Raw genomic sequence first — 111,005 nt, forward strand, 5'->3', positions numbered from 1 at the left:
CAGGACAAATGCCACCGATGCCCCTGTTGGGAACCAGGAAGAGGGTCGCGGGCGTCAGTCCCCAGCTGAGGATGGGACTGCCTGATCCCTGTCTCCAAAGCCAGAGCCAGCTCCAGTGACCACAGGGCCACAGCAGCAGCCCCCGCCCGGGTGGCCCAGGCAGCATCCCAGAGCCGGAGGGACTGCCCCCCACCGAGGGCAGCCTCCCAATTCCTAACTCAATTTATTTCGACATCTTTGCTGCTGTCTGACCTCCTTATGCAATCACGTGGTCTTTAAAACTCATTATCCCCGCGTTGAAACAGGAAGTTAATTAAACCCTTCACACAGCCAGCCTTGACAAACATCAGAATGGGCCCCTGGCACGGCTGCCCAGCGGCACCAAGGCCTGGCGATGACTGACAGTTGGGGGAGTAAGGCCCAGTCCAGGCGGGGGCCACAAGACAGGTCCTGGGCCCCCCCTTCCCCTACGTCGGCCACCCCAGTGCATTTTAGAGCAAGCGTGTCCCCGGGAGACTCCTGCCCTGCGCTTCCCTGCTGTGTGGCTTCAGGCAAGTGACTTCCCCTCTCTGAACCTGGCAAATGGGAATTCTGACAGCTCCTTCTGCAGAGAGTTGCTGTGAGCAGAGCGTGCTGAGATGCGCAAATATGAGGCTTGGCTGGGAACGGCCCTGTGCTGCGTCTCCTGCGGCTGCTGCTGGAGGAGGGCAGCACTGATCATGGAAGAAGAGGCAGCTGGGCCTGTCCTGCATGCTGGGGCGGAGAGGCCTAAGCTTCCCTGGGGCAGTCAGGGGACTCCCTCAGGAGGGGTGGGCAGCCAGGCCACACAACGGAGGGAAGGGTGCATCTGGCAGCCCAACGGCCTGTGCCTGGGGGGATCCCTCAACCCACCTACAGGGAAGGCTTCAGAGTGAAGGGCAGAGCCTGAGGTTATCACACGTGGCCCTCAGGAGGCTTCGCTGGCTTCAGCCTTCTGTCGGAGACCAGGCAGGGTGGGGGAGAGTGGGCAAGATGAGGCTGATGAAGGTTTGGAGCAGGGTGGGGTGCCTCTCAGAGCCATAAGGAAGTAAAGTCACAGATGCTGGTGACAGGCCAGCCATGGGGGATGCTGGGAGCAGTCCCAGGAGTTGGGTGCAGCCTGTTCCGGGGCCCCACGTGGCCTGACCTCCAGGTGCAGCCCTCAGCCGGTCCACCCTCCCCGGCCTCCAGCTTCGGCCCGTCACCCACTCAACTGAGAACGCCCTTCTCTCTCCCATCACTCTTTTTGAGCATCCTGTTCGCCCTCATCCTTCAAGATCCAGCTGAAGTTTCTAGAACATTCTATGACTCCTCGAGTCACAGCCCAACAGCCAATGAGGGGCCTGGCACATGGGTGGAGCCACAATTAGCCCCTCGCCCACCCACAGCTGCCAAGCAGCCCCTGGCGGCCCTCCTGGACCAGGATAGCTCAACACAGGCCTGCCACAGGAGCCAGGCCAATGTCACCAGCCCACGACCACAGGGCCCTCATCCCACCCTCCTCACAGAGGAGAAAACAAAGGAATGGCCTGGGGCTGCCCCCAAAATGGCAGAGCCAGGACTCCAACCCAGATTTCCCAGCGTCAGGGTGAAGAACGCAGGCCCTGGAGTGCGACGTCCAGGCTCCCTCCCGGCTCCAGCACTTCCAAGCCACAGGACCCCTGAAAAGCAACTGGCCCACTCCAAGCCTTGGTTTCTGCATCTATAATTTGGGGATAGCCTGAGCCCTTACCCCAGCTGGTTGTGCAAATGTGGCATGGCCCTGGCACACTTCAGCTTGGAAGCGTGAAGTCGGTGCTGTGATGCTGACAGGCCCCGGAGAGGGGAGCAGAGGCTGGGGAGCTGGGGAGCTCTTAGGCCATCTCAGAGTGCCTCCTCCCTTAACCCCAAATGTACAGGGCTCACCAGCTCACAGGAGGACCTCCCCTAAAACAGACCCAGCATCAGGGGCAGGGCTGAGGCATGGGAAGACATTTGCCCCCTCACACCCCCCCCACCCTCAGTAGAAGACTGGACTTCTATGTGTACTGACCCAGCCCACCCCGCGTACCCCCACTGCTCGAACCCCAAAAATGTCTTCTTCTGGCTGCTGAGGTCGTTTTCAGAAGAAGGCAGTCTCTGAGCCACTGCCAAACAGCACTTCCTATGTGCTCCAGGGCCTGCTCTCCCCGGAAGCCAGCAGGGGAGAACCTGATGCAGGCTGAGTGCCATTCCAGTTTCCCCACCAGTGACTCTGGATGTGAATCTCTGCACATCTCGAGAACATGCAGGGGCAGGTGGAAGCGGCGTCACAATGGACAGCAGGTGGGGGATGGAGGTACCAGGTGGGCTCCGCCCAGACAGTCTCAGCAACCGCACACGCTGCTCCTCTCCCACCTGATCAGGGAGTCCTGCAAAGCCCCACTTGGATGTCGCCTCCTAATTTCCGCAGGCAGAGGCAGCCACTCCTGCTCCACAACCCCCCAGACCGCCCTCTAGACTGCACGCTTTGTTTCTCTGCCTCCGCGTGTGGATATTGCCGTGACCTTCCTGAGGGTTTAGTGGTGAGTGCAAGGTCCTGTGGCTTTACCACTCAGCGTCAGCAGCGCCCCCATCCCGGCTGCAGTTTTCTCATCTGTAATAATGCCGCCCCCTGAGGCAGGTAGTGGGGCACAGGGTAGAAGGAATCTGCTCCAAAAACAGCCCTGGCTTGGGCCAGTGGAAGGGTTAGGGGACCTATGACCAGTGCAGGGGCACAGGGCCTGAGCTGGGAAGGGCACCATGCTGGGCTCAACATCCTGCCCTTGATGTCCCGGCGTTTTTGGGTTTTGATCGAGGGGCTCCACGTTTTCATATTTTCATCTTGCACGGGGCCCTGCAAGGGGTGGAGCCGGGGCAGCAGGCTGTGGTCTGGACCTGCCACCTGCCTCAGTCAGTCGCTGGCTGCCCTGGGCGTGTCCCTCCTTCTCTCGAGGGCTCCATGTTTTCTTCTATATATGGGATCATACAAAAAAATCAGATCGGGCAAAAAAACAGCCAAAATGTTCCCTCTTGTCTCCGCCTGCAGCCTAGACAGACATAGGTCAGGGATGATCATGGCTGTCTGCTCTGATCCTCAGAACCCACCTCAACACAGATCTCCAGCCATTCCAGCAGTGCCAGCCTGGGTGCCACTTGCTGACCCAGCCCAGTGCCAGCCCATGGCCACCTCTTCCAGAAACCTCTAACGTGGCCTCATCCTCTAAAGTGGCCTCCTTTAGGGAAGAAGACAAGACCCAGTAGGAAACCCAAACAGGTGGGGACTCTATCCAGTTGACAAACGGGGTGGGGGGAGTCCTAGGTTGAATGAACCAATCAGACATGGGCCCCACCCCCTCCAGGGGGCAGCTGTGGGAAGGCCACACCCACTGGACACCGGGCAGAGGGGAGGGAGAGCTGGAGGAGCCGTGTGACCCTGGGCAGCTCTCTCCACCTTCTCGCCTCAGTGTTCCTGTCTATCCATGGCAGCGGGCATGGCGGTGGGACAGGTATCCAGGGATATACGATTGCCTCTCCTTGCCCACCTGCCACTCTCCTATGCTGGGGAGAGAGCCTGGGCTCTGGGGGTAAACCCCCACTTCTCCTCTTCCTTGGAGCTGGGGCCTAGGTCACAGAAGTTGGCATGAGATGGGGTCTGAGGAGCTCCCAGCGGGCTAAGGGGTGTTTCACCAGTCTCACTGTGCGATGACATCGTGGTCAGGTGAGAGGGGTCCTTCCTGAAAGCCCCTAGGCCCACTCATTCCCCGTTTCTTATGCATATGGGGGGTGGGGAGCAGGTAGCAAGTGCAGGCTGAGAACATTAAAAGGAAATGATACAACTCATTAGGGAGTGGGGACAACCCCTCAACGAGTGACCTTGAGCAAGTCCCGGAGGAGTTTCCTCACTGGAAAGTGGAGGTGGGGCTCTCGGATGCCATGAACACACCCCAAAGAACAACAGCCTTAGTACTCCACTTCCAGGCCTGAGCTGACAGCATCCCGCCCAGAAACCTCGCTAACCTCTGACTGCTCCAAGAGGGTGCTGTGACCCGGGCGCTGTGGCACCCCTCCTTCATGGGTCTCCTGTGGGTCACCCGGGAGAGGTTCGGTGAGAAAAGAGACCCCAAGGTTCAACGCCCAGGGCTGCCAGCTCCCGCGCCCCCTCCTCGATTTCCAGCCTGGTCTAAGATCACAGGGGAAGACCCGAGGTCCCGCTTTCCTTGTGATCCTGAAGGCGGGGACCGACACCATCTCGGGTCGCAGACCCCGTGCTGCTTTCACCGCAGTCTGGGACGGAAGACCCCTCCTCGGCCCGAATCCGCTCCACACCCCAAGTCTGTCCCAAGACAAACGTGGGCGTCAAGACCTCCGGCTTCCCGACCCGGTCGTCACGGCACCAGCCGCGCACGTGGGGCGGCCTGCGGAGCCCAGGGGCCCGGGGCGGGACCAAGGGCGGGGGCGGAGTTACAGGGCGGGGGCGGAGCCTCGGCGTCTCAGGGCCCAACCAGGTCGGGTCAGGTTTGGGGACGGAGCTGGCGCCAAGAGGTGAGCCAGAGAGGCCTGGAGCCCGCTGGATGAGGTGCCGCGGGGCAGCAGAACCGAATAGGTCTCAGAGTTCCCAGCCAGGCCTGGGGACATGGCCTCCGGGCAAAGCAGGAGTGGGGGAGGCTAGAGATCTCCCGGGGCGGGGGCGGGGGCGGGGCGGAACCAGGAAAGGGCGGGTCCTCGAGGTGGGGCGGGGCCAGTGCTTGAAGGCCCCGCCGGACAGGGGCGGGGCCGCGGCGCTGGAGGCGGAGCCAGCGCCATGAAAGGCTGGGCGGGGAGGGCGGGGCCGTGGTACTGGAGGCGGAGCCAGTGCCGGGAAGGGCCGGGCGGGCGGGGGCGTGGCCGCGGCCCTGGGGGCGGAGCCGGAGTGGGGCCGGGGCGCCGGGGACGGGGCGGGGCGGGAGGTGCGGCGTCCGACGACGCTCAGGCCCCGCCCCGCCCCGCGCCTCCCGCCCGCCCAGAGCGCCCGTGCGGTGGCCGCCTGCTTCGCCGCTCACCGCCCGCGGGTTCCATTGAGAAAAGCCGAGCGGCGGCTGCGGCGAGTGCGCGGGAGCGGAGGAGCCGGCACCCGCCCCCGGGGCAGTCTGCGCACCCGCAGCACAGGGCCGTAGCCTCGGGCCTCAGCGGCAGCGCCAGCAGCTCCCGGGCCAGGCGCGCGGGCTGGGGCGCGGGCCCGGGCGGCCGCGGAGACCGGGGGCCGGGGGCATGAGCGGCCCCGCGGTCCCGCCGCGCCCCCGCCGCCCGCCGCCGCCCGCCCGGGGCTAGAGGCGGCCGCCGGGAGGGCGCGCGGCACCGGAGACATGTCCAGGAGGAAACAGAGCAACCCCCGGCAGATCAAGCGTGAGTCAAACTTTGCCCGCCGTCCCCGCCGCGCGCCCGACCCCCGCCGGGGCCCCGCCGCCAGCGCCGCCCCCGCGCGCCCCCCCGTCTCCGCTCTGCCCCGGGCGCCGGCGACCTTCACCCCGCGCCGCGCCCCCCGCGCTGTGCCAAGCGCGCCGTAATCTAATCTCTGCCGGCGGCCTGGGCCCCCGCGTCTCGGCTTGGGCACCGGGGGTCCAGCCCAGAAGGGGGCCGCGCAGAGGCTGCGAGGAGTGTGGTTGGGGGCGCGGCCCGGGTGGTGCCCGGCCCCTCGCGGCCTGCCCCTCCCCCGCATCTGTGAGATGGTGCGGTGATAGGGCGGCCCCGATCTGGGCCCAGATAAAGTTTAAAATATTCCGTTCTGCAAGTCCCGTCCTGATAAGATCGTTCTGTCGGGACGGGCTGAAATTGTGATCTTATCTGGCGCGGTTGACTCTCCCAGGCTTTCTATGTAGAAGCAGAGAGAGAGACCTGGGAGGGAGAGGGGACACCCGGGGCCGTGTGGAGATGCCTGGTCAAGTGGCAGGGACCCGCCTGCGCCCACCCCCACCGGTGCCGCTGCAGAGCCACAGGACAGGGGAGGGGGCAGCGCGCAGCTGCCACAGCCTAGGCACTTGGCTCCAGCCTCCCAGCTTCCCCCTCCCCGGCCCCCGTGCCCTAGCGCTGGGGTCCTCAACCCAAGCCCTGCTTGCCTGGTGACACCTCCTGGACCCTGCAAGTGTCCCAGCCAAGGCGACATGGGCCACGAATCGTGCCCTCGGCATCCCAGGGGGCTGCTCCGATTCAGAGAAGCGCCTCCCAGGACGCAGCCCCGGGCCGGGGTCGCCCCTGCACGCGACCAAGTTTCTCGCTTGTCCGGCTCCCTGCAGGGTCAGAGGCTGCTGCCCCGCCGCCATAGCCAGTGCCCCGGCGGTGAGTACTGCGCTCTTGGGACCACTGTCTGGCCTGGGCCTCTGGGTTGCACCAGGAGAGAGCGAGAGCACAGGAAGCGCCCCTCCCCACCCTACGCCAATAATAACTTTGCGCCTCCACGGTAGGGCCCAGGCGCAGGTCTTCCTCCCCGTGGCGCCTCCTCGGAGCCTGACCGGCAGGTTGTTTGAGCCCTGCCGGGAGGCCACGACGGAAACCCGCCCGCTGCCCAGCCGCAGGCGCCCGGACACTGCCTCCTTTGTCCACACGCCCGCTGCCACCAGGACCCCTTGTGCGGAACGGGGATCACAGGCATGAACCGGGTTCCCGTAACCCAACCCCCCCGAGCAAACGGGACCTGTTTTCCGAAAGTCGCCTTCTATCATGTCAACTCAAGTATTAAAAACCACCCACAGGTCCCGATCTGCGCTCGTTCTCTGGTTTCTTTTTCCTTCCTCCCTTGAGCGCCTCTGTTGGGTTCTGGGGCGTGTGTGTGTGTGTGTGTGTGTGTGTGTGTCGCTGTGATGAGAAATGCAGATAGCTCGGGCAGGGAGATCGCAGGTTGGGAACTGATCACCAGAGCTGATAAGGCCGCCAGCGCCAGCTAGAGCATGGAGCTCAGCCCATCAGGGAGGGCAGAGCGAGCGCACTTTGGGAACTGGGACCGCGGCGGGTGCACCGTGCGCCCTCGCGGCGCATCCTGGTTGCAGCCCGGGACCGGGCAGGGGAAGGGCCCGAACGAGGGAGGCGGGGCCGCTCGCGGCCGGGGGCGCCTCCTCCCCCTGGCAGATCTCAGCACGTTAAGATGCGGAGGCTGATTGTCACCAAGCGGCGGCCCCCGCCCGCCCTCCGCCAGCGCCCGTGCGTGCCCCCTGCCCTGGGCTCACCTGCGGCCGGGCCACGAGTGCGGAGGGGCGGGGGCTGAGCGCCTCGGGCCGCCCACCCCCACCCGCGCCCCCATCAAAGCCCTGGCGCAGCTGCCCGCGCCTTTTGTTCCGTGCGGAGATAGATGTGCCGCGCTGATAAGGAAACCGATGGTGGCTGCGATAGGCGCTTCCATTTATTAACTTCAAACGTGGGAGCGGGGGCAGGGCGAGGCGGGAGCGTGGCCTTGGCCGGCCAGATGGCAGAGGCGATAGGCCGGGCCGCCAAGGGGAGCGCCAGGCCGGGGCAGCTCGGGACCCCCAGCGCCCCCAGCCCACCGGGCTTTCCTCCCGCCCGAGTCGATGAGAGCTCCGATAAGTGCTGGGCCGGTCTGCCCGATGGTGATCGCCAAGAGCGATAAGAGGCCTTATCTTTGGCCACCAGGCCCTGCCGGGTTGGAGAACAGCGCGGGGGCGTCGAAGCTGGGGCGAGTGGGGGCTTGGAACGGCCCGGGTGGGGGCCGGGGGGCCGGCGTCCCTGCGCTGGTCTGTCTGGGGGACTTTTCTCCCCAAACACACTTAATTACCGAGAAGTTGATCCTCCCTGTGGCCGGTGGTACAGTCCGTCAAAATGAAAGAAAACTGACTTCGCCCAGGCCGGGAGGGGGAGCGGGGAGGACACCCCGCCCCGATTCCTCTTAGATGGTGCGAGACCGCTGGAGGTGGGTTTGTCACCTCCAGAGAGAGGAGAGGGTGTTTTCCCCTTGAATCATGCTGGTGTTGTTGGCAGTTCCTGGCCATAACCAAGTGTACTGCTGCTTGGAGTTTTCTTGAAAAAAAAAAAAATCAAGGTGGTTTCCATGTCTCAGGCTGCTCTGGGGGAGGCCAGTGCGCACTGTTGAGGAGGCACTGCAGACCTGCCTGGGCTGAGCACTGTTTGCTGAGCACTGCTGCATGCAGGCTCTGGGTCCCAGTGGCAAATGAGAGGGGCTGAGGGCATCAGAGGGGGCAGCGAAGAGGAGCAGGGGGCACGTCTGGTGGTCAGGGACACTTCTTGGAAGGCGGTGATCTTTGGCACTGTAGGGCTGGCCTCAGTTTCTCCACTGCTGTCAGGGGAGTAGGGGCCAAGAGGCACCTGCAGGGGCAGCCTGTGCCAGCAGGCCTGGGTGAGGTCAGGAGTGGTGGAGGTCAGGTGGGTCCTCAGTCTCCCACTCTGAATAATGGAGTCAGCACTAGGACCTGCAACTGGGGGTCCCCCAGGTCAGGCTGGAGATATTGAGGGTCCTCAGAGGCTCTTTGCAGTTGAGGGTCCCATGGATCCCCCATGCCAGATGGAACCCTAGGCCAGCTGGGTAGGGCCTTCCAGAAGGGGGGGGGGGTCCCTGAGCCCCTCCCATCCCAGCCCAGGCAGCTGCTGCAGCTCAGAGGAAGGTGTTTTTCACACACTCTCAGAGTTTGATTAAACAAATTATTGGTAGCCACAGGATGACTAATTCACTCCAAACTTCAAGTCACCCACCTGTGGGGCTGGCAGTGCCATCTGGCAAGGGCCAGTTCCAGATCCAGAGAGGGCTGAGGGGCCCAGAGGGAGATGGGGTGGTTTCTGTGCTGTGTTAGGACCACAGCCATCCACACTGGCCTCCTGTGCCGGGGAGGCACTTGGGTGTCCAGGCTCTCAGGGGCCACCTTACCACACCCACGACCCAGGGCGGTGGCAGAGCATCCAGGAAAGAGGAGACTTTGGGGGCCTGGCTGACCCTGGTGCGCAGCCACTGGGGGCAAGGTACTGTCCCTTCCAGGGCTCCGTTTCCCCCGTCTGAAAAACGGGTATGACTGTCTGCCATCCAGGGGCTCAGGTCCTGCCCTCAGCTTACCTGGTTCTTGGCCCCGTCACCCCGTCCCTGGTTACCACCCCGAGGGGAACAACGCCTACAGCCTGCCTGGCTCTTAGGCTGCAAAGCCATCGCTGTCACCTCAGTCCTGGTCCCAGACACGTTTTACTCTTTCTCTCTTTTTTTTTTTTAAATTCAATTTTTTAAAAAGTAGACATGGAGTCTCACTATGTTGCCTAGGCTGGTCTTGAACTCCTGGGCTCAAGCTATCCTCCCAGCTCAGCCTCCCAAGCACTGGGGTTCCAGACATGAGCCACTGCACCTCCCCTCAAACCATGTTTAGCAGAGAGAATTAGAGATCAGGAGGGCGCTCGAGGCTCCCCCACCCAAGCCTGGACTCCAGCAGGGTCAGGCAGACCCCAGAGCCCACACCGTCACCCAGCTCTGGGCCGGTTGTGATTTGCCCACTTTCCTGGGCCTCCGGGAAGGGAGACGGCTCTTCTATTCATTTGATGTGAAGAGTAATACCCAGAACATCCAATGCTTACGAGCCATCTCTGTGCCAGGCTGTGCATTAACTTAAGGCAGTCCTCTTCTGATCACTCTGAAACGGAAGCCTAGAGTCATTTCTTGCCCAAGCAAGTGATGGAAGCAGCGTTGGGACCCAGGCAGCCAGGCCTGCGCTGTTTAAGGGTCTGTCCGTGGACACCAAGCTGCCTTCTCACCATCCTCCAGCTTCTGTCTGCCCTGACACCCTGGGCCTCTCTCAGCCTCAGTCTGCACATCTGTGAAATGGGCCTTTGAGACTAGAGGCCCTCTGAGGTCTTTCTCCAGCCCCTCCCTGGCCGACCCCCAGATGGCCTCCTTCCTAAGACATTACTGTGTCTGAGGGTCCCCTGGGAGGCTTCGCCCGGCCCTCCCTGGACCTGGGACTCCCGTCAGCCCAGCCAGTCCCTCCCCAGAGGTCACCAGGAACCCAGTGTGGCATCCAGCACCGCTGGGGATTTAAATGGGTCAGTTGGGGAAGAAAGGAGGAGGGAATGTGATGCCATTAATTGTCCCCCTTATCTCCTGTTTCTATGCCAACCAGACGTTCCTGGGCTTGACGGGCCTGTGAATAATACTCCCGCTGGCCTATCTGCCATCGACAGCCTCCTCCTGGAGGCAGCTGTTGCCTGGCTGATTGGTATCGCCAACCCCACGGACCTGGCCTGGCCACACTCGGGCCTCTGCCGGCGCTCCTGCCCACCCGGCCACCATACTCCTGGGTATTCCTGGAGGTGCCCAGTGCTCCTGACCCCATTTCTCAGAGGCGGAGACTGAGGCTGCAGCGCAGATCTGCTCTATAGACCTTGTCTGCTGCTCTGCACTCAAGCAGGAGTGGCCCAGACTGAAGGGAAGGGGGTTCCAGAACGTGCAGAGGGCGTGGCCTGTCCCTCGTCTGGCTGCACAGTCTTGGTGAGTCCCGCCACTCTGGCCGCAGATGACCCCATGGTGAGGGTGCAGCCATCTGCACACTGCAGGCAGGGCATGTGGCCTGACAAGCCCGGGGAGAGCCAGCAGCCCACAAGGCTGAGCTCGTCAGGGCCTGTGTGCGAGTCGAGACTCGGGGGTCAGTCCCGTCCCCACAGAGTGGGCCTGCCGGAACTCACTGTCAGATAAACGACGAGACAGACGCGCAGCTCAAAACGGACATGGCCTTCTCAATCCCAGCTCTGCCACTTACACATGGAACTCTGGGCAAGGCCTGCCCAGGTGAGCCTCTGTTCTCCCGTCTGCAAAGTGAGCTTGGAATGGAAGAAAAATGCCTGTAATCCGAGAGCTGCTACCAACCCACTCCCTCCTCTCCTTCCCCCTTCACCCCCTTCCTCCTTCCTTTCCCTCCTCCTTTTCCTTATATCCCTCCTCTTCTTCCTCCTCCCTCTCCTGTGCCTCTTACCCTTCCTCCTCCCCTCCCCTCTTCCTCCTCCCCTCCCCTCTTCCTCCTTTCCTCCCCCTGTTCCTCCTCCCCTCCCCTCTTCCTTCTCCCCTCCCCTCTTCCTCCCCTCTTCCTCCCCCTCTTCCTCCTCCCCTCCCCCTCTTCCTCCTTCCCCTTCCTCCCCTTCCTCTTCCCCCTTACTCCTTCTCTCCCTCCTGTCCATCCTCCCCTTTCTCCTCCTCTTCCTCCCCTTCTTGTCCCTCCTTCCCTTCCTCCTTCCCCTCTTCCTCCCCTTCCTCCTTCCCCTCCTCCCCCTCTTCCCCTTCTTTCTCCCCTTCCTCCTTCCTCTCTTCACCTTCCTTTTCTTACCCTTCCTCCTCCCCCCTCCTCCCCTTCCTCCTCCCCCCTCCTCCCCTTCCTCCTCTCCCTCCTCCCCCTCCTCTCCCTCCTCCCTTTCCTCCTTCCCCTCCTCCTCCTCTTCCCCTTCTTTCTCCCCTTCCTCCCTCCCCCTCCTCCCCCTCCTCTCCTCCTCCCCATCCTCCTCTCCTCCTCCCCTTCCTCCTCTCCTCCTCCCCTTCCTCCTCTCCTCCTCCCCTTCCTCCTCTCCCTCCTCCCCTTCCTCCTCTCCCTCCTCCCTTTCCTCCTTCCCTTCCTCTCCTTCCTCTTTCTCCTCCCCCCCCTCCCCCTCCTCCCCCTCCTCTCCCTCCTTCCCCTCCTCTCCCTCCTCCCTTTCCTCCTTCCCCTCCTCCTCCTCTTCCCCTTCTTTCTCCCCTTCCTCCTTCTCCCTCCTCCCCCTCGTCTCCTCCTCCCCATCCTCCTCTCCTCCTCCCCATCCTCCTCTCCTCCTCCCCTTCCTCCTCTCCCTCCTCCCTTTCCTCCTTCCCTTCCTCTCCTTCCTCTTTCTCCTCTCCCCCCTCCTCCCCCTCCTCCCCTTCATGGTCAATCACTTGGGTTAGATCTGTGGTTTTCAGCTGATCTGAAATGGAGAAACCCCTCTTTCCAAGCTGTCTCCCAGGACAGCCCAGCATATGAGACATACAGGGACCCTGCCTTGGAAGAGCTCCTCAACCCTGCAGCTCACAGGGCTCGCCCCGCCGGCCCCAGGTCGGGCAGCCCCCAACGCCCACCCTCTAGCTCGCTGCCCCTCCCTCCAGTGGGGCTCGACTCCCCGGCTGTGTGGCCTCAGCATGTTCTTGCCCTCTCTGGGCTGGGGCTTTCCTTTGGCAAGGGCAGCAAGGAGGAGCTCAGATGAGGCTCCTGCACAAGCCTCTCCCCCTCCCCGCCCAGCTCTGGGAGTGTCTGGAGCAAGCCAAGCGAGAGGCCGTGGGGTCAGTGAGGACGGTCCCCAGCCCCCTGTGGGCAGGGCCAGGAGAGGAGGGGGCTGCTCTCAGCCTGGGAAAGTGAGTTAGGAGGGCTGGGGTTCTCGCAGGAAGGCACACTGCCAATTTCCGGGGAGCTGCTGCCTTTCCCGGCCAGGCCATGCCTCAGTTGATTCAATGGGCACACCCATTTTTCAGATGAGGGTGGGAAGGTCCTGAGAGGCCAGGGCTCCAGTCCTGCCCGGGTGAGGAGGACGTAGGGGAGGTGGTCTGGTCCTACCCTCTGCCCGACACCAGCTTTCATGTTTAGCACTTAAGGACCCCAGAATGAGGGTGGTGGGGGTGGCTCTCAGCGGGGTGGCCTCAGCCAGTGTCCTCCATATGCCCCCCTTGGGGAGCTCCCCTTTAGAGTGGAAATAACAGGGTCCCTCCTAACAGAGCTGTGTTGAGTATTCTAACAGGGCGGGTATGCCGTAGTGCTTAAATGGTAGCTGTTTGGAGCAGACCCAGGGTACTGGGTCAAGAAGGGACCCGATGGTGTTCCACCCCCGTGGGCCTCGGCCTCCCAGCTGTCCATGGGGCCACTGGGCCAGTAAGGACAGAGACGGTGGGTGGCCTGGTGAGGACCAGGATGCTTGCTGGGGGGCCCGGGTCCCACCCCACCCCATCCCTGGGTCTTTGCCCTGCCACCCGCAATACACCCTCCAGGACTGCAGGCTGATGCTGGCCTTTGACTCTGGAGAGGGAGGTGACCAGGGTGAGGACCGCTTGGGACAACAGCTGGACCTCACGTCCTGGCCTGGGCTTGCTGTGACCCTGTGGACTGTGCCTCTGTTTCTGCTCTGGAAGGAGGAGCCTAATGGGAACACCTCCCTCCCAGCCACTGTGTGGGGTGCAGGCTGGGAAGGGCTGTCTAGGGGCATGGCCTCAGGGGACTCTGTGGCCTCTGAGCTGCTGGTTGCATTATTGATATTTTGCCAAAAGCCCGGAGGTCCGGAAGTTCAGCAGTCCCGCTGGCCCTTCTCCCCGTCAGTCAGGTGTCAGGTTCGGAAGGAGGAGGGCCTCTCCCTGAGTGCTCCACGCCCTGCGCTGGGCGGGCCTCACCCAAGCCCCAGCCATCGGCTTCCTCCCCGAGATCTGGCCGGCTGCTGCTAAGATCAGCCTTGGCACTGGCCAACCCATTTTACAGGCAAGAAACGGAGGCCCTGGAGGCGGTGACGTGCTCGAGGTCCTGTGATGTGGGAGCTGGGTCCGTGGACCCTGGGGGTGGGCCGAGGTTTCTCTGGGCCGTGCCCACGCAGCCTCCCAGGCTGGCAGCCCCACCGCGTCGGCCCGAGGCCTGGAGAGGCCCGGGTTCCTCCCATCTCTTCCCCCCTTCCCAGCTGCCCCGAGTTTGGGGGAAGGCAGTGGCCCGCTGGGGCAGGAATGCGGAGGCCGACCTTGGTCCCCGCCGGGTGAGCCGATAAGCAGGCCCCTCCCCTCAGCCTCCCGGGCCTCTGTCTGCTTCCCCAGCTGCCCCTGGGCGGCTGGCAGTGGCCTTGGGAGCCCCGGCTTCCCCCACTGTGAAATGGGTGTTGGGGGCTGGTGCGCAGGCCCAGGTCTCCTGGTTCCCTCGGTTCCCCGCCCCGGGCTGGCGTGCGACCGGTGTGCTGAGGGCTCCTGTCTGTTCAGCGCCTCACGGGCACCCGCCTCCTGCCCTTCTCTACATCTGCTTAGCTTTGGGCCCTCTGCCCATTTCGCACAGGAGAAAATGGAGGGTGAGAAAGGGTGGGCGACTGCACTGGGGTCTCGCACTGCACCGTGGAGCTCTGGCTGTGGAAGTGACGGGGACGGGGTGGCCTGCGTGAACCTGGGGCTTCCAGGACTGTCAGGGGTGCGGCTCCCTGAGAAGGAGGGGCAGCGACTGTGGGCGTCCTGGTTCCTCTGGGAGCTTCCCTGTGGGCAGCCACGGTCGGAGACTGGCTGGAGTCGGGAGTGGAGAGTCCTAGGCGCTCTGTCGATATAGGGAGGTTACTTTGCTTCTCCAAGCCTCGGTCTCCATCTCTGCAAAATGGGGGTATCGCGGGGCACCAGGCTGGACTCCGGGAGTGCCTGGTCCTTATGCATGTCACTCGGCCGCCCCGAGTCTCCGTTTCCCCGCCATAGAATGGAGCAGTGATGCTGACCTCACAGGGCTGTGAGGATGGACATCACCCAGCACAGGGCCCCGTGGGGTCTGTGCTGTGTAACGGAATCCACATTCACAGGCAGGCTCCCCCTCCCCTCCCCAGCTCGCTGACCTGCCCAGGTGTTTCTGTCACGGCCGGCTTCCCTTGCACCCGCTCCTTCCCAGTTCTTCCTGGCCACCTGCACCTGCCACCGCCTCCTGCCCCAACTAACCTTTCTTCCATCAAGCCCCCATTCCCAAAGTCAGGCCCGGGGAGCAGGATCAGAGGATTCCCCAGGGCCAGGTGGTCATGGCTCCTTCCTGCAGTGGCGCACATGGGGAAGGACCTGCTGGGGAGTCCTCCAGGGACAGGGGACAGGGCCTCATGATTGATGGTGCGTCCATCCTGGACATTCTCAGCCCCCAGTGAGGGACCAGGTGCCTGCGGCCACCCCCCTCAGCCTCTCCTGGGGTTCCTCTGGCATGAGTGGCCACAGGGCCTCCCCCCGATGCGACCCCAGGCCTGAGCCCCTCTCCATGCTGGGCCTCCAGGCTCACCAGTGCCAGCAAGCATTCCTGGGCATTCACTAGGCCCTGCCTCACACTCGGCCACCGTGCCCAGGATTTGATAGGCGTGACTTTATGTCCTTTACCCGGCAGCCTTTGAGGGAGGCCCAGTTTGCAGATGGGAAACTGAGGCTCAGAGAGTTTCCAGGTCTGCCCCAGCCCTGGGACTTGAGCCCCCAAACCTGGGCAGGGGAACCACCAGCAGATATTTTGTGGAGGGAGTGAGAGGAGGGCAGCAGTGGTGGTTTTTACAGGAGACCTTTCCCTGGTCCTGCTGGGCCAGAGGAAGCTCGTCTTCAGGCTGAGGAAACTGAGGCCTTCCCATGTCTCCAGGCAGATCCTCCTCTGAGCTCAACACTGTGCCCTCCGGCTGTGTGACCCGGAGCAAGTCCCTTCCCTACTGTGGGCCAGAGTGGCCACTGCAGGGCCTTAGAGATGTAGGAAAGAGATGAGAGCCACTACCAGACCTGGCACGCAGGGCACGGCCAGCCCTGGGCACTTCTCAGAAGCCCCAGATGGTGGGTCTGGGCTTCAGCCAGCTAGGAGTCCTTGAGAGACCATTGTTCTGCAGCCCGTGGTCCCTCTGTCAATCCTTGGGGGATGGAAGGAGGGGACTGGAGTCTCCTTCCCGTTGGACGGAGGTACTCTGTTTAGGGCCTGGGTGCCCCATCTTGAGGAAGGTCCTGAGGACAGGCGAGCAGCCCCCCAACATTTGGGGGTGCCCTGAGCACACCCAAGCCCAAGGGACTGAGGCCTGTGAGCCTTGCCTCAGGTTGGGACCCGCAGGTGCCCCTAAGCTGCCTGTTTATGACTGATGGTTCCCAACCCCAGGCCTGGGGCCTGGTTATGCTGGGAGTGGGGACAGGATGCCCTGTGAGTCCCGGGCGGGAGGTTGGGGTGTTTGCACCTCAGTCCTGCTGCTGTCCCCAACACCATCTACCCTCTTTCCACTTCATGGCACAGCTCAGGAAGGCCTGGGACTACTGCAGCCCACTGGGGACCCTGAGGTGGTCGGCTTCGGTTTCCCCCTTTGCTCCTAGGCTCACACCCACCTCCACCAAAACCAAACGCTTTCCCAGAGAGCAGAGAGACCCCCTATGCCCGCTGTGGTGATGGCTGGTGGGCACCCAGGCCATCCCCATACCCTCCAGCTCTGCAGGCTGCAGCCTGGCTGCCCTGTACTGTCTCCTGGTCGGGCCTCTGGCGGGCACAGGTTTCAGCTCCTGTGATAACTGGGAAAGTTGAACTGGCCCCATTACTGCGCCGAGATGGTGGGGGAGATACAGCCTGATAATGGAGGAGATAGCAGCTTCTCCGTGGCCAATAGCCCAGCCTCTCCACCCATTAACATTCCCCACCAGCGATCCGCCGCCTATCTCCTCCATTTCCACTCCTCCCGAAGATAAGAATGGAAATTCTGACTTCATAGCTCACTGATTAAAGTGTCTGGATTTCTTGATAATACACAGATAAATTATGTTTTTGAAAAAGAAGGTAGGGAGGAGGGTGAGGAGGATGGGGGCCTGGGGTGGGTGGGAGCCCTTGGCCGTCTCTCCCAGCCTCTTTTGGCCCCTGGGCCAGGCCATGAACCCCCAACCTGCCCCACCTCGGCCTCTACAGTCCCCATGTCTGAAGGCACAGAGTGAGCTCACAGCAGGGCCCGGGCCGGGGAGGCACAGGCAGGGCTCAGAAGAGAAACAGCAGAAACAGATGGTAATGCTGGAGACTCGGGCTGCTGTTGGGAGCTGGTAGCTGTGGCACAGGCCTGCGGGGAAGCCCTCTGTTGGGAAGTGCCCTCCCAGCACCTGCCTGGTGGTGGGCAAAGGGTGGAGGAACAAGCCAGAAGTGTGGGCCTGGCTGGCTACACGTGCCTCGGGTCATGACTGCATGCCTCAGTTTACCCACCTGTCAAATCAGCAGGAGCACAGGCCCATCCTCATAGCCTTGCCAGCCAGGCAGTGCCCCAGGGCAGGCTTTTAACCTGTTCGGATCCCTGCTGTTCCCCCTGGTGTCTGTAACAGTGCCCAGTTATACAGTAGGTGCTTAATAAATGCGGAGGGCCCAGGCAGAGCCCCATTGGCCAGCTGGGGAAGGGGAGGGGCTTGCCTTGAGAAGCCCTGTGCGCTCCCTGGCCCTGCTGCTGCGCCTGACAGCTGCACCCAGATGGGACTCAGGTGCCATCGCGTGTCTGTCTGGATAAAGCCGCCTCCTTCAGCTGATCCAAGATCCCGCGAAGATGGAGCGATTAGCAGCGATTAGGGCCCGGCGCGCGGCTAATCCTCCTGCTGAGGGACAGGTGAGGCAGCCATAGAGGTGGAGGGGAAAACCGAGGCCTGGCAGCTGCCGTGTCTCCTAGAGGCCATGGCCCGGCCGCTCCCCCGCTGACAGAACGCCTTCGTGGAGCCCCCTGGGCTCCCAGTGGGGACAGGGCAAGTTGCCCTGTCCCCCTTCCTGGGTTTTACTTTTTACGTGACTCTTGAGAAATGAGACCCTCTGGGATCCCAAAGGCAAGATCGCTGGGGCTGTGCGGACGGTGATATTTCTGGGTGGTTCTGGGCCCCCCCAGTTGTAATAATCCTGATGGCGGCCCCTGGTCAGGCCACAGCTCTGTACGGAGCCCCGGCAGTGCTGGCATGGAGTGTTCTGCAGCCCTGGGAGGGGTACCTATGACCTCATTCTCCTCGGAGAACTGAAGGTTCATCCAGGTTGAGAAACTCACCCAAGGTCACACAGCATGGGGAGAACAGAAGGGACTCTGGCCTCTGGCTTAGAGTCTCCATCCTGGCTGGAGGTGCTGGGGTGTTTGCAGTGGGGGGGCAGCTGACAAGCCTCCCAGGGGGCTCACCCTTCCCATTCAGGGAAAAGGCCAAGCACAGAGAAGGCAGGGACAGGTGAGGACCACACAGCCCGTCCTGGCAGTGGGAGGGGACGCTCTGCCTCTAGTTTCTTGGGTTCATCTGCCCCCAGAAAACAGGCTCCTTTGGTGACAAGTTGGTTTCTTGCTATCTTTTGGGTTTGGTTTTGTCTCAGTATTCTAAAAGGAAGTCAGCTATTTCCAGCACAGTGGGGTGTGTATGTGGGGGCGGGAGTGCCAGCCTCAGTGACCGGTGTGTAAATCCCGACCCCTGGCCAGCAGCCCGGGCAAATGGCTTCACACGCCTTGGCCTCAGTTTCCTCACCTGAATCATGGGCATGGTCCCAGTTCCAGCCTCCTTGGCCTTCGAGGAATGAGACAGGACAGAAGTGGGCAGAGCATCCAGGGCCCTTGTGCGGTCAGGTCTCAGTCAACCCAGGAACAGAGGTGTTATTAACGGGGGGGAAACGTGCAGGGTGAGGGTCCCTGAGGTGGGGCCAGCTCTCCAGCCCTCTCTGCCCTCAGCCCACCCCCGCTGAACCCTGCCAGCATTCTTCCTGCACCGTATCAGCAAACAGCTCTGGTGTGCTCATAACCTGTGAAGTTACCCAGGGCCCCGTCCCATCACACAGCAGACAGAGTCACCCTAGAACATTTGTCTAGACCTGTGATCCCAGAGTCTGCTCCTTGTGAACCCCGAAAGTTGCCCCAGTCACCCAGACCCAGGGCCACAGCAAACAAGCAGGGGGTACAGCCGCTGCCCCCATGGCCCTGGTTCTTCCACATCCCAGAGGCTCAGTCCTCAGTGTCCCCATCTGTCAAATAGGGCCCTGCAGGCCATGGCCAACCCCCCGGGGTCTCCCACCCCTCCCAGCTGTGCCTGTCCAGGGCTTCGTAAGGAAGGAGTTCAGCCCCTGCCCAGTGACCTGCTGAGAGGCCCTGGTTCAGGTCCCAGCTGCCCGTCCTTTGCTGTGTGACCTCAAGCTAGCAACTTCAGTTCTCTGGGCCTTGCGGCCTCTATCTATAAAATGAGGGGCCAGCCCCCCTCTCGTAGTCCTTTCAAAGAGCTGATGGTGTAGACCGCAGGACCTGCCCTACAGGACATGTGTGCGGCGGCTCCTGTTGTCCTGTGACCTCTAGACCCCAGGCCTCACAGCCACCTCAGATCCCTCCCTCCAGTCACAGGCTCTGGCTGGCTGCTGGGTGTGCTGGGCACAGCGGGCCCTAAGCTGACCTGTGCTCTTCAGGGTGGGGCCTGAGAGAGGGAGGCCCCCACCCCCTAGTTCTGTGGCTTTGGGAGGTGGGGGTGGGGGTGTTTTCTGCCCTACCACCCCTCAACGAAAAAGAAGAAAAGGGAACTTGATAAAAAGGGTGACGCGTGCTGTGCTGTGGAGGAGGTGCTGTCACCGGTATCTATCTGCCTGCTCGAGCTGAGCGGCCCCCCTTCCCCTTATCTCACCCCACCCAAAGGCCAGGAACAAAAGCAAGAACAGCCTCTCACCCGAACGGCCATGGCCACAGGAGCCCATGGCCCCCAACACACCCGCAAGCCCACTGTCCCCATGTGGTGCATTGAGCCACTGCCCCCGACGCACCCAGGTGCCAACTGTCCCCAGTGCACTTGCGAGCCCACTGCCCCCAACGCATGGAGCCCCCAGATCTAGAGGGAGTGCCGAGTGCTCGGAGTTCTCTGAAAGTCATCATCATCACCATCATCATTTTGCAAAGAAAGCACCAAAATAGCCCTCCCTGAGACAAGGCAGCCAAAGATAAGAAGTCGCCCTAAGCAGCACCCCTCCCAATCCTAGGAGGGACGAGGCCAGCCTTGGACAGGGGCCGGGACTTGGGCAGGTCCTAGCTGTGCCGGCCTCTTGGCTGTGCGACCTTGGGCCAGTACCGTCCGCCTGTGAGTCATCCCTGAATGGATGTCAGGGAACCCTGCACTGTAAATCAATTCCCCCACCACCCCCAGGCAGCTCTTTTCTACTCCTAGACTGGGGGCCGGGACTGTCACCCAGAATCTGATACCCCAGGGCCCTGCCCCCCAGGCCCCGCCCCCATGGCCGGGGCACAGCGGGCCTAACCAGACTGCTGGTAGCCAATGGAAAAGGGGTATGCAAATGAGCAGGGGTGAGGACCAGGGATTGGCTGAGCTGCTGTGTTGGGGTGGGGCCTCCTCCTGGGGCTGCCCTTGACCTGGGGAAATAGTTCCCACCCTGGACCCTGCCCCGGCAGGGGACACCTCCCTCGGCCACCATCACCTTCTCTGCAAGGGCCCGCCTTTTAGGGGCCTCGCTGCCTGAGCACAGGCGGATGGACAGGCTGGCCTCTGGATGACCTGCCAACCCTCAGGGCCCAGACCCACGTGTCCTGAGTTGGGGACCAGGACCCAGGAGTTATGGAGGGGGTGGAGCTGGTAGCCACTCCCAGGTGGCAACAGTGAGTTCATGAATGGGCAGGGACGGCCCAGGGACGGCCAGCCTCCCTCCAACCCCATGTCTGGGCCCACTCCAGACCCTCCTGCAGGCTGCCTCCACCGCTCCACCCTCTCCCTGCACTGACTTCCACCCGAGACCTCATTCTGCCAGGCTTCTAAAGTGCTAGCCTGGCCAGGGATGTGACACCAACTTAATGAATGACAGTCCCAACCCCTTTGCCCACCCTCAGTTTTCCCATCTGTAAAACGGGAAGGGGGTCTAGTAGGTCTGGCTGCTAGGATGATCTCTGGGCTCTTTGGCAAGTCCCTTGCAGACCTGGGCCTCAGTTTCCCCTTCCACACCGTGAGGCTGAGGTGGCAGCTCCTCTGGGGGTCCTCCCTCTGTCTGTGGCTGTGGCATAGTCTGGAAACCTGAGGTCTTCCAGATTTCCCATTGTCAAAAATTCACGTGCCAGGAGACCGTGCCTGTGGGGGGCTCAGGACACCAGGGGAAGGTGCGCCTGTGTTCTGCATCCACAGTGCATGGCAAACCAGTCTGAGGTCGGCCCCACCGCCCAAGACCTGGCTCGAGGCCCTGTCAGCTCCCAGGCCACCTGCAAATCAGCCACAGGTGTGGGTGTTTGTCAAAAATGTGTAAGTGGAAAATGGTGGCGGGCGAGGAGGGAAAGAGTCTGGGCTGAGATCTGAGGACAGGAAGTAGGGAGGGGCCGTCGGACCAGAGCCAGACATCACCTTGGCCAGGGCCCCACCCCCTGTGTGGGGTGCTGTGCGTCTCAGGTGGTGAGAGCCAGAGGTGCGTGCCCAGCGTCGGGGGGGGGGTCTCCCCACGAGGCCCTCTCGGTCTGCAGAGGGGCCTGCACTCAGGCAGGCAGCTCTGTCTCCCCCAGGACAGCTCCGGGCATTTAGCAGGTGTTCCCTCAATACCCCAGCTGATTTCTGGATCTGCTCCCCATGCCTGGCCTGTCCCCAAAGGCGAAGTAAAAAGAAACCGAGGCCGGGTGCTGTGGCTCACGCCTGTAATCCCAGCACTTTGGGAGGCCGAAGCGGGCAGGTCATGAGGTCAAGAGATCAAGACCATCCTGGCCAACATGGTGAAATATCATCTCTACGAAAAATACAAAAGTTAGGTGAGCATGGTGGTGCGTGCCTGTAATCCCAGCTACCCAGGAAGCCGAGGCAGGAGAATCGCTTGAACCTGGAAGGCAGAGGTTGCGGTGAGCCGAGATCATGCCACTGTACTCCACCCTGGCAACAGAGTGAGACTCTGTCTCAAAAAAAGAAAAAGGAAACTGAGAAAAAGCCAGGGCCTCCAGAGCCAGCATCGTCGTGGCCAAAGGCCCCTCTAGTGTGGGGGCAGCGGGGGCATTGCCTGCGGAGAGCCGGGGTCCTTGTCCCTGTGGCGGGGCTGTGACTCGCTCCTCCAGGGCCCTTGCTGTCAGGGCTACCCGTCTGTTCTGTGCGTCCTTACTGGGGATGGGGCTGCTGGATGGGCTGGAACCGGCGGCCTCTGGATGCCCACGGGTGTCCCCTGTGGTCTCCAAACCTGTGCTGAGTGCCTGCTGTGTGCTGGGCATGGACCAGGGAGCCCAGGAGACCTCACGGAGCCCCAGCCTGATGGGGGAGAGTGAACAGAGGGAGGACCTGAGTCCCTGATCCTGGGGTCTGACCTACTCTGTGGCAGAACCGCTGGGGAGGCTGTTGTCAAGGACTGTTGGTGTGGAGGGCCAGGTGGTGACACAGAGACAGGTGAGGACGCAGCGTGGGAAAACACGTCCTTGCCCAGTGCGCAGTGGGAGCTCTGAGCAGGGAATGAGGTCATCCAGGCCGGGGCGGGAGAGGCAGCATGACACACTGACCCAGGGCCCAGTTCCGATGCCTGCACCTGACCCGGCGTGGTCCAGCCTCCAGGACAGGCATTCCCTTCCTCATGTGTCCTTGACAGCCACATAGTGGGCTGTGCAGAGACCACCTTCTGACGGAGCGAGGGCCCGGAGAAGCCACTGCAGCCACGGTCCTCTCGGGGTCCGGAACACCCCCAGCTCCCTGCATCCAGCGTGGACCATGCTTTTCCTCTGCACTTACTCTGCACTGGCCATGATGGGTGCTCTGAATTCAGACAAGAACAAGACTCCCTGAGCTCCCAACCAGCTGACCCTCCAGGGCTGGAGCCATGTGTGACCTCCACCCTCGCAAAGACCAGCAGCCAGGGGGTCCAGCCCGGGCTGTAGCATCTAGGCCCTGAGATGACTGTGGCAGAGGCAGCTCCTGCACACAGTGTGGGGGTCAGGGCCCCAAGAAGACCGTGGCTGCAGTGGCTCTCGCATGGCGTGGGGGTCAGGGCCCTGAGAGGACCGTGGCTGCAGTGGCTCTCGTGTACGGTGTGGGGTCAGGGCCCCGCAAGAACTGTGGCTACAGTGACTCTTGTACAGTTGGGGGGTCCAGACCCCGAGAGGACCGTGGCTGCAGTGGTTTGCGCAGTGTGGGGTCAGGGCCCCAAGAAGACCGTGGCTGCAGTGGCTCTCGCATGGTGTGGGGGTCAGGGCCCTGAGAGGACCGTGGCTGCAGTGGCTTGTGCAGGGTGGGGTCAGGGCCCCAAGAAGACCGTGGCTGCAGTGGCTCTCGCATGGCATGGGGGTCAGGGCCCTGAGAGGACCGTGGCTGCAGTGGCTCTCGTGTACGGTGTGGGGTCAGGGCCCCGCAAGAACTGTGGCTACAGTGACTCTTGTACAGTTGGGGGGTCCAGACCCCGAGAGGACCGTGGCTGCAGTGGTTTGCGCAGTGTGGGGTCAGGGCCCCAAGAAGACCGTGGCTGCAGTGGCTCTCGCATGGTGTGGGGGTCAGGGCCCTGAGAGGACCGTGGCTGCAGTGGCTTGTGCAGGGTGGGGTCAGGGCCCCAAGAAGACCGTGGCTGCAGTGGCTCTCGCATGGTGTGGAGGTCAGGGCCCTGAGAGGACCGTGGCTGCAGTGGCTCTCGTGTACGGTGTGGGGTCAGGGCCCTGAGAGGACCGTGGCTGCAGTGGCTCTCGTGTACGGTGTGGGGTCAGGGCCCTGAGAGGACTGTGGCTGCAGTGGCTCTCGTGTACGGTGTGGGGTCAGGGCCCCGCGAGAACCGTGGCTACAGTGACTCTTGCACAGTTGGGGGGTCCGGACCCCAAGAGGACCGTGGCTGCAGTGGCTTGCGCAGTGTAGGGTCAGGGCCCTGAGATGACAGGGGTCACGGCGGCTCCCACGCACAGTGTAGGGTCACAGCTGCCGGCTCTGAAGCCATGTGGCCTGGGTATGAGTCCCTGCCCGCCACTTACAGGGTCCCCTTGGATCTACCACAGACACTTGAGGCTGTGACTGAGACTTAGGCTCGATCTCCATCTCTATAAAATGGGGGTGAGGCTTCTGGGGGCTGGGAGGGCGCTCAGGCCCTGGGGCTCAGCCTGGCTCTGCACCACGTTTCCAGCAGGTTATTCCCGAGAGGACGTGCAGGTCCACAAGAGCCTCGGGTGGGCTGGGGCAGGAGCCATGTGGGCTGCAGGGAGTGGAGCCAGAAGCCTGGGCCTCCCTGCCGAGATCCCAGCAGGGACCACTCAAGACAGGTCACCTCATCTGGGTTCCCGCCACGCATGGCCACCAGCAACCCCACCCCATCCGTGGACCCGCAGTTCAGGGAGGGAGGTGCAGGTGCAGGGCTGGACCCCAGTGAGACCCGACCTCAGTGTCCACACCCAGCAAGTGGCCCGAGGTGCAGTGTTGGGCAGGGCAGGTGCCTTCAGGGCACAGACGGGGATGTGCCAGGTCTGTGCCTTGGTCCCGGGAGGAAGGGAAGAGGCACACAGAGCGCCTGCTGCACACCCCACAGCACGGAGAGAGTGGCACTTCCTGCCTTTTTATTTAATTGTTTTGTTCTGTTGTCTTGAGACAGACACTCCAACCTGTCGCCCAGGCTGGAGTGCAGTGGCACAATCTCGGCTCACTGCAACCTCTGCCTCCCGGGTTCAAGCGATTCTCTTGCCTCAACCTCCCAAGTAGCTGGGACTACAGGCGCGCACCACCATGCTCAGCTAATTTTTGTGTTTTTAGCAGAGACCGGGTTTCACCATGTTGGCCAGGCTAGTCTCGAACTCCTGACCTCGTGATCCACCCGCCTCGGCCTCCCAAAGTGCTGGGATTACAGATGTGAGCCACCACCCCCAGCCTGACCTTTGTATTTTTTTATTGTGGTAAAATGTACATCATATTTCCACATCAACACTTTCCAGCATACAGCTCAGAGATACAAGTGCCCTCGGTGCTGGGAACCCGGCAGCTGTGGGTCCCAGAACTCCACGCCCTGCCAGCACAGGCTCTGCCTGATCGTGGCTCCCGCCCTTGCCCCAGCCCCACTCGGCATCCGAAGCTCTGGCTCTGTGGGTTGGAGGTTCATGTGTTAACGCCCGGTTTCAGGCAGGGAAGCAGGCCCGGGGCAGGTCTGTGTCACGGAGCTCAGAGCTCTAGTGCCCCACAAGCTTCCAGGACGCCGCAGCCCTGGGCCCCACCAGAACCAGGGGCCAGCTGGGCAGGAGGTCTGGGGGCAGGCCCCGCAGCGCTAGCCCCGGTCTCTGCAGCTATGTGGTGGGATCTGTCTGTTTGCTGCCTGGGACCCTGGAAGGAGGAAAGGCTGAACGGAGCCAGAGCACGTGACTTCCTCCTTTCTGAACAGCGTCCGAGGGTCTGGACACCAGGGTCCCCTGGGTCTGGGGTGAATCCCTGGGACGGCCCACCTGGAAGAGGTGGCAGGAACCACCTACCCTCGGGCTGTAGTTGGATTCTGTGAATGAAAGCCTTGAATCTCCTGGGCTCATGGGCTCACCCGCCGCCCCTCTGGCCTCAGCCAAGCTGTACAGAGGTTGATGAGGGCCCCTCTCACAACGGCCTGGAGGGCAGGGTGCAGGCGCACCCACAGGCCTGGCCTCGAGGGCTCCAGGATGGGAGGAGGGTCAGCCGCTAGGGAGGACCATGACGTCCCACCGTCCTGGGGTCCAGGCGCTGCCCCACCTCTCTCCTGGCAGGGCCCATCCTGCTGAAACCGGGCCCCCTTCCAGGGAGCCAGCAGCCTCCACCCATCTGACTCAGGCTGTACTGTGATGGCTCTGGGAGCCGCGGCCCCCACCCCATCTATCAGCCCTCATCCATCTGGGGAGGGGGTTCCCCCCAGCCCCGATGCTCAGGCCCTGCTGTGACCTCTCCTCCTGGGACTCTGGCAGGCCTGCAGCCCCATGCCTGGCCTCAGCCACCCTGCCACACATATGGCCTGACCCCGTGCTCACCCTCACCCTGTGGTTTTGCCCCCCATGGCCCCACGGGGCCTCAGCTCTCCCACACACATCCCATCCCTGGGCGCACCCCCTCGGCTCTTCCCCACGCAGCCTCGGCCCCCCACCCACCTCCCATCCCTGGGCTCTTCCCCAAGAGGTTTGGTAATCGGTTCTCCAGAGTGAAACAATCTCATGTAATCTATCAGTGGCTATCAGGCCCATCGGAGGGCCGGGAGTGGCCGGGCCCAGAGATGGCGCCAACCTTCAGCGTCGATAAAGTTTCCGAGTTCAGCGGTGATGAATGTGGAGTAAGCGCAGGCCGAGCCGATAGGATGTGGACTTGGCAGACCGAGGCTCCGGCTGAAACCGATCTCTCCCCTATCAGCCGGGCAGGGCTTCCTCAGGGCCCGGCTCTTTCTTCCCTCCTCCTCCACCTCCCTTTCTCTGCCTTGCTCCACCCGGGCCGCTGCCCCTGGGGACACAGGTGGGGGACCAGCCCACTGGCTCTAGCCCCAGAGAAGGGGCAGGCTCAGGGCAGGGGGAGGATCCCAGGGAGCCCAAAGAGGTGGCCAGAAGCTGGGGGGCCTGCCTGGAGGTGGCGGCAGATACAGCAGCTGCCAGGCCGCGGTTCCCCCAACATCCCAGTGACCCTAACACAGCCTGACAGATTTTGGCATTCTGCTCAGTGTCTGATGGTGGCTTCCCACGGGTCCCGAATAAAACCCCAGCTTCCTCCGAGACCTCCAGGCCCTGCCTCCCCACCACCCGCCTCTTCCTATTCCTGGGCCATGTGGGGTCCCTTCCCACTTCGAGGTGGGGGGCTCTGCCTTCAGCGCCCTCTGCCCTGGGCTCTTCTCAGTCACAGTAAAGGTCACCCTCTGAGAAGCGCTGGTGACCGGCCCGTGTGAAGCCAGGCCCCCACGCCAGCCCACTCTTCTCCGTCCTGAACACCGTCCGAGCCTCCGTGGTGCCTCCATCCCCCCACACACAGGACATTCATTCGCTCCGGGTCTGGGCCCACTTGCCCGCACCTGCTGCAGAATCCCAGAGCTGTCGGGAACTGGCACCTGGGGCCCCGTGCCTCCTGCAGAGCCTCCCATCTGCTGCTCACAGCAGCTCTGCAAGATGATGGGTCCATACCCATTGGCCAGATGGGTAAACCAGGACCTGGGCAGGCCGCTACACCCAGAGCCAGGCACCGCCTAGATTCCACTTGGCTCTGGCCTGAGGTGGCGGCAGATACAGCAGCTGCCAGGCTGGGGTTCCCATTCCAATGGCAGCTGGCCTGAGGCCCCTGCTGGGACCAGGCAGGGACTGGTCTGGCTGCTGTCTCCCTCAGTTTCCCTACAGGCCTGTGCTTAACCCGGCAGAGCTTCATAACCTGTGAAGGGCTGTGCACTTGTGTCAATGGGGATCTGTGGGAGGAGCCACAGCTCTGGGAGGAGACTTCCAGGTGCCAGCCTTGCACCACAGGCAAGGTGGACGCTCCCCTGGGGTGTTGAGGGTGCTCTGGTTTCAGCCGTGAAGTGGGCACCTAGCAGTGCCCAGGCCTTGGGGAGCCGCCAGAGGGGAGGATGGGCAGCTGCTCAGGGACCACGGCGAGGGCAGCAGTGCACGCAATGGGAGGGAAGACGTGGGACCAGGGAGGGCCTCACCAAGCCGTGATCCGCCTATGACCTGGAGGCAGAAAGGGGAACTGGGGCCAGCAAGGGGAGAGACCAGACCTCGGGCCCAGGAGCTGCATAGACCTGGATTCCAGTCCCAGCCAAGTAACCCTGCACATGAGCAGGGGCCCGGTGGGGGCACAGCCGGGAGAAAGGGAGGTGGAGGAGGAGGGCATGAGAGCTGGGGTCTCAGAAAGCCCAGGTCCCCTCTCCTGGCTGTGAGCAGGGACAGAGGGTCGGGGCCGTGAGGACCCCACGGACCACGCCGGGTACAGGGAGGGCTCGGGAAAAGGGCGCAGGCAGGCCACCGGGTCTGTGCTATCTGTGTGACCACCTGAGGCTCGCTGGCTGCTGCCCACCACTGTTACCTCCTCTGCCCAACGAGGTGCCGGGCTCACAGGGGCCCCAGCGCTGCCTGCAGCCGACACTGCCTGAGACGCCCACATGCCGGAGTGCCTGGACCCACCCCCAGCCCCGCAGGCGGCTGCTCAGCCTGGACACAGTGCAGCCAGAGGCTGGGCATGGCCGAGGGCCCGGGGTAGTTAAGCCCATGAGGTCCACCCCTCGGTTACTGGGTTGGCCACAGGAGGAAGTGGTGGGGCTGAGCGGGTGTGGGTGCAGGACCCCCTCCTGGTACTGGTGCCCCCGATCCCTGAGTCTCATCTCTTTCCTCATGGTGCCCCCATAGCCACCCAGGCCTCAGACCCCACAGGGGCAGGCAGCTGGGCACCTTTGGCCAGACAGGTGGGACTTGGCTCACCCACCCTAGGGTGAGCAGGCTGAGACCCAAAGGCCCCTCCCGGGAACCAACCAAGGCCCCATCTCTGCACAGCCTCCCTGCTGGGGAAGCCCGGGTTGACCTAGCCACACCCCCTCCAAGCCAGGCACACCCCACCAGCCTGTTTCCGGCCCCTGACCCGTCCTGTGCCCATCGGCATTTGCTGAGTACCTACTGTGTGCCAGGCACTATTCTAGATGCTGGGGTGTGGCCATGAACAGAGGTGAAGGGAGGGAAGGAGGCCCACCAAGTGTCGGGGCGGCCAGCATGGGAGCTGTGGAGGGAGAGTGAGGAGAGGGCCAAGCAGAGCCTGCTAGAAGTTGTGGCGGGGGGGCAGCCAGGGCAGGGCCATTTTCAGAAACCAGGCGGGAGCTGCGGAGGGGTTTGGCTTTTGCTCTGAAAGCCCTGGAGAGCCATTGGAGGTATTTGGGCAGAGGAGGTGCAGAGTTGGGGGCTGCTGGGTGTATGTAACTGCAAGGCCAAGTGTGGCTAGGGAGGCAGGGCGACCGTCGCTCACATAGCAGGTGCCTCGTGGAATCCAGGCTGCTGGCACCAAGGGAGGGAGCTGGACTCCACTCGAACGTACGATGGGGACCAACCTGGGCCAGGGGCTTTTCCCAGAGGAGCAGGGTTGGGCAGGGCACTTGAGGGCCCCAGATGGTCAAGCTAAGCAGGTGGCCCGCAGGGCTCCCCACTCCTGGCCTGGGACCAATTCTGGCTGCAAGATCCCAGCCCCCAGTGGGCAGCGCTTACGCTAGACACACAGCATGATAGGGATGGAAGAAGTTTTGGACGTGAGCACACCCATGCTCCAGGGCCCCTCTCCACACCATCTGCTGCAGGGAGACCTTCCCCACAGCCCTGAATGGGAGCTCCAGTCTCCCCCTGCCCGGTTTCCCTGCCTTCCGTGCCGTCCATGAGGGAGTCAGAAAATGGGCATAGAGGGAACCACGTGAGAGGAGACAAGGAGGGAGAGAAGCGGTTCACATGGGCGCTGGGGAGGGAGAGCAGAGGAGGCGTGTGGGCCGGGTGTGGGGTCAGCACAGGAAGGAGGCTGACGTGAGAATTAAGATTTGCAGTGACTCCTGTCATACTCTGGAAACTAGCACGGATTTGGGCCACCGCAGTGCGTGTCTGCGTGAGCCTGGACCACGGGGGGCCCCAGCTTTTATTTGGGATGCATGTTACCACCGTATCCATTTTCCAGCAAACTTTTCTGCCTTTAAAAGCCAGACAGGGCTGGGTGCGGTGGCTCACGCCTGTACTCCCAACACTTTGGGAGGCTGAGGCAGAAGGATTGCTTCATCCCAGGGAAAAAAAGGATCAGCGCAGCGTGGTGGCTGCACCCATGGTCCCAGCTACTCGGCAGGCTGAGGCAGGAGAATCGCTCAAGTCTAGGCGGTTGAGGGTGCCATTCACCGTGATTGCACAGCTGCACTCCAGCCAGGGCAACAACGCAAGACCCCGCCTCAAAACAGAAAAGGAAAAAGAGGACGCAGCTGATGGTATGTGAATTCCATCTCAATTGAATATCTGTGAGGCTCTCGCTGGGAGACTGTGAGTCAGGGCTCAGGGCCCCTGCTCAGGGCTTATTTGAGTGTCTGAGGCTCTTGCCTAAGTTACTGGCACAGTGGTCACTGTGGTGGCAGCAGCCACCTCAAGCTTGGCCTGCTGGGGACGTTGGCATTCAGCAGCACCTCCTGACGAATGGCCAGGAGGACATGTTGGGCTCTGAGGCCGCTTCAGTGGCCTCGGCCCTCCGGGAGCTCACAACCTGAGGCCGCCCTCTGTGGGGAGAGCAGGGACAACAGACCTGGGGACCGATAGGTCTGGGACTCAGAAAGGAGCGAGCTCCCCGTCGCAGGGGGTATGCAAGCTCCGTCCGTCTGCCTCTTGGTGGAGCTGCTCAACCCCCATGTCTCCCCTGCCCTGGGCCCACTGGCACAGTTGAGGGGCAGGACCAGTGCAGGAGGGTATCCAGGTCCAGAAGGCACAGCCCAGGTTGGGGGCTCAGGCCATGTCCTCGGTGTGCCACGACCCTCTGGGACCCTGGAGGTTCAGCCGTGCTCCTGCTGCTGGTCAGGGCGCTGCTCCGGTAAGCCGCACTCTCACGGACGTTGGCTGTTGCGATTGCCCTGGCTGACAGTGAGTGCTGACCCGAATTGATGGAGCTGCTGGCGGGCCGGGCTGGGGCTGCTGCACGTGCTCTCCAGCCTGGGTCTCTCTGCAGCCCCCGATCGCCTCTCCATCAGCGTCTGCGTCTACACAGCTGTCCCTGGGGCACTGTCGGGGTTGCTGGTCCTCGCTTCCGCGGGGCTCACTGAGCTGCGGGGCTGGGCCCTCGGAGGCACACGTGGCCCCTCCCAGTCCAGCTGGAGAATCAGTGTGACCTGCAGATAAACGCAAGGCTCCGGCTGAGTTCGGGCCCTGGAGGGGAGGCCTGGACCATGGGAGATGGACCTAGACCCAGGGAAAAACCTCCGTCAGAGGGATGAGGAGGCCTCAGCTGCACAGAGGGTCGAGGGTTCCTGCGGAGGAGGCAGGGAGGACTGAGGCCTCAAGGCAGGGACCGCAGGGGAAGGAGTTGGGGGCCACCCTGAGGACCCGTGGGTTTAAGCAAGTAAACGCTGCCTACGGGAAACAAGTGGGGACTTGCTGAGGGGCCTGGACCCCATGTGGCAGTGGCAGCTCTGGGCCACATCGGGGTGATGGGTGGATGTGAAGAGGCATCCACCAGGAGACCCCAGGCTCCAGGGATGTGGTGGTATTCAGCCTGGGCTCCCGGGGGTGGGTGGGGAGGCACAGAAGGCGCCATCCGCTCCGGGCTCTCCCAGGCTCTGCCCCCCACTCCCTCGGCTGCCCTATGCCTGGAAGTCAGCCTGGCTGCTCAATAGATGGTGCGTGGAGTACCACGCTTGGTCCTGAGGGTGTGGGCGGTGAGTCCTGAGTCCAGCTGCGTGGCCAGGGCCCCATGCAGGTGGTGCTGGGCTGGCGTTGCCAGCAGACCCCACTTGGATGGTGGGACTGCGCTGCTCCTGCTGCTCCCTGCACCTCGGTTTCCCTGCTCAGCGAGATTCACTGGATGAGAGACACTCCTAAATGGGCGAGGGGGCTTGGGAAGCATCAGCTGTTCACTTGGGACCAGAGAAGGGGACACTTGGCCAAGAGATTGAGCTGTAGACTCAACTCAGGTCAGCTTGGGGGACCCAGGCCCTCTGCGATGGCTCACCACAGCCCCACACCCGGGCTGGGCCCCAGTCACCCTGTGCTCCCACAGCGTGGCCTCCACAGGGCAAGCAGGATTGTCCCCGTCCCCTCTCTGTTCCCACCGTGGTCTGAGCTGCTCGATGCCCAGCAGTGGGAAAGTCTGAATCTGTTGCTATTTTCTCTGTTATCGGGGCCTTATCTGGCCACTGTGTGCCACCCAGAGGCCAGGGTCTCTCTCCTGGCAATGCTGTGACCCCTCCACCTGCTGCCCAGGACCAGCTATACCAGGAGGCCAGCCTGGGGGCTGGTCTACCTGTCCAGCCCCACCCCTCTCCCATCTCCCTGTCCCATCCTCTGCTCTGACCTGTTCCCCTTGACCCTGCCCCCCCATCCCTCCCCTACCACACTGCCCTCCCCGTCCCTCCCCTACCACACTGCCCTCCCCGTCCCTCCCCTACCACGCTGCCCTCCCCGTCCCTCCCCTACCACGCTGCCCTCCCCGTCCCTCCCCTACCACGCTGCCCTCCCCGTCCCTCCCCTACCACGCTGCCCTCCCCGTCCCTCCCCTACCACGCTGCCCTCCCCGTCCCTCCCCTACCACGCTGCCCTCCCCGTCCCTCCCCTACCACGCTGCCCTCCCCGTCCCTCCCCTACCACGCTGCCCCGCAGCATTTCCTCCCCCAGCCCCGTCCTTCACCCACTCACACCCCCCAAAGGGGGAAGATGGGGAACCTCTCTGCAGAGTGTGAAACAGTGGCAGCAGCTACGGTGACAACCTCACATCTTCGTTCAGTGCCCGCTGCCAACACCTGGCTGAGTCCCAACTCCAGCCTTTGGCAATTCACTGTTTCATCCCCTGAAACCAGGCTCAGGGAGCAGCTGCCTGCCCCATCCCAGCCTCCCTCCTGCTGTTCCTTCCTCCTGGAGCGCTTTTCCCTGGACCCGGTGCTGGGAGCCTCCTCGTCACCCCATCCGTATCGCCACTCACTTGCTACTTCCTCTAGGAAGCCTTCCTGGATGGCACCTCTGACTCTTTCCTGTGGTGGCCACACTGGCACCTTCTACTTTTTTGAAGGGAGGGGCTGGTCACTGCAGGGTTTCCGGCACCTCAAGAGGGTGGGGGATGCCAAGGGCTCAGGAAGGGGAGAGGAGCCAGCAAAAGCCAAGGAGGAAGTGAGTGTGAGAGTGGACGGGTGAGTGAGGGAGCGCATGAATGAGTGAAGGAAAGAGTCGTGGTGCTGGTAGGGGAGGGGCAGTGTGGGCACCAGTGGCCGCCCGCCCCACCAGCTGCTCACAGGGGGCCTGGGTAGGCACCTGCACCTCCACTTCCTCCCCTCTAGACTGAGAATGAGAGGACCCCCCAGAGAGGCCAGCAAAGGCACCTGTGTCCCCTGCAGGCACCCACTGGGGACTCAGGCTGGTCTCAAACCCTGAGCCAGGGTGGGGTGCTTCCCAGGCTGGGGCCCTGGGTTGTCAGGAGCCTTGCCCAAGGCACAGAGCCAGGGTCCACTCCTCATCCACAGACCCCATCTGCACCCCACCTGGCAGGGCCACCCTGGCCCTGGGGCCCACAGTCTGGGGGATTTCACCCCCTCCTCAGTGACCGGCTCTGGCTTTTCTGCAAGGCAGTCATTCAAAGCAGCCCCCCAGCACGTCGCCATCAAAGCCAGGAGGTGCCACCATAATCGTCAGTGCGGGGACTTGGATCATCCCGCTGCACAGAGCCGGCTCCGTAATTCAGTTTTAAAGCATGAAAAAAGGGAGTTGATGAAATTCCGCTATCAGCGCCGAGCCAATATGCAAAATATCTCGCCCCCAATCAAATAGCTATTATGTTTTCATTTCCATTTCGGCGTCCGGCTTAATGAGCAGGAGACGGATGGGCGCGCGGGTGTCTGCTGGCTGTGATAACCGAGGGGCTCCGAGCACCGCAGGGGCCGAGCTTAGTGCTGTCCTGGCCGCCAGTGACCACCACCGTGGCCCGTGGACACTGCCAGGCAGGTGTGGCCTTGGCCACTGACCTCTGCCAGGCCAGGCAGCGGGGCTGGCATCACCCTCCCTGGAGGTAGTCCTGGGGCGAGGGAGGCATGGAGGCCGTGTCTGGCTCAGGGAAGGGCCACGTGCTGGGTGCAGGTCTGAGGTTCCTGTCCTGCCGCCCCCACCACTGCCTCCTCCCCAGGGCCACGGTCAGCACAGCTGAGTCGGCCTTGCTGGGCCTTGGTTCACTCACCCGTGAAGTGGGCGGGACTCAGCTTCCCGCTGTGGTGTTGGGGTGTGGTTGGCGAGTGGAATTCCCGAGACGGCTGCGCCCAGGGTCCTGCTTACCCCCTCCACTCTACCCTGCCACAGTCATCACCACGTCCCCAAACTGTCCTCTCCCCCTTCCTCCGAGCGCCGTGTCCCCATGCACTTTCCTGACCGCCCCTACCTGCTGAGGTCTGAGTGGATCCCACGTCCCGGTCCGAAATGAAATTGGAAGATGACCTCACTGGGCTGCATGGGTGCGGGCAGTTCAGGGAGGGAGTCTGTAAGACACTGGACACGCCCAATCCAGTCTTAACCATGCACATCCTCCCCCATTTCCCAGGACCTGTGCTAGCCACAGCTCGTGTTCACTGGGCAGCTGGCCTGTGTGGGGCTCTGAGGGTGCGGGCAGCCACACGTTTCATCTCCTGAGGCGGGAGCTGCTGTGGCTTCCATCTGTAGTCCAGGACACTAAGCACAGAGAAGTGCAGTGGCTTGCTCGAGGTCACACAGCAAGGACACAGCAGCTGTCAGCCTGCCTGGCCATGGATTGGCCTACTCCCGCTATTGGCATCACTGGGCAGAGAGAGGGTCCCCAGAGAGTCTTGGGGGTCTTTGTTAGCCCCGGGCATGGGGGGAATCAGCAGAGAGCAGCCATGGCTCACAGATGCCCCTAGCCAGCGGGGGTCCAAGTGCTCTGTCGCCCACCTGGACAGGCCCCAGGGACTCCAGGTGGGCACAGAAAGGACCAGTGCTGACTCAGGGGCTCGGTGGGGACCAGGCAGCTGCTCTCAGGCGCCCAGGCGGGCCTGGGGCAGCATCTGCCTCCACACGTCCGATTTGTGGGCTGACGGTGGTGCCTGCATTATCAGCGCCGTTTTAATTGTGCTGGGACTGAAATTAGCCTGGCAGCTTCTCCACGCTCATCATCACGCCTGTGTGTGGAGCAGGGGCCTTTGTTCTCCTGTGAATGGGAGAACCCATCACCAGCCCAGGGCCTCCCTGGGTGTCTGAGACCCACCTGGGTGGGGCATACTGGGGCTGCATCCCTGGCTCTGGTCCCCAAAGTCCCTGAAAGCAGGTGGCCTCAAGCCCATTTGCCAGACCTGGTGACTGAGGCCCTGAGGCCCTATTGCTGCTCAGCAGGAGGGACCACAGCTCGTGGGCAGCCCCTCCCAGCTCCATGCCAGCCACAGGCCTCTCGAAAGCCGTGGAGCCGGGCTGTGTAAGCTCAGTGTCCTGCACAGCCGAGCTTCTCCTGACCTTGTGGATGGCACTGCCCGCTCATAGCCAAGCCCAGAGGCGGGGTGAGGGGAGGTTGCTGCCGCCGCTTCTCTGCCCTGGTGTATGCTGAGGGAGGGCACTCAGGTCGGGCCTTTTGTCCCAGGGTCACGAGGTGGGCTGGTCAGAGGTATGCCCAACCCGCCCTGGAGCCTGCCCATGTGGGTGCTTTGATGGGAGGCTGCCAGCTCTTCCCTGGGGCTGGCTCCTGTGTGGTCTGAGCCCAGCCCCCTCCTGTAATTACAGCTCTGAGGTGCTCTGAGGAGGCTGGGACTCGTCCCAGTGGGAACCCCAGAGGCTGCGAGCTGGGAAGGTGCAGGTGTGTCAAGAACCCCGCAGCTCCCCAGCCGCCCCAGCATGAGGCCCACTCCTCCCCGTGGCCTCTGAGGTCAGCAGGGCCAGGCCCCTGCCTGCCCTAAGCCCTGACCACCAGCACACCCTGGCCCCCAACCTCCCCGTCCTCCGACACCTCCGTCCCCACCCAGGTCTTTGAACACGCAGCCCCCTCTGCCATAGCTGTCTTCTTGGGGGCTGGCCTGGCACCAGTCCCGCTGTCCCTCCGATCTGCTGTGCCAGCCCCTCCCCGTGTTTCTGTCTTTCTCCCTCGCTGCCCGTCTGTCACTTGCCGTTGTTTTCGGCCGGGACCCATGGATTGTTGTCGGACTGTCCCCACACCGGCCCGGGCGTCCCAGGCAGTGTTCAGCCACCCAGCGCACCCCTGCACCCTGGAACCGAACCTGCCCTCGGGTGTCCGCAGAAATAGGCATCTGCCCCTCCAGGAGCAGCTTGGTTTAATGGTGTCAGCCAGCCACAGCCTGCTCATGATCAGAGAGGCGGCTGGAGTCCAGACACACGGAAAATGCCCCTTCCCGCCTCCCTCCTGTGTGGCTGGGGCATCCTCGGACGTCAGCCCGAAACTCAGTCACAGCAGCTCTCATTCCATCGCATCTTGGGGGTCTCGGGCATGAGGCAGCCTCTGCGCCCTGCGTCAGATGCTGGCAGATGGCATGTTTGTTACCAGCTGGGCAGGTGTTTTGGGTGTCAGTGGGCTCCGCCTCTGACCTGCCCATCTCCCCGCCATCTTCTACCTTTCCCTGGAGAAACCAGCAAAGCAGAGAGGGTTAGGGGCCTTAGAAGAGGGCACCGGGGATCCAGTGGAAGCCCTTGACGCTGGCGCATGTGCGTGCCTGTGTGTTTTTCTGGGGAGGAGGCACTGGGCTTCAGATTCCCAGAGGGGCCACGAGGCAAGGAAAGCAAGGAACCGCCAGATCAGAGGCGCAGTCGCCGGCCGGTTCCCCGTCTTTGTGGCTGGCTTGCCTCCAGGGAGGGGGGAGCTCAGCCCTCAGGAGGCAGGCGGCAAGGCTTAGGCCTCCCCTCTGGTATCTTCCGTTCTGACTCCCCGCCGCCGAGAAGCCCGCTCTGCCTTACCAGCTCCTCTGACACGTGAACTTGCAGGCACTGTCGGGGTTCCCAGACTTTTCTTGTTCGCGTTCTGCTGTGATATTGGGCGGGGCTCAGCAACTATGGGACCCGGGGTCGGGACTCAGGAGGGCCACGGCCCCTCCCACTCCTGAGTGGGATTGGAGGCTCTGCCCCACCACGCCTCACACAGGACAGTACAGGGCTGGGCAGGTCAGGCCTTGTGGAGGATGGGTATGGAGGGGGCAGTCCCAGCATGCAGGCTGAGGCAGGGCCAGGGGCCTGGGGAGCAGGCAGGCCGGCTGCAGAGGGGCACGTCTGTCCTCCGTTCACACCATGGACACCATCACCCATTGCAGCCCCGCAGCGGACGTCAGCACGCGCTCCTGCACTCGGCCGCTCCACGGCTACTGTGGGGTCCGGGGCAGCCACCCCCGTGCTTGGGCCTTGTGACCTTGTCTCCGTCTGCCTTGTCACCTATAGGGGGGCTCCTGGAGCCCACACCCCGATGCATGAGTCTGTGAGGGTCCCAACCCCTGAGGCACTTCCACCCCAGACACTGTAGTCGCCCATGCCCTGCTCGGTGGGTTGCTCGCTCCACAAGTCTATGGGCGCCTCTGTTCAGGGCCTGTGCCAGGAGAAGGCATCACCCCCAGGGAGCTCCCAGACCACGGGAATGACTGTGAGGGGACCAGGCCCCTGGGCGGGGCATTGGCAGTGATGCCAGGCAGAGGCCACAGCGATGGCGACCCTCAGGGCCTGGATGGACGCTGGGCCTGTGGGACAGGGAGGGACCCATCGCTGCTCCACGGCCGCCAGAGCAGGTGGGGCCTGTCTCCTGGTGCTGGGGGGGAGCAGGTGGGAGAGAGACACAGGGATGCGACTCTTCTCTGTCAAGAGTGGAATCCGTGGGCACAGTGGAGGTCGGGGTCAGGGCAGGGAAGGAAGGGTGGGGCGACCCTGCAGCTTTGGAATTGTTGGAGCGGATGGGGGTTCATCTAGGTTCGTCGGGTCGTTTTTTTTGAGACACAGGTCTCCGTCCGTCACCCGGGCTGCGGTGCAGTGGTGCCATCGCAGCTCCCCGTCACCCAGGCTGCAGTGAAGTGGTGCAGTGGTGCCATCGCAGCTCCCCGTCACCCGGGCTGTGGTGCAGTGGTGCAGTGGTGCCATCGCAGCTCCCCGTCACCCAGGCTGTGGTGCAGTGGTGCCATCGCAGCTCCCCGTCACCCGAGCTGTGGTGCAGTGGTGCAGTGGTGCCATCGCAGCTCCCCGTCACCCAGGCTGTGGTGCAGTGGTGCCATCGCAGCTCCCTGTCACCCGGGCTGTGGTGCAGTGGTGCAGTGGTGCCATCGCAGCTCCCCGTCACCCGGGCTGTGGTGCAGTGGTGCCATCGCAGCTCCCCGTCACCCAGGCTGCAGTGCAGTGGTGCAGTGGTGCCATCGCAGCTCCCTGTCACCCGGGCTGTGGTGCAGTGGTGCCATCGCAGCTCCCCGTCACCCGGGCTGTGGTGCAGTGGTGCAGTGGTGCCATCGCAGCTCCCCGTCACCCGGGCTGTGGTGCAGTGGTGCCATCGCAGCTCCCCATCACCCAGGCTGCAGTGCAGTGGTGCAGTGGTGCCATCGCAGCTCCCCGTCACCCGGGCTGTGGTGCAGTGGTGCCATCGCAGCTCCCCGTCACCCGGGCTGTGGTGCAGTGGTGCAGTGGTGCCATCGCAGCTCCCCGTCACCCAGGCTGTGGTGCAGTGGTGCCATCGCAGCTCCCTGTCACCCGGGCTGTGGTGCAGTGGTGCAGTGGTGCCATCGCAGCTCCCCATCACCCGGGCTGTGGTGCAGTGGTGCCATCGCAGCTCCCCATCACCCAGGCTGCGGTGCAGTGGTGCAGTGGTGCCATCGCAGCTCCCCGTCACCCAGGCTGTGGTGCAGTGGTACAGTGGTGCCATCGCAGCTCCCCGTCACCCAGGCTGTGGTGCAGTGGTGCAGTGGTGCCATCGCAGCTCCCCATCACCCGGGCTGTGGTGCAGTGGTGCAGTGGTACCATCGCAGCTTCCCGTCACCCGGGCTGTGGTGCAGTGGTACAGTGGTGCCATCGCAGCTCCCCGTCACCCAGGCTGTGGTGCAGTGGTGCCATCGCAGCTCCCCGTCACCCGAGCTGTGGTGCAGTGGTGCAGTGGTGCCATCGCAGCTCCCCGTCACCCAGGCTGTGGTGCAGTGGTGCCATCGCAGCTCCCTGTCACCCGGGCTGTGGTGCAGTGGTGCAGTGGTGCCATCGCAGCTCCCCGTCACCCGGGCTGTGGTGCAGTGGTGCCATCGCAGCTCCCCGTCACCCGGGCTGCGGTGCAGTGGTGCCATCGCAGCTCCCCATAGCCTCCAACTCCCCAGCTATGGGGATCCCCCAGGCTCAAGTGATCCTCCCACCTCCACCCTCCTAGTGGCTGGGACTACTGGTATGCACCACCACATCCAGCTAATTTTTGTATTTTTTTATAGAGGCAGGGTCTTGCCATGTTGCCCAGGCTGCTTACAAACTCCTGGACTCAAGCAATCCTCCTACTTCAGCCTCCCAAAGTGCTGGGATCACAGGTGTGAGCCACTGTGCCCGAATATCAAACCTTGAGTACCTAGAGGGACTCCCCCAGCTAACGGCACCTGGCCCCTGAGCTCAGAGGGGTGCATACCCTCACCGCTGCCCAGCTGCTAACTCTGCCTGGACAGCAGGACTGTGGCTATGCCAGGAGGGCTCAGGAGGCAGGGACTCTCTCCCCAGAGCACCTCCCAACCCCTCTGCCTGTGTCCACAGGTTCCCTTGGAGACATGGAGGCCGGAGAGGAGGTGCTGTTGGCAGGTGCCAGCCACGTGGAGCAGAAGGCCATGGCACCTGAAGCCCCAAGCTCTCCCAGCACAGGTGAGTCCCGCTGGCCTCTCACCACACCTCCGTCTCCACCAGCTGGGGCCTCCGTTGCTTACCTGTACCATGCACTTAGAGTTCAGTGGTGTCTGAGTGGCATGAACCAGCTATATCCAGGAGTCCAGGACAGGCGTCCTCCAACCAGGGGCCTGTGGCCTGGGGGACTGGGTGGGGCTGGGAGTCCCCAGAGAAGGGAGAGACAAGCACACCTGCCGCAGGTATGACCTGAAATCCAGCCCTCGTACAGATGAACAGACAGAGGCCCAAGGTTGGATGGGAATCCATGCCCTCCCAGCCTCAGTAGACCCTCCTTGAAATGGGGACCATGAGGCCCCTCCTTGGGGGTCATGGGGCTTGCTGAGCTGCAGCCCCCCCTGGTGTCCCACTTGGGCTGTGTGCGCAGTGGGTGCTGGGTACACAGTGGGTACTGGGTGCAAGTGGGTGCTGGGTGCATGGTGGGTGCTGGCTGCAAGTGGGTGCTGGGTGTGCAGTGGGTGCTGGGTACACAGTGGGTGCTGGGTGCACGGTGGGTGCTGGGTGCAGAGTGGTGTCTCCTGCTAAGGCACCACACCCCATTCACATACCAGAGAGGTTTCGTGACTTACCAGAGTCACTCAGCTCAAGAGTGCCCTAGTGGGGTTCCCACCCAGGTCTGGGTTTAGCCTGATTTCCTCCACTGTCACTGGGCACCTGCACAGTCTCTGGGCCCTCCTGGTGGCCATTTCCTTGGGGCAGGTCATTTGCTAAGCCAGGAAGAGGGCCTGCCCTCCAGAGAGAGAGTTACCCTGACATACAGAGGCCTGCGGGAGCCAGCTATACCCCAGACACACCAGAGACCCTGGGAGAAGGGACCTTACTGGGACAGCGGTGCCAGGAGAAGTAGCATGCTCACCCCCATTTTCCAAGGTCTCAGAGAGGCAGCAGCAGGTCGTGGGGTAGGCTCTGCCCCACTCCAGCAGGGAGACATGGCCATACCTGGGCCATTTGGGAGGGTGCTGGTGGGTGACATGACCTGGAGTGGAGGAAAGATGGGAGTGGCCAGGGAAGACCTGAGCAGGACCCCCGAGGATGTGTGGCACTGCCCCTGATGGCTGGAGGGATGCCAGGGGTCAGTGACAGCAGGTGCAAAGGCCCTGAGGCCATCAGGATGAGGGAGGGGTTACAGACAAGGGTCTGTGGCCAAGGGGCTAGGTGGAGGTCTCTGGCTTGGGAGGGGCGCTTCTCAGTGAGGACCCCCCAACCCAGCACTTCGCATTCTGGATGTCAGGGTCCCACAGGCCCAGCAGCCCGGCAGGCCTCATCCCCCAATCTGCACACAGCCAGCCTGCTGGGCCTGGGCCCCTTTTTCTGGCAGCAAGCCCCTGGGGTCACTAGAGCCAGTGGGACTCAACCCCAGGGCTGGGGCTGCCATCCCTCCCAGCTCACACAGGGACATTCCTGCCCCAGGACAACCAGGGCACCTGCAGGGGTCCAGCCCAGCCTCTGGTGACGCCTGGGACCCACTGGCTGCCACCCTCCTTGTCCTTGCTGCCATTGCCATCAGCACACTAGGCTTGTGGTGCAGCCAGAACCCTCCCTGGCTGGTCCCAGGCCGGGCACTTAACCCTCCTGCAGCCTCAGCTCCTGCACGTGCAGGCAGGACACCAGCCCCTCCGTGGCCGTGGGAAGAGAACACGTGTGCTGCACGTGGACTGGGAAGCCCTGGGCTGTCACCGCCGCCAGCCTCAGTGGTGCACGCAGCTGCCGCCAGCTGGCCGGCTGCAGGGAGCCCGGATGGAGGGGCCACAGCAAAGGGCAGGCAGCGCAGTGCTGGTGGACTTTGACCAAGGCCAGCTTCCGGGGGAGCCAGGCGCTTTATCTGATCTAGAAGCCAGGGCTGCATGGGGGTGGGGGTGGGGGTGGGGCCCGGGAAGGAGCTGGAAAAAACAGCCAGGGCTGCACCTGGCACAGGCCGTGGTGATAGCGTGGCGATGGGCGAGATAAGACGGCAGCGCAGGAGCGGTGTCTGCCGCTTGGCGGGTCCAGCGAGGCTCCCTCGCAGCGGCTGGAGCTCAGAGGCCAGCCACTTTGATTTATAGCCAAAAATAATAGGACTCTTATACCGTGTGATTGACTGACTTGATGTTAATCACAGCCCTTATCGAGCGTATTAATAATCTGTGGCCACGTGACGTCACCGGTGTGGGGGGGCTTTATGGGATCACATCGATCGGGGCTGAGGTGGTTATCAGGCCAGCTGGGAAGGCAAACATGCCCTTTGGGCTGGAGTTGGTGCGGGGCTGGGTGGAGGGGCCCCCAGCTGCCGGCACAGGGGACCGGGAAATTGGTGCGGGGCCGGGTGGAGGGGCCCCCAGCTGCCGGCACAGGGGACCGGGGAGCTGGCAGCCACATATGTGCCTGCTGGGCAGGGCAGGCTGGTGGGCTATCGTGCGCCCTAATTATCAACAGCCGCTGGAATAGCAATTATCATTGCTGTAACTAATGAGGGATGGAGGGTTTTCAACGACCAAGAGGAAAACTGGGATGTCTCTCCCACCCCAGTTACAGCGAGCCAGGAGGGTGGGTGGCTTTGGGCCCCAGCTTCCCCACCCGGTGCCTCAGTGTCCCTCTCAGCCACAGGGAGGGGCAGCTCAGTGCCTGACGCTTGGTAGGGATGTGGCGGTCTTTTCCTCTCTGCAGATGTAAACTCACCCCCACCACCGCCACCTCCCACATCCCCAGGAGGCCCCGAGGAGCTGGAGGGACAGGAACCAGAACCCAGGCCTACAGAGGAAGAGCCACGCAGCCCCTGGACCGGGCCAGGTAACCATGTGGTGGTGGGGCTGGCAGCGTCACCTCCCAGGCAACTTGGCCCGGCCCCTGGCAGAGGGGCCACATGGCTGCCGGGGAGGTGTGTAGGTTGCTGGAGACCCACTGGGCCCAGGCCTGTGCCTGGTCCAAAGCTCAGCCAACCTGTGCAGCTAGCGTATCGCTGGAGCTGGGCACCCTCGTGCCAATGCCAGCCTCACGTGGTGCACAAGGAGTCACTGGGGGTTCCTTGGTCAGAGCCAGGCCGGGATTCAGAGTTGTGCTGAGGTGGGACGGGAGGCTGCATCTGAGCTGCCTGGGCCCACGGCCTTCCCAGCCAGGCCGGGATTCAGAGTTGTGCAGAGGTGGCCAGGGAGGTGCTCAGGCCTGAAGGGCAGGACCCCACCCCATTTCACTCCAGAGTGGCTGCAGGCCGTGGGGTTGGAGTCCGAGCCACACGGCCCCGCAGGGCCTGGGCCACAGATGCATCCCCGAGGGTGGATTGGTGGTGCTAGCTGGTCACTCTGCTCCATGATTTGTAGCTGGAGTTCTGACCCCAGAAGTCCCATGAGCATGTTCTCCCTGCAGCCCCTTCGGGAGCTGTGAATCCCACTGATTTATGAACACGGGAAACTCCGGCGGTCAGGTTGTTTGCATCATTCCTGAGAAATGCTGCTGCCCGAGGAGCCAGAGTAGCGGCTGGGGTGGCTTCCTAGCGCTGCCCAACCGAGGCCATTGTGGAAACTGGAGGACAAGGGAGGAAGGGGGCCTAACAGAGGCCGGATGGGGGTGGCAAGGGCCTCTGTGGAGGGCAGCGTGGGGAGGGGCAGGCGCTCGAGCCAGACGCATGTGCAGATGCAGCCAGCATCTATTGAGGCCCTCTGCATGCCAGGCACAGAGCCAGGAGCAGGTGCTCGTCAGAGAGCGCTCAAGAGGTCTCAGTGACACCAGCAGGGCCCCATCTGTGGAGAGAAGGCATGTGGTGAGGGCTTGCCATGCTGGGGAGCAGGAAGGCGTCGCTGAGGCTGAGGGACACTATTCCTTCCTGGGGGCCAAGATGGAGAAGGGTCAGCAAGGTCCCAGCAGCGAGGGGAGAGTGCGTGATGGGCCTGTGTGCCCACCGCAGGGCAACTAGGCAGTGGCGCGTTCGGGTGAGGCCTGCTCCTTTAGCATAGCCTCTTTCCACGCCGGGCAGCCGGGACCAGAGAGGGAGGGGCGGGCCTGGAGCACAGCCAAGAGGATGACCCGGCCCCGCGGGGAAGCTGAGTCACACCTGCATGGGCTGTGGGGCTGCCCAGGGCTCTCTGGTACCTCATGGGCTCCCTCTGCTGTCCCCAGAAGGGGGACCGGGCATCCAGCACAGCAGACAATGTGGCCTACATACCTGGGACCCAGAGATGGCAGAAATTGGCCATCTGCATGCCTTCTCCTCAGTGACACCAGGTTGGGGGCAGGCCCAGGACACACCTCTTGGGGTGGTCGGACGCTGGTGCCTCCGGCCCTCGCTGCTAAGTCAGTCTGACAGGGAGGCCTTTGCATACACAGGGCAGTGCTGTGAGGTCGGGAAGGGCTGCCCTGATGCCCTCATCCTCCCCCAGCTGTAGAATAGGATAGCAGGGAGGATGCCCACAGGCCCCCTCAGGCCTGCAGAGCTCCCATACCCCGCACTCTTTCGGTGGAGACCACCCCCACAGTGGCAGGAACCATCGTGTACCTGTGGGACCCAGCTGGCCACTGGGCATACGGGGTGCTGTGCGGCCCTCACACCAGTCCCAAGAGGGGTTGAGATGGTGACCCCAGTCCCCGGAGGAGGGAACCCAGCCCGTTCGAGGTCACGTGGCCAGGAGGGGTGGAGCTGAGTTTGGGCCTGGAGTTCACAGACTCTGGGTTGTTCATCACTTCACAGGTCCCTGCGGTGTTGAGAGTTGTTAGATCAGCCTCTCGCTCTGCAGATGGAGGAAGCCCTGGGGGCTGGAGCCTGGCACCGGGCAGGGCTGGGGCCCTGAGGCTGCGGCCGTGGTTTGGGGCTAGGGTGCGCCCCCCAGCTTCCTGTGCTGCATCCCCCGGACCGGGCGGCACCCTATCGGTTCCCGCAGATATGAATTTCTGTGCAGTGGGCGGCGATGGGCTGATACGTGGCCGCCAGCCAACCGCTGCAGTGGCCCCGGCCTATCAGGCCCGCACAGGCCGACTGTCACCCACAGAGACGCCGGGGAGCCTCTGTGGGCTCTTATCTCCCGGGGCTGCCTGTGTGTCGACGGCCAGCAGGGCTTCGCAGGGGCTTGCGGGGTGGTGGCCCCAAAGGCAGTGCCCGGCCAGGTGGCGGGTCTGGTGGCCGGGTGCCGTGGGGGATCACCCAGCTTTGCCCTGCTCGTCCTGGCGTCTCTCCTTCCTGTCTCCAGACCCTGTCTCTGATGCTCTGTATTGTGTGAGCCCCTCTCCCTCCACCCTCCCTCCACACCTTCTCCCTCTCTCCCTTCCTTTCTCTCTCTCTCTCTCCTCGTTCTCCTTCTGTCTCCCTCCCTTACTGGCTCTCTTTCTCTCTCAGTCTCTCTATGCCTCTCTCCCTCACCTGTCTCTGCCCCTGTCAGTCTCTGCTCCTGTCTGTCTCTGCCCCGTCTCTCCCAGTTTCTCCAGGTCTGTTTCGTGGTCTCTGGCCCACAGCTGCTCCTACCCCGCCCATCCCCAAGTGTGGGAAACAGTGCAGGCCACAGCCCCTCTGAACCTGGCCCGGGACCTTGTTCTTGAGGCAGCCTGGGAGGTACCATCCACCTTTCCTATATGAGGTGGAAGGAGCGCCAGCTTGGACCGAGGGGCACTCTGCACTTTGGGGAGGTAACTGGGCCCTGAGCCTGCTTCCCATCTGTCCTGCCTGTGGATGGGACCCGGGCTCACAAGTGTCCTGGGAACCCCTCCAACCCCAACCCCAGTTCAACCCATTTCACAGGGAAAGTGGCTGGGACTTGTGGGCACCCAGGAGGCAGACAGTGTGAGCCCAGCAGAGAGGTCCAGCCTTGGCACCTCCCCCAACAGCTCCGCCATGCGTGCAGCCAGGCTGCCCTGTCCCTGGTGGTCAAGGCCCCCGGCAGGTGGGCATGAAGACTCCCTGGAGGCACCCATGTGACCCCAGGCAGGGGGGCCTCACAGCCCCTCTCTTCCTCCCTGGGGACACCCAAGAGGCCCCCAACGCCCACTGCAAACGTTAACTGAGGTCATGGATGCACAAAGACTTCGTGAGCAGCAGAGAGCTGTCCCGGTGTGAAAGTGGCCATTGTCTTGACTTCCCCTGGACTCCGGGGCCTGTGACTGCCCCTGCTGGCCCCCTCCTGGCCCTCCTTGATAACCTGGTGGTCCCAGAGCCCTAAAGGGAGGCCAAGGAGTCATTCAGTGGGTGCTGGGTTTTGTTTTCAAAAGTTCTGAGCTCTGAGCTTCGAGTGCCTTTGCTCTTGAGTGCTGCAAACGGGGTCCCCTGAGCTGCTCTGAGCAGACGCGCAGGCCCCGCAGCCCCGGCCCTGCGGAGTGACCACAGGCAGGCCCCTTGGCTTCTCCAGACTCAGTTTCCTCCTCTGTAAGATGGGTGGAAGGACAGCCACAGCTGCTGGAAGCCTCCGTGAGAGACTGTGTGGTGTGTAGCACACAGTGGCTGGGACTGGCTTCGGGCTTGTCATCCGCCCTGGGCAGCCTGGGTTATGCAGATTGCAGCAGGGTGCAGGCAGGTCTGCAGGGAGAAGCCGCCATCTGCAATGCAGAACTCTCCTTTCCATGGCTGAGAGAGGCAGCCGGGCAGGGGCAGGGAGCAGCCATCTTGTGCCCCCCGTTGCACCGTGGCCTCATGGCAGGACACATTCACCCCCAGACCCTGTTAGCTGCCCGGCACCAGGGAGGTGTCCAGGTGGGAGCCGGGGACCCATGAGTGAGGTCACCGCAGTGCAGCCTCGCTGTCTGAGAACAGGATACCCCACCGAGATGAGAGCCCCGGGCAGAGCATCCCATCACAGGGACCGGTCACAACACTCCAAACCCTGCCATCAACACCCAAACCAAACCCAGCAAGCAAGGGGGAAGCAGGGAGAGGGGCTGATTCCAGGAGGGAGTGTCTCTACCCCAGGGTGAGTGGGGCCCTGGGGTAGAGAGCGGAGGGTGCATCGGAGGACGCAGGGCCTGAGTGGGGGCTGAGGAAGGCGGGGTGGGCGGGAGTGTGGCCTGGTCCGTGGGGCCTGTGGCCTTGGACTCCAGTGAGGCAGCAGGAGGGGCCGGCAGGAGGAGAGAAGGGCCGGGGTCCGACCCCAGGGACGGCCTCAGAGAAGGGACCTCGGGTGGGGGCAGAGCCGGTCACCTGTGCCTGGACGCCCTCTTCCTCCCTAGAGCCTCCAGCCCGGATGCAAAGGGAAGGATTCGGCCGTGGCGGCGGCGAGCTCCTGTTTTATCTTTGAAATGTCCTTGTGTGCTGGAGGGGCGCTACCTAGGATTCTGCTATGCAAATGGCTCGGCCATAGTCTGCAATCCCTGCACGTGCCCGGGAGCTGCTCAGCCTTGGTGCTTTCTGCCCGCCCGTCCCATCGTGGGACGTGGGGCCGAGTCCTGGTCCTCCGGAGCATCCCACTCTTGCCTCGGAAAATGGAGGCACCCGACGTGCCAGCCCACTGGGACTTGGAGGGGTGGAGCTGGGGTCTCATTCGACTCCCTGGGGTGCTGGGCCAGCCCAGTTCATGGCCCCTGCGTGGTCATCTGCCCTGAGAGTAATGGTGCAGGCCAGGCCACAATGCAGCAGGTGCAGGAAGAGGCTGAAGAGCTTGGGGTCTGGACCCTGGCATGTGGAGTCCGTTTCCCCTGGCAGCCCTCCAGGCAGCCTGCAGGTGGGAGGGCCACAGGCCTCCCCAACGTCCCCACATGAGGTTGGGCAGAACTCAGGGGAACTGGCTCAGAGGACAGCTCCTCTCCCTGGGCTGCTTGGGGCACCGAGGAGGCCTCACTTGTCTGTCCTTCCTCTGACCCCGAACCTGCCCATCTGTGCCAGTGCAGAGGAGGCACCTGGTCTGCTGGGTGGGCAGAATGAGTCTCCCCCCGGCTCTGTGTGTGTCTGTCTGGGAGACGGTGTAGTGCAGGAACCCAGGGCGGGAAAGACAGCAGCCTGAGACCCGGCACTAAGGGCAGGACCATGCCAAGGGCACCATGCTGGCTGGGGAGGGCCCACAGAGCTCTCCCACCACTCTGTGTGTGAGGTGACAGGAGGGCAGCCTGGCTCTGTGGGCAGGACAGAAGGTGGGCAGCAGGAGCCTACTTGGCAGCCAGGGTGTGGGGTCCTCAGGCATGGGGTGCCCTTCACCAGGAAGTGTCTCAGGGCCTAGAGCTCTTTCCTGGTAAACAAATGTATGAAACAAAACACAACTGGGCAATGGGGAGGGGCGTGCTAAGGCCAGAAGAGCCCGGGGCAGGGTTGGCCCGCGACGTGGTCTGGGGCAGAGTGTGGCTGCACCACACACGGGCTCTGGGGCAGGCTCTTAGCAGTGGCTGAGTCTGGGCTCCGTGCAGACCCTCGGCCATCCCGGGCAGGGCAGGACGCTCCATCCTGAAGTCCTCTGGAGTTGAGGGAGGAAGCTTCCACAGGGCAGCCAGCAGTGTCGTCCGCTGCCCTTGGGGGTCAGCAAGAACTTTCCCGGCGGGCTCAGCCCAGGTCCCCTGCCTGGCCTTCTGGAAGGGTCTTCCCTGAGGACGGACCAGCCTTGGCAGAGGATGTGATGGTGGTGGGCTGGTTTTAACCTGAGAGCACAGGGCTGGGGGTCCCAGGCGGGAGCCGGGCCTGGGAGACAGGCTGGATTGGAGAAGAGGGTGGAGCGGGGCTGGCTTGGCACTTGGGGACCTGACCCAGGCGCATCACCCAGGCTCAGCCCTGGCCTTTGCAGTTCCTGGGCCAGAATCCCCATAAAGCTCAGACCCCACCCCACCCCACTGACTCCAGGGAAAGCCAGACATTTGCTGTGAGAGGGGCCTGGGGTTCGCTGGGCCTGAGACCGAGCAGGGGGCTCCCCTGACCCCTGAAGCCCCTGGTCACCTACACAGGGCTGGAAGAGATGGCCCCTTGCTAGGCATTTCCTGTGTGGAGGCATTCTCAACTCCTGGCACACACGGACTCTCACGTCCAGCAGCCAGTCCTGCAGGGCAGGGCCGAGCTGGGGCTCACTCGCCAGTTAGGGAAACGGAGGCTCGGCGAGGCAAGGCGGTCTGGCCACGGTGGCCCAGCCCTGGGTGGACGTGCGGCTAGGACTGAGCGGCAGTGCTGTGGGTCGGGGGCGGCCAGGCCTGCTCCGGACTCGCTCCACTCCAGGGCCTGGAGCTCTTTCCCGGGACTACTGTGGACAAAGCGCATTCCAGCTGGCCACACAGCAAGCCATGCCTTTCCCTGCTCCATCTCAGGCCCTGGTGGCAGACACAGGAAGGCTGGCCACGTCCCCAAGGCACTGCCAGCAAGCGGAGGGGACTCCCAAGTGTCAGGCTGGATGTGAGAGGTGGGGGGCGGCAGGTGGGCGGCCCCAGCCTCACGCCAAGGCAAGAGGGACCCAGGAGAGCGGGGTCGGCTGTGCACACGGGGCTGGCTCAGGGCTGGAGGTCCCAGCGGTCAGTCTCGGCTGGAACATCAGCCCGGGGGGGGATGGGGTTCAGTGCCAGGGACCACAACGAGCCGCCTCAGTTTTCTTGGCTGTAAAATGGGTATCCTGAAGCGTTTTGGGGGGCGTTCGTCCAGACGCAGTGCTGTGAGTGGTCTGGGCCAGCACCTGGCGCTGGGAGCAGGCGGCTGCTGTGAGGCTGGGCACAATCTATCTGCGGCTTCCTGCCTGGGGCCCACGCGGCATCCCCCACCCCAGGGTCCCGGCGGGGCCGGCCCGAGGCTGGGACTCCTCACCGAGTGTGCGAGGGCGTCCGGCTGGTTATCTGGGCCGAGCTCCCTCTGACTAATCTCCCTGGCCTCGCGTCTATGCAGACCTCAAGGCCTGTTATCGGGCGGAGGCCGAGGCGGGGGCGGCCTGATGGACAGCGGGAAGATGGGCCGATAGGCGCCGCTCCCTCCTGCCTCCCCGGCATGCGTGGGTGGGAAACCATTCCAGCCATCCCGCCTTATCAGCTGCCGGCGCTGCCCCCGATACCCCATTAGTCTTAGATTAACGGCGGGGGAGGGGCCCTGGCGGATGGCAGGGGTCAGCCTGGGGTCAGCTCCAGAGACCAGGCCCTGTGCTGGCTCAGGAGCCACCTCCTCTGGCTGTCCCAGGGACGAAGGGTCCACACAGAGAGTCCCCATTGGGAGCCTCAGACCCCTCCTGAAGGGTCACATGCCTGGCCGGAACGCCCACTTCACAGCTGGGCAGATGGGGCCTTGTGGAGCTGGAGCCAGACGCCGAGGAGGGACCATGTCTCACGGCCGTGCCGCTCCCCGTGACGTGTGCTGAGCACTGCGGGGCCAGGCTCCTGTCAGGTGCTGGGTGAAGACAAGGATGGCTCTGCCCGGGACCCATGCAGTGGAGGGACACGTGTCCCGGAACCAGAAGGAACATGGGTGTCCTACCAGGGAGTGGTCAAGAGAAGCAGGTGGTGTGTTCAGTGTGAGGCACGTGCTCAGGCCAGCACAGCCCAGGCCCCCCGGGAGCCGGACCACCCCAAATCATGGCGAGGCAGGAACACCATGTGTCCAAGGGGCAGGCAGAGCCAGCCTCACTGAGCTGACGCTTGAGTTCCAAATGAGTGAGGGGCATCTGGAAACTGTCCCAGGCCAAGGCTGCAGCACAGAGAATCCCTTAGAGGGGGCTCCCGGCTGATCTGGGGGAGCGCAGGGGTGAGGGAGCAGCAAGCTCAGAGCCCAAGGCCCCATCTTGTCGGGCCTGCGGCCACAGAGGACAGTTGTCTTAGAAACTGAGTTCAGAGGGTGCAGGCTCTGGCCGGCATGGCCCTGGGTGGTTGGCGTGGACACTGGTTGCCCCCAGCCCTGAACGTTCCCATGACACCCTTCCCTCCCCTCTCCCAAGCACTGGCCCCGGGCCTGGCTGCCACTCCAGACCCCAGGACTCCAAATCTTGTCCCGCAAGCAAGGCCCTGTGGGCAGGGCCCCTGGACAGGGTTGAGGTTGGGGCCAAAGCCATCCACAGTCTCCAAGGCCAGCTCCCCTTTGTCCCTGGCTCCCCCATGGCCCCCATAGTGCCCTCGTGGCCAGGCTGCCAGCACCCTGGGGTCTAGCTGACCTCCTGCACCCACCCTGGCCCTGGCCACACGGAAAGCAGCTCCTGGGCCTGGCTCTGACTTCAGCCTCCACACCAGGAAAGTCGCTGGGGCCTCAGGTCCTGCAGCCGCAGGCAGAGCAGGCAGTCAGAGGGACATCCCATCAAACCTGCCCTCCGTGGAGCTCGCCGCACTCCCTCACACGTCCATCTTTTCAGTGCCAGCTGTGTGCCAGCCTGTGATAGACGGGGATGGACGGTGAGCAAAACAGACCCCAGTGTGGCCTCCAGAGCAGCTGCCGTGGAGGAGAGAGCAGGCTCTGGGGCCAGGCAGCAGGCCGAGATGCAGGCTGGTGCAGAGGAAGCCAGGTGCAGAGGCCCGGGGTGGGGCCAGCCCAGCTGACTTGGGGAGCAGCAAAGGGGCCATGGGGCGGGCAGGCAGGACCGGGCATGGCACGTGGATGGGGCGGAGCCTGGTGCCAAGCAGGCTGAGCATGGGGCAGGTCTATGCACAGTAGGGGGGTGCTGTGCTGTCACGCTGGTGTGAAACCTTGCTGGGACAGTCACTGTTACTGGGTGACACCCAAACCCACTGGCTGGGTGGAGGGCAGCTTGGGGGCAGATGTAGGGAGATGTGGGAAAGGGCTTGGCTGAAGTGGGCGCTGTCTGGCAGCCTGGCAGCAGGCACTGTGTCCGTGTTCACAGATGGGAAACTGAGTCCAGGAGACTTCATGTAGCCTCCCCACCCCCATGCTGGGGGGAGGCCGAGCAGGCACGGAGCCCGCAAGCCTGCCTGCCCCCCATGGGAGGGCCCACACCCACCCAACCAGCCTTTTCGGGCCCAGCCCCCAGGGTCCCGTGGGCTCCCGGACCCCTCCATGGCCCCGTGCCAGCAGAGGGTGAGCAGACAGTGGACACCCCATGAGAGGCACAGCCAGGGTCCTGGCTCTCCAGTCGTCCCAGCAGTCGGGGGAGCCTGGCTGCCTGCCGTGCTGGCCGCTGGCCTCACTCACCTTCCGGGAGCAGCTATCTGTGGCCAGGGCAGCCTATCTTGGCCGCAGGCGCTAATCGAGCTGGCTTCCTCCTCCGCCCTCCCACCCGGCTTCCTGCCCCTGCCATCCCCCACCACCAGCCCCCACCCAGGCCCCGCCATTGCCCTCCCGGCCCCTCCCAGACACATCTCGAGGGCAAGCCCACCAGCGTCACTGAGCGAGCCCCTGGAGCTCCGGCTGCTGCCCAGAAGCTTCCCTCCTGGGCCTGACGCATGGCTGGGGCAGAGCCAGCTCCCCTCTGGGCTGTGGCCTCTCAGGAAGGCCACAAGGACCCTGGGGACGGTGGGCAGGCCACAAGCATGTCGCCGGCAGCTGCTGCCCCGGCTGTCCTCATTCCCACCACCACAGCCCATGTCACCACCAGTGTGGGCACCATGACTGTCACCAGCACAGGGACAGCACTGTTACACAGTGCTCCTGGTCCGGCCACAGCCACCTCGCTGGTGCTGTCACGCTGATGTGACACCTTGCTGGGACTGTCATTGTTACTGGCACTGGCTCTCCTGCTGGCACAACAGCAGACCCAGCCTCCAGGTCCCACCTCTCACCGCAGACCTGGGGCCCGTCTTGCCCTCCTGTAGGCTCAGGGTCCTCGTCTGTGCAATGGGGACAGGACAGGTCAGGCTGCCTGGGGCTTTCTTTCCCAACTCATCTTCGTGGTCAGCTGAGATCCTGTCTGCCCTGGGCTAAGCTGGGTCCTGGCACAGTGCTGGGCCCGAAAGCGGCCTTGGTGTCCTCATGTAACCGACAGGCACAGCGGCCCTCCTAGTGGGGGTGCAGCCTTGACTGGGGATGTGTCAGAGTTTCTAAGGCCAGCCCCTCCCCACACTGGCCTGGCTTCTCCACCTCCACCTGCCCCAGGAAGGAAACTGAGGCACCACTGCTGGTGATGGAGATAGCGGTCATGGGTTCTGGGTCTTCCCCCCAGTGCTGGTGGTGATGGAGATAGTGGTCCTGGGTGCTGGGTCCTCCCCCGCAGCGCTGGTGGAGATAGCGGTCATGGGTGCTGGGTCCTCCCCCCAGTGCTGGTGGTGATGGAGATAGAGGTCCTGGGTGCTGGGTCCTCCCCCGCAGTGCTGGTGGAGATAGCGGTCTTGGGTGCTGGGTCCTCCTTCGCAGTGCTGGTGGAGATAGTGGTCATGGGTGCTGGGTCCTCCCCCCAGTGCTGGTAGTGATGGAGATAGAGGTCCTGGGTGCTGGGTCCTCCCCCGCAGTGCTGGTGGAGATAGCGGTCTTAGGTGCTGGGTCCTCCTTCGCAGTGCTGGTGGAGATAGTGGTCATGGGTGCTGGGTCCTCCCCCCAGTGCTGGTGGTGATGGAGATAGAGGTCCTGGGTGCTGGGTCCTCCCCCGCAGTGTTGGTGGAGATAGCGGTCTTGGGTGCTGGGTCCTCCTTCGCAGTGCTGGTGGAGATAGTGGTCATGGGTGCTGGGTCCTCCCCCCAGTGCTGGTGGTGATGGAGATAGAGGTCCTGGGTGCTGGGTCCTCCCCCGCAGTGCTGGTGGAGATAGCGGTCTTGGGTGCTGGGTCCTCCTTCGCAGTGCTGGTGGAGATAGTGGTCATGGGTGCTGGGTCCTCCCCCCAGTGCTGGTGGTGATGGAGATAGAGGTCCTGGGTGCTGGGTCCTCCCCCGCAGTGCTGGTGGAGATAGCGGTCCTGGGTGCTGGGTCCTCCCCCGCAGTGCTGGTGGAGATAGCGGTCTTGGGTGCTGGGTCCTCCTTCGCAGTGCTGGTGGAGATAGTGGTCATGGGTGCTGGGTCCTCCCCCCAGTGCTGGTGGTGATGGAGATAGAGGTCCTGGGTGCTGGGTCCTCCCCCGCAGTGCTGGTGGAGATAGCGGTCCTGGGTGCTGGGTCCTCCCCGCAGTGCTGGTGGTGATGGAGATAGCGGTCCTGGGTGCTGGGTCCTCCCCTGCAGTGCTGGTGGAGATAGCGGTCCTGGGTGCTGGGTCCTCCCCCACAGTGCTGGTGGTGATGGAGATAGCGGTCCTGGGTGCTGGGTCCTCCCCCGCAGTGCTGGTGGTGATGGAGATAGCGGTCCTGGGTGCTGGGTCCTCCCCCGCAGTGCTGGTGGTGATGGAGATAGCGGTCCTGGGTGCTGGGTCCTCCCCCGCAGTGCTGGTGGTGATGGAGATAGCGGTCCTGGGTGCTGGGTCCTCCCCCGCAGTGCTGGTGGTGATGGAGATAGCGGTCATGGGTGCTGGGTCCTCCCCCCAGTGCTGGTGGTGATGGAGATAGAGGTCCTGGGTGCTGGGTCCTCCCCCGCAGTGCTGGTGGAGATAGCAGTCCTGGGTGCTGGGTCCTCCCTGCAGTGCTGGTGGTGATGGAGATAGCGGTCCTGGGTGCTGGGTCCTCCCCTCAGTGCTGGTGGTGATGGAGATAGCGGTCCTGGGTGCTGGGTCCTCCCCCGCAGTGCTGGTGGTGATGGAGATAGCGGTCCTGGGTGCTGGGTCCTCCCCGCAGTGCTGGTGGTGATGGAGATAGCGGTCCTGGGTGCTGGGTCCTCCCCGCAGTGCTGGTGGTGATGGAGATAGCGGTCCTGGGTGCTGGGTCCTCCTGCCTTTGCTGTTTGCCATGGAGTCACCTGAAGCCCAGGAGTGAGATCCCGGGTGGATGAGCAAACCGAGGCTCAGTTAGTTCACAGAGCTCACCCTAGGTGGGGACCAGACCAGCGAGCCCCGACCTCCTGACCCCCACGTGGCAGGCGCCCCCCACCTGTAGTTCAGCACTCCTCACTGCACCAGCCCCTTATTTATTTACTTACTTATTTACTTATTTCTCTATCTCTTCTTCGTCCCTGCACATAACTTTTTATTTCCTCACTGTGCTTTTCCATTACGGCGGCAGTGTACGCAGCTGATAAGATCAGTCCCCGGAGATGGGACAAAGGGGCCGCCATCGGCTGGAGGGCTGGTCATATCCTGCCCGAAAGGGCCGAGCAGGGCCTGAGATGCGGGGGAGATGCTATCTTGGGGTTTATTGTGTCTCGTGAGGGCACCTCCCACTCCGGTCCCCCGCCCTCTCCCTCCCTGCCCAGGGGCCCAGGCGCCAGGCACTCAGGACCCGCCTCTGCCCCCTAGGCCTGACACCTCCTCGAGTGTCCCTTGGGTCCCCCAACCCTGTCCCTGTGCCCTGTGGGCGGGTGTGCCGTGGGCATGGGCTTCGGCCCCAGGTGCCCGTCTGGATCCATGTGGGAGCTGCTGCGGGTCTTGAGCTTGTCCCTAGCCTCCCAGAGCCTCACTGTCCCTCCCCGCTCCCCCCCAGTGCTGCTGGAGACAGTGGCCTTGGTGACTCCGTCCCTGCTGAGGGTTCCCACCTCGAAGGTCGGAGCCCCTGGTCCCGGCTGCCCCAGTGCCACCAGCTGCTGCCTTCCTTGACTCAGCAGTTAACTCCTGGGAATTTATCCCAGAAGAATTGTCCCAGCATGCAGGGGCTCAGGGCAGCATGTTGAAGACGGCAAGCCATTTTTTTCTCTTTTTGCTGTCCTGCCACGTTTCTTCCAGAGAAGGAAGATGGTTCTAAGGGCAGCAGAGGCCACGTGGGGGTGCCCATTTGTGGGTCGCCCTGGCACACATGGTGTCCAGACAGTAGCAGATACAGGGCAGCCCTCAGGGAGGCCCCACCCCGACCCGCCACCTTTAGCTGTCATTCCGCCAACCCCAGCAGCCCTGAAGGCCTAGGGCTCCAAAAATGGGAGGCTATGTTCCATCTCTTCGTCTCTGTGGCAGGTGGGAGGCGGGGGCTGTTTAGTGGGGCTGGTGTCGCACAGTGCTTGATTTGGGGGCCAGTGGGGATCCTGAGTGGAGGTGCCGGGGAGGGTGCTGAGTCTGGGGGATGCCAGCGTGTGCTCCCTGCAGGGCCCCTGCTGCTTCTGGTCTTCCCCACCCTCCTGAGCCCCTGCCTGGCCTGTGTCTGACTCACAGCCACCTGCCTCTCTGTGGGGCCAGGTCTTCTCTGACCCCGGTCTTCTCATCTGCATTGGGGAGATCAGTGCCACGACAGCACTCTCTGTGGCTTCCCATAAAACCACACGCGGCTTTTAGAAGAGGAGACACGATCACAGTTCACGGAAGCACCTCCTGCCTCCGGTGCTCACGTGGGGCTGGGCTCACCCGGGCACAGGCCCCATACCCCAGGTAGAGCCCCAGGTGCCAGGTAGACCTCAGGCTCCCGAGGCCTCAATCTCCTCCTGGTTAGCCCTCCACCTGTGGAGGTGACAAGCCTGAAGGGCCAGTGAGGCTCGGGGGCAGCAGCCTTTTCTGGAAGGGACTTTTCCATCCTAAGGGGGTGGCAGTGTCCTGACACTCAGTGGGCGCTGACACCCTTACCAGCACCTGCCTGGGTGTCTACGGCTGCCATCAGTGGGGTGGGTGCTGCCAGCCTGGGTAGGATGGTCTCACTGGACTTCTCCCATTTATGGATCATAGATGGAGCCTCCAGAGGGCAAATGAACAGTGGGAAGGAAGGGCCCTCCAGGGCACGCAGACCCTGGAAAAACAGGGCCGAGGCTGGGGCGCCCAGGCCGATAGGACACAGATAAGGTAAAGAAAATACATCCTGTGGCAACAGCTTTATCTGACATCCTGCTTCCAGTCACCGATAGGACGAGGCAGGGCTGGAGAGAGCCAGGGACCTCCACCCCAGTTCTTGGGCCTCAGGGTCCCCAAAGACCAGACTACTAGGGCCTGGGGGCAAATTGGCTCCCTCTCCCCACTTCACAGGCAGAAAGACAAGGCCTGGGACCCAGGGCATTTAGCCTTCCAGAGCCCCAAGAGCCCTGGAGTCTCCGAACTTTGAGGCCACGTGAGGCTGTGGTTCTCAGGCTCAGCCCTGGGGAGGCGCCACAGAGGGGCAGAGATGCCACCCAGGGTCGGGGGAGGAAAGAGCCCCTCGCCGGGCCCTGCCCACAGACCCTTTGGGGCGAATGGAGGGACATGTGCCCCCCCCTGTGCACAGTGAGGCTCTGCCTGCTGGTCCAGCTGCCCCAGAGGAGCCAGAGGTGCTGGTGTCTCAGACCACAGCCCCCTCCCCTGAGAACCCCATGGAAGGGGTTCAGACAGGTGAGACCTGGCTCTGAGCTGCCCTCAAGGCCTCTGAAAGGGCAGTTCTGGGCCTAAGCACTGCCCGGCTGCCCCCTCGGGGCCAGGGCCTTGCCCTTCCCTTACACACACCCCTCTCCAGGATGGGCCACTGGGCCCGCAGGTGCAAGGGGCCCCCAGGTCTCTGCAGGGGAGCTGGGCCCCACCCTGCCTTCCTCGCTATTCCCAGGCGGTCCCAGCTCTGCCATTAGCTGAGGCCAGGGTTCAGCCCGATAAAGATGGGCTGTTGTTCTGTGTCAAAAAATCAATAATCCCAGCGATGTTCCCGGCGATAGCAAGAGGAGTTCACAGGCAGCAGCTGGCGGGTGGGCGGGGCAGGCCGGGACTGCAGCACCTGGGCCCAGCCCTTCCGCTGCTCACTTGCCCAGCAGCTGACGCAGCTGCTCCGCGGTGGACGCCAGGCCCAGGCTTGGCCAAGCCCAGTCCAGGCCCCTGCACCTGCTGCTCCTTCCTGCCCGGCCGGGGCCTCCCCAGGGTCCTCTGGCTGGGTCACCTCCCAGGCCTTGCTGCCGTCCTCCTCCACACCCAGGCACTCAGGTCCACGGTGTCCCAGTGCCTGGGGGACGCAGCCGTCAACAGCCCAGCTCTGAGGGGCTGACAGTCTGTTGGGAAGACAGAGTTCATGAAATCAAGACGTCTGCCCCTTGGTGCCCCCAGGAGGCGGCGGGCACTCTGGGGACCTCGGAGGCACAGAGGAGTGGGAGGACCTGGCATCGTCCTCCACACGGACAGGTCCTGGCATACTGCCATGTGGACTGGCCCTGAGGCAGCACTGCGCCTGGAACCAGCACCCCCTGCCGTCAGCTCCCGCTGCCTGCTGACCCCGCCCTGGCCCCCTGCGACGTGAGCTCTGAGCACAGCTTGGCAAGGAGAACACTGGACTGGGTGTGCATGTGCTCAGGGGGTGGCTCACAGGGCACCAGGCCCACCTCTGACAGAGAGAGCTGGACAAGCACAGCCGCTGGCATGACCCCCATGGAGCTTCCAGCATGTGCCCCACCCTAAGGGAAGTCAGCCCCGCAGGCCCAGCCCCCCACAGCCATCCACTGTTAGTTCGGGGTCCAGGAAACATCTCAGGAAGGCAGCTTCTGGGATTCAAAGCCCTTCCCTAACCTCTGGCCTGGGGTGAGAAGAAAACCCTTGTCCAGAAGGCCTGGGGCTCTGGGCCACCCCTGGGCCCTCCACTGGCCTCCAGGGTGCTCTGAGGGCTTCAGGCCAGCAGAGGCCAGACACCATGGCCAGGAGGCCAGTGTGGGCCAAGCCAGGCAGAAGGCAGAAGAGACCAGAGCAGGGGGGTGAGGGGAGACCAGGGCAGAGGGCGGGAAGGCCAGAGCAGGGAGTGGGAGACAGCACGGAAGGGGCTTGGGGGAGACCAAGGCAAGGGGTGGGAAGACCAGGGCAGGGGTCAGGGGGCACCAAGGCAGGGGACCAGGGTGGAGGAGCTGGAAGCCTCCCAGGAGGCGGTGGGCCTGGGTCTTCCAGGGCAGGGCACTGGGGGCCTTGGGCAGGCCCCTCCTGTTTCCCCTCAGTGAAATGGACTTAGGTCTTACGCTGGGGCTTGGCTCCAATGCTGGGTTCACAATAACACAGAATAATCCAGAAACAACTGAAAGGGGGCTTGGCAAGAGGCTGCCCCAGAGTGGGCAGGCAGGGCAGGCTGTGCCCCGAGTTCGTGTCCACAGGGCAGGGGCCATCACCAGGTGTGTGCAGGGCACAGCTCTGAGGAGCAGAGCCATTTCCCCAGCATGGCTGGAGGGCCCGGACGTATGTGAAATCTGTTTCTTCAGCAGCAAAGCTGGTCCATTTTTCTCCCCATCCCGGGCATGCAGCTTGTAGGCTCCTCCACCGCCTCTCCCAGACCCAGCCCTCCTGCGGGGACCCACCCGGGGAACCCAGTGGGAGGCAGGGTGGGAACCCTCACCAGGCCTCCGAGAGGCAGGTAGCTTTGCCGCCAAGGCCTGCTGCGTCCGTGGCTCCGTCTCCCTTCTCCCTAGCAAGTGTGAGACTTTTCCTTCCATCTTGGCTGTCCTGAGTGCTGCGGCCGGGGCCACCGCAGCGAGTGAGGGCTGGGGTCCTACTGGCCTTTCCGTGTGGCCTTCTGCCCAGCAGCTCCCATCTGGGAATGGGGAGGGGCTTCATGGAGGGCCTACTGCCTTATGGGTGGCATTCACTGCAGGGGGGTCTGGCCTGGGCTGCAGTCCTGGGTTTGCAATCAGAAGGACCTGGGCGTGACTCTCCCATGCCAGTTGCTGGCTGTGTAACCTCGGACATGGCCCCCCAACTTCTGTCACCTCTCTCTGTCCTGGGGCCTCAGCTGCCATGCAGATCACAGGCTTTTCCAGCCAGGAGGGTCTGACTTTGGAGCTCGTGACCTTGGGCAGGTGACCTCACGCCCCGTGAAATGGCTCCAGGCCCTGGGGGGCCCCGAGGGCTTTGTGGGAACCAACCTCGTGTGATCAGCCAGGGAATCGGCACGTGGCATCATGGTGGAGCTCGAGGGCCAGGCCCACACTGTGCTCAGGAGGACAGACGGCCCGGCTTGCCCCGCCCTGCCTGTGCAGCTGACCCCCAGCCACGCTGGTCTGCCTGCCGTGTGACCCTGGGGATTCACTCGCCCCTCTGGCCTCGGTTGGAAGCCGATGTGCTCAGGGCCCGCACGGTTGTGCGCCAGCCTCACCGCCAGCCTGCTGACCCGCAGAGACTTCCAGAACCCACCAGTCTGGCCTTTTCCTCCCCCCGCCCCACTCCTTTTTCTTTCCTTTCTTGTGACTTTTATCAAAGGCAAACAGCATGATCCCTGAGACGGGGCCGCTCCCAACAAAGCCTGGCCAGGCTGGCCTGTGGGAGTCACAGGGCGGGGCCGGGCGGAGTGATGGCGCCGATTAGATAAGTGGGTGCTGGGGTGACCCCACAGTGGGCACTGACTACAGAGCCCACTATCTGGGGTGGCTGGACTTGGCACAGGCTGATGGCACAAACAGAGGCTGGCCCTGGCAGGCCAGAAGCCCAGCTGTGTGCAGGAGGGGCCCGGTTCCCGGTCACCGACACACCCACCGGGTGATGCCTTCACCTGCCACGTCAAGTCACACCTGGAAGCCAGACTGCCAGGGCCATGGGTCAGGTGGGGAAACTTAGGCCTGGGGAGGCCGGGGCGGCTGAGCAGAGTAGCTTCAGAAAGCAGATGAGCTGGGTGGAGCCCTGGCTCCTCTATCGGAGAGCAGCTTTGGGGTCTGGACTTGGGAGCAACTGCCCTCCCTGCTGTGTGACCCAGAGCTGGTTGCTGGAGTCTCTGGGCCTGCGGGATGAGAGCAGATGCTCCCCACAGGCTGGCATCCACATGCAGGTCAGGAATGGGCCACAGCGCCTGTGCTGGGCACTGTTACCCGAGTAGCTGAGGGAGGCCACAGGGGCCTCTAGGGCCTCAGGGGCAGAGCCAGAGCCCAGGAGTGGGGGCCAAGTCCAGGGGCAGCCTTGGGCTGCCCACCTGGTGCAGTTTCTCAGCCCATCTGGGCAACTAGGAGAGAGCAGCGCTAGCCACACCAGCAGACACACCCCATAACCTCACAGCATGAGCCCATTAGGGGACGTAATGCTGGCATCCCCTTCTCCACATGGGTAAACTGAGGCTCAGAGGACATACAACTGCTGGCAAGCCGGGCAGAGGCAGGACGTGGCGCCAGGCCTGTGGATTGCAGACCCCAAGCTCTCCCTCCCCGGGCACCCCCAAAAGGCCCTGAACTCACTCTGGCCAGACCCTCAGCCAGGCTCACCACTCTGTGGAGTGGGCCCTGAGCCTGGCCCCAGCACGCAGCGCTGAGCTCTGCTTGGTCCTCGGCCCCCACTGCTTCCCTCCCCACGGGGTGCCGTCAGAGGGTTTTAAGACCCATGTGGACGTTTGAATCATAAATAGGCAATGGCTGGAACATCTCATTTGCTGCCTTGCAGAGGCTTGGGGGTGAAATTGAATCCCAGCACGGCGTGTTTGTTCTAGAAATGGCATGTGCGGGCTTGTTTGCCTGCACAGATTAGTCCTTGTCCCAGTGCTGTGCCTGGAGTGGCGGCCCTGTGCCCCCGGCGGGGCTTACGCATGCGGCCTGGGGTTCACCCCCTCCTCGGGAGACCCGTCTAGAGATGGGGAGACTGAGGCCAGAGCGGTAAGAGTCAGCCATGGGGCCACCAGCCACTCCCTCCCACCTCAGCATCCCCTGACCCCAGGCCCCTAGGCCCCTTGGCCCCTTGGCCCCTTGGCCTCTCACCCTCACTCACGGACACCTTCACCCATTCCCAGGCCTGAGTCAGGTCCACTCCCTCCCACCTCAGCATCCCCTGACCCCAGGCCCCTTGGCCCCTTGGCCTCTCACCCTCACTCACGGACACCTTCACCCATTCCCAGGCCTGAGTCAGGTCCACTCCCTCCCACCTCAGCATCCCCTGACCCCAGGCCCCTTGGCCCCTTGGCCCCTTGGCCTCTCACCCTCACTCACGGACACCTTCACCCATTCCCAGGCCTGAGTCAGGTCCACTCCCTCCCACCTCAGCATCCCCTGACCGCAGGCCCCTTGGCCCCTTGGCCTCTCACCCTCACTCACGGACACCTTCACCCATTCCCAGGCCTGAGTCACGTCCTCAGGAGTCACCCCATCTGCCAGGAGTAGGAGGCCTCACCCGCCCCACTTTCCAGTGCAGTTATACTTCTGTCTGCAGGAACGGGCTAGAAACAGGTGGTGTGAGCAGGGGGGTGTTGAGACCACCACGGCCTCTGTGTTCACCTGCACAGGTCGTGTACCGCACAAGGGCACGGGGGCGAGCTGGGGCTGAGGTCAGCCATGCTCCCCTCACGTATCCAAGCGCCTTCTTGGCCCTGCATCCAACCCCCAAGAGGTGCCTTTCTCCTGCACAGCCTCCTGGAGACAGCAGCCTGAACCCTGGTCCAGGGAGATGGGTTGTCATGGTGACCACTGCCCTGGTCCCCAGCCCCACACCCCTCCAATCCCTGGACTCCCTGAAGGCCCCTCACCCAGCCCCCGGCCATCCCTCAGTGGTGGGTTCTGCCCCTGGGCAAGGGGAATGACCACCTTTATCAGAGCCAGGCCTCTCTGGCGGTGTGTGATACCCAGAAGGGGCAGCCGCCACGGGAAATGCCAGCCACGCTCTTATCTGGGAGACTGGGTCAGCTGGCCCTGGAGCTCCGATTAGGGAGCAGGACCGTTTGCCTGTGGGTACAGCATGGGCCGGGTAGGGTGGGCACCAGCTCTGCCCTCCCCCTTCCCCATGAGGGCAGGAGACAAGCGAGAGCCCAGAGCCGCCAGGACAGGGGCCTCGGCACCCCCGAGGTGTGTCATAGGGCAGGTGTGGACACTGTAGGCCACGCTCTTCCTACCCCTCCAGAGGCAGGCACCAGTCCCGGGTGCACAGCAGGGGCTCCCAGCGGGGCTCCATGCCCAGCAGGCCTACAGGCTCTGCTCACGAATGTTCTGGAACCTGAGGGGAAGGCACGTGACCCCCTTCCCTCTCTGAAAGGAAGTCACAGCCACTCGTGGGTCTAGATGTGCCCTCAGGAGCCTCTCAGGCCCCTTGGCCCCCCAGCCTCTCTGCCTACCAGGCCCCAGCAGGATAGAGGTTCTCGTGCAGGGCCTGCCCCACCCAGAGTTTCTGGCAGTCCAGATGGGATTCCACACACTTCCCTCTGACCCAGGCCTGGCTGTGGGGTGATGCACAGGCTCACTTGATGGTGGCACTCAGGACCTGCCAGAGGCTGGACAGAGACAGGGACAGATGGGTACACACAGGAGCTCCCCTTTAGGGAGTCTCTTCTCTCCCATGCACACCCCCAGGGGCCAGCCGGGTGGGGGTCAGAGACGCAGGTGCGGCCAGGACAGGAGGGGCTGGGCCCCCACCACCATTACATGCGGGGGTGCCTTTGGAGCCAGGCCTCCAGGTTTGGACCCCACGTGCCCCACCGCGAGCCGCGTCACCTCCAAGGGCCTCGATGTCCTCATCTGTGCAGGGGGATGACTGTTCCCAGACCCCGTAGGGCGGTGAGATGCTGTCTGGCCTGTGTGATGCTGGCATGGCTCACAGCAGTCACCCTGTGGTGCCATGCCTGCAGTGGCAGGGCAGGAGGGCGGCCTGGGGGTCAGAGCCCTGAGCCTGGACCCGGGCATTCTGGGTGGGCTGGCAGTTGTGAGGTTGGGACGGCAGAGCTGCTCCTGCCACCCCCAGCCTTCTCTTCCCCTCCTGGAGATGATAAAGGGGCTCGGGCCTCCTCGGCCTCTCAGTCCTGGTTCACTGCCATCTTATCTGCCCTGGGGAAGACAAAGACCCAGTTAAAACGTTTTAGCAGGGCCTCCCGGCGTATTTACATGTTATCTCTGCCATTAGGCAAGCAGCTATCTGATCATCAGGCCCATTAAGGCCACAGCCTGCCCAATCGGGGCTCCAGGAAGTGGGGCCGCCACAGCACTGCGGCCAGGGGACCAGGCCAGGCCACATGAGGCCTCCGTGGGCCCGGTAGCCCTGGCCACAGCAGAGTAGAGGTGGCCTGGCCTTCCCGGGCAGAGGGTGGGTAGCCTGGGAGGAGCCGCTCCCTGTTGTCCACTGAGCAGACTTAGGCTCCAGAAGGCGGGTAGGGGCCAGGCGTGTGCGTGTCCTCAGCAGCCGTGCTCAGTTAGCGTGACCTGCGGCTTCGCACAGCAAGCGTGTGTCCTCTGCCAGCCTCGAGGCTCTGAGTCCCAAGGCCAAGTGTCGGCAGCGCCAGGCGCCTTCCAGAGGTTCCCTCCTGCTGCTGTCGGCTTCTGGGGGCCCCAGGTAACCCTCAGGGCTGCATCCTGTCTCCACATCGATCTTCTCACGGCCGTCTCTGTCTCTGCTTTTCTGTCTCTTAGAAGATACTTGTCATTGGATTTAGGGCCCACCCGAGAATCCCACTGATCTCTAATCTGATTACATCTGCAAAGACCCTTTTACGGAATAAGGGTGCGTTCATAGATCGCAGGCCGATGCATCTGTTGGGGGCCACCAGTCTGTCACGACACAAACTCATGCCAGCCTTGCATTGGGCGGCCGGGCTCTGTGGGCCTGTCCACCTGCAGCCCTTGCCCAGGGACAACCACCATCTCGGGGCTCACAGCTCACTGACACCCAGCCGCCCCTGCCACTCAGCCCCAGGCCCCGAGGACTGCCACCCTCCACTGACCCTTGGGCCGACCCTGGTGGGAGGCGGGCTACACAGGCCCCAGACCGGGCACACCTCATGCCTGCCATGTCTCTCTGCAGACGAGCTGGAACCGGTGGTGCAGCGTGGGCAGAGGCATGTGCGGGCCCGACTCAGCCTCGCCGCGGGCCTGTCCTGGGGCCCGTTCCACGGGAGCATCCAGACCAGAGCCTCGTCCCCCGGGCAGGCGGAGCCGGTAAGGACCCTCCACCCCCCACCCCTGCCCACCCGCCTCATTCACACCCCCAGCCAGGCCCAGCTTAGACGCCAGCCCAGGAGCTCTGGCCAGTTGGTGTAGAGCCTGTGGGGAGATGTGGGCCTGAGACATTGGGACCTGAAGGGCAGGGAGGGATTCACTGCCTGGGGGCCCGGGGAGGCCTTCCTGTGGGAGGGGATATGGGGCCTTTGGTACCTCTAGAAGGACTTCCTGGAGGAGGGGTTCTTTAAGCAGAACCTTGACGGATGAGTGAACATTGGGGCAGAGGAGAAAGGTGTTCAGGGGAGGGAGGCCAGGCCTTGGGGTGCTGGGATGGCGGTGACTTCCTGCTGCAGCAGAGGGCAAGAGGGCGGTCCTGCGTCCGTCCCCGTGGATGCTTCTGACTCAGGCGCTGCCTTGGGCCGTGGTCTCCGTGGCCTCGACACGTGTGTCATCTCCTTGGTGATGGCCCCCGCCTAGCAGAGGCTTCCAAGCCAGCTGCTAGACCCGAGCGCCTGTGTCGTTTGTCTTGGATCTGCTTCTGAGGCTACCTCCTACCTAGGACAAGTCAGTACGGTTTCCCCCTGAGAGGGTATAATGGTTTCTTTTAAAGTACATCTCAGCTAAGAAAGGGCGCTGGTGTAGAGAAACCTGTAGGTCTGCGTGGGGCTGCGTCGTGGGCGGCGTAGGGTCCGGGGCCGGGTCTCCAGACCTTGGAAAGGCCTGCCACGGTTCCAGTCTGCAGCCCAGCAGAGGCCTCCTGGGCCGTCCACACAGCCTTTTGCAGCTGAGCAGGCAGACGCGTGTCCTGGGCCGCTCAGGGAGTCATTGGGGAGGTGGCCCAGGACAGAGAGTGTCCCCCTTCACCAGGCCCCCGAGTCTCCCACCTTGATGCTGTTTCCTTGCTATGTGTCCCCAGGCAGGCCCCTGCCCACTCTGAGTCTCCACTTCCTCAGGCTTTGGGACCCACAGGGGCGCCTAAGGCTTGGTGTCTGAGTCTGCAGACCCTGAGCAGGCAGCGTGGCAGGGCGACACACTCTTCTGTGAAGGAGGGAAGCCCATGGCACCACTGCCTGCCAGGGCAGCTGGGAGGTCACGTGAGGTGGTCAGGGTGGTGCTTGCCACAGGGCATGGCTCAGTGGGCACTGCAGCCAGCAGCCCTGCAGGAGGGGTGCCTGCCTGGCCCCATGGCCTGGGGCAGGGGTGGAAGAAGAGCTGTGGAAGATGAGTGATGGGGGACTTTGGCTCCATGGAAGGAGTCACACTTCAGCTGCCCCGCAGGAAGGAAGCCATGGTGTGGAGGTCTGGCTCTGTGGGCACGAGCCCCATCACTGTGCACACGCAAGCGGCAGCTGACCTTGCTGGGATGCTGGGATATGAGGATGTTGGCAGCATTTAATGGTTGCCAGGAGGAATGAGTGGATAGAATGGGAGCTCCGTGGCTCCCATCCCTGAACTCTCAAAGTGTCACAAAAACACATAGGTAGTGACCAGGAGCAAAGGCACAGGGGCTAAGACCACAGGCTCTGTGAGTTCCAGACACACCACACGCCCATCCTCACTTCCTTCACCCCCCAAGGGCATATCCATGTCTATGACATGGATACTGCCATCCCATTTTACAGATGAGAAACCTGAGACTCCAAGAGGCTAAGTCAATTAATTCCCCAAGTACCCAGGACCAAACAGCAGGGGAAGAATTGGAACCCACAGCTGCCTAACCCCAGAGACCCTTGAAGGCTCCCTAATGACAGGGCTGTGGGGCTGTCCAGGCCCCCCCCACTGTGGGGGTGTCCAGGCAGTCACCACCCCCCACGCCAGTCCACCTGCCTCCACATTTTGTCCTGCTCTGGCCTGGGGCTCAGGCCATCCTGGGGATATGGGCACAAGGTTAGAAACCCTCCCAAGTGGGGAGATAACATGTGGGGCAGGAGGGGAGCCGGAGCCAAGGCAGGAGGAGCCTCTGAGGCTCTGTGGGGAGCCCCGCCTCCCTGGGGAGGAAGGAGCCCCCGAGAGCTCTTCCCTCCTCTGCTTTATCTCCCGCAGAATTAAATCCTTGATTAACCCTTATCTCCCCGGCAAGGCGCTATCTCCGCCTTGGCGCCGAGCGTCCAGACACACCGTCCAAGATGATTGATTTCTTCAAGATGTGCACGCCTTTCTGATACTTCATTTATTGTCTAAATATTTTTGCATTTTAGCAGGCCCCTGTCGCTCTTGGCTGAGACGTCCCAGCCCTGTCCCCCTCACCTCACCTCTGCCCCAGAGTGTCCCAGCAGCTGCCAGTTTTTTCTCTTCTCTTTGAAGAAGGAGAAGGGGAAGGGGCACAGATGAGATGCTGTGACCCTCCCCGCTGGCCTCCACAGGCCTGGGGCTTGCTCACAGATGGGAGTGTATGGGGACAGGTGGCTTCCCCCTCATTCCCCCACCTCTGGACATGGGAGGCGGGCACCCAAGGAGGAAACTGAGTGCACAGGTCCCCTGCCGAGTCAGGAGTGTGGACTCTGGCACCAACCTGCTGTGTGACCTGGGGCAGGTCACTCCCTGATGCAGCATGCCAGGGGCCAGATGAAAGGGGCCTGAGGGGCCCAGCCAGCTTCAGAAATTATAGTCAGTGCAGAAGAGACACTCATGGTAGAGGGGTGAGTGGATGGGTGGGTGGGTGGATGGATGGATGAGTGGGTGGGTGGGTAAAAGGGATAGATAGATGGATGAGTGGGTGACTGGGTGGGTGGGTGGGTGGATGCATGGGTGGATGGATGGATGAGTGGGTGACTGGGATAGATGGATGAGTGGGTGGGTGGGTAAAAGGGATAGATAGATGGATGAGTGGGTGACTGGGTGGGTGGGTGGGTGGGTGGATGCATGGGTGGATGGATAGGTAGAAGGATGGTAGATAAGTGGATGGATGGGTGGATAACGGATAGATACATGATGTGAGTGGATGGATGAGCAGGTGGGTAGATAGATGGATGAATGAATGGGTGGGTGGCTGAGAGGGTGGGTGGGTGGGTGGGTGGATGGATAGGTGGGTAGATGGATGGATGGGTGGGGGGGTGGATGGATGGGTGGGGGGTGGATGGACAGACGGACTGGCGGGTGGGTTGGTGGGTGGATGCATAGGTGGATGGATAGATGAACAGATGGATGGATGGATGGATGATGGATGGATGGGTAAATGGATGGGTGGGTGGGTGGATAGGTGGGTAGATAGATGGATGAATGAATGGGCGGGTGGCTGAGAGGGTGGGTGGGTGGGTGGATGGATAGGTGGGTAGATGGATGGATGGGTGGGGGGGTGGATGGACAGATGGACAGATGGACTGGCGGGTGGGTTGGTGGGTGGATGCATAGGTGGATGGATAGATGAACAGATGGATGGATGGATGGATGATGGATGGATGGATGGATGGGTAAATGGATGGGTGGGTGGGTGGATGGATGGGGGGTAGATGGATAGGTGGGTGGGTGGATGATGGGTGGATGGGTGGGTGGGTGGGTAAGTGGATGGATAGGTGGTGGATGGATGGGCATATGGCCTGAGGCCCAACCCCAGTGAAAACTGAAGGGAGAGTGCTTGACTGAGCTCCCCAAGCCTGGCTTTCCCCTGCTATGAGGACAGGTTCTGCCATGGCGATGACACCTGATGCCAGGCTCTGGAACTCCCTGCACGGTTTGAGAGGACTCCCCAGACCCTATGGTGTCTCCAGAAGTCCTAGCCCCATCTCCAGATAAGAGAACCTCAGGCCATCATGGGTCAGGGACCCCCTGCTAAGTTCTCCTGAGCACAAACCATTTCTTATGTGGAATTGTGTTCTGAGTTATATTTTATTCCGGAAAAAAGAAGTCAGAAATGAAGGCGTGGGAAAGGCTGGGGGCCTCTGAGGCAGAATCTGCGGCCCCAGTGACCCTTGGCTTGGGGACGCCTCACCCCATTCTCCCTGTCTTCATAGGGCTTTCTCTGCCTTCTCCTCTCTTTTGAAGACAGGAGCCATTGTACTTAGGCCCACCCTAATCCACGATGGCCTCTTGGAATTTATAACTTACCCCACCAGCAAGAACCCTTCTTCAAAATAAGGTCATGTTCACAGGCTCTGGGTGGACATCTTTGGGGACCAACATTCAGCCCACGGCTGGACTAGCAAGGGACAGATCTGGGGCTCAGCCAGACAGCTCCTGCACCTCTGTAAGCAGCCCCTAAGGGGCCAGGCAGGTCCAGCCCTGGCTACAGAAGGCCATGGAGGAAGCAGATGAGGTGCCCTGCAGCCTGTGGGCACTCTGGTGGTGGGAGACAGGACAGCATCCAGGCCAGGCCTGCCACTGCCTTCGCTGGGTCTGTGGACCTTTCCTCTCCATGTCTCTTGCTGGTCGGTGTCCATGCCTCAGTTTCCCTGCCAGCAGTGGTAGGAGCTGGGCAAGTGTCGCAGGATCTGGGAGGCACCAAAAATGTGAAGAGGCCCTGGAACCCCTTCCAACACCTTAGAAAGACTGAGCTATGGGTAGGAGCAGCCTGTCCTTCCCCGGCCCCGACTACCCCACCCCTGGAGCAAGGAATGGAACTTGCCGGGGTCCCTGCATCTGACACCTTTGGAGGGCCAGCACAGCACCTGGCAGTTTCCCAATATCCAGAACCCAGGCACATTGCCGTGACCTGGCATTGCAGTTCCCTCCCTTGTGCAGTTCCTTCCCCTGCGCAGTTCCCTCCCCTGCGCAGTTCCCTACCTGTGCAGTTCCCTCCCCTGCGCAGTTCCCTGTGCAGTTCCCTCCCTGTGCAGTTCCCTCCCCTGCTCAGTTCCCTGCTCAGTTCCCTCCCCTGCGCAGTTCCCTGTGCAGTTCCCTCCCTTGTGCAGTTCCTTCCCCTGCGCAGTTCCCTCCCCTGCGCAGTTCCCTACCTGTGCAGTTCCCTCCCCTGCGCAGTTCCCTGTGCAGTTCCCTCCCCTGCGCAGTTCCCTGTGCAGTTCCCTCCCTGTGCAGTTCCCTCCCCTGCGCAGTTCCCTCCCTGTGCAGTTCCCTCCCCTGCGCAGTTCCCTCCCTGTGCAGTTCCCTCCCCTGCGCAGTTCCCTGTGCAGTTCCCTCCCCTGCGCAGTTCCCTCCCCTGCGCAGTTCCCTCCCCTGTGCAGTTCCCTCCCCTGCGCAGTTCCCTCCCCTGCGCAGTTCCCTGTGCAGTTCCCTCCCCTGTGTAGTTCCCTCCCCTGCGCAGTTCCCTCCCCTGTGCAGTTCCCTCCCCTGCGCAGTTCCCTGTGCAGTTCCCTCCCTGTGCAGTTCCCTCCCCTGCGCAGTTCCCTGTGCAGTTCCCTCCCCTGCGCAGTTCCCTCCCTGTGCAGTTCCCTCCCCTGCGCAGTTCCCTCCCCTGCGCAGTTCCCTCCCTGTGCAGTTCCCTCCCCTGCGCAGTTCCCTGTGCAGTTCCCTCCCCTGTGTAGTTCCCTCCCCTGCGCAGTTCCCTCCCCTGGGCAGTTCCCTCCCCTGCACAGTTCCCTCCCTGTGCAGTTCCCTCCCCTGCGCAGTTCCCTGTGCAGTTCCCTCCCCTGCGCAGTTCCCTGTGCAGTTCCCTGTGCAGTTCCCTCCCGTGCGCAGTTCCCTCCCGTGCGCAGTTCCCTCCCTGTGCAGTTCCCTCCCCTGGGCAGTTCCCTCCCCTGGGCAGTTCCCTCCCCTGCGCAGTTCCCTCCCTGTGCAGTTCCCTCCCCTGCGCAGTTCCCTCCCTGTGCAGTTCCCTCCCTGTGCAGTTCCCTCCCCTGCGTAGTTCCCTCCCCTGCGTAGTTCCCTCCCCTGCACAGTTCCCTCCCTGGGCAGTTCCCTCCCCTGCGCAGTTCCCTGTGCAGTTCCCTCCCTGTGCAGTTCCCTCCCCTGCGCAGTTCACTGTGCAGTTCCCTCCCTGTGCAGTTCCCTCCCCTGCGCAGTTCACTGTGCAGTTCCCTCCCCTGGGCAGTTCCCTCCCCTGGGCAGTTCCCTCCCCTGCGCAGTTCCCTGTGCAGTTCCCTCCCTGTGCAGTTCCCTCCCCTGCGCAGTTCCCTGTGCAGTTCCCTCCCCTGTGCAGTTCCCTCCCCTGGGCAGTTCCCTCCCCTGCGCAGTTCCCTCCCCTGCGCAGTTCCCTCCCCTGCGCAGTTCCCTCCCCTGGGCAGTTCCCTCCCCTGGGCAGTTCCCTCCCCTGCGCAGTTCCCTCCCTGTGCAGTTCCCTCCCCTGCGCAGTTCCCTGTGCAGTTCCCTCCCCTGGGCAGTTCCCTCCCCTGGGCAGTTCCCTCCCCTGCGCAGTTCCCTCCCCTGCGCAGTTCCCTCCCCTGCGCAGTTCCCTCCCCTGGGCAGTTCCCTCCCCTGCGCAGTTCCCTCCCCTGCGCAGTTCCCTCCCCTGCGCAGTTCCCTCCCCTGTGCAGTTCCCTCCCCTGCACAGTTCCCTCCCCTGCGCTGTTCCCTCCTCCTTTCTGTGCCCTCTCAGTGCTGTTCCTTGGTCCCCCTCACCTGCACCCCCTCCCTTCCTCACCCTCCAGGCCTCAGCTGACATCCTGCCCCACTCCCCGTCTCAGCCTGTCCCTGTGTCTCTGTCACTGTCCCCTCCAGGCCTCCTGTTTCTGGCTGGCTCCGCGTGGCAGCATCCACGTGAGATTAGTTCTGGTCACTGTGTTTCCCACACCTGGTAACAGCTGCTGCACGAGGGACGGAGGGAGGGAGCGAGTGACCGAGTGACTGAGTAACTGAGTGAATGAAGTGACAGCAGCAGTGCAGTGGGCGGAGATAAGGGAGGGAGGGAGGGAGGGAGGGAAGGACTGAGTGAGTGAGTGAGTGCGTGGAGGAAGTGACCAGAGTGACCAAGTGGGAATCTCATGGTCTGCTTGCCATATAAGGGAGGAAGGGCGGGGAGTGAGTGAGTGAGTGAGTGAGTGAGTGAGTGAGTGACTGGGTGGTTCAAGTGACTGCAGCGATGCAGCAGGGGTCTCACGGCCTGCCTGGTGGATAAGGGAGTGAATGAATGAATGAGTGAATGGATGAAGTGACAGCAGTGATGCAGCAGGGGTCTCACGGCCTGCCTGGTGGATGAGGGAGTGAATGAATGAATGAATGAGTGAATGGATGAAGTGACAGCAGTGATGCAGCAGGGGTCTCACAGCCTGCCTGGTGGATAAGGGAGTGAATGAATGAGTGAATGGATGAAGTGACAGCAGTGATGCAGCAGGGGTCTCATGGCCTGCCTGGTGGATAAGGGAGTGAATGAATGAATGAATGGATGGATGAAGTGACAGCAGCGATGCAGCAGGGGTCTCACGGCCTGCCTGGTGGATAAGAGAGTGAATGAATGAATGAATGAATGAGTGAATGGATGAAGTGACAGCAGCGATGCAGCAGGGGTCTCACAGACCGGGCTTGTCATCCTGCGGGCCTCAGGCCCCTCACCAGGGAAATGTGCGCCTTTCATGGTAGGGGGAGACGGGTTCTGAGGACCAGCCATTGCCTCTGGTAAGGTGAGGGAGATGTGGGGACTTGTTGGGATGGGCTGGAGGACAGACGTGCTGGGACCTCACCAGCCTCAGCCTCAGCTCCTGCCCTTCGGTGAATCTGCTGCTGGCCTGCACTGGCCTGGGGGCAGCCAGGCAGCCCCGAGGGGCTTCTGCAGGGCCGGCCCTGGGCTAGGCCACCCCACCTTAGAACGCCCCCCGCCCCCCCCCCCAGAGCTGCTTCAGAGCTGCCCAGCGAGGCGTGGGAACAGCCTCAGATGAGGGTGTCAGAGCGGATGCAGCACAGATAGGGTTTCCAATGCCATCACAGCATCAAGACACTGACCTCTTTGTTGGGGGAGACAAGGAGCATTCTCAGGGCCGTCCAGGGAATTTAAAGTGGCCGCCTTTGTCCTGGGGCAGGTGGGGCCAGCCAGGGCCTGGAGGAGGGACAGGGGGACCCTGAGTGGTGGCAAGCAGGGCAGGCTCTAGAGCCCTCTTCGGACCCTGGACATACCTGACAAGGCTGGGCACTGAGCCTGGGGCACCCTAGGAAAGGAGACAGCCACAGCACCCACGTCTCTGAGAGTCTTGGCAGAAGGGCCAGGCCCCTCCTGGCTTGCCACCCCCTGCCCACAGGCAGAGCAGGGTCAGGAAGGGCCTGCGGAAGCAGAGAAAGAGCTACTGTTCCAGCCCTGGTCAGAGGTGGGGGAAAAAAAGAGACAGAGAAAAAAATAAACGGGCAGACCTGTGCCCAGCCAGACCTCCACAAGGGAAGCCGAAGCTGAAACTGGCTTCCTGCCCCAGCGTCTTCTGGCCCCAGCACCAGCAGTGGCTCCCCAGGGTGGGCTGGTGGCCCAGGCTGACCTGAGGGGTCCAGCCACCTGGCACCAGGCAAGATGCTGGCTCAGGGCTGGTCATGCCCACACGACCTCCAGGCTGGGGACCCTGGTGAGGCTTTGCTCCCCTCTCCCCTGGGGGATGTTGGGGGTGGCAGCCGCATCCCCAGGAGCCAGGGCACACTGGCAGTGAGGCTCTCACCCCTTCCCAGCCTGGGTCACAGAAGTGGAGGGAGTGGCAGGCCCCCCTGAGAGCATTTGGGGACAGGGAGGCCTGAGCTAGTCTTGAACCCCAAGGTCTCCCACCTGTTCCCTCCCAGCTGGGGGGAGCCGAGTGCCAGATGGGAGCCTCGACCTCCTTCCCCATGCCCCTCCCCACCTGCACACCCAGGCAGGCACCCCGTCATGCCCCACGAACTCGGGGTGCACTCAGTGGGGCCGGGTGGGAACATGGTGCCATCCCGCCACTCAGGACTGCCACAGAAAGTCCGGGGCTTGTGCAGCGTCAGCAGAGCTGTGGCGCGTGTGTTTTTATCATGCTGCGAACACGCTGCTCCTGGGAGTGATAAGCATTAAACCGACCGGGAGGCTGTCAGTCTCAGTTTGAGGGTTTAGAAATATTGGGACGAATAATTAGATTTCATATCGTTACCGCAGCACCCATCACAGGATCAAGCAGATTAATTTTTTTCACCCTCCTCTGCTCATTAATATTCATTAGAGGCTCAGGAAGGCCAGGGTGGGGAGGGCCAGGCCCAGCAGCCTCGCCAAGCACTGCCCGTCCAGCTTGGGCCCATCCAGCTCAGGCACAGCTGGGACACAGGAGCCTCTGGTCATCCACCTTTGTGCCAGGAATGTGCCTGTCCATTGCCCCTGGGGTTTGCCCCCCCGACCTGCCCCAGCAGAAGCCCCTGTCCGAGTCCGCAGGGACCCACAGCGGTCATGCGGCTCCTCAGCCCTGCCCTGCGGCACTGGAAATCACTGGGGTGTCCTTTAAAAGGGGGGCACCCACCCAGTGCCAGCCTGCACAAAGCAGCTTCTTCAGGGAAGCCGCTTCCCCCCAGTGGACACTCAGCATGTGCTGCCCCAGAGGTTCCCCATGGATGGCACCCCCTGCCCTTGTCCTGCCAGGCCAACCCAAAAGCAGCAGCCAGGGCAAGAGCGAACACACATCCTGAGCTGAGGACGCGCCAGGCAGGTGCTGCACAAAGGCTTCACACAGATCGCGGCCCCCCAACGTCCTGGGAGGAAACTGAGTCCAGGGAGATGGGAGTGACCCCTGAGGCTTCCCCAAAAGCTAGTGGTGGGCAGGGGGTGGGTCCAGAGTGAGCAGGGGCACGGCCTCCCCTCCATCCTCCCAACAGCCACATGTGGAGAGGGCAGAGCCCCATCTGCAGATGAGAAGTGGAGCCAGGGTTTGGGGTGCCTGCTGGGGATGGCTTCGCACTGGGACTGCAGGGTTGCACCCACCCTGGGCCAGGGCCAGCCCCATGGCCAGCTTAGCTCTGCTCACCCGTTCTGTGACCGAGCCCTGTGGCAGCAGGCAGCTGGCGTGGGAGCCACTCGCTCTGCTGGCCAGCCTGCCCTAACCTTGCCCGAGTGATCACTCAGCGTCCCCAGCCCAAAGGCCAAATCTTGGTAGATTCCTGCATGCCTGTGGATGGGCTGAGGGGCAAGGGTGGCTCAGAGGGGTCCCTGCATGTGGGTCTGGCCATGCCCTGCCCAAGGTCACAGCAGGGAGACAGAGCCTGGCTGGAACCCCGCTGCCCGGCTCTATGGCACACAGGGTCCCATGCACGGCCAGCAAAGCCCAGGAAAGCTCATGGGATGGCACCTGGTGGGGAGGCCTCCAGACCCGAGGGGAACACCCTGCACCGTCGCCAGCCTGGCCCCTTCTACCATGCAGAGTTGTGCCGACGGCCGTCCTAGCCACAGGGCAGCACACACCTGTCCCGTGGCAGCGGCAGCATTCATGGGTGACACTGGCTTTTCCGTCAAAGGTCATGATGCAGGAAGTTTCTGATTAAAAGGCATTTATTTATACAGAACCAAAAGTGAGCGTGTTTACAGGAAGCGCTGGAAACGCGTGTGCGGCGACTCTGGGCACCCAGGTGGCTGAGCTTGGGGACCCACTGGCGCAGTGAGCAGCACGGGGCTGAGGGCCAGGGTGCTGAGGCTGAGTCAGCCTTGCGGGAGGGGCCGAGGCCTGAGGGGCAGCGGTGGTCACCCCTTCCTGCACCACTGCCTTCTACCCTTGATTGTGACCAGCACTGGGTAGCAGAGAGCAAGGCCACCAACTGCCCACCCCCACCCCTGCCCTGTCCCAGCCCCAGACTGCACTGAATGGGGTCCCTCGCATTTCCTCCACCATTCGGCCCGCATGCAAGGCACACAGGAAATGAGGCAGCCGTCCAGAGGGCCGAGCCCAGTGTTCCTTCCAGACTTAGCCCTGACAGAGTCACCACTGACAGCATGGCCCAAGGCACGGGCATGAGTTCTGTCCCTCCCCAACCGGGCCTCAGTTTCCTCACCCATGAGATGAGAGGAGGGCACTGCCTGCTTGCCGGGATGATGGTGAGGCTGAGTGGGCCAGGGCTGACCCTACCCAGTGTTGGCATCTCAGGCCCCCCAGGCAGGGGCCAACCAGCCTCAGGATAGGGACAGAGCCGCTGAGCCTGGCCGGTGCTCCCCTACTTCCACTGTGTGCTGGCCCTGGGAGCTGGCGGGAACATAGGTGGCCCTGCTGCGCCCTGTGGCAGTGAGGGGAGCCATGCTGTTGGGGGGATACTGAGGCCCAGGGGTTGCTAGGGAGGTGCCGTCTCGCCTGGGCTAATCTTGGCCCCGCCCACAGAGGTCATTCTGGAGGCATCCAGGGCCTGTGTGGGAGGATCCTGTGCCAGGGCCAGCTGTGTGGGGCCAGTGTTTCATACCCAGCACGCCCCAGGCCAGGGTGGGCGGGCAGTGGGGAGAACACAGACACAGATAGATACGGGTGTGCACTCAGGCGCTGCTGCTCCCTGGCTGTGTGGCCCAGGGCATGGTGCTCGATCTCTCTGGGCCTCGGTCTCCATGAGAACTCTGCACCCAGCCCAGGAAGGTACCTCTCCCTGCCGTGCCTTCCAGCCCCAGCATGGTGTTAGCCCCGCCAGCCAGCAATGGTACAGATGGCCCATGCCACGGCTCTGCCAGCTGTCGGGCCTGCGACCGTCCACAACCTGGCCGAGCAGCCAAGCCAGGAGGCAGAATCCGAGTCACGTGCCCACAGGAAACCCCAGGCAGGCTGCGGACTGACCCGTCCTCCATGTGTTCCTGCCCCCCCCCCCCCAGAGCCCAGCCCTGACCCTGCTGCTGGTGGAGGAGTCTTGCTGGCTGAGGATGCTGCCCCAGGCCCTGACCGAGGCGGAGGCCAACGCAGAGATCCACAGGAAGGGTCAGTATGATGCGGCGCCTCCGTCCCAAGCCTTCCGGAAGGTGGGGGTCACTTGGCTCTCCCAGGGCTGAGCCCTGGAAAGGAAAGCAGCCTGCTAGAGCAGGGGCAGGGGTGGGGGACAAGGAGCCACTGCCCTGGGCACTGCAGTGTGAGGCAGACACTCTACTGGGACCAGTTAGTCCCTGTGTGAGGATCCTGCCTGGCAGGCTAAGCCAGGACGGGTGTCCACTGCAGCGGGGATGGGGGCTTCTGCCCCTCTGTGGGATACCATCATCCCCCTCTCTCTTCCCTGGCTTGGCTGTACTTCTGGGAGCCCAGCAAGGGCAGCGGCAGGGACCCCGAGGCCGAGCTGGCTGGCAGGTACCACTGGACCCGAGCCCCATGCCATTGGTGTGGCTCCAGAGTAGTCAGAATGGTGTTCAAACCCAGCTGTGGGACCTGGGGCAAGGCCCTGCCTTCTGGGACCTCTGTTTCTCTATCTGGAAGATGGGTGTGAGCCTGAGGAAAGAGCCCAGTGGGGCACCCAGGGCTGGAGGCCTGAGAGCTGCCTCCCTGGAGCCTCCTGGACCTGCTGGAAGGTGGCAGCAGCCCGGGAGGAAGAGGGGCAGGAAATGGGCGTCTTGCAGGGCAGCCATACAGCCAGGGCAGGCGCACTTCCTGGCTCTTGGGAGACCCCGCCCACCCCTTGCTCTTCTGTATCAGCGCCTCCATCCCCCTGGGAAGGTCACCCCTGAGGGAATGGAAGTGCCACATGTGTCACTCTCAGCATCAGGACTGTGGGGACCCCTCCTTCCAGACATGGAGGCTCAGGTCCTAGGGGAGTACAGGGGCACACACCGCGATTTCCGAAGCCAGGCAGGCCGTCCGCCACAGCGTGGTCACCAGGACAGCTGTGCGCTCAGCGCCAGATACCAGTCTCATGGACCCTTACGTGCCTCTTGCCATTGTGCCTGCCAAGCAACGGCAATCCCAGCGGAGGCAGAGCTGTCTCAGGGACATCCCTGTCAACAGCCACACTGCAGCCCCCTCCCTATGGGGTGTCCAGGGAGTGATAGGTGCAGCGTGGCCTCCCCAGGGACATCCCTGTCAACGGCCACACTGCAGCCCCCTCCCTATGGGGTGTCCAGGGAGTGATAGGTGCAGCGTGGCCTCCCCCGTGCCCTGCCACCCGCTCCTGGGACCTGAGTCAGTGCCTCCCCCACGTGCCCCCATTCCCCCATCTGTAAGGCAGAGGGGACCCCAGCACCTCCTCCCCACCAAAGGGGTCCCTGAGGGCCCCAAAACGTGGGGGCCCGGTGTTGGTGCAGGGTGGGGACAGGCTGTGGCGCGTGTGGGCGGGGCTGGCTCGGGACTGAAGCCAGCACCACGGGTCACAGCCCAGGAGCCCAAGATGGACAAGCCGGCCCGGGCAGCCTGGGCATTGTGGGCCAAGGCTGCCCCCTGCAGGCGGATGCAGGAACAGCCACCCTTGGACGATACCTGGAAGAGCAGGGTCCATTCTAGGGCCCCTCAAAGGCCCCAACCTTTGGCCACCTTTCCTGAATGGCTGCCCAGGGTCTTCCACAGTTGCTCTAACACCTGCCCTCCACGTCATCCCTTTCCTGGGAGACGTCCCCAGGGCCCTCCCACTAGGACGGGTATAGGGCAGAGAGGCTGGGAGGCTGAGCATCCGGAGGGGACCACCCGCCTCACCCCCGAGGCAGAATGCAGCCAGCCAGCCACAGCTGTGAACCTGGGATGGCAGCTCTCCTGACCCCATCCTCCACCCCTTGCTTAGGATGGGACAGGGCAGTGGGGCACACAAGGTCCTGGGTCATGGGCACTCATCTCCCTCCAGATGATGCGCTCTGGTGCAGGGTCACCAAGCCAGTGCCCGCCGGGGGACTCCTGAGCGTGCTCCTCACAGCCGAGCCCTGCAGCACCCCTGGCCACCCCGTGAAGAAGGAGTCGGCAGAGCCCACATGCCCGGTCCCTGCTCACGACCTCCAGCTCCTGCCGCAGCAGGCCGGGATGGCCTCCATCCTTGCCACTGCAGTAATCAACAGTGAGTGCTGGGCTCCCCAGGCCTGGGCGGCTGCTGTACCAAGGAGGGGCAGGCAGGGCAGGAAGCAGGGGAGCTGAGGGTGGGAAATAAGAGGGAAGGTGGGGAAGGAGGTGATATGGGTGGTCCCAAGTGCGGAACACACAAGGCCAAGAGGGTCCCTAGGCCCCCGAGGCCATGACAGGGAAAGGCCCTGACAGCAGGCAAGCAGGCTTAGGCACAGACCCGACTGCCTCGAACACCACACCAGAAGCCTGCACTTTCCCTGTGCAGCCCTAACTGGGGCAGAGCAGGACCCTCCCCTCAGCCCCCCTGGCGTTTGGGGCCTGGGCACCACAGGCAGTGAGCAGCAGCCCTCACCCCGGCCCACTAGACGGTGCCACCACCTCCACCTCCCAGTTTTGACAACCAAGACATTGTTGGTTGGGTTTTTTTTGGTTTTGGGACAAGGTCTCAGTGTTACCCAGAAGGTCATGGAGTTCTAGTCTCAAGCAGTCCTCTTGCCTCAGCCTCCCGAGTAGCTGGGATTTCAGGCACACGCCACCAGAATATCTCTACACATGGCCACATGTCCCTGGGGACAGAGCCACCCCGCTGGGCACACCTGAAGTGGACAGACGTCGTTCCTGCAGTGGCTCTCCTGGAACCTCTGAGGATGGCTGTGGAAATCAGGAGTCACTCATCCTGGGCTGGGTGCAGGGGCCGCACCTGTGACCGCAGCACTGTGTGAGGCCAAGACAGGATCGCTGGAGCCCAGGAGTTCAAGACCAAACTGGGCAATACAGCAAGATCCCCATCTCTGCTAAAATTTTAAAAATTTGCCAAGAGTGATCGGGCACCCCGTGCACCTGTGTGGCCAAGGCCAGCATGTGGCCACAGTGTACAGCCACAAGGCACACAGGGGACTCACGGCAAGTGTGGCCTCAGAAGAGCGGCTGGGTCTTCCCAGGGGAACAGGGACTGTGCCAGAGGGTGCTGGATGGGGAGGGTGAGACTCAGGTTCTGGATGGGGAGGGTGAGACCCAAGTTTAGCTTTGGTGACCACAGAGTCACATAACTGGAAGAAAAGCGACCTTGATGAGCAAGTCCAATGTGAAGATGGCTTGAAGGAGGCGGAAGCAGCCAGTGATTAGAACCAGAGGTGCCTGCCAAGCAGGGCCATGGGTGCAGCCAGGGGCTTTGGTGTGGCCACTGGGGGACGTCGTTCTGTAAGGGAGTCTGGGGAGCGGACCCCCAGCTCTGAGTGTCCTAACCTTGAGACACCTACTAGATGCAAGAGAGAAGCCAGAGTCTGTCGAGAGACACGGGACAGGGCTTAGGGAACCATGGAGCCTACGGACCCGAGTCGGGAGAGGGGACGTCTCCCATGGGATAGCAAGTGAGCTGAGACAGGTTAGCAGGACCGTGGAGGGTGGCAGATGGTCTGTCACATCCAGGCCGTGGCAATACCAACAGCAGAGAAGCGACTGCTGGCCCTGACCGAGACTGCTCCAGTGAGGGTCAGAGGCCTGCGCAGGGGCCAGCTGGCCAGAGGGGGCCGGGCTTGTGTGCCTGGTACCCGGGACATAATGGCCCAAGTTATGTGCTGGTGGGAATGGCTGGTGACACTGAAGAGAAGGGGCCCGAGAGCCGGGTCCACACCCAAGCCCAGGTTCAGGGATGGGCAAGGCAGGGCAAGCCACTGCCCCACGGAGCCAGGAAGGGAGCTGAGAACGGCGGCCACGGGGAGCCAGGAGGGGAGACGAGAACACAGCCCACAGGGAACTGAAAGCAGCCAGGAGCAAACAGGATCCCCATCTGCCTTTGTCTCTTCCCTGGAAGGAGAGGGCGCAGAGGGGATGGGAGGCCACAGTGGCCACTCTGCCAGGATGGGAAGGGGGTGCCCCATGGTGTCTCCAGGTGCCTGGGAGACCCAAACAACAGTGAGACAGTGGGGACAGTGGGCTGGCGAGGGTCCCATCCTCCAGCAGGGTCCATGCCACACAGCCTGCAGAGACCACCTCCCCATCTCTGATGGGCAGCTGCAGGTGCCCCAGGCTCAGCACCACTGCCTCGGTTTCCCCCTCTCAGGTCTGAGTTTCCATATCAGTGCCTCATCTCCGGCACAGCACCCTGGACCTGTCTCACAGGTTAAGCAGGAGGCGGCACACCTGCCTGGAGGCCCCATCGCAGGCCACCGGACTCGGCCAGTGGCTGGCAGCAGGCAGGCAGCCTTCCTCACGAAACTGCACAGCCACGGCCCCTGTCCCCACATCTCTGCCAGCAGCACAGTCCCCCACAATGACCTTGGAGACACAGAAACAAACCCACCTGGTGGCCTCCCAGATCTGGGACCCAGCTCAAGGCCTCAGCTGAGAGAGGACAGAGCTGCCTGCAGCCTTCAGGAAAAGGGAACTTGGAAATCAGCAGCACAGGAGGGAGGAGATGGGAGCCAGGAAAGTCCCAAAAAGCCAGGTGCCAGAGAAAGAGCCACCTCCCAGACAGGCACTGAAATTCCTACCAAGAGGCGAGAGGTGGCAGGCAGGCCACAGAGGGGAGGGGGCTGCCCTGAGTGATAACTGTGGCCTTGGGATAAACATCGGCGAAGCCGTGAGAAATGAGCACTAGCCTGCAGAGGCAGAAGCCTGGTATCACGTCGGTCTCCAAATGGAACGGGCTTAAAAGCCAGATAAGGAATCCCAGGGCCCCCGGGTTCCACAGGGAGGCCAAGGCCAATCTGAACAGGCCCTCCCTTCCCTGTCTTCAGCCAAGAGGTTTCGGGCAGACAGGGCAGGGCTCTGGGGCAGAGAAACATTCCCTAAACTGCTCTCAAGACAAACTGAAAACACGCTAGAGAAATCCTCCCATTGGCAGAACCGCCCTGAGCAGCCCCAGCCCCCAGAACTCTGACCAGTTCCCAGCAGCCCACTCAGGGTCAGTGTGGTGGATTCAGCAAATCTGACCAGCCAGGCCGAAACTGACATGGAGCCACCCCGGTGTCAGGGCGCATGGGGCTTCCTGACCTCTGCGCTCCTAGGCTCATGCCCCAGATCCCCAGAACGAGTCAGCAGCCATGGTGCTCGGGGACTGTGCGTTTGGGTTTCCTTTGCAGCCCCACACTCCCACGCCCCGGCACGCACACCTGTACACGCACAGCTCCTCTTCCATGGCCCCCCAGATCCACACGGTCACCCCAGTATGTTAGGGATGCTAGCCTCGCCCGGTGGTGTCCACACTCCTTCCTTCTGCACCCGCGAGGCCAAAGTGTCTCCTTATGGGGCTCACCACTGGAAGGGTACCCACAGGGGTCCACTCAGACCCAAATTCCCATAGGTCCCAGACTGGGGCTGTCACAGGACAACACAGGAGGCTTACAGTTACAGGGAGGGGTCAAAGCCTCAGTTCCTGGGGTGGGGAGGACGGTGCGGTCTGTCAGGGCCAGGCCCTTGCCCTGGCTGGCAGGATGGCCCTCAGCCCATGCCCACCTACCTCCCGCCCCACAGAAGATGTCTTCCCCTGCAAGGACTGTGGCATCTGGTACCGTAGCGAGCGCAACCTGCAGGCACACTGGCTCTACTACTGCGCCAGCCGCCAGGGCGCCGGCTCCCCGGCCACCGCCACTTCGGAGGAGAAGCCCAAGGAGGCCTACCCCAACGAGCGCGTCTGCCCCTTTCCCCAGTGCCACAAGAGCTGCCCCAGCGCCAGCTCCCTGGAGATCCACATGCGCAGCCACAGCGGTGAGACCCCACCCCAAATGCAGGTCCTCGGGATGCCAGCTGCTTCCCCACCCAGTCCCACAGGCGACAGGGGACACCCACATGCAGGCACACGTGGCGAACACGGTGTCATGACACGCCTGTGCAGTCTCCGCACGCCCAGACCCCTACAGGCGCCCAGAACAGGCCGCCCACCTGTGGCTATCAGGGTAGTCAGCTGAGGGCCTGACCCACTGCAGTCCTGAGAGAAAAAGGGTTGTGGCTGAGGGGTTTAAAGGGCCCTCAGCACAGGGTCCCGGCACAGATCATGGCCCTAGGCAGATCCACCTTCCCCATCCCTGGACTCCAAGGCCAAGCTGGCCCGGGCACCACCCTTCCACGCCCTTCCAGGAGAGCGGCCCTTCGTGTGCCTGATCTGCCTGTCGGCCTTCACCACAAAGGCCAACTGCGAGCGCCACCTCAAGGTGCACACAGACACGCTGAGCGGTAGGCATGGCAGGGTGGGGGTCGCTGGAAAGGGGGTGTGGGGCCCACCCTCCGCCCTGGGCCCTGACTACCTTGCCATGGCCCACAGGGGTTTGCCACAGCTGTGGCTTCATCTCCACCACAAGGGACATCCTCTACAGCCACCTGGTCACTAACCACATGGTCTGTCAACCGGGCTCCAAGGGTGAGATCTACTCTCCAGGGTCAGGACAGGCGGCAACGAAGCTGCCCCCAGGTGAGCAGCCCTGTCCCTTGGACCCCCCCTGAGGTGTGGAAAGGGAGCAGGCCTGTCGACCAAGACAGGTGGGGGGAGGGGTCCCTTTCGGCCTTGGCTCTAAACCACTTCCGCCCACTCCTCCCCTCCCGGAGCTCGCCCTCCAGCTCTGACCCGCCAGGTCCTGCCCCAGGCCTGAGGTGCCCCTCTGCGGTCTCTCTACAGACAGTCTGGGCAGCCTCCAACAGCACTCGGCCCTGCACGGCCCACTGGCCTCCACGGACCTGGGCCTGGCGCCCACCCCATCACCAGGACTGGACAGGAAGGCCCTGGCCGAGGCCACCAACGGAGAGGCCAGGGTAGCCCCCCATAATGGAGGCAGCAGCGAGCCCCCAGCGGCCCCCAGGAGCATCAAGGTGGAGGCGGGGGAGGAGCAGGAGGCGACCCGCGCCCCGGGTCCCGGAGAGTCTGGGCCCCACGCCCCGTCGCGGACGCCATCACCACGCAGCCCCGTCCCGGCCAAGGCGAAGGCTGAACTGTCCAGCCCCACGCCGGGCTCCAGCCCGGTGCCTGGTGAGCTGGGCCTGGCGGGGGCCCTGTTCCTGCCGCCGTATGTGTTCGGGTCTGACTCGGCACCCCCGGCCCCCACGGCGCCCCCAGCCTCGGAGATCCTGGCCAAGATGTCGGAGCTGGTGCACAGCCGGCTGCAGCAGGGCGCGGGCGCGCAGGCCGGGCTCTTCGCGGGGGCCCCCAAGGGCGCCACGTGCTTCGAGTGCGAGATCACCTTCAGCAACGTCAACAACTACTACGTGCACAAGCGCCTCTACTGCTCCGGCCGCCGCGCGCCCGAGGACGCGCCCGCTGCGCGCAGGCCCAAGGCGCCCCCTGGGCCGGCCCGCGCGCCCCCCGGGCCGCCCGCCGAGCCTGACGCGCCCCGCTCGTCGCCGGGCCCGGGAACGCGCGAAGACGGAGCCGGGGGCGCGACCACGCCCGAGGACGGCGCTGGCGGCCGGGGCAGCGAGGGCAGCCAGAGCCCGGGCAGCTCCGTGGACGACGCGGAGGACGACCCCAGCCGCACGCTGTGCGAGGCCTGCAACATCCGCTTCAGCCGCCACGAGACCTACACCGTGCACAAGCGCTACTACTGCGCCTCGCGCCACGACCCGCCGCCGCGCCGCCCCGCCGCGCCCCCGGGGCCCGCCGCGCCCCCTCCTGCCGCGCCCGTGCGCACGCGCAGGCGTCGCAAACTCTACGAGCTGCACGCGGCGGCCGGCGCCCCGCCCCGCCCGCCGCCCGGCCACGCCCCCGCGCCCGAGTCGCCGCGCCCCGGAAGCGGAAGTGGCTCCGGCCCCGCCCCCACGCGTTCGCCTGGCCCCGCGGCCGACGGCCCCATCGACCTGAGCAAGAAGCCGCGGCGGCAGCCCCCCGGAGCCCCGGCGCCCGCGCTGGCCGACTACCACGAGTGCACGGCCTGCCGCGTGAGCTTCCACAGCCTCGAGGCCTACCTGGCGCACAAGAAGTACTCGTGCCCCGCCGCGCCGCCGCCCGGCGCGCTCGGACTGCCCGCCGCCGCCTGCCCCTACTGCCCCCCGAACGGCCCGGTGCGCGGGGACCTGCTGGAGCATTTCCGCCTGGCGCACGGCCTGCTGCTCGGCGCGCCCCTGGCCGGCCCGGGGGTCGAGGCCCGGACGCCGGCCGACCGCGGCCCCTCTCCCGCGCCCGTTCCCGCCGCCTCCCCGCAGCCCGGGCCCCGCGGCTCCCGGGACGGCCTCGGCCCGGAGCCCCAGGAGCCGCCGTCCGGCCCGCCCCCGTCCCCGGCCGCCGCGCCCGAGGCCGTGCCGCCCCCGCCGGCGCCCCCCTCCTACTCGGACAAGGGCGTGCAGACTCCCAGCAAGGGCGCGCCGGCGCCCCTGCCCAACGGCAACCACCGGTACTGCCGCCTTTGCAACATCAAGTTCAGCAGCCTGTCCACCTTCATCGCCCACAAGAAGTATTACTGCTCCTCGCACGCTGCCGAGCACGTGAAGTGAGCGCCCACACTACAGCCGCAGGCGCTCTGCACGCCCCGGGGAGGCCGCAGGGGACCCTCACTCCTGGGAACCCCACCAAGCACTGGCCTCGGCGGAGGGGGCCGCAGGGGGCAGCGCCCGCCTGGACCCTTGGCACTTAATAAACAAGTCGAGTTTGATGAGCACGGGGGTGGGCCAGCCTCGTTCTCTGAGCCAGCAGGCACACGCCATCGCTGGGGTGCACACAGGCGCCTGCCGGAGCCACACCGCCGGTAGTGGAAGGGCTAGACCGAGCCTCGGGTCGGAGGTCGCATCACACACGGAGCCACTGCAGGCCCAGCGGCTCGGCCCACCCCGCCCCTGCCCTTGCCCCCCTACGGAGAACAGGCTCCACACTGCTGACCCTTTCCTCTGCCTACTTGGCCACCAGACAGCCAAGGGAAAGGCAGTGTCCTGGTTGGCCATCCCTGCAACTCTGCATGGCCCTGGGGGGTCCAGTGTTCCCCATCCAGTCACAGACCACCTTGGTTGGCCGGGGTGGGAGTGCCCTGGGAAGGAGGAAGCCCTGTGGTCGCCAAGGCTGTGGGGAGAACAGACAAGTAGGAGGTGGACAGGACAGGGAAACCAACGCCAAAAACATTCCCTGCACACGAGGGGGTCCTGATGCTCGCTGGGGGGTGCCCCTCCCCTCAGAGCAGGGCTGGGCACAGCTGTGTGGTTGAGCCACGTGGTGGCCGAGCCAGTGCAAGGGCCAGGGCGCCCCACCCTGGCTTCTCTGCCCTGCTGGGCTGTATGCCCCGCCAGACTGGGGGGATTGCTTGGCCCAGCTTGGCTGAACAAGGTCGGCCCCCTTGCGGTTAGCAGCTGGGTGGCCCTGGGTCCCCTCCAGCCTGCTCTTTCACCGGAGAACAGACCTCCCTCCGTTCCCAACGGAACTTTATTTTTGCAGGTGAGCTCACTGGCCCAGGCTGGAGTGCGATGGTGCACTCACGGTTCATGCAGCCTTGACCTCGTGGGCTCAAGTGATCCTCCCACCTCAGCCTCCTGAGCAGCTGGGACTACAGGTGTACGCCTCCATGCCCAGCTAATTTTTGTATTTTTTTGTAGAAATGAGGTCTCCATATGTTGCCCACACTGGGCAATCCTATTTTTTTTTAGAGATAAGGTCTTATTCTGTGTCCTCGGCTGGAGTATGGTGGCACAGTCACCGTAAGTCACTGAAGCCTCAAACTCTGGCTGAAACCATCTTCCTGCCTCCACCTCCCGAGGAGCTGGGACCACAGGCTTGAGCTGCCACACCTGTCCAATTCTTTAAATTTTTTATGTAGAGATAAGGTCTTGCTGTGTTGTCCACGATGGTCTCAAATCAATGACCTCCAGCCTCAGCCTCTCAAAGCATGAGGATTATGGACGCAGACCACTGTTCACAGGGCTTTTCCAACTCTACTGGAATTTGCTGCCCTTTTTTCAACTTGCCCAACAGCCCTGGTGAGCGCAGGTCACAGTGGCAGTGGCCTCTTGTCTGAAAAGCCTGAGGCGCTTCCCAGCTGCTGCAGGGCTCTGTCTCCTGCCTGAGGCTCGTGGGCCTGGGTCTACAAACGCTTCGGTCTCTGATGTCTTTGTCCACTCACCCTGCCCATCCGACGTGTCCACCTGCCCACTAGGGTCTGGCCAGATGGGGCCTGCGGCCAAGGCCACTGAACACACAGGGCTCCCACCCCCTTCCAGGGCCCCTCCAGGGAAGGCCAGCAGCCTCTTCCTCACAGACACCCCTTTTGTTGAAGGCCAGGCGACAGCAGGGACGGGAGGCCAGACCCTCAGCCTGCTTGGCATTTGCACTGCTCTGCAGGAATCTACCTGGAGGGTTCTGGAGGCTGTGCCCCCCATGAGGCAGAGCGAATGAGATGTTCTAAGAAAGAAACCTGGGTGGGGGCTGTCCCTGTGTGGACATTTCAAAGTAAATGTTTCAAGGCCCCTAGAAACATTGAGGATACCGTCTGGTGTGGCTCAAAGGAGAAAAACAACTCCCATGTCTTCACCCTCCCAGGCCCAACCAGCGAGGCCCGGGAATGGAAGCCGCAGAGGAGAGGCTGGAAGGCAGGGACCAGCAGCACCCCACACACCCACCCTGCGCCCACCCATCGTGCACCCACACACCCACCGGGCACCTACACATGCCTTAGTGTCCATGTCGGTGCCACAGCAACGGGAGGTCCTGGGCCCGGCAGCCCCTTCTGAGTGTTCACTCAGAGGCAGCAAGGACCCTGTGACCAGGACCCAGACCTGAAGTCACCCCAGAGGGCCCGCCATGGACTGGAAGCTTTAGGACAGCAACGTGAGCCTCATGAAGGGCCCTGCACCTCATGCTGGCTTTCACAACCCCCCCGACTGCCCCACCCTGCAGGACTGGGCACTGCTGCCCTCACCTGTCCTGGGTCATGTGCATGCAGCCAGAGCCTGTGCGCACTGCACCCAGGACTCACCTCTGGCGTGCACGCCTGGCAGATGCCAGCAGTCACCCCCACTCCCCCAAGTCATCACCCCAGTCTCAGCCTGCCAGACTCCTGCCTGGGCCTCCACCTACACCTCCCTTGCAGCCACTCTCTGGGTGTGGCCTAGGCCCTCTCCCACCTCTCTCCAGAAAGCTGCCGGCCCTGCTCAGAACCCCCTCTTCCCCCCAGCTGGTCCTCTGCTGAGCCAGATTCAAGGCTGAGTCTACCCATCTCCCCTTGAAGTTCTCCCTCCACACTCCGGGCTGGGCTCATGGTATTCTGTTCGCTAAATCTCTAGTTCTGCCACAACTCTTCTGAGCCCCAGGCCTGCAGACCCACAGCCCCGGTGTCCCTCCAGGGCTTTGATGTGCCATGACTGACCACACCTCACAAACACATCTGTGACTTTTTCCCACACCTGCACAGGCATCCCCCAGCCCACCTGTCTCCCCTCACCTGCACAGGCATCCCCCAGCCCACCTGTCTCCCCTCACCTGCACAGGCATCCCCCAGCCCACCTGTCCCCCTCACCTGCACAGGCATCCCCCAGCCCACCTGTCTCCCCTCACCTGCTCAAGTGTTTCCCCCCAGCCCACCTGTCTCCCCTCACCTGTGTAGGTGTCCCCCCAGCCCACCTGTCTCCCCTCACCCGTGTAGGTGTCCCCCCCAGCCCGCCTGTCTCCCCTCACCTGCACAGGCATCCCCCAGCCCACCTGTCTCCCCTCACCTGCACAGGCATCCCCCAGCCCGCCTGTCTCCCCTCACCTGCACAGGCATCCCCCAGCCCGCCTGTCTCCCCTCACCTGCACAGGCATCCCCCAGCCCGCCTGTCTCCCCTCACCTGCACAGGCATCCCCCAGCCCGCCTGTCTCCCCTCACCTGCACAGGCATCCCCCAGCCCACCTGTCTCCCTCACCTGCACAGGCATCCCCCCAGCCCACCTGTCTCCCTCACCTGCACAGGCATCCCCCAGCCCACCTGTCTCCCTCACCTGCACAGGCATCCCCCCAGCCCACCTGTCTCCCTCACCTGCACAGGCATCCCCCAGCCCACCTGTCTCCCCTCACCTGCACAGGCGTCCCCCAGCCCACCTGTCTCCCCTCACCTGTGTAGGCGTCCCCCCCAGCCCACCTGTCTCCCCTCACCTGTGTAGGCGTCCCCCAGCCCACCTGTCTCCCCTCACCTGTGTAGGCGTCCCCCCCAGCCCACCTGTCTCACCTCACCTGTGTAGGCGTCCCCCCCGCCCACCTGTCTCCCCTCACCTGCTCAGGTGTCCCCCTGGCTCAGTGTCTCCCCCCCTCACCTGCGCAGGTGTCCTCTCCCCTCTGCCCCTCAAGCTAGTGATGAGAGCACCAGCCTTGCCTACTCACCCTTCACTCTCAAAGCAATGCTTGATTTAGCCAAAACCCACGGCTTCCCAAACCATCCGCCATCGCGGAGGACTCAGGACTTCACCCTTTGGGGCTCTTTAAATAGCCGCTTCCAAATCTCAAGGGCCCCGCTCCTCACAAACCTGCCCCTGCCTCCTTCTACCTGGTGAACCCTGCTCCAAGCCCCAGCCCCACTGCAGCTGCCTGTGCTTGGCTTCTGAAACCCCTTCTGTTACTGGCCCCATCCTTCAGAGGTCGGAAGGCACCCTCCCCTGCCTCAGCACAGAGGGAGCCCCTCCCAACAGCTTTCCCCAGCCCTGCTAAGCCCACCAACCCCTAGACCCCAAGCTCTAGCTGACCACTCCAGGCACTGCCTCCTGATGCCCTGTCCTCCGCTGAGCTTATCCGGCTCTCAGCTTAGGTGCCCCTCAGACCTGTCCTTGGCTCACTCCCGCATAGGGACAGTCACTCTCTGCATCTGTCCCCAGCTCATGTCCCTCATAGAAATGGTCACTCTGCACCTCTGTCCTCTTGCCCGTCACCTACTGGCCCGCCTCCCATGAAAGCTGGACCTCTGCCTCCCGGGCATCCACAGGTGTCTGGCACAAAGGAGGGGCCTGCATCCGTTGAAGTCACAAGGGCATCTGTGGAGCAAAGACAAAGCAGCCAGCCCCTTGCCAAACCCAGCAGTCAGTCCCCAAATCACAGGCTCCAAGGCCAGCCCTGATCTGACCGCCCTCCCACCACCACTTCCCTCCTCACCACCCCCATCTCCCACCTGGTTTCCTGCTGTGCTCTTGCCCCACACCATATGGCCAGCTCTGTCTCCCTGAGTCAGCACTGACAGGTGATGGCATCTTGGCACCTGGTGCACGGCCACCGTCACAGCCCACTCTCCAGCCACACTGTCCGCTCACAGTACATGCACGCAGCCACCACACAGCCCACTCTCCAGCCACGCTGTCCGCTCACAGTACATGCACGCAGCCACCACACAGCCCACTCTCCAGCCACGCTGTCCGCTCACAGTACATGCACGCAGCCACCACACAGCCCACTCTCCAGCCACGCTGTCCGCTCACAGTACATGAACGCAGCCACCACACAGCCCACTCTCCAGCCACGCTGTCCACTGAGTCCCATGTGTAACCTGAGATTCTCAGACCCCTGCACTCTCTCCCCACTCCTCCCAGCTTTGCCTGTGAAACTCCATCTCCCTTCAAGACTGGCCTAAAAGGTCCCCCTCGGGGCCACCCAGCCGGGCTGCACCCCTTCCCGAGCCCTGCACAGGATCAGCCTCCCGCCTCCACCCTCCTCCTTCCAGGAGGGCACCTGCTCCCTTTTACCTGAGCTATGCACAGCTCAAAGCTGTGTGCAGGCTGGCAACCCCTCTGCAGGGTCAGCCCAGCCTGCCTGGAGTGCCTCACGCCACTAGGGACACAACGTCCGTCCATGAGATGAATGCAGGGCAGCCTCGCCCTCCTGAGGCCCCTCCCTCTGCCAGGCACAGGGTCCGGCCTCTCAGCCATACCATGGGCTGGGTGCCCTGACTGTGCACGAGGCCACCAAGGTTCCGTCGGGACACACCTCCTGCCTGGGCACCTGGCAGGCACAGCTGGGCCAAGGCACATCCTTCTGCCAGCTTCCAGCACATGCTTCCTGACCACCAGCCATACTGCAGGGCTCCAGCTCCCAGCCAGGCCCTGGCTTATAGAAAGTTCAGGCCCAGCAGAAGCCCAGCCCAGCCTCCCTGAGGAAGGGCAGGAGTGGAGAGGGCCCAACTTCGGGCTGTGTCTCCCACACCAGGACCTTAACATGTAGAGCAGGACAGTGTCTGTGGCTGGGGGCACTGCGTGAGCTGGCAACGAACGGATGGGTCTGCTCTGAAAACCCACCCCCATCTGCTTCTCCCCAGCCCAGCCTTCAGGAGAGCCCGGCTTTGGAGTCTCAGGACACCAGGAGGCAGCAGCCACTGTGCTCCGGCCTGCCCCGTGTCTGCAGGGCCTTGCAGAGGGGGAGGGAGGAAGGGCAGGAGGAGGCACCCCCACCCCCTCAACACCCAACACCTCCTCCTTGGAGGCACCTGGGAGAGGTGGAGAGAAGAGCAAACCCTGTGGCTGTGGACAGAACTTGCCTCCGGGACTCAGACGGGGAGAGTCTCCAAGATGAGGCAGGCGGGGCCGCGGTTAGGGTTAGGGCAGGGTGCGTGGGGGAGGGCGGCGCAGAGCGGGAGGTCCCACAGCTATTTGGAAACGCATCATTTCCACAAGGGGGGAAGGAGCAGGGGAGGTGACTGGCCACCCCGGAGGAGCTCAGCCACCAGCCGGCCAGGTGGCCAGGACCTGGGGAGAGGGGCGAACCCAGGCGGAATCCCAACCACACAGAGGCGTCCCCTACTGCTGCCAGCACGATCCTGGAGGCACCTCCTCTGATGCTGTCCTTGTGCAGGAAGCGGGGGACTCACGCATGGTGCCCTGCCCAGGGTCACAGGAGTGATCACCCACGTGCAAGGAGAAACTCACACAGTCCAAACCCTTGCACATGGCAGCCCTCACGGCCGCCCCATCTGGCACCGGGGTACCCTTAGAGCCCCAGGCCTCCCCAGTGCTGCCCGAAGACCTGCAGCGGCTTCCATCTGGCCACTTCCCTCCCTGCCCAGGCAAAACCAGGACCCCGCTTCGTGCCAGGGCCTGGGAATCTGCATTTAACCAGCTCCAAGCAGATTATGCTCTGGCAAGTGTGAGAACTGCACACACGGCAGGTGTCCAGATGGTGGGTGCCATCCTCACTAGCTCACCAGCAGGAGCAGACACAGCCCTGCTCACAGGGCCTTTGTCAGCTGGAGCAGGGGCAGGGTAGGAAGAGAGCCGGGCCCAGATCTCTGCCCAGGGGCTGCGTGCTGCCATGTGTGGAATACCCGCCTGCCCCCTCCTTTTCTGATGCTCCTGGTGAACAGGGTGGCAAGGGCAGTGGCCCTACCCTCGAACACAGGGCACAGACTGAGGCAGAAAGAATGCCTAGAATGTGGCATGTGCAGGTAGGGAGCGGCCAGAGGCAGGGAAGGGTGAAGAGGGCCTGGCCAACCCTAGTCCTCCATGTTGAACTCAAGCCCCAAGCAGCCAGGAGAAGCTGGGGCAGGCTTGGCACACACCCTAACTCCAGTCTGAAATTCTGGGCCCCTCCTGCACAGCCCAGATCCCCCTAGGAGGACACCGATGACTCAAAGGAGGTCTCATATCCTCTCTGGGGCACATGCCACCAGCCTGAGCCAGAGACCCGAGTACCACACGCCCGGTTATTGCTGGCAGCACGTGGCCTTGATTCTCTTCCTGATGCAGGACAGGTGAGCCACAAAATTGAGGCTTAGCTGAGGAAAGGATTTGTCCGGGGGTGTCGGAAGGCAATCTTTGACCGCACGGGGGTGTCGGATGGCAATCTTTGACCGCACGGTTTTGCTCCTGCAGAGCAAGGCTAACCCTGGCAGTGCACCCAGAGTCCACAGCGCTCTCGGCAACTGTGTTTACAACCACTTAAACCCACGTCCGGTCACATGCAAATCAACTGATGGGTGAACACAAAGTGACAAGCAGCTTACTTAGGACTTTCTTTTTTTTTTTTTTTTTTTCCTGAAACGAAGTCTTATGCTCCTGTCCCCCACGCTGGAGTGCAATGGCATAATCTCAGCTCACTGCATCCTCTGCCTCCCGGGTTCAAGCAATTCTCCTGCCTCAGCCTCCTAAGTAGCTGGGATTATAGGCACGCGCCACCACGCCCGGCTACTTTTTGTATTTTTAGTAGAGACGGGGTTTCACCGTGTTGGCCAGGCTGGTCTGGAACTCCCGACCTCAGGTGATCCTCGGTCTCCCAAAGTGCTGGGATCACAGGCATGAGCCACTGCACCTAGCCCTTTTTGTTTTTTTTTTTCGAGACAGAGTCTCACTTTGTCGCCCAGGCTGGCTGGAGGCTCACTACAACCTCCACCTCCCAGGTTCAAGTGATTCTCTTGCCTCGGCCTCCCAAGTAGCTGGGATTACAGGTGCCTGCCACCACGCTCGGCTAATGGTTATATTTAAGTAGAGAAGGGGTTTCACCATGCTGGCCAGCCTGGTCTGGAACTCCCGACCTCAGGTGATCCTCGGCCTCCCAAAGTGCTGGGATCACAGGCATGAGCGCCCCCGCCCGGTCTTTACTTAGGACTTTGTAGGACGGGGCAGCTTCCCCGTCATCACCGTGTAAAGCAGTGGTGACTGCCAGGCCATTGCCGTGGTATTTTAAACTGTCACAGTGCTGGTGGGACTGCGTCATGCCAAAGAACATGGAGGCAGCTAGGGGTCGCCTTCCTCAACGTCTGCTGCCTCCTGCTGTCTCCTTACTCTGTCCCTTCTGGATCACATCACATTTTGGTCACCAGGGTTGTGAGCAGAAAAGCCGTGCTGGTTTCCTGCCTCAGGACAGCAGCTCGGGGCTGCATGCAGGTGGCCCACACTTGGCCCTAACAGGGTCTTGGCCATGGAAAGCAGGCATGGGCCTCTCAAGAGGCTGGGGCCTCCCATGGTCTGTGCTCTCTCGTGCCCACTGCCCTGCATCTCCCCCACCAGCCTGCCTGGCCTGGGAACATTGGTTGTTGAGCCGCTGCCACTGTGGCTGCTGTCACCTCCCCCCAGGTTCTCCCCATTAACCAGCTGGCTGCACTCCTGGTTAGACCCTGCCAACAGGGAGCTCTGAAGGGGCACAGAGCCAGCAAGCGTGTCCCTCCTGCCATCTGGTGGGAAAGGCCAGAGAGCTGGCCCCTCCTTCCTTCCAGAAGCAAATGTGGAGGTGGCCAAGAGGTCTGCAGAGCCTGTGCATGGGATCAGTGTCTGCACATCCCACGGGAAGGCCGGAGACGGGGAGGAGCTTGTCATCAGGGAGGGCGACATAAATGAAGGGATGCGGCTTGCGCCCAGTAGATTGGCAGAGCAGAAATGGGAGGCACCAGGTGCCAGCAGCAGGCAGATAGGCAGCTCCCGTGCACCTGGCAGGCAGCGCAGCCCCCTCAAATGCCACCTGGCCATGGAGGGTGGAGATGGCTGGGTCACAGGCCATCCCAGCACAACTTCTTCCTGGTATCTCCGTCTTCCTTCCTTGTAGCACCTGCAGCTGTTGCATTAATGAGGGTTTGTCTGAACAGCCCTTGCTGTGCCGCAGTTCTCGAGTGAAAAGCGTGCTGGGCACGCCATCCAGATTGACAGTTCACTTTACTCATTCTTTGAAGCTGTGCTTCCGCTTTTCCCTGACCCTCCTGGTTGATGCAGAGTAATCAGCTGTATCTCTCCACTGTCACCTCTTTGGGGACCTGGTCATCATTAAAGGCTGGCGATTTTAATACACAGTCCACTGAGCGTGTATCCTCCTGGGCTTTCCTGCACCCGGGCATTCTTACCTTTCCGAAGGTCCCCAGCCACTGTGAGTTTGAGTGCTGCCTCTGCGCCCCGCTCTGCAGCTCTGGGTGTACGTTAGATTCGCTCTGCTCTGTGCCTCTCGGCTTCTCTTCCGTGTTTTCTGTCGCCTTATCTCTGCCCTCCTGGTGGGTCATTCCTCTGATCCACTTTCTAGTGAGCAGATTGCCTCTTCATTTCCGTGTTATCTGTGGTTTCATCTGTCAGTGAGTATTTTTGATGAGATTTTTCGTTTCTAAAGTTGAAAAGGCACCTTCTGATGATGGCGATGACAGTGTGTGATGATGTAATGACAAAGGACACGATGAAGATCATCGTGAAAACGGCCAAAGATTGACCATTGTGGGCTGCGCCCGCGGCTTCATCCAAGTGGCCTTGGCAACTCTGTTCACACCCCATGCTAATGGGAGCTGAGATTTCCAAACTGCTCAGCACAGCGCTGAGTCCCTGTGAGTCAAAAGCCACCTTTCACATCACCAAGAGCTGTGGTGTTTATGTTGGCTGTCCACATAAGACTTTCATTGTTTTTTAAAGTTCTACTGTGTGCATTTTTTTTTTTTTTTTGAGATGGGGGTCTCACTTTTGGGATAAAGTTGAAATTTTTTATTTTAAAAGAAAGAGAGAGATGGGATCTCGCTATGCTGCCCAGCCAGGACTTGAACTCCTGGCCTCACGCAGTCATCCCACTTCGGCCTCCAGGTGCTGGGGTTGCAGGCGCAGCCTCTGTGCCTGGCCAGCTTCGGCTGCTCTAAGGCAGTCACTGGTGGTCACTTGTTCCAGCAGACCCAGGACAAGCCACTCAGCTGAATGAGTTTAGTCTGATTTTACTGTCTCTGGGCCAGAAATGCCCTGCAGCTGCAGGTGGCCCTAGCTGAGCCTTCTGGGCCTCGCCCTGCCCAGGCCTTGGGGTCCCGCTCCAGGAACAGCGTCCAGGCCAAGCCAGGGTGAGGGGAGGCAGTAGGATCTTCTCTTCACCTGCTTTGGGAAGACAAGACGCCTTGACTGACTGCATTCCGGGGGCTCTTGGTTGCCATGGAGACAGCGCTGCAAGCTTGCAGACAGGAGAAGCCCCCAGAACATGCTGGGGTCTGGGAGAGCTTGCAGTGAGGGACACCACACTCTGAGAGCATCAGGATGAGGGGGGCCCATGGCAGCAGTCACTAAGTGACCTTGGGCAAATGCCCTTAACTCTTAGAGCCTCGGTTTCCTGGCCGTGCAAAGAGGGCTTTGCTCTTGCTCAGTGGTCACCGGCCTGGGCCCAGGGACCCCGGGGGCCCGGATTCAGATTGGTCTGTAACCTGCATGGCTGCCAAGAGCTGCCCGCTTCTGTGCCTCTGTTCTTCACCCGTCTGCACAGGCAGGTGAGCCGCACACAGCAGGCACGTAGTAACTGTCCCAGACGCCCAGCAGCTTTGTCATTACACGGGTTCTCATCCAGCAGACACTCCAGGCCAGCGCCTGTATGGGGAGGCCCTCACTGTCACTTTTAAACAATTCCAATCTTAGGAAAGTTGGGGAAGTCAAGAAAACGCAGGCTGGGCACAGCGGCTCACACCTGTAATCACAGCACTTGGGGAAGCCGAGGTGGGTGGATCACCAGAGGTCAGAAGTTTGAGACCAGCCTGGCCAACATGGGGAAACCCCGTCTTTACTAAAAATACAAAAAAAAAAAAAATTAGCCAGGCCTGGTGGTGGGTGCCTGTAATCTCAGCTACTCCGGAGGCTGAGGCAGGAGAATTGCTTGAACCTGGGAGGCGAAGGTTGAAGTGAGCAGAGATCGCGCCACTGCTCTCCAGCCTCCATCTCAAAAGAAGGAAAACAAAAACCAAAGTCGCCAAGGAGTAAAGGGGGAGCATAAAACATCAGCAGTTAAAGACGCAGTGAGTCCCGCGCCCGCCAGGGCTCCGGTGCTGGAGTTGCTTGTCCTCCCGTGCTCCGGTGCTGAGTCCCGCGTCCCCCCGCGCTCAGGTGCTGTGAGTCCCGCGTCCCCCCGCGCTCAGGTGCTCAGTCCCGCGTCCCCCCGCGCTCAGGTGCTGAGTCCCGCGTCCCCCCGCGCTCCGGTGCTGAGTCCCGCGTCCTCCCGTGCTCAGGTGCTGAGTCCCGCGTCCCCCCGCGCTCCGGTGCTGTGAGTCCCGCGTCCTCCCGTGCTCCGGTGCTGAGTCCCGCGTCCCCCCGCGCTCAGGTGCTGAGTCCCGCGTCCCCCCGCGCTCAGGTGCTGAGTCCCGCGTCCCCCCGCGCTCAGGTGCTGTGAGTCCCGCGTCCCCCCGCGCTCAGGTGCTGAGTCCCGCGTCCCCCCGCGCTCAGGTGCTGTGAGTCCCGCGTCCCCCCGCGCTCAGGTGCTGAGTCCCGCGTCCCCCCGCGCTCAGGTGCTGAGTCCCGCGTCCCCCCGCGCTCAGGTGCTCAGTCCCGCGTCCCCCCGCGCTCAGGTGCTGTGAGTCCCGCGTCCCCCCGCGCTCCGGTGCTGAGTCCCGCGTCCCCCCGCGCTCCGGTGCTGAGTCCCGCGTCCCCCCGCGCTCCAGTGCTGAGTCCCGCGTCCCCCTGCGCTCCGGTGCTGTGAGTCCCGCGTCCCCCCGCGCTCCCCAAGTGTGAGTCCCGCGTCCCCCCGCACTCCGCTCCGGTGCTGAGTCCCGCGTCCCCCCGCGCTCCCCGAGTGTGAGTCCCGCGTCCTCCAGTGCCCTGGTGGCAGATGTTGAGTTAGTCGCTGAAACCCTCTGAGCTTCATTTGTTACCTGCTTCCCGGAGCCTTTGGGAGGAGCGAAGGAGAAAGTTAAGCCAAGGCCCTGGCAAGAGGTGGGCTCTGGACAGACATTAACTGGACTTTGCTCCCGTCCTGATGCACCTTCTGAAGCACGCAGAGGACTGTTGGCCAGGAGCTCAGAATCAGATGGGTCCCCGCATCTGTGCTTTAAAAGTCACCCCAGGGCCAGGCGCGGTGGCTCACGCCTGTAATCCCAGCACTTTGGGAGGCCGAGGCGGGTGGATCACGAGGTCAAGAGATCGAGACCATCCTGGTCAACATGGTGAAACCCCGTCTCTACTAAAAATACAAAAATTAGCTGGGCACGGTGGCGCGTGCCTGTAGTCCCAGCTACTCGGGAGGCTGAGGCAGGAGAATTGCCTGAACCCAGGAGGCGGAGGTTGCGGTGAGCCGAGATCGCTCCATTGCACTCCAGCCTGGGTAAGGAGCGAAACTCCGTCTCAAAAAAAAAAAAAAGAAAAGAAAAGAAAGTCACTGCAGGCTTCTCTAGGGGACGGTCCTGTGCTTCCAGGAGCCTGCAGGTGGGGGCAGGGAGGAGAGGCGGCGGGGCTGCCGGGGACACCCACAGGCACCTTGACTCCTCTGCGCCCCCTTCTTTCTGTCCCCTTCCTGTCTTTTTTGAGTGAAATTCAGATATCATAAACTGAACCATTCTGGGCTGGATGCAGTGGCTCACACCTGTAATCCCAGCATTTTGGGAGGCTGAGGTGGGTGGATGGCTCAAGGCCAGGAGTTCAAGACCAGCCTGGCCAATGTGGTCAAACCCTGTCTCTATTAAAAATAAAAAAATAGAAATAGCTGGGCATGGTGGCACACTCCTATAGTCCCAAGTACTCGGGAGGCTGAAGCATGAGAATTGCTTGAACCCAGGAGGCAGAGGCTGCAGTGAGCTGAGATCACGCCGCTACACTCCAGCCTGGTGACAGAGTAAGACCCTGTCTTCAAAAAAAATTAACCATTCTAAAGTGTACAAATTCAGGACATTCATGTTGTGCAAATACCACTTGACCTCGGTCCAAAGCGTTTCCGTCTCCTGAAGTGAACCCCTGTAGCCATCAGCAATCACCGCCTCCCCAGCCCCTGCCCCCGCAGCCCGCTGACCTTCTGTTGCTGGGGAGCTGCCTGTTCTGCACATTTCCTATCAGTGGAATCACACCGTATGTGGCCTCTGTGTGTGACTTTGTCACTATCTCCAAGCTCCGTCCATGTCAGAGCGCAGATCAGACCCTCATTCCTTTTCTGGCCGAGTAACGTCCCCACGTGCGATGCACCACACGTGTTTCTCCATCACGTGCTGATGCCCGTTTCTCTCCATCACGTGCTGATGCCCGTTTCCACTGCCGCCACCTCTCGGCTGGTGTGAACGGTGCTGCCAGGAACACAGGTGCCTTACAGGCTTGAGAACCTGCTTGCAGCTCTTTGGGGCATATGCCTAGGAGTGAAATGACTGGCACAGGGCGATTCTCTGTTGACCTTCTTGAGGAAGTTCGTATTTATTTTGTTTGGAAGGTTCTGAGCATTCCAACAGACATACACAGGAATACCGGAGACAAGGATCCCCAGGCCCCGCCGCATGAGGACCGACCCGGTGCCCTCCTAGTGCAGTCCTGGGTGGACTCCCTCCCTGGGGCGGCTCCTGCTCAGCTGCACGCACTCCCCATTCTCGTGCTCTGTGCCAGGCGTTCCTGGAATGGTAAACCGAGGTCCACTCCCCACAGTGCTCTGGCGCTTCTGCCCAGGCTTCCCGCGCCATCCCTCTGCCCACCTCCGACTCACTGCCATGGAAGCCCACAGCCCCAGCTCTGACACACTTGGCTCTTCCCTGCCAAAGGAGGTTTGTCGAAGCCTTGGGAGCTCATGGAGGATGAGCGGGGCGAGGCCTGCGCTTCTCAGAAACAGGCCCGTGGTCCTGAGAGTGGGGTCAGGGCTGGCCAGATCAGATGTCTGCCTCCCAGCCAAGGGCTCTTCCTGCCACCTCGTTCCCTGAATCTTCAATGCCATCTGCCATAACATACATCCCAGAGGAGGGACGGCCACAGAGGGCAGAGGCCAGCAAAGCAGGGCCCAGGAGAACTGAGCAGGGGTGAGGGGACCCCAGAAGTGGCTTCCTGTTTCTGGTTAAGTGGTCAAAGGGTGAGAGTACAAGGGGGAGGGAGGCAGAGCCACACACGAGCGGCAGATAGGTGACAGCCTCGTGCCAAAGACGGGGCAGCGTCCGCTGGTGACGGCTGGGCGCCCAGTCCATGGGCACAAGGTGGCACTGTCCACTTTGGAAGACTGTTCCCACAGATGCTCACCTGCAGCCAGACTGGGGGAGGAACGTTACCAGGGACTGGAAGCACATTGTTTCCCCACCCCTCAGGATGCTTCCACCAAAAAGATGCTTCAACTAGGAGTATAATGAAGGCCGGGCATGGTGGCAGCACCTGTGCTCCCAGCCCTTTGGGTGGCCAAGGCAGGAGGACTGATTGAGCCCAGGAGGTCAAGGCTGCAGTGAGTGAGCCTTGGTTCCATCACTGCCCTCCAGCCTGGGTGACAGAGTGAGACCCTGTCTTGAAGAAGAAGACATGGAAGGTCATAGTTTTACCCCCACGAAGGCTGCGGGTCCTCCCAGCTGCTGCTTCCTGTGTCTGACTCCCCACTTCGAGGAGAGGGGAGAGTATTACCCAAACTGATCTGGACTTGAACCCCAGCCACATGAGCCCAGGAGCCCTCAGGCCCTAAGTCATGGGAAGGAAGCCACAGGGGACCTGGAAGGGGAGAGACATTGGTAAGGGGGTTTCCACCCCTCCCCTGGCCCTGGCCACCACTAGGGGACACAGCCGGCACCTGCAGCACCCAGCATGGGGGCAAACCAGAGGAGTGGAGACAGCAGGAGGAGGGCGAGGGCTGGGAGGCGGGGAGGCCTCGAGCACACCGGCGCCAGGCTCCTGCTGGTACGACGGGGCCTGTCTGTGCAGGGCCTGAGACCTCACCCCACCAGTCTGCATCTTCTCAGGCACTGGAAGCCCCGCAGTGGGGGGTCTCGTGGACCACACTGCTGCTGCTGCTGCTGTGGGTGAGGCCAGCCACGTGCCTCTGTGGCTCCTCTGCTGCCTCCTACACAGCCTGCAGAAGCCACCTGGAACTTCTGTGACATCAGGCTGTAGACACAGGCATGGCAGAGGCGGATCCAGGGCTAGGCCAGGAAGGAGCTGAGCAGCACCAGCATGGGGCAGGGCATCCAGGGGGTGGCACACAGCACCGCCATCAGTGTCCTGGCGACCTGTGGAGAGTGGGGCGGGAGGAGGCTGGATGGGCACACGCCACAGAAGGATGCAAGAGAATTCTCACAGCCACAACCACTGTCACTGCGGTCACCAGGCACTGACAATCAGAGGGGCTGACAGTCAGAGCTGTGCTGATGTGTAAGGCTGCGGGGGACTTGCATATTGGGTGGAAACTGTCGCTGCCTGAGCCCCCGTGTGCCCTGCCCACCCCCCAATCATATTGGGTGAAAACCGTCACTGCCCTGAGCCCCCGCGTGCCCTGCCCACCCCCCAGTCATATTGGGTGGAAACTGCCACTGCCCTGAGCCCCCGAGTGCCCTGCCCACCCCCCAGTCATATTGGGTGAAAACTGTCACTGCCCTGAGCCCCCGCGTGCCCTGCCCACCCCCCAGTCATATTGGGTGGAAACCGTCACTGCCCTGAGCCCCCGCGTGCCCTGCCCACCCCCCAGTCATATTGGGTGGAAGCTGTCGCTGCCCTGAGCCCCCGCATGCCCTGCCCACCCCCCAGGGCCTCAGACTTCTCAACAAGGACTGACACGATGCCTGGAGCCACGGCCTTGGCACCCTGACCCAGCCCCAAGGCCGGAGTGGGCTCCAATGGGCCTGGGACGGACGCAGCAGTTGTCAGCCACTTTGGTGACCTCCACTTTGTGCAGGGGGCTCAGAGCAGTGACAAGTCCCATGGCCCAGCTGGGCTCATGAGTGACCTGAGCTGTCCCTTCCAGCCACAGCCACATCTCTCAGGTGGGACCTCCCTGCCCACCCCCATCCTGTTCTTTCAACCCAGAAGCGGCTCTCCAGACCCAGAAAGTATCCTGTCGTGAAGGCAGGGTGGGGGCTAGGGTGGGAACCCCACCCTGTGCGGGATCCCGGCTGGGGATCCACGAGCCCCCAGCGTGATCTGGCTCTGGTTGCCAAGAACAGTCCGATGGGGTGGGGCTCATTTGTGTCCTTCTCAGGGGGGTGAGGGTGGCAGGAAAGAGACTGGGAAAGGGTGCACATCCCGGCCAGTGCAGAGGGGCAGCTGCCAGCTGGATCCACACAGAGCTCCCTGGGGTCCTGCAGTTGAGGGAGATCTTCTGAGGCTCCAGTCCCTGGTGCAGAGTGAGAGCATGGGGGAGGGCATGGGGCATGGCGTGGGCAGGCGGGAACTGCAGGCTGTTTCCTCACTGTGGGACCGTGTGCGGCCACTCAGCCTCCCTTCACAGCTGCAGCATTGGATAAGGTGGCGGGCCGGGGCTGTGACGTCCTCACTCTCTTGCCCCCGGAGGTTTCACTCTCTGTAGCCTTGTGTCTAAAACTACTATCTCCGCACCCCGAGGGTGAACAGCACACACACTTCTCTCTCACGCTCCTGGCGCTCTCTGGCCAGGCCCCGCCCCCCTCCTGCAGCCTCCTCATCGCACTCCCTCTGTCTCTGTTGGTCTCTGTTTCTCTGTCTCCCTCTGTCCCTCTCCATCTCTATCTCTGTCCCTCTCTGTCTCTGTCTCCCCCATCTCTCTCTCTGTCTCTGTCCCTCTCTGTCTCTGTCTCCCCCATCTCTCTCTGTCTCTGTCCCTCTCTGTCTCTGTCTCCCCCATCTCTCTCTCTGTCTCTTTCCCTCTCTGTCCCTGTCCCTGCTCTGTTGCTCCTGGGTACAGCGCATGGTGCAGACAAGACCCAGCCGAGCTGCTGAGGGAGACGGCACTGCCGCCAGCCCCTGATCGACTGCACACTGACAGGGTGTGCGGGACATCCAAAGCCTGGGTCCGGCCCCGTTCTGCAGCCTTGGACAAGCTGACTGCCTGGGGCCAGCCTGCCCGGGCCACACAGCCTGGACCAATGGTGCAGTGGGTTTGAATCCCACAGGCTCTGGAGACCACGTGCTTGACCGAGGGGCTCCGTGACCCTCAGGTATCATCAGTGTGCAGAGATTGAGTGACTCAAATCCAAACACTCGCTTTCCAAGTGGGAAAACAAAGGCCCAGGGAAACGAGGGGATTTTTCTTGACCTTCCTGAGCAAGTTAGAAGGAGAGTTGAGATGGGCGCCCCCTTCCCAACCCCACCCTTTGCCAAGTCCTCCCAGGGCCAAGTCAGCTCCACTCTCAGTAACTGGGAATAAAAACTTCCTGCCCAACCAAGGCTCAGTTTACCAGGGATTCCTGCCCGGAAGTCCTGGCTCCATTGCTTTGCAGCGAGGGAGACAACATGCAGGAGGAGGAAACGGGATCCCCCTGCCAGGAGCACCCACCCCTCCACCGTGAATGCCAGGAAGGAGCACCCACCCCTCCATGGTGAATGCCAGGAAGGAGCACCCACCCTTTCACCATGAATGCCAGGAAGGAGCACCCACCCCTCCATGGTGAATGCCAGGAAGGAGCACCCACCCTTTCACCATGAATGCCAGGAAGGAGCACCCACTTCTCCACGGTGAACACTGGGAGCACCCACTTCTCCACAGTGAACTCCAGGAGTGAGCACCCACTTCTCCACAGTGAACACTGGGAGCACCCACTTCTCCACAGTGAACATTGGGAGCACCCACTTCTCCACAGTGAACTCCAGGAGGGAGCACCCACTTCTCCACAGTGAACGCTGAGAGGGAGCACCCACTTCTCCACAGTGAACTCTAGGAGGGAGCACCCACTTCTCCACGGTGAACGCTGGGAGCACCCACTTCTCCACAGTGAACTCTAGGAGGGAGCACCCACTTCTCCACGGTGAACACTGGGAGCACCCCCTTCTCCATGGTGAACTCCAGGAGGGAGCACCCACTTCTCCACAGTGAACTCCAGGAGGGAGCACCCACTTCTCCACAGTGAACGCTGAGAGGGAGCACCCACTTCTCCACAGTGAACTCTAGGAGGGAGCACCCACTTCTCCACAGTGAACTCTAGGAGGGAGCACCCACTTCTCCACGGTGAACGCTGGGAGCACCCACTTCTCCACAGTGAACTCTAGGAGGGAGCACCTACTTCTCCATGGTGAACGCTGGGAGCACCCACTTCTCCACGGTGAACACTGGGAGCACCTACTTCTCCACGGTGAACACTGGGAGCACCCACTTCTCCACAGTGAACTCTAGGAGGGAGCACCCACTTCTCCACGGTGAACGCTGGGAGCACCCACTTCTCCACAGTGAACATTGGGAGCACCCACTTCTCCACAGTGAACTCCAGGAGGGAGCACCCACTTCTCCACAGTGAACGCTGAGAGGGAGCACCCACTTCTCCACAGTGAACTCTAGGAGGGAGCACCCACTTCTCCATGGTGAACGCTGGGAGCACCCACTTCTCCACAGTGAACTCTAGGAGGGAGCACCCACTTCTCCACGGTGAACACTGGGAGCACCCCCTTCTCCATGGTGAACTCCAGGAGGGAGCACCCACTTCTCCACAGTGAACTCTAGGAGGGAGCACCTACTTCTCCATGGTGAACGCTGGGAGCACCCACTTCTCCACGGTGAACACTGGGAGCACCTACTTCTCCACAGTGAACTCCAGGAGGGAGCACCCCCCTCCACAGTGAACGCCAGGAGCACCCACCTCTCCACAGTGAATGCCAGGAGGGAGGAGGAAAAGTCGCTGACACCCAGGTACTGGAAGTAGACAATGGCCAGGCAGCCAGCATCCCCAAGACCCACCACCCAGCCAAGCTGTCAGAGACCTGGGTAGTCCTGTGGCTACCGCCCAGCCAGCGCCAGGCTGAGCAGTGACAGCTGGTGAGCACATGCACGTGCCACATGGTCAGCACCCACAGGACCACCATGACATTGAAGTAACTTGATCTGATTTGTGTTTTCCAAAAAAGCTCCCAGGAAATTGTCTGGCCAGCAACTTGCAGGAGGGCGAGGCTGGAGGTAGAGCGGCTAGGAGTCTGCACAGGGGAGAGGGGCCGGGCAGCCATGGCGGGGAAGCATGGACAGACCTGAGACCCTTTCTTGCAGTGGTGCCAAGGGGAATCCCTGGAGGGGCCTGGAGAAACAGTGGATGCCAGGGCAGGAGCAGAGGCCAAGCACAGCTCCCCTTGGGGCTGGATGAGAGCAGGGACTGGGATGCAGTCGGTCAGATCTGCTACCCATGCAGAGCTGGCAGAGAGGTAGGTGCCTGGGAGTGGAGACCCAGGCAGTTGGGGCTGGGGTAGAAACGCAGGAACCTTGGCATGGGGAGAAGTGGTGGCTCCGCCTGCATTAGGACACTCATCTCAGAAGAGTCAGGAGCAGGTGGAGGGGCTGGGACAGCCATGGGAGCCAGAGTCCTGGGATGGAGGCTGTGCCAGGTGTGGAGGCTGCATCCCCGAGGCCAAATGAGGCAGCACTGGGAGGCAGATGCTGGGCAGGGAGGTCATCACCCTGTGATGCCAGAGCCTGGTGAGGAGAAGGCCAGCGGAGAACAGTAGCCACCCCGCCTCCCCTCCCAGGCCGGAGCAGGGTGGCTTGCAGGCATTTGCCAGGTGGAAAGGACCTCTGTGCAGCATTCAGAAGTCCCCAAGAGGCAGCAGAGCCGGCAGAGGGCCAACAGAGGATGAGGCAGGGACCCAGAGCTGGGAGGGTGGGAGCCAAGGTCCCCAGCAGTCCAGGGCCAACTGCAGCCCCAGCCTGAGCCCTGTGGAGTGGGGCTGTTATCCATTGGAGGCTGGGCTGGGATTAACTGTGAGACAGTGGGTAGGCGTGTGGGATCTGACAGCGATTCTAGTGTCCACATGCTCCCGAGGGGCCCCTCACAGCGACCCAGGACCCAAACAAGACAAAGGGAGGCCACCCTCGCTGAGCACCTCTGAAAGTCCAGCCAGCCACTGCCTGGGGCGGGACTCCCAGGAGCCCCATTTCACAGAAGAGGAGACCCAGGCTCAAAGACAGAGTGGACGCCTCCATGAAGGAGCTGGGATGAGAGCCCAGGTGGGGGCTCGGAGGAGTGAGGCGGCCCCAGACCTTCCTGCTGAGGCTGAAACCCAGCAGGGGTTGTCACCCTCAGAACCAGCCAGGGGCCTGGCTAACATGCAGATTCCTGGGACGCCCACCAGATCTGCACCAAATGGGCAGTAGGAATTATGCCCATTGATTTGTTATTTTGTTTGTTTGAGACAGGGTCTCACTCTGTCACCCAGGCTGGAGGGCAATGGCACCATCTCAGCTCAGTACAGCCTCCGCCTTTCAGGCTGAAGCAATTCTTGTGCCTCACCCTCCGGAGGAGCTGGGGCTGCAGGCACGCACCACCATGCCCGGCTAATATTTTTGTAATTTTAGTAGAGATGGGGTTTCATCATGTTGGCCAGACTGGTCTGGAACTCTTGACCTCAAGCCATCAGGCCTCAGCCTCCCAAAGTACTGGGATTACAGGTGTGAGCCTCGAGCCTGGTCTGGTCCTTCTGCTTTTTGGTCATCGTCCTCATCTTTGCCTTCTTCTCCTCTTCCTCCTTCTGTCCTCTCCTCTTCCTCCTCCTTTCATCTCCTCCTCCTTCTTCTCCTTCTTCTTCCTCCTCCTCCTCCTCTGTTGCCCGGGCTAGAGTGTAGTGGTGCAATCACAGCTCCCTACAGCCTGAGCCTCTGAAGCTCAAGCACTCCTCCCACCTCAGCCTCCCAGATAGCTGGAACCACAGATGGGCTACCACACCCGCCTAATTTTTAAGCTTTTTGTAGAGATGAGGTCTTGCTGTGTTGCCCAGGCTGGACTTAAACTCCTGGGCTCAAGTGATCCTCCTGCCTCATCTTCCCAAAGCACTGGGATTACAGATGTGAGCCACCACATCCAGCACTCACATGCAGGGTACTTGCATCCACTGTGCACAACTGGGTCTTCCGCACCACGAGAGCTCATGGAGTCAGCCTTCCCCCTAGTCCCAGATGGCCCCAATTGGGAGCTGGGGTGTGTTGCCATCCCCTGCTGCTTCCCACCAAACCCCACCTCCAGCCCCGCCACACCTTCTCCACCGGGTGCCCTCCCGAGAATTCAGCTCCATGGACAGCTCCCAAGCTGCTGTCCTCCCTGTGGTGCTGAAATGACCCCGGCAGGGAAGCCAAGACACGGAGAAGCCAGGGAAGAGAACGGAATGAAATGGCCTGGGACGGAGCTACAAAGCTTTCTGTCCTGAGCCTGCAGCCACATGAGAGTAGAGATGGAGGTCCAGAGAGGGAAGTCATTTGCCCAAAGTCATGAAGTGCTCAGCAGTCATAAATGGAATTTTCGATGATGCCCAGGATTTACAGAACACCGTCTGCATGCAAGATACCATGCTGAATGTTTGTATGTGGACCACTGCAGCCAATCCATGCGGCAAGCTCAGGAGAAGGGCCCTGTGACTTTATATGCTCAGCAGAGGAGAAGCCTTTCTGTGAGCAGCAGAGCTGGGCCTGGGACCTGTGCCTTCAGCCCCACCTGGGCCTTTCCTCCCCTTACCCTTGGTCTTCGTGGGTCCATCATTTCTCTAGAACAAGAAAATGACAGTCACAGCAGCCTGGACATCACTCCTGGTGTATTAGTGTTCTGTAGAGGGACACGACTAATAGGATCAATGCATATGTTGAGGGCAGTTTATTGGGAGTATGGGCTCACATGATCACAAGGTGAAGTCCCACAATAGGCCCTCTGTAAGCTGAGAAGCCCAGAAGCCAATCCAAGCCCCAAAACCTTAACAGTAGGGAAGCCGACAGCACAGCCTTCAGTCTGTGGCCAAAGGCCCGAGAGCCCCTGGCAAACCACTGGTGTTGGCCCAAGAGTCCCAAAGCTGAAGAACTTGGCATCTGATGTTTGAGGGCAGGAGGCACCCAGCACGGGAGAAAGCCCGAAGACTCAGCCAGTCCTGTCCTTCCACGCTCCTCTGCCTGCTTTATTCTAGCTGGATGGATGGGACATCCTCCTGGAAGCACAGGTGATGGTTTCATAAAAGAATATGGGGGCAGGGGCTGAAGTTGTCAGTGTGGACGTGCAGGGCCAGGCTGGTTTGCATAGAGCTGTATTCAGACGGTGACTCATTAACAGAGGTGGTGTCGGGGTGTGAGTGGGGAGCCCTGGGGGCAAAAGCGCCACCATTTGCTGTGGTTCTGCTGCCATATAACCAGCTCCCTCGAAGTGCAGTAGCTCAAAACGGCTGCATCTCTCTCCTCTCTCGTGTTTCTGGCTGGGCTCAGCTGGGTGGTTCTTCTCCATAGGATGAAGCCCGGATGCCTGGGCCTCTCACCGTACGCAGTCTTGGTACTTGGGGCCTCTGCCTCTCCAGCACCGTGGCCAGACTTTCCCGTGGCAGAGACAGCCTCCCAGGAGCAGAAGCCTCGTCAAGGCACAGCGCCGTTCCCCTGCTTTCTATTGGCTCGAGCACTCACGGGGCCAGCCCCCACTGAAAGGGCGTGTATCCCTGCCAGCTGGTTCACTGGGGCCAGTGCATGGACCGGCTGCCATCATCTCCTCATTTCACAAGAAGGGCTTCGCTAGCAGACAGGCAGGAGAGGCTGCTGGCTGAACCACAGTGTGACACACTGGCCCATGTGGGCTCTGTGGGTGACCAGACAGAGCTTCAGGGTGCAAAAGTACTTAAACTGTGACCATGGGGTGGCCGGGCATGTGGGCGCGCACCTGTGATCCAGCACATGAAGTACTTAAACTGTGACCGTGGGGTGGCCGGTCGTGCACCTGTGATCCAGCGCAGGAAGTACTTAAACTGTGACCGTGGAGAGGCCAGGCATGCTGGCTCACACCTGTGATCCGAGCACTTTGGGAACCTGAGGCAGGCAGGTCATTTGAGGTCAGGTGTCCAAAGCCAGCCTGGCCAACATGGTGAAACCCCGTCTGTACTAAAAATACGAAAATTAGCTGGGTGGGTGTGGTGGTGCACACCTGTAATCCCAGCTACTCAGGAGGCTGAGGCATGAGAGTCACTTGAACCTGGGAGGCAGAAGTTGCAGTGAGCCAAGATTGTGCCACTGCACTCCAGTCTGGGTGTCAGAGCAAGACTCCACCTCAAATAAAAAAAAGCTTTGACCATGGGGCTGGTCATGGTGGCTCATGCCTGTAATCCCAGCACTTTGGGAGGCCAAAGACTCTGTCTCTACAAAATATTAAAACAAAATTAGCCAGGTATGGTGGTGCACACCTTCAGTCCAGCTACTCAGGAAGCTAAGGCAGGAAGATCACCTGAGCTTGGGAGTGGAAGGCTGCTGTGAGCAGAGACTGCACCTCTACACTCCAGCCCATGCAACAGAGCATGACCCTGTCTCAAAATATATATATGCCGGGCATGGTGACTCATGCCTGTAATCCCAGCACTTTGGAAAGCCAAGGCTGGTGGATCACAAGGTCAAGAGTTCAAGACCAGCCTGACCAACATGGTGAAACCCTGTCTTTGTTAAAAATGCAAAAAAATTAACTGTCTGTGGTGACACGCATTGGAAATTCCAGCTACTCTGGAGGCTGAGGCAGGGAAATTACTAGAACCAGGGAGGTGGAGGTTGCAGTAAGCCGAGATCACACCACTGCACTCTAGCCTGGGTGACAGAGTGAGACTCTGTCTCAAAAAAAAAAAAAATACACACACACACACACACCCCACATATATATATGGCCATGGGAAGAAATTCCAAGCCCCTAGTAAATTCCAGGCCGTGAGTTGGGAGCTGAAATGACATTCATTCATTCGTTCATCATTCATTCACCCCAACCAGCCGAGAGAGGTCAGGTGTGCCAGGCCCTGGAGCTGCAGAAAAAACAGAAAAGGCCCCAGCCTCAGCGGCCCCAGGAATCCTTTCCTCCACCTCCCTGGGGTGTCTGAGACCTGGAGACTTGGGGGCCCATGGACATCTGGAGGGAAAGGCAGGGGGCCAGGTGGGGTCAGAGCTGGCACCCCTCCAGAGGCTGGGACAGGGACTGGAGTGGACTCGCTGTGTCTGTGGTGGGGGCCACGGTGGAAGTGGGGGTCCCACACAGAACAGTGAGGGTTTCCTGCACTCTTCACCCGCCCCAGGCAGTCCAGGGCCCTGGACCCCAGGAACAGTGGTCAGGCTGAGTGGGAGTGCCCTCTGGTGGTCCTTTGAGGAAATAGCAAGGGCTGTCCTTTGTAAAATACTTTCAGACAGAACAACTGGCATTGCCCTCGCCGTCCCACTGGAGACAGGCTGGACACACACGCATGCAACGGGACCACTGGGAGCAGCCAGTGCTGGCAGGGCCCGGGGCTGTGACCCTCGAGAGAATGTCAACAAGAAAGTGAGCCCACGTTCACCCTGGCTTTCCTCATGGGACATCTTCCCACATTGGCATGGGGATCCGGAAGCAGAGCACACAGCCTGGCTGAGCTGAGAAACAGCCATAGAGGCTGAGGCTCCAAACACGCTGGGGCCTGAGGGGAAACCCTGGAGAGGAGGGAACTCAGAGGAAGAGCCCGGAGCCCTGAGTGCAAGTCCCCTTCAGGCCGTGGCCACCCCCTACGCTGAAGGTGCCCCAGGAGATGGCAAGAAATCCACCAGAAAAGGCTCCCGGGAGGATGGAGAGCTGGGCAGGGGTGTCAGCAGCTGCCACAGGCTGGAGACCAAGCTCTGTGGAGGGTGGGGGGTGGCCAGTGAGCACCACAGGCTTTCCCTTGGGAGCACAGAAGTTCCACTCCCTGGGAACAAAGGCAAGTGTGGACAGGGCCAGCCTGGGCAGAGTGGCCCACACCTGTAATCCCAGCACTGTGGGAGGCCGAGACAGGCAGACCACTAGAGGCCGGGAGTTTGAGACCAGCCTGGCCAACATGGCAAAACCCCATCTCCACTAAAAATACAAAATTAGCTGAGCGTGGTGGCGGATGCCTGTGGTCCCAGCTACTTGGAGGCTAAGGCAGGAGAATCACCTGAATCCAGGAGGAGGAGGTTGCAGTGAGCCAAGATCGCGCCACTGCACTCCAACCTGGGTGACAGAACAAGACTCTGTCTCAAAAAAAAAAAGTTACAAGGTGTCTTAGTCTGTTTTCTGTTGCTGTCACTAAGACTGGGTAATTTGCAGAGAAGAGAGGTTTGTCTCTTGCAGTCTGGAGGCTGGAAGTCCAAGAGGCGCTGGCGTCTGGAGAGCTTCTCCTCACCGTAACACGGCAGAGGGCATCACATGGCAACAGAACCCTCTGTCTCTTCCTTTTTTATTTGAAACAGAGTCTCATTCTGTTGCCCAGGCAGGAGTTCAGTGGTGCAATCTCGGCTCACTGCAACCTCTGCCTCCTTGGTTCAAGCAATTCTCCTGCCTCAGCCTCCCAAGTAGCTGGGATTCCAGGTGCCTGCCACCATGGCCGGCTAATTTTTGAATTTTTAGTACAGACAGCGTTTTGTCATGTCGGCCAGACTGGTCTAGAACTCCTGACCTCGTGATCTGCCCACCTCAGCCTCCCAAAGTGCTGGGATTACAGGCATGAGCTGCTGTGCCCAGCCTGTTCCTCTTATCAAGCCACTAGTCCCCTCATGCCCCCCCGATGATGTCATCCAAAGCTAATTACCTCCAAAAGGTCCCAGCTCCAAATGCCATGACCATATGATTGTGGAGATTAAACTCCCGACACATAAAGTCTGGAAGACACACTGAAGCCACAGCACAAGGCGTGCTCTTAAAAGGGACCAGAAGCCAGGAGTTGTGGTGCTTGCCTGTAGTAGTCCCAGCTATGAGGGAGACTGAGTTGGGAGGCTCACTTGAGGTCAGGGGTTCAAGGCTGTGGTGAGCCTATTCATGCCACTGCACTCCAGCTTGGGCAACAGAGTGAGACCCTGTCTCAAAAAAGAATAAAACAAAAATAAATAGAAGGCACCAGATCACCAGTCATGCTGGCTCGTGCCCATAATCCCAGCACTTTAGGAGGCCAAGGTGGGAAGATCATTTGAGCCCAGGAGTTTGAGACCTGCTTGGGTAACACAGTGGGAACATTAGCTGGGCATGGTGATGCACACCTGTACTCCCAGCTGCTGTGGAGGCCGAGGCGGGAGGAAAACCTGATCCCGGGAGTTTGAGGCTGCAGAGAACCATGATCGCACCACTGCACTCCCGCCAGGGCAACACAGGCAAGACCCCATCTCAAAGATGTGGGGAGGCCAGGAGTGGTGGCCTGTAATCCCAACACTTTGGGAGGCCGAGGCGGGCTGATCACCTGAAGTCAGGTGTTCAAGACCAGCCTGGGCAACAAGGTGAAACCCAATCTCTACTAAAAACACAAAAACTAGGCTGGGTATAAAGGCTCACTCCTGGAATCCTAGCACTTTGGGAGGCCAAGGCAAGCGGATCGCCTGAGGTCAGGAGTTCGAGACTAGCCAGGCCAACATGGTGAAAACCTGTCTCTACTAAAAATAAAAAATTAGCTGGGCGTGGTCGTGGGGGCCTATGATCTCAGGTACTTGAGAGGCTGAGGCAGGAGAATCACTTGAACCCGGGAGGTGAAGGTTTCTGTGAGCCAAAATCACACCACTTCACTCCAGTCTGGGTGACAGAGCAAGACTCCGGGGGGTGGGGGGAATTACAGACACGCCCACCAGTGTGCTGTGTCAGTTTAGCATCGCCATGGCAATGCTCCGGAGTTACCACGCTTTTCCGTGGCAATACCGCAGTGACCCAGACTGACTACCCGTTCCCTAGAAATTTCTGCCTAAACTGCCCTTAATCTGCACGCAATTAAAAATGGGTATAAATAGGACTGCAGACGCGCCCTGAGCTGCTGCTCTCTGCGTTCCACGGAGCCCAGCTCTGCAGGTGCCGCCATGGAGCTGCCGCTTCAGTCAAGCTGTTCTCCTCTACCTCCGGCTTGCCCTTGAACCCTGCCTTGGGCAAAGCTGGGAACTCTCGAAGGCTAAGCTCCACTTTGGGGCTCACCTGCCCTACATCACAACCAACCAGACCACACTGGGCATTACCATTTCCTTTAGTCCGTGGTGTACACGACGGTTCCCTCTTGGTGTTGTAGGTTCTGTGGGTTTGCGCAAATACGTAATGTGCCGTGGCTGCCATCAAGAAACCTCACGTTTGTAC

General features: G+C 62.2%; 1 protein-coding gene across 15 annotated transcripts; it reads left to right on the top strand.

Annotated features, from left to right (window-relative positions):
* Positions 1-5,011: 5,011 nt before the first annotated feature.
* On the top strand, positions 5,012-83,913 carry ZFPM1 (zinc finger protein, FOG family member 1). Of its 15 annotated transcripts, none has more exons than XM_054248749.2 (11): positions 17,117-17,268; positions 38,938-39,042; positions 41,767-41,847; positions 63,068-63,158; positions 63,459-63,592; positions 75,183-75,285; positions 77,123-77,329; positions 80,809-81,042; positions 81,412-81,507; positions 81,596-81,742; positions 81,947-83,913. In XM_054248749.2, exons 1-11 carry the CDS (start codon positions 17,209-17,211, stop codon positions 83,749-83,751), a joined length of 3,063 nt encoding a protein of 1,020 aa, XP_054104724.2. In that variant the 5' UTR covers positions 17,117-17,208; the 3' UTR covers positions 83,752-83,913. The 15 variants fall into 15 exon arrangements, with proteins under 15 accessions (XP_035137479.3, XP_078214095.1, XP_078214096.1 ...); XM_054248750.2 differs by lacking the exon at positions 17,117-17,268 and adding an exon at positions 17,312-29,495; XM_035281588.3 differs by lacking the exons at positions 17,117-17,268; positions 63,068-63,158 and adding an exon at positions 5,012-5,400 and having other exon boundaries at positions 41,725-41,847.
* Positions 83,914-111,005: the final 27,092 nt, after the last annotated feature.

The sequence above is a fragment of the Callithrix jacchus genome, chromosome 20 (genome assembly GCF_049354715.1).
Source record: "Callithrix jacchus isolate 240 chromosome 20, calJac240_pri, whole genome shotgun sequence".
NCBI lineage: Eukaryota > Metazoa > Chordata > Mammalia > Primates > Cebidae > Callithrix > Callithrix jacchus.

What these genes read in the sequence shown, in the direction of transcription:
- ZFPM1 (XM_054248746.2), top strand. Translation starts at nt 29,168, where the DNA reads ATGCATGTTACCACCGTATCCATTTTCCAGCAAACTTTTCTGCCTTTA. An exon ending in CCCAAGCTCTCCCAGCACAG is followed by an intron (nt 39,043 to 41,724) that starts GTGAGTCCCGCT and finishes TCCTCTCTGCAG; the next exon opens with ATGTAAACTCACCCCCACCA. An exon ending in GGCAACGAAGCTGCCCCCAG is followed by an intron (nt 81,743 to 81,946) that starts GTGAGCAGCCCT and finishes GTCTCTCTACAG; the next exon opens with ACAGTCTGGGCAGCCTCCAA.